Genomic DNA, 142,339 nt, shown 5'->3' with positions numbered 1-142,339 from the left:
TGTTCTGGGCAAAGGGGGGTGTTTAAGTACCAAGGTCCTAGGCAGAAGAGGGAGAGGTGTGACAGAAGGTTAGCAGAGCAGCTGGAAGGGCAAACAGAAGGGGGGACAGGGATGGTGCATCTATCTGGGGGAGTGGTTATTTGTTTGTGTGCAGTCTGGGGATTGACCCAGGGCCTCACACATGCTGGGCAAGTGCTTTCCACTGAACCATGTTGCCAGATCATCTATATTAATTTACTTTCTTATTCTTCTTCTTCTTCTTTCTTCTTCTTCTTCTTCTTTCTTCTCCTCTCTCCTCTCCTCCTCTCCTCCTCCTCTCCTCCTCTCCTCCTCCTCCTCCTCTCCTCCTCCTCTTCTAAGAGAGATTTATTTTTCCAAGACAGGGTTTTTCTGTGTAATAATCCTGACTGTCCTGGAACTCATTCTGTAGACCAGGCTGACCTTGAACTCACAGAGATCTACTGCTGCTGCCTCTGAGGTGCTGGGATTAAAAGGTGCCCACCACCACCACCAACTTGATATTTATGTGTATGGGTGTTTTGCCTGCATGTCTGTCTGTCTGTGTATCACATGCATGCAGTGCCCCATGGAAGCCAGAAGGGGCATTGGATCCCCTGGGAACCAAACCTGGGTCCTATGGAAGGGAAGCTAGTGTTCTTAACTTCTGAGCCATCTCTCCAGCCCCTATTTTTAATTACATGTGCCTGTGTGTGGGTTTGTGCATGTGAGTGCAGTACCTGCACAGGGCCAGAAGGGGGGGTTCAGATTCCTTGGAGCTACTGTTGTCTTGTGAGCCACCAGACTTGGGTGCTGAGAACTGAACTAATTTTTTTTTTGTTCAAGCAAGCACTTTCTCTTAACTGCTGAGCCTGTTCCCCTAGCCTGTGCTTTTTATTTTGTTACGTGTGTGCCTGTGGTGCGCGCACACGTGTATACACATTGTGTGAGTTGTTACGTACGCATTGTCTGTTGCAATTACTCAAGAACCACAGAATGAGGGCATCAGGTCTCTCAGAACCTGGCATTAACAGTGTTTCAGTGCGCTACCATCTCTCCAGCCCTATGCCTTCCCTTCCTTAAAGCTTGCCCTCTCCCATTGACTGTTGCCTCCATGGCTCTGATGAGGGTGTGGGACTCTATGAACTTTTAGGCTTATTTCTTCCTAGGTACCTGGGCTGTATGTAGCAAGTACACCCCGACCCGCCTGTCCCTCAGGACAGCGCACCTGGTTTTACTGTGCGGGGAGGCAAATGAAGGCCTGGGGAGATGGCTCTGAGGTCAGTAAAGCGGCTCATCTAGACGTACAAGAACATGACTTTGATCCTGAGCATTCACATGGCTCAGCACCGAGATTGCTCACGGCTGCGTTCCTTTCCTTTCCTTTCTTTCTTCCTTTCTTCACTCCTTTCCCTCCCTTCCTTCCCTTCTTTCCTCCCTCCCTCCCTCCCTTCTTTCCCTCTCTCCCTCCTTCCCTCCCTTCCTCCCTCCTCCCTCCCTTCCTCCCTCTTCCTCCCTCCCTTCCTTCCTTTCAAGACATGTTCTCTCCATGTAGTCCTGGCTATTCCAAACTCCCTATATAGACCAGGCTGGCCTCAAACTCACAGAGTTTGCCACTACCTACAGAGTGCTGGGATTAAAGGTGTGTGCACCCAACAACTCACCATTCTTGAAGAAGACACTGGTTGTTTCCCAGCACCACGTGGTGCCTCACAGCCATCTGTAACTCTAGTTATTCCCCTTCCGGTCTCCATGGCCATCAGGCACATAGACGGTGCATGGGCATACTTGCAGACAAGACATTTATTACACATAAAATATTAATTTTAAATAATAAAAATTTAAAAGTTACATTGTTGTGTATTAAAGATAGAAAAAGAGAAGAAAAGAAAGAAAGAAGAAGAAAGAAAGAAAAAGAAAAGAAAGAAAAGAAAGAAGAAAGAAAGAAAAGAAAAGAAAGAAAAAAGAAAGAAGAAAGAAAGAAAGAAAGAAAAGAAAGACAGACATACTGGTGTGTGCTCATCACCCTAGTCCTAGGGAGAAAAAGGTGGAGTTTACTGACAAGCCAATGAAATCTACTTGGTAAGTTCCAGGTTCAGTGGGAGACCCTGTGTCAAAACACAAGGTGAGCCTGGATGTAGAATTTCATATCTTTAATCCCAGCACCAGTGGGCAGAGGCAGCTACATCTCTGAGTTTCATGCCAGCATCGTCTACATAGTGAGTTCCAGGACAACCAGGACACTACTGAGATCCTGTCTCAAAAAAAAACAAACAACAACCAAAACCAAAAACAAGGCAGATAGCACCTGTAGAATGGCATCTGAGATTGTCCTCTAAACTGAAACCATAACATACATGCACATTCACATACACACACGCTTTACACTTAACTAATCATACATGCACATTTCAACATAAAATAACTCTACACTGAAACAATCATACATGCACACACACCACACACACACACAAAATTAGGGTGAAAGCCATTGCCCAGCACATGCAAGGCCTTGGAGCACATCCCCGCATCAAGAATCAGTGAGCATGTGATGCCCGCTCTGCTTCCTATGCCTTTGCAGAAAAGGCCATCTGACATCCTGGGGAGGGGCGGAGGGGCTCTGGGCTGTGGGGTAAGCCTCTCAGGGACCTCACTATTCATGTGTCCCCAGGTCCAGCGACAGCACAAACAGGGGCCTGGAGCACCTATGCTGGCAGTTGGAGGCCAGCTACGAGGAGCTGAGAGTGGCAACAGGAGATCCTGCACATCAGCCAGACCTTCAAGAACGGATCAGGATCAGCACTTTGCAATTACTTCGGGAGGTGAGCTGCCACCAGAGCAGAGCCCTGACTTTACCAGCCTGTAGCGTGGAGCTGCAGGCAGGCCTGCTTTTCATCCCGCCCGGCTCCGGCCACGCGCTAGCTTATGCCCCGCGAAATAACAACACACAAACTGTATTCATTTAAACACTGCCTGGCCCATTAGTTCCAGCATCTTACTCACATCTCGATTAACCCATATCTACATAATCTGTGTAGCACATGAAGTAATGCCTTACTGGGAAGATTCTAGCTTACGTCCATCTTGGGACGGGGCTTCATTGCGTCTGTCATGGCGGCTGGCTTCATGGCATCTGTCTCACTTAGGAGAAGCGTGGCATCTGAATGAGCCCATCTACCTCACTTTCTTCTTCCTGTTCTATCTATTCCACCCACCTAAGGGCTGCCCATTAAATGAGCCAGGCAGTTTTTTTTTTTTTTTTTTTTTTTTTTTTTGGTTTTTTCGAGGACAGGGTTTCCCTGTAGTTTCTAGAGCCTGTCCTGGAGCTAGCTCTTGTAGACAGGCTGGCCTCAAACTCAGAGATCGCCTGCCTCTGCCTCCCGAGTGCTGGGATTAAAGGCGTGCGCCCACCACCGCTCCGGCCGGCAGTTTCTTTATTAACCAATGAATCAACTCAAACAGAAGACCCTACCCACATCACCAGCAGCCTAGAAAGGTAGGGGTGCAAGACATGCCCCTCTGGGCTCTTGCTGCAGAGATGTTTGCAGGACATTCAGGGCTTGGTGACGTACCCTTGCCCATGTCCTCGGTGTGGGGACTTTTCCAGGGATAGCATGAGCCACCACACTACTTAGCCTAGATTTGCTTTAAACTTCCCCGCTGCCTACTTAGAGGTAAAGCGTGGGGGGGGGGGCAGGTCTAAGACTGTGAGCCCCGACTGGAGGGAAAGTAGGGGGTGCTCTGGACTTGGCGTGGGAACTGATGGGGTGCTGCGGGTACTTTTCTCCAGCTTGTACTGCAGGCCCCGGAGAGGCAGGTGGGCTGCCTCTCACCAGATGCACCACTGAGCCTCCGGCAGCCCCGTGTCAAATGCAACACATACCTGAAGGTGTTATTCAGTGGGTGGCTGCCCTTTCCTGGTAGGCTTGCACTGGAAGGACACAGCCAGGGGCCACCTGTCGAGACGGGAAGCTGAGTGACAAACTCAGGGGCCTCCTTAGCTAATGGCTCCTGTTTTTTTGACTTCCAGGCTTCTCCTAGGGCACCTCTACCTGGAACACCTTTTCATCATGTGCTGGCCTCACTCAAGGCAAACCTTCGTAATCCTGTGGCACAAAGCTACCTAATGTGTCCCTTTGTCATCTTCCCCTACATCCCCTTCCCCCATTTCTCTGAATCCCTCAGACCTCTTTGCTGTTCCAAAACCTCAGGACGTTTGCACCTTGCAAAATACCTTTTCCCACATTTGAAACATGTTTGTTTATAGTTTGTTTCTAAATTAATCTTTTAGGAATAACTTTTGTTTCTATTCAAGCAATACAAGTTTAACCAGAATTTTAGGGACTATTCTTTGGGCATTGGGCATTTCTGAGTCTGGTTAGTGTTGCTGGGCTCCTGTGGTGATCATGGAGGTGCTTAAAATACTGCTTCTGCTTCTGCTTCTGCTTCTGCTTCTGCTTCTGCTTCTGCTTGCTTGCTTCTGCTTCTGCTGCTGCTTGCTTCTGCTTTTCTTCTTCTCTTCTTCTTCTTTTTCTTCTTCTTCTTCTCTTCTTCTCTTCTTCTTCTTCTTCTCTTCTTCTCCTCCTCCTCCTCCTCCTCCTCCTCCCCACTCCTCCTCCCCCTTCCTTCGCCTCCTCTTCTCCTTCTTTTGAGCCGAAGTTTTACATAGGCCAGTCAGTCTGGCCTCAAATTTCTCATATAACTGAGGATGACCTTGAACTTCTGATCCTCCTGCCTCTGCTCCCCAAGGGCTGGGATTACAGGTGTGCACAACCATGCCCCAATTTTACACAAGGCTGTAGATGGACTAGCAAGCACACTACCAACTGAGCTCCACCCCCAGGCCCTCGAAGTGAAGTTTTCAGTAGTAAAGCTTATAGAAGGAGCCCTCTGCCTTTCTTCTGACCCCAAGTTTTGCTCCCGAGAGTAATTGGTGTGAATTTTCTCAGCTCTTTCTTTAGATACACCTCTAAAAACAATACAGCCTCACTGCCATAATGCCTCAGTAGGCATTCTTGGTAGATGCCTTACTAAGAATAAGAGAATCCAATTCTCACAAGGGCCCTTCTCCAAATATCCACTTCTCCAGAAAGAGCTGTGTTTGCTACCACTCTGTGTTTATATGGTGGGGCTGTGTGCATGTCTCCCTGGTGTTTGATGGTTTGATGGTTACCATTGCCTCTTTTCATGTTTGATAGATTTTCTGTTTTCTTCCTTCTAATTATTCCCAGGGCTTTTTAGCAACTTTACCAGACTTCTCTCCAATGGCCAGGCACGTCTGAACGCTTATGGGCTTTAGTTACCTCAGAGAGTTTCCTTGAAGAGTCTTCTTGGCGCCATTGCCACAGTCCCCTCTGCTGTTCCATTAGGAACTCCTGCCACTTGCCTGGGTCACAGCCCCTGTGTCTGGTGCCTTTGTAATCTTTCTATATGCTCCTTTGTTCAGATGGAACGCACCTTCTAGTAACTTCCAGGCAGGTGCACCAGTTTCCAATGGCTGCTATAGCAAATGGTCACTAACAGGGGGGCTTAAAAAACAGAAAGCCAGGCGGTGGTGGTGCACACCTTTAATCCCAGTACTCGGGAGGCAGAGGCAGGCGGATCTCTGTGAGTGTGAGGCCAGCCTGGTCTACAAGAGCTAGTTCCAGGACAGGTTCCAAAGCTACAGAGAAACCCTGTCTCGAAAAACCAAACCAAACCAAAACAAAACAAAAACAAAAACCAGAAAGCCTTTTGTAGACCTGAAGGTCATGCATCTCAAAGATCCCTGCTCTGCCGGGACCCTGAGAGCACTTCCCTGCTTTTTGTGGCTATGGAGGAGGCTGTCAATGCTTGTTCCTTGGTCTGCAGCTGTTTGAGGCCACTCTCCTGGTTGCTGTCACTTGTCTTTCCCTGTGTGTCTCTGGGCCCACTGTCCCTTCTTTGCATAGGTATACAGCCAGCCTCCAGGATGGCCTCATCTTAACTATAGCTGCCACAAACCCTTCTCAGCCCAAGGTTGTCATCTGTCCTCTACAGACCATAGCACCCTCATAAACACTCCACACTCAGCGCTTTGTCTGTTTGTTAACCCAGTTACAGTTCTCAGACATGAACTTTGGAGATGACAGGGTCCTACAGCAATGTAAAAGGTTCACAGGCCTGGTAGACGGCGTTCCCTCACCCGAGCATTGTGATCTGCGTTTCATTAACTAGAAGGGAACACAGTGATGCCCAGGGTGCCACTGGGCGAGTTTAGACAGGTGTGCATGCACTGGTCCAGGTTCCTGCCAAAACTCACATTCCTTTCAGTTCTGGTGCCCAATCCCAGGAACTCCAGCTCTGCACAGCTGTGATGAGACTGGGAAGGGCAGCCTCTTTGTGCTGCCAATCACTCCCTTCTTGGCCCTCCCACACCAGCTTCTCTCTGTGCCTTTGCCGAAGCCTTGAACTTGGAAAGCCATAGCTCACAGTGTCTGCAGGTCATCAGCTCTACGAGCCACACTGGGTCACTTCCAGGCTGTCTCAGAGCTGATGCTAGCCAAGGGCTGGACCCTCAAAGATCTGGTGGTCATCACGACCTGCAGGAGCCAGAGCCACGACAGGAAAGTCAAGATCTCGGTGTACACTGAAGCCACCACCAATCTCTGGGTAAGCAGTACAGGTCATCTTCATGGGTGTGCCTATGTGTGCATGTGTATGCATGTCTTTGCTCATGCATATGCATGTGTGCACACAGCTTGTACATTTGTTGTGCTGGGTTTTTTTGTCAGCTTTACACAAATTAAACTTAATTGAGGAAAATGCCTCCATCAGATTGCCAGAGGTGAGTCCATCATTCATTTTTTAAAATTAGTGATTGATGGGGGAGGTCCTAGCCCACTGTGAGTGATGCTACCCTTGGGAAGGTGGTCCTGAGTGATATAAGAAAGCAGGCAGAGCAAGCCGCGAGGAGCAAGCCAGCAAGCAACATTCCTCCAAGCCTCCTATTCCAGTTCCCATCTCTAGGTTTCTGCCTTGAGTTCCTGCCCTGACTTCCCTCAGAGATGGGGTGTGGCCCATAAGAGACTCATAAGAGGAAAAAAACATCCCCAGGCTGTTTCAGTGTCATGATATTTTACCACAGCAATAGAAACCCTAGGACAGTGTTTGTGCATATTTGTGTGTGCTGTGTATATGTGTACATGTGTGCATATGTGTCTATCTGTGCACACACCCAGAGATTTGTGTATGTGTGTAAGCGTGTGTGTTTGAGTATGTACATACAGGCCTGGAACAAGGGCCTCTTGTAACCTAGACAAGCCCTGTGTCCTGCTGCCTGCCCCTGTTGACACTCAACACAGAAGCTGTGCTCTCTGCCCTTGACCCCTCCTCTGCACAGGGAAAACTGGAGGCCTGTGGCTGATGTCACCCCACAGACACAGGGAAAGGACTCAGCCAGAGTTCTCAGAACTGTTACCAAGAGAATCTGAATAGAGACTCCATAAAGAGATCCAGTTCCTGTGTTTCTGCCCTTAGCAGCTTCTGAGGGGAGAAGAGTAGTCAGACAGCCCTCTTGTGGACATTAGCCACCATGAGTGACAGCTTTGAGGGCACAGCTGTCATTACTCAGTGACTTCAGTGAAGGGCCTTTTCCTACCCTACCATGCTGTCACTCAGACTGTGCCCCCAGACAGTTTCTGCTCCAAGCCCTCTCTCTTCTGGACACAATGCAGGACCAGGGAGAGTCCAGCCCACTTCAGCCCTTGTGGGCAACCACAGTCCCCTACTGGGGCGCTGGGTAGACAGCAGTGGTGAGTTATTCCTGATTGAGCTCAGGCGATGAGAGGAGGTGACCTGGGTGTCAGGGCTGGCCAGGGCAGGACTGTGAAGAGGAGGTGGCAGCTGGCTCCTATGGACCACCAGCTGGTGGGGAAGGTAACTTAGAGGAACCCAGCTTCCCGGGTGGCAGGGGGGTGGATTTTAAGGAAGGACATAGTGACGCAGTGAGTGCTGCCTGAGCAGCTGGTTGGAGAAGCTGAGATGGGGAAGTTGGTAAAAGAGACAGGTGAAATAAAGCCCCATCCCAGGGTCTGGCATTTGGCTGGAGGATCAGCATGGCCCTACCCCAATTGGACCTTGAGATTGTGTTGTGACAGGAACCATGCATGGCTCTAGGGTAGAGGACACTGTTTGAGGCTTGGGGAGAGCCATGGTCATGGGTCTCCTCCAAACCCATACAAGCAGAGTAACACCCAGCTCCTCCAGGTTCCTGGGGACCACAGGGTGACCAGGGAACAAAAGCTCCTTCCCAGAATGTGCCCCTTGGATGCAGAGATGGTGGTCATTCTTACCAGGTATAAAATGGAATTTCAGAGTTGTTTTGATTTGCATTTCTCTGATGACTAATGATGTTGCACGTCTCTTAAGTGTCTTTCAACCATTTTAGATTCCTCTGTTGAGAGTTTCTTTGTTTAGGTCTGTACTCCATTTTTTTAATTGGGTTATTTGTTCTTTTGATGACCAATTTCTTGAGGTTCTTTGTATATTTTGGTGACCAGTCCTCTGTCTGATGTGGGATTGGAGAAGATCTTTTCCCATTCTAGAGAACTTAGACAACAATGAGGACCCTAAGAGAGACATACATGGATCTAATCTACATGGGAAGTAGAAAAAGACAAATCTCCTGAGTAAATTGGGAGCATGGGGACCATAGGAGAGGGCTGGAGGGGAGGGGAGAGGATGGAGGGGAGCAGAGAAAATGTATAGCTCAATAAAGTCAATAAAAAACATGGTGGCCCAGTGAAAGGATTTTTCTTTAGGGTCCTATAAGGAAGAAGCAGTCCCCCCTCCTCCCTCCACTGGAGGCCATGCACAGATGGTCTGGCTGGAGGGGCTTTGAAGGACAAATAGGAGTTCACCAAGTAGCAAAGTGAATAAAGGGAAACTAACAGGTTCAAAGACTCTGCTCATCCACCTGGCTTCCTTGCAGGTTTCCATGGTGACAACCTTGATGCCCAGGCCTCTTCCACAGCAGGAGAGAGCTTGAGTCAGCCTGAAGTGCAGCTGTGCAGAGTGAGGTACATGCGGAGAACAGTCAGGCAGGAAGGTTCTGCACTGCTGCTTGAAGAGCCTCCAAGGGGAACTCAACCTCACAGCAGCACTACCAGCGCACAAAGAAGGTGAGTGCTAGGTGCCCCTTGCAGTCGGGAGGCCTTGGGGTCTCCTTTTCCCTCCCTGTTTGGCCTGTGACCTTGGGCCTCCTTGAGCCCTGATTTCTTGTAGACGCCAGGCATATTAGTGCAGACCACAGCACTGGGGAAGGGAACTCAGCTTTCTTAGCAAAGTTCCAGATGCTGGTGGGTAGGAGGGGTAGTTGGGAGGTAGAGGTTTGGTGGTTGGCCCTGAGACCTCATGGGCTGGCCAGAGGCTTGCAGCTAGGCTCCGTTAACTCAGGGCACAGGCAGTAGGGGGCAGCCTTCGTCCCCTATGGCTGAGGGTCAGCGGCTGACTTTCCTCCAGCAGAGGGTCCTTCACTCGCTCAGCTCTGTTCTTGTCACAGTCCACAAAGACCTGTGTGCGGCTGACAGTCCTGGGGACTGGTGTCCTGGGCCAGCCTCGAGGCCTGCGGTTAGAGCAGCTGCAGTGAGACCATACGCTGTACCGGTGCCCCTCCCTGAGGCCATCACCCTAGGGAGCTGCCCACGATCCCATCCCTCCAGTATAGACGATCGCTGGGGGAGTTCTAAAGGGGCTGTACTACAATTCAAAAGATTGCATGGCGACAGGCCACCAGCCCTGCCGCTCCATCCGTCTTTGGCAGAGGTGTGAACGGGAGTCACACCGGGGCTGAGCCTGAGGGCTGCCCCTGGGAACCTTAGTGCTTTTCTGCAGAATGACCGAGTGAACGCTGTTCAGGCTTGGTGTGTGGCTCAACCGATAGTTTTGGCCAGCATGCATGCATCTATGTTCAGTCCCCAGCACTTTAAACCAGCTCTGGTGGCACATGCCTGTAATCCCAGCACTCAGGGGGCAAAAGAATCAAAAGTTCAAGGCTACTCAGGAAACAGGAAGTGTTATAAGAAGCAGACCCCTTCTAGAATCCGGGTTCTGCCACTCTGTGACCTTGGGAGAGTTGCTTCCCCTTTCAGAACTGTAACAATCAAAAGCAGTAATGCCAACCACTGGCAGAGAGCTCCTCTGTCCATGCCAGTCAGTTTACTGGCCATGTGCCATGTGGCAAGCCCTGACCCAGGCCTGAGGAAAGTGGCAGAGACAAAAAGAAAAGAAGGGGAATGTTTGACCTCAGTACACAAAGGTCATCTCAAATGACCAAACCCTGCAGGAACCAAGAATAATTGGCATTATTGCCCTCACTTTAAAGGTGGGGAAACTGAGGCATAGGACATTAGGTCCGTTACCCACAGTTGTTCGTCTAGCTGAAGACTGAGCCTGAATCCAGATGTAGTCCTGGGCTTCCATTCCAATGCTGCTCTCATTGGTGCAGCGAGATGGCAGATGGGATTGGTTGGCAAACTGTGTATGTGTGTGTGTGCTAAGACAGGGTTACAGTGTGGAGCCCAGGTTGGCCTTGAATGCATGATCCACCACTGCCTTTCAAATGCTGGGATTACAGGTGTGTGCCACCATGCTAGGCTTTCTATTTCCTCGTACATGTGTGTGGTGGGTGTACGTGTGTTTACATGTGTGTGGGAGCACGTGAGCGCACATGCATGTGAAAGTCCCAAGTTAAGCTCAGGAATCGTCTCAATCATTTTCCACCTTGTTCCATGCAGCAGAATCTCTCAATCAAAGCCCGAGCTCACCAGCATGTCTATCGTCTTTTGGGGTCCCACCGGCCCCTTCCCAAGCTCGATTTGGAACAAGTCACCGCTCCTGCTGGGATTTGTGTAAGTTTGGGATCTGAACTCTGTTTTTCTCGCTGGTGGCAAGCATTTTAACCACTGAGCCATCTCCCTAGCTCCATGCCAGGCCTTGATGGGCAAATCTTAGCACACAGGGCTGCTGCATGCCCTCCGGTGTCACTCTCTGTGAGTTTAGGATGAGTTCCATCTGACTGGAGGACACGGCTCTCCCTGATCTTGCCAGCTGTCTTACGTCTGCGGCCTGTCTTTTCTCCACACCAGGAACCCCTGGCACCTCCTCTTGGAGGGGACCTTCATGGTGGACAAACAGTGCCAGCATCACTTTCTGGAGACCAAGGCTATCCTGAATGGTGAGGAGGAGCTCCTACACATGGTGGTGCTGGGCTGCCAGGTTGGACACCCCTATGTGAGTGGGCTGTGAGGAAGGTGGCCTCTGGGAGCACATATATGTCTCCCCAGATCTGCACAGGCCTCCAGTGATAAGACTATCCCCAGGAACCTGGAGGGGTGCCTGGTGGCTTGGAATCTGAGCAATGTAAGTGACCTTTCTAACCCAATTGTCCCTGTTCAGCCTCATCACCTCTGACCCAGACAAGCTCAGTGTTTCCCTGCCTGGATTCTCTGCCCTTGGCCGGTGTGCCCGCTACAGTCTGCTTGGTAGCCGCCAGCGACTGTACAAGCCACTCACATAGTTTGTCAAACCCCTGCTCCTCACAGCTTGGCTTAGGACGGCGAGCCTGCCTCTCATCTCTGTTGCCACAGTTGCTTCACCTAGGCCATCATCTACTGCCTAGCCTGAATCTCTCCTGGCTCAGGACCTGGGCACATGTGGGGTTGGAGCTGTCACTGCTTCTTCAGCTGCTGTCCCTTCTGCCGTCTGTGTGAAGTGAAGCCACACCTCAGGTCTCCTGGCATACTTTCCTGCCCCCCACATTCTGTCACATCCCCATTCCCAGTCCAGCTTTGAGCATCTATCCGATGTGTCCACCTATGTTTGCACAATCTTTCTGCCAATCTTGGTTGCTCTGCTGGTCAGTAATGTCCCCGCAGCCTCTCCCAGTCACCACTTCTCCATTTCTCCATTCCCAAGGGGTGTGGTGCATAATTACTTGAGGAGTCCCTGGAATTCAGTGAGCTTGATGCTATTTATGGTCTGTTAGCCTGCAGAGCTAACAGTGTCTCTTTTAGGCCCGTGGGTTCATGGCCTTTGTTACAGCAACTTCACATTCCATGTGAAAGCCCAGTAAGCAATCGTTTGGTGAGTTCATGTGACTACATTCCAATACAACTTTATGGGGCTGGAGGGATGGCTCAGCGGCTAAGAACATTTGCTGCTCATTCAGAGGACCCTAGTTCAGTTCCCAGCATCCACAACCACCCTTAAGTCCAGCCCCAGGCTTGCAATGGCCTCTTCTGGTCTCCACAGGCACCAGCAGTCATAATAAAGACACATGATTGAAATTACAGATAGCAGAAAGCAGAGTCAGAGAGACCTCTGGAGTCAGCGGCTCACTTGGCCAAATTCCAGACCAGCCAGGGCTGTATGGTGAGACCCTGCATCCAAATAAAATTTAAAAATAGTTAAAAATTAAAACCCTTTTAAATCTAACAAGCAGAACAGGCTGCTTGGACAGTGGGCTACGGTCCATGGTCTTCAATTTGCAAAGTCTTAGCAATACATCCTAGACTCACACTTGTAGCGAGGAGCTGCATTCTGGCGCCATTCTGTAGTGTGGAGCTGCGGGCCGGCCTGCTTTTCATCCTGCCTGGCTCCAGCACGGCTAGTTTAACACTCGAAATAACAACACACAAATTGTATTCTTTTAAAACACTGCCTGGCCCATTATTTTCAGCCTCTTACTCACATCTTGATTAACCCATATCTAATAATCTGTGTAGCACCACAAAGTGGTGCCTTACCATTTAGTTTCTAGCACACGTCCATCTTGGGCTGGAGCTTCATCGCATCTGCTATCTCTCTGAGGAGAGGCATGGTGGTCTGTCTAACTTAGGAGAGGCATGGCATCTGACTGAGTCATCTACCTCACTTCCTTCTTCCTGTTCTGTCTACTCCACCCACCTAAGGGCCACGGCAGTTTCTTTATTAAAACAGAAGACCCTCCCACATCACACACTGCCTGTATGTCATTACAAGTTTGTGTCCCTGGGCCTCAGGTCCCTTTCCTGTGAGGCAGGCGGCACATCCCTTTTGCACAGTGGCCACAGCTCAGGATATAATTGGTAATCTCCCCTAAGCACTGATGTACCACAGGTTTTAAAGGCTGACTTAGACTCTTTCTCCTGACCTTCTCGTGGGGAGAGGGGAATCACCACAATCTCCAACAAACATTTATTGAACACCTACTGTATGCACAAGAAATGATATAGGAAGGAAGATAAAGCCAAGCATGCAGTGGGGGCTGAGTGGGGTCCAGGTCTTTGCTTTCCATAAGTTGGGGGGGGGGGGTATCAGTAATTTCCTCGATGCTGGCCAGTACCATCTGAGGGTAAATAGTAGAGAATGCCAAGCCAGAAACCTGCACGGGTGGCTCCCGGTGGCTTTTATGGCTCTACAGTCTCACCGAGACTGTAGAGGGATGCTCCAAGCCAAACACGGGCACACGTGTGCTTTTATGGCCTGCTTACCTTAAGAATTAGGAGGGTTTAGACAAAGCCTGGATTTCTGCTGCTTATAAATAAAGAAAAATAAGGTCTGGCTCTGCTTAGACTCAAATCCCAGCTGACAACATCTGGCTAGCAGCAGGGGCTGGAGAGGCCTCCATTACTGCCCTTTTGCGGTCTGTTCTGCTCGGAGCTGTGCCTTGGCTGGGAGGCAAGCCCACGGGAGAGTGATTGCCTAGCTGTATTCCAGCCCTAGATTCATAAAAGAACAAATGGGTTTTTCTTCCCTAGCTGCTTCCTTTCCTGCTATCCTGGTTCCAAGAAAAACCGTGTTTCCTTATATGGAGTGAACAGTCACGGATGAGACCTGGGGCAGACAGTAGGAGTTCTCCATCAATACAGACAGGAAGACATGAAATCAACCAGCAACGGTATCATTGGCTTCCAGCAGCCACTGAGTGGTTGCTGAGTGAATAATTGATAGCTGTGTGCTTCCTCTTGCTGGGTTACATACTGCCCCAATGTAGCAACTTCAAACATGTCTTTTGGTCCCTGAGCTCCGGACTGCAAAGGGATCCACTGACATAGAACTGTAGGACCAGCACCACCGAGCTCCCTGCAGAGATGCTCAGGAAGAAGCATTCCCGTCCGAAGCCGTCTGCACTCCGTGGCTTTACCCAGGGCAGCAGCGCAGTTCACTCTCTGCATCTAACCGTGACCCTCCTGTTGTCCTCATAAAGTCCTCATTTGGATGAACATGGGAACCTGTCCCCATCTCGAGATCCCTGAATCACCTTTGTCCAGAAGGCCATGTTGCCTCAGGCTCCAGGGATAGGATGTGGGTCTTGCTGTTCCTCTGACCACTCTGTGTCCTTCTCCCACTCTGGTTTAGCTTCGACCTTGACACTTCAGGCTAGAACCAGATTCTGCATTTGTTTTAGTACCTACTGTGTGCTGGTAACTAAGTACTAGGCAGCAGTGAAGAGGATAGACTGACTGAGCCCCAGTTTATGGGGAAGGTCTTAACCCATCACCTCTAGCTAAGAGCACCGGCACTGCCCTGCTGGAAGGCCCAGCACGCACCTGGCCCCCATTTTCTCTTCCATGAATGCAAGAGACTAAACTACACTTTGGACATCAATCCCTGGGCCACTTGCTTTTGGTCTCTGGATTCTGACGTGGCTTCTTTTGCACGTGGACATGACGGTGACCTCTCTCACGTTCAGGCTAAGAACAGCGAGACTGAGGCTACGTTAGACGTCAACCAGACAGTCACTCTGCATCTGAAGTTCCCACAGGGCAGCTCTCAGCGTGGACGTCAACCAGACAGTCACTCTGCATCTGAGGTTCCACGGGGCAGCTCTCAGCATGGAGGTCAACCAGATAGTCACTCTGCATCTGAGGTTCCACGGGGCAGCTCTCAGCATGGAGGTCAACCAGATAGTCACTCTGCATCTGAGGTTCCACGGGGCAGCTCTCAGCATGGAGGTCAACCAGATAGTCACTCTGCATCTGAAGTTCCCACGGGGCAGCTCTCAGCATGGAGGGATCCGGCACACATGGCTTTAGATGTCACCCGTTCCTCCCAGGTGAGTGTCCCCAGGCTGGACAAATGATAGATAGTATCTGCCAAGGGGAGCCTGCTATGGGATGCATGCCTATAATCCCAGCACTCTGGAGGGGAATCGGTATGATCAAGGGTTCGAAGTCATCCTTAGCTGCAGCCTAAGATTGTTTACCCTGGTCATGTTGGTGCTTTCCTTTTAAACTTTTAATTTTTAAGTTATATACATACATATATATGTATATATGTGTGTGTAGGTATATATGTATGCATGCATGTATGTATGTATATATGTGTGTGTGTATGTACGTATATGAATACACTCATGCAGCCCTGTGCGTGTGTAGTGGTCAGAGAACAACTTGAAAGAGTCCGTTCTCTCCTTCCACTATGTGGTCCAGAACTCAGGTCATCAGGTTTGGAGGGGGGTGACTTTACCTGCTGAGCCATCTTGCCAACCTGAGACCTTTTCTAAAAAACAAAACAAAACAAAACAAAAACTAAATAAAATAAGACAAAACAAAACAAACAAAAAAAAAACCTGGAGTGTGCTGGGGGAGCTGGGCGGGCCCTGCAGGAGTGAAGGGCATGCTTCCTCCTGGCTGTCTCCCCAGAGCCTTCACTTTAGTAGTGGATTTGACCTCACATGGCGTCGACAAGGAGCATTTGACTTCAGTGTAGTGGTACGAGTTGCTGCCAACCACAACACCGCATCCCAGGCAGGCCTCTACCCATGCATGAGGGAAAGGGGTCTTACTAATCCACTGCAGGGGACCAGGGCTGCCGCTCGGGTGGCAGAACACTTGCCTGGTGTACATGAAGCCCTGGGATTCATCCCCAGCACAGTGTAACTGTGTACGCCTGCAGTTCCATAGGATGGTCAGGGGTTCAAAGCCATCCTCGGTTGCTAGAGTTTGGAGCCAGGCTGAGCTACACGGGTCCTTTTTCCAAAAAATAAAGCAGTCAGTCTCTTAGTTAGAGTTTCTATTGCTGTGACAAAGCACCATGACCAAGGAAATTTATAAAAGAAAGCATTTAATTTGGCTTACAGTTCAGAGGTTAGAGTCCATGAAGGTGAAGCAAAGGCAAGGCCCACCTTGATCCTCAAGCAGGAAGCACACAGGGCCTATTAGGGAGGTTTTAAACTTTAACTTCTCCCATCCCTGACAAATGGCACCACTCCTAATCCTTCCTAAAGAGCTACCAACAGGAAATCAGGTATTTCAACCACCATATTCAGAAAAGGGGCCACGAATGAGGTAGTGGGGAGATAAAGGGTGACAAGGTGGTCGGGGAGCCAGAATCCCAGTCCTTGTTGAGGTGGGATGCACTGATGGGTCTCCTGAGCACGCTCTGTCTTATCAGGACGGCTCATGCTCTGACCACACACAGCCCAGAGCGGCCCTGTCCATACCCGCACTGTGGCACAGAGGGACCCTGTCCAAACCCACACTGCAGCCCAGAGTGGCCCTGTCCACACCGGCACCACCAAGGCCTTTCAGTAGCACCATCACCCCAGCCCCCATTCCTGGCCAGAACACATAGGAAATCCCACCTGGTGTGGGGAAAGCTGGGAAATGTAGTTTGGCTGTGCATCTTGGAGGAAATCATGAACCCCTAGAATAGCTCTTGGCGAATCCCCTAGCTGGTGTCGATGTGTTTCCACATTCATTAATTCCCTGTGCGCTCCGTTTGTCTGCCTTATGCCAGCCTCTGCTAGGTGGTGTCTTAGTTAGGGTTTTATTGCTGTCAAGAGACACCATGACCACAGCAACTCTTATAAAGGAAAACATTTAATTGGGGCTGGCTTACAGTTTCAGAGGTTTAGTTCATTATCACCATGGCGGGAAGCATGGCAGCGTGCAGGCAGACACGGTGCTGGAGAGGAGCTGAGAGTCCTAAGCTGGATCCCCAGGCAGCAGAAGTGAAGATTGTACCGCACTGAGCCTAGCCTGAGCGTGAGACCTCAAAGCCCGCCTCCACAGTGACACACTTCCTCCAACAAGGCCACACCTCCCTAGGAGCCAAACATTTGAATGTGAGCGTCTGTGAGGGCCATTCGGATTCTAACCACCACGGAGGCATGGGTGACTCAGACTGGTCTCCATCTCCAAGAAGCTCTGAAGCCAGTGGGTGCCCAGCTTATGGCTGTGTGACCTAAGGTAAATCACGTAAGGCCTCTGAGCCTCAGTTTTGCCAGCTGGGAAATGGGGTGGCATCACCAGCCCAGCAAAGCAGTGTGAGATTCAGTAAGGTAATGGTCAGAGAGCCAGGAGCACAGTGCGGGATTCATGGTCAGAGTCCAGCAGGAGGCAGGGGCAACCTGCGGGGAGCTAGGAGCATCCCAACATCAGCTTAACAGCTTCATGGCCTTGGGTTCAGCACCTCACCCTGTCCTGCCTCGGTTTTGCTAGCTGGAAAATGGGGGTGCCCATAGCTGTGTGAAGCTGGCAGCCCATGCTGTGTGTTCAGGAGTGTGGCACTTTAGGCCCAGCAGAGGCAGCTTGAGTGGGCAGCCTTTCATTCAGAGCCATTCATTAAGGCCTTCTACAGTCACATGGGCTAAGGGTGGGTACGGATGGGGAGGGGAGCAGAGGGGCATTCAGAGTTGTGTGTTCAGAATGGACATTACCCCCTCTCTCCTTTCTTTCCTCATATATGTGTGTGCGTGTGTGTGCGAGCATGCGTGCGTGCATGCTGTGTGTTCATGCCTGCATGTATGTGTGTGTGTTTTAAAGACAGAGTCTCGTGTGGCCTAGGCTAGCCTTGAGCTTACTTTGTAACACAAGATGGCCTTCCTTCAACTCTGGATCCTCTTGCCTCTGCTGCCAGAGTGCTGGGATTATAGGCATGCACAACCAAACCCACTTTAGGCACCCTCCCTACTTCTAAGGAAGGGTCTTGGTGTATAGTCTTTCCCAAAAGAAGAAAACAAGTCACAAGACAGTCATAGGGACTGCCCAGTTCCTCCCACTCTCCTCTCTGACTATTCACTGGAGCTCCCAGGATACCAGGTTGAGAATCTGGGGCTGGGGGCTGGTTTTGATCCAGTACTGCTTTTCCTTCCTCTGGTGACCAGGACCTCCAGCCCCCAGCTGCTCAGCCATCTCTCTGATTGTATCCTTATCCTCATCTATAAAACGTGAGGCAGGGGGCTGATGAGATGGCTCAGCGGTTAAGAGCACCGACTACTCTTCCAGAGGACCTGGGTTCAATTCCCAGCACCCACATGGCAGCTCACAACTGTCTGAAAATCCAGTTCCAAGAGACTCTGACACTGTTATACCATTGCGCATAAAAATATAAAGTTAGGCTAAAAAACAAGGCAGATTATTATGATTATTAATTTGAATCAGGGTCTCACTGTGTAGTCCTGGATGTCCTGGAATTCACTCAAACTCATATAGGTCCACCTGCTTCTGCCTCCCGAGTGCGGGGATTAAAGGTGTGGTCACCACGCTGATTCGAGGCAGATTGTTAACACGAGTGCACTTCTGTCCTTTGTCACCACGGCAGAGCTTTTCTAGGTCAGGACCTGGAAGGATCTCAGTAGAGGGCTGGACGGTGAGGAGAGCGCCAGGAGCCAGCTCAGACAGTCCCAAGTCCATTTAGGTGGAAACCCTCACAGAACCAGCACTGCAAACACAAGCAGAAACATACATGTAAGCATGAGCTCCAGCCAATCACTGCCACTTGCCTCAGTTTCCTCACTGGGTGGGGGGTATTATGACATGGTTAGCTCTCACAGGCTCCAGTGAGGGGGCTGATAAGGCGCCTGGCAGACTGTGTATGCACGGGGCAGTGCGTCATTAAGATTGACCTGTAACAATGCCACTGTAGTGTTTGCTGGTAGCCTTTGCACAATCTGTTCCCATCTGACCCAACACTCAGCCAGACGTGTGCCAGCTGGGGACCTGGGAGGGCAGGGGCCATGGAGCCACAGTCTCCCATCAAAACCCACGTCCCAAGGCCTGCCTTGTTTGTCTCTTAATGGGGGAAGTGGTAAGGGTCCCTTGAAAAGGAGCTCAGGGGGCTGGTCTTCTGTGTGCAGAAGGGTCCCACAAGGGTTAGTAACTATCTGGGTTAGTATTTCCTTCTGATTCCCTACTGGGCAGCCAGAGAGGTCTCCATGTCGAGGACACACAGGGAGTGGCGCCCCCGGTGTTTGAACCCAGGCTTGCCTGACTTCAGAGCTTGTGTGGTCGGCGTGCCCAGCTTCCCCGCCTCCCTTTGCACGGAGCCCTGATAGAGCAGCCCTGCAATGACTCTCCCTGGGGACTTCAGGAACGCCTCTTGGGGTCCAGGGGTCACCACCCATTTACCATCTCTGTGTTTGTTACGTTTCCTGGAACAAACAGTTGGTTATAACAGGTAGCTATTTTGGCTCAAAGAGGTTGAAGGTGCAATGCACCACAGAGTGAACAGCCCAAGGCTGTGGAAGGAGTGTGAAGCTGTTTGCTAATGGCTTGGTGGATGAGGCAGCAGGGAGTGGGCAGGAAGTGGGGTAACCCCTCAATGACCTACTTCTCTACCAAGGCTCCGCCTCCCAAAGGCTCCACCGCACTTCCTAAACAGCGCCACCTGGGACCAAGTGTTCATACATCTGAGCCTGCAGAAGACTAAGTCCCTATCACGTTTCTCCTAAGGTGCAGCTGTTTTCCAAGGTGCTGAGGGACGGGGGGCTCAGCACAGCTGCTCCTCAGGACATCTGAGGGGAGATGGCGAGGCTGGGTCCTCAGCCTGTGGGGCCTTGCCCAGCACTCAGTGGCCAGCTGGACAAAAATGTCTCATGTCCTGAGCCTCAGGTGGGTGCTAAAGCAGAAGATGACATCCAGAGAAGGGGAGAGCTGAGCAACGCTGTATCAGTCAGGTTCTCAAGAGGGACAGAGCTGATAGAATGAATATATATTCATGTCTATATAACTATATATAGATATATATGAGAGTTATTGGAGTGGCTTACAGGCTGTGGTCCAGCTAGCCCAACAATGGCTGCCTACCAACAGAAGGGCCAAGAATCCAGTAGCTGTTCAGTCCATGAGGCTATCCTGAAGAAGTAGGCTCCAATGCTAGTGAAGAAATGGACTTGCCATCTAGAGTGAGGGCAAGCAGGCAGGGAGCAAAAGCTTCCTTCTTCCGTGTCCTTATATGGGCTGCCAGCTGACGTGTGACCCAAATGATTCAATTAAGAAAAATCCCTGGAGAGAGGGAAAAAAAGAAAAAAAAAAGAAAAATCCCTCTCAGGGGTGTCCAGCCACTTGGGTTTTAGTTAACAATTCCAGATATAGTCAACTGACAACCAATAATAGCCACCACAGAAGCCTGGAGCATCTTGAGCAACTGCTTCCTGTGAACTCCAAGAGCAGATTCAAGAGGACTTGGCAAAGAGAATCTTCTACTAACAAAACTGCAGAGGCTTCCTTGGGCAGGACTTGTCAGAGCCTCTAATACGCAAATGAACATTGTCTACCTCTAAAGGGAACACCTGGGCACAGAGCCTCTCTGGCTACTGTCTAGGACAGACGAGAACCACTCACCTGGGCCAGAGACGTGTGTGTTTGCTGCAAAGCCCAACAGACCGGGATTGGTCCCCAGGATCCACATGGTACAGGTTGTCCTCTGATACCTGGCTGTACTGTGGAATGTGTCCCATGCCCAATGTTATCTTAGAAGACCCTCCTTGCCTGAACCACTTGGGATGGAAATGCTGTTGTGTTTCAGGATCTGCTTAGATTCCTAACCCTCAAATCCAAAGTACTCCACCATGGAGTGAGTGCTCCACCAGGGAGTGGGTGCTCTACCAGGCTTAGATTTTAGAATGTTGTGGATTTTCAGATTGAGGCTGTATCCTGGTGTTTTTTTTTTTTCTGAGACAGGGTCTTGTGTAACCCAGGCTGGCCTCCAACTCTCTATGTAGCCAAAGATGAATTTAAACTCCGGATCCTCCTGTCTCTACCTCCTGAGTTCTGGGATTACAGGAGTGCATCACCGTGTCTGGTTTCCATGGTGCTGGGATCGCACCCAGGGTTCTGGGCATGCTCAATGAGCACTCTCCCCCTGGGGCCCATCTCCAGCCCTCCATGGTACTTTTTATTTTATTTTATTTTATTTTGTTTAGTTTTTGAGGCAGGGTTTCTTTGGTAGACTTTGCTGTCCTGGAACTCACTCTGTAGACCATTCTGGCCTCTGCCTCCTGAATGCTGGGATTAAAAGCGTGTGCCACCACTGCCCTGCTTCATGGAGAATTCTGAAACCATGGATTCTAAGGCTGAACACAAATGCCAATCTTTGATTGATCATTGTCATCTGAGAAGGAAATAGAAATGGGGGAGGTGAGAATGGAGAGATGGATCAGTGGTTAAGAACACTGGCCACTCTTCCAGAGGACCCCAGTTTCTGGCCTCTGTAGATACTGTATGCTGGCATACATGCAGGCAAAACACCCATACAAAATAAAAATAAATCTTTAAATTTTTAAAAAATATCTTCAAAAGAGAAAAGGGAAAAGGCTGGACTGAAGCTTTTGTTGGTTTGGTTTTTTTGTTTGGTTGGTTTTTTGTTTTGTTTTGTTTTGTTTGTTTTTCGAGACACGGTTTCTCTGTGGCTTTGGAGCCTGTCCTGGAACTAGCTCTGTAGACCAGGCTGGTCTCGAACTCACAGAGATCCTCCTGCCTCTGCCTCCCGAGTGCTGGGATTAAAGGCGTGCGCCACCATCCCCTGGCCGCTTTTGTTGGTTTGGTTTGTTTCTGAGACAGGGTGTCACCATGTAGCCCAGGCTAGTCTCAATCAAGATCATCCTGCCTCAGGCTCCTGAGTATCAAATGACAGGGGTGTAGGAAGGAGGGGTTTGCTGGACCACAGTTTGAGGTTACAGCATCCTGGCGGGGAAGGTGTGGCAGCAGAAGCTTGAGGCAACCGGTCTTGCTGCATCCAAAGTCAGAAACCTCATCTTTATTTAGTCTAGGACCCCAGCCCACGGGGTAGTGCTGCCTACAGTTAGGGTGGGTCTTCCTGCATCAGTTTACCCAGCTTAGGAGACCCCTCACAGACATGCACAGGTTTGTCTCCTGGGCTGTTCTAGAGCCTGTCAGGTAGACACTCAGGATGAGCTGTCACGGCAGAGCAGCCTGGACTCCCTCAGAGCGCCGTGAGCTTCCCAGACTCTGTGAGAAGGCTGTAGCAGGAGATGCATGGAGCCTGCATAGAGCTGAGCTGGAATCTCGGGGTGAAGCTGTTCCAGCAGCCCTGGGGGAACTGCCAGTTGCAAACCTTCCCTGCACAGGAGACCCCTAGAGCCACTCCCTTGCCTGTGAGCTTCCTCGGTGTACATCAGCATATGGTGGGCCAGGAGCTCGGGAGTCAGCAGATACCCTCACCAGCCCAGCTGCCTAGAGCATCCTGGTAGAGGCTGGTGTGCCACCGTCCACTCCGCTAGTGTTGGCCTCGCAATATCGCAGATCTAGCAACTGCCCACCCAGTATTCTGCCCTCCCCTCCTCCACTGCTTCTGTTAAGGTTGCCACTGACTCAGTCATGCCCAGCTTCTTCCTGCAGGATAAGCACGAGGAGACGGAACAGCAGTTTGCACAGCATGACCTGCCCCTCACCCAGAACTGCAGCCAGGCCTTAGCTGCAGAGCTCCGGCTGGGGGCAGTGGCAGACCTACACCAGAGTCCTCTCCATGGGGACCTGCACCTGGGATCCTGGGCATCACCAGCTTCCAGGCAGCCTGACTCTCGACTTCAGCCTGCTGAATGACTCAGGTAGGAAGGATCTCAGTTGTGTGGCTTCTCCCAGACTCTGGAATCCCAGATCCGAGGGCAGGGGCGAAAGAAACCTCTGGAGCCCAAAGCTGTGGTTCCAGGCCTTTATGTGACCTGTGCTTGTGGGACAGATAGCTCCGACCTTCTGCCCCAGGGGCTGTTCTTCAGATGCCTGGAGAAACCCAAGATGTCTCAGCAGTGGTAGATACAGTGCCACCCCATCCCTTGTTCTAAGTCTTGGGCCTTTTTCTTCATGACAGGGAGCCTATAGGGACAAACATGCGTGAAAATTGCGGTGGATTAGATGAACTTACTGCTTCAGGAAAAGTGCGACATACCTGGAGTCTCTGGGGACACTGGGACTCAAGGAGTCTGTCTTGGGGCTCAGGAGTTCTGCAGAATTCTAGCTCCTATTCTGACACCGCAAGCTGGATTGGCCCTTTCATGGTCTCCTTGCTTCCTTCCACCCATTGCCGTCTGTTCTGGTGTCTCACCTGTAGGAATGGCTGGCCTTCAAGGTGGGGGTGCAAGAGACCCTTACCCAGAAGTCTTCCAGCTGCTCAGCACAGATGGAATTGTGGAGTGACAGCTGTCACCTCGATGCCAACCTTGACACCTCAGGCCCCACCACACCAGCCCCAGGCACTGGGCCCACTCCTTCTCCATATATGGCCACGGGCACATCCGGGTGAGGATAGAAGAGTTAGGTTATGCTTCCTCAACGTGCTGAAATCAAGGGACCTTGTAGGCTAGACAAATATTTTCTTTTGTTGTTGGGGTACAATACCCGGCAAAGGGTTTGTCTAGGCTCACAGATTTAGGGCACAGTGGTTGGGAAGGCCGAGGGGCAGGACCATGAGGCAGCCAGCCACACTGCGTCTGCAGATGGAAGCAGAGAGAGATGGAAGCGGGTGCTCAACTCCCTCCCTCCATTTTATTTAGTCTGGGAGTGTAGCCCAGGGAATGCTGCTGCCCACATTCAGGTGGGTCTCCCCACCTCAGCCTAATGTAGAAAATTCCTCAGGAACACGCTGAGTCTACATCCTGTGAGGCTGACAATTGCTAGCAGCCATCACAAGAAAGCCACCCACAGTCATTCACTGTCACTCATGGTCACCGTCACTCATGGTCACGGTCACTCATGGTCACGGTCAGTCACTCATGGTCACGGTCACTCATGGTCACCGTCACTCATGGTCACGGTCACTCATGGTCACCGTCACTCACATGGTCACCGTCACTCATGGTCACCGTCACTCATGGTCACGGTCACTCATGGTCACGGTCACTCATGGTCACGGTCACTCATGGTCACGGTCACTCATGGTCACGGTCACTCATGGTTAAGGTCACTCATGGTCACCGTCACTCATGGTCACCGTCACTCATGGTCATATCATTCATATGCTCACCATCACTCATATGGTTGTGAAGAGTGGAGCTAGGCTTGGAGAGGCAGGTTTATCATCCTAGCTACCATGGAAGCTGAGAAGGGAGGATTACAAGTTCAAAGCCAGGTTGGGCAGCTTAGTGAGACCCTGTCTCAAGAAGAAAGAAATTATTTTGGTTTTTTGAAACAGGGTTTCTCTCTGTGGCCTTGGCTTTCCTGGAACTCACTCTGTAGACTAGGCTGGCCATGCACTTGGAGATCCACCTTCCTCTGTTTACCAAGTGCTGTGTCCCCAGTGGAGAACGCCTTCCTGTGTCTCCTCCCCCGCCTGTGGAGAGGGCCTTCCTGTGTCCCCAGTGGAGAACGCCTTCCTGTGTCTCCCCCGCCCCCCGCCCGTGGAGAGGACCTTCCTGTGTTCCTAGTGGAGAGGGCCTTCCTGTGGCCCCCAGTGACGAGGGCCTGCCTGTGGCCCCCAGTGGAGAGGGCCTGTGACGCGGCGAAGATTGGAAATAACCAAAAATAGTCCTTTTATAATTATTCAATTTTAATACAAAGGGAGGTAAGGGAACTTACAGAACCAAGGGTCCAGCGGAGTGAGCGCGGGGCAAACGAACGGGGCACCTTCCGGCTCCCCAATCCTATTTAAGGGGCATGGCTACCCCGCTGGAGCAGCCACGCCCCTGAACGCAGGGATTGGGCCAGCTGCCCCAACATCTCCCCTTTTTTGTCTAAATAAGACAGATTCAGAAACCAAATACAACTATATACAATGGGAACTGATCATATAACATTACAAAAAGTAAACAATATCAGGCGAGAAGTATATAACGAAGAATTTTTCTAATCACTCTACTTTGAGAAGTCTAAATAATCTAGAAGGTAGCTACCATTATCTAATCTTCAACCCCATCAAAGATCTGAGAAGGAGAGTAAAATTACCAAAGCAACCAGGAAGCACAAACGAGAAACTTCCAAAATGTGCAACAGAAGACAGAGACAATCGACTACCTGGGCAACCACACGAAGTCTTGAAAGCAATGTTGAGGCAACCAACTTTGGCTGAGGCCTGAAAAAACCTGACATACCATTATACAATGGCAAGGAACCTTTAGTAGAACTATCCTATCCTGTCTTGGCAAGATAAGACAATTCTGTTTTATCCACTTATGGATATTTCGTACTTTAGTCAGTAATGGAGGTATGGGCTTTTCTTTGCCCCAAGGCCAGTTCTGCCAAGTAGAAGACAAACTCCCAGTGGAGTGTCTTTGGTGCTCAACGTTCTCTCGGGAGTAGAGCATTGTTGCCAGGAGTGATTGTGTCTCAAAAATACAAAACTGTAGGTTAGATTAAAGGCCATGTTCTACAGTTCTTCAAAGAGGTTGAAGATTATGCTATCTATACTAAATATAACCTCTATGTGTCTAAAAAACCTGATTGTCCTAAATATAAATATGACCAACATATAATTCTCAACACTTATGTAACTGTATGACTAATAGAATAGACGACTGTGCAAAAAATGAAGACAATGATTTCCAAATGTAAACAGGGTCCTTACATAAATAATATCTGAGGTAGAAATGTACAGTGCAATATGGTAAACAATGTCAATATAACAATTGTTTCAAACAGAGGTAGTATCATACTCTCATAATATGTTCAATATATCAATATACAAGAATCAACACTCATATAGTTTTTTTTTTTATAATTATTTATTTATTATGTATACCATACTCTGCCCGTGTATATGTCTGAAGGCCAGAAGAGGGCACCAGACCTCACCAAAGATGGTTATGAGCCACCACGTGGTTGCTGGGAACCGAACCCAGGACCTTCGGAAGAGCAGGCAGCGCTCTCAACCGCCGAGCCAAGGGCGCCAGATGACGCGGCGAAGATTGGAAATAACCAAAAATAGTCCTTTTATAATTATTCAATTTTAATACAAAGGGAGGTAAGGGAACTTACAGAACCAAGGGTCCAGCGGAGTGAGCGCGGGGCAAACGAACGGGGCACCTTCCGGCTCCCCAATCCTATTTAAGGGGCATGGCTACCCCGCTGGAGCAGCCACGCCCCTGAACGCAGGGATTGGGCCAGCTGCCCCAACAGGCCTGCCTGTGTCCCCCAGTGGAGAGGGCCTTCCTGTGTCCCCCAGTGGAAAGGGCCTACCTGTGTCCCCCAGTGGAGAATGCCTTCCTGTGTCCCCCAGTGGAGAGGGCCTGCCTGTGGCCCCCAGTGGAGAGGGCCTGCCTGTGGCCCTCTGGTATGACCACCACTCTGTCCTAGCTTGCCATCCATCCACAGGCTAAACATCTTCTGAGATTAGGTGTTTAAAAGTGTGAATCTGAGGCAGGGGAACTGGTTGAGTGGTAAAGAACACTTGTTCTTGTGGAGGACTCAGGGTTGGCTCCCAGCACTCACATGGTACCTCGGAGCCATCCGTAACTCCAGGGCTTCAACACCTTCTAACCTCAGGGACTGCACGTGTGTGTTGCACAAGCAAACATGCAAGCAAAACATCCATATGCACAAAATAAGAGGTTTTTAAAACGTGAATCTGGTCTGACAGGTTTGGGGCAGCCTGAGACTGTGTGGCTGGGTGACACCGACAATCCTGGTCCACAGTCAACACTGCGGATGGCTGTGGCCAGGGATGCCCACCTTAACCCTAATCCTCATCTCTTTTTAAGTAATGAGGGTGGAGATTTTACCTAAGGCCTGAGACAGCTGAAGGTGGAACAGGCAGGATCTCCACAGAGGGGACAAAAGGGGAAAACCTGCCAGGCATGGCGGTGCACATCACCACCAAGAAGCAGATGGATCTCTGTGAGTTCGAGGCCAGCCTGGTCTACAAAGCAAATTCCATGACAGTCAGGGCTACTTAAAGAGACCCTGCCCCAATAAAGAAGGAAAGAAAGGAAGGGAGGGAGGGAGGAAGGGAGAGAGGGAGGGAGGAAGGAAGGGAGAGAGGGAAGGAGGGAGGAAAGGAGAGAAAAAGGAAACCCTTAGGCTGTGTGGTAGTCTCCCAGTCTGCTATAGAGGAGAGCAGCCATTAGCAGTAGTTGATAAAGGAGCAGAGCCATATTCTAATAAAACTTGATTAACAAGAACATGTATGTGCAGGAGCTGAGCAGCCCTAGGTTTGTGCTCCTGTTTTCCATCATTAGGGCATCTCTGTCTTCCCAGGCTCACTCTATTGTCCCTGTGGCCCTCCCCAGTCCATTCTCTGTACGCTACTTCACTCAAGGGAAGCTGTATGACTTCAGGCTTGCTCTTTCCGTGTCTTGGTCCTGAAATCCCTGGGGCTTTGGGGGTTCGGCCAGTTTGGGATGATCCATCTTTACCATGTCCCGTGACATTCATGATGGTGCTGCTAGCTTTGGGCATTCCACACCTATCCCAACAGACTGCTCTGTAAACTACTGGGCCCACGTTGGCTGTCTGGAGCTATGGGGTCACAGCCAACAAGACAGTGAGGCCTGCTGCTGGCTGGGGTCCCAGATGAGGCCATCCTGCAAGCTGAACTACAGTTATTATACAGTAAGCTTAGGTCCAGAAGGCAGCATCCCCGGGCCCAAATCTAGCCCCAGCCTTGACCCAGGCAGCCTTGACCCATGCAGGTCTAGATGGCTCTGGGAATGACCGATAAGTCCTCCAAGGGCTACCCCTTAGAGATACACAATTTCCCAAAGCAGGAGGCCGGAAACAGCGGGCGTTTTACTTTGAATTCTGGCCCGACATCTGAAATCACAGTGCGGGTGTCCTGGTCTCCCTCTGGCGGTCCCAAGAGACTTCTGCTGCAGGCAGGATGTCCACTAGCTACACAGATCATTCCAGCCCATCCTCTCTCTGCTGGGGACCACCTCCCTTCTGGGTCTGCCTGTTCTCCTACCAAAACACTAGCATTGGGTTTGGATCCCAACACCTTTACGGTCACCTTGCTTTTATTTAGTCACACCAGTAAAGCCCATTTTCTAAGTCACACTCACAGGTATGAGAGGTAAGATTTTAGAGTGGGATACAATTCAGCTTGTAATTAAGGGAAGGAGAAGCTAAGAGCCAGCCAGACAAGCTTTCTGCCAGGACTATGCTGTGACTGTACTTGGCTCTCATTCATTGAAGTCAGCTCTGGAAGGGCCACTGTGAGAGTAACAAACAGCAACTTAAAGGAGGAAGGCTGACTTCTGGCTTCTGGTTCATGGTGATGGGAAAGTCACAGCAGCAGGAGCTAGAGCAGAGCTGGAGACAGGGAGCTGGAGCTGGAGGTAGGGCAGCTGGGGCTGAGCTGGAGGCAGCTGGAGCTGGAGGCAGGGAGCTGGAGGCAGCTGGGGCTGGAGGCAGCTGGGGCTGGAGCTGGAGGCAGCTGGGGCTGGATGCAGCTAGAGCTGGAGCTGGAGGCAGCTGGAGCTGGAGGCAGCTGGAGCTGGAGGCAGCTGGGGCTGGATGCAGTTGGGGCTGGAGCTGGAGGCAGCTGGGGCTGGAGCTGGAGGCAGCTGGGGCTGGATGCAGCTGGAGCTGGAGCTGGAGGCAGCTGGGGCTGGATGCAGTTGGGGCTGGAGCTGGAGGCAGCTGGGTCTGGAGGCAGCTGGGGCTGGATGCAGCTGGAGCTGGAGCTGGAGGCAGCTGGAGCTGGAGGCAGCTGGGGCTGGATGCAGTTGGGGCTGGAGCTGGAGGCAGCTGGGTCTGGATGCAGCTGGAGCTGGAGGCAGCTGGAGCTGGAGGCAGCTGGAGCTGGAGGCAGCTGGAGCTGGATGCAGCTGGAGCTGGAGCTGGAGGCAGCTGGGGCTGGATGCAGCTGGAGCTGGAGCTGGAGGCAGCTGGAGCTGGATGCAGCTGGAGCTGGAGGCAGCTGGGGCTGGAGCTGGAGGCAGCTGGGGCTAGAGGCAGGGAGCTGGAGGCAGCTGCTCACATCACACCCAGAGTCAGGAAGCAGAGAGACAAACTCTGGTGTTCAGCCCACTTTTTCCTTTTTATTTGGTCAGGGACCCCATGGGATAGTACAGCCCATATTCGGGGTGACTCTTCCACCTCAGTTACCAGTTCCAGAAAGTTTCTCCGAGGCCTGTGCAGAGGCGGAGCTCTGGTTATGCTGGATCCGTCAAGTGGACAGCCACGTACTAACGTCAGAGCCACAGAGCACTGCTCCCCACCCAGCCCAGCCTTCACGCTCTTCTCCCCGTTCCTTCCATTCCTGACGCAGCTCAGAGAGGTGGAGTCGCTTGCCTTAGGCCACACAGCTGATTTATAAGGAAGCCAGATCTTGAACTTCAGTCTACTTCAGTCTGACTTCACATTCTGCCGCTCTCTGTCCTCCAGATAGACGCTGGGACCCTGGGTGTTTTCCCTGCCATCCAAATCATTTTCCTCTGGCTGCAAATGTTTCCATCCTTGTCATTCAGGGGGAGGCAAATGGGGGCTTTGCTTACGCTGGGACCTGAGATCACTCGTGAGTAGGCCTTGGGCTTGCTGGGACTGCACTAGTTCCTAGCCCCCTCCTCCCTCCATTGTTCTCTATGTCTGGTTGTCCAAGCCCACAATGACACTTCATGGTGCCCCGACAGCCAGGAGTCCCTAAGCATAAGATCCATGTCCCCTCCCTTCCCTCACCCTACACATAGCAGACATGTATGGTTGGATATGGGATAATGCAAGAAGAAATGAGTGTTTTCTGACCCCTGGGCACTCCCACCTCCAGCTCCTCTGGGTACGATGTCACCTGGGTACTGTCTTGAGGTGGGTAGACTGCAACCATTTTACAGATGAGAACATCAAGGCTCAGGCTTCCTGGCACGGACCATCCCCCAGGCAGACCTAAACTGTGAGCCTCACCTAGCATAACCCCAGCTTCTGACACCCAGTAGGAACCACCTACTAGTCCTAGGTTCCCAGGTCTGTCAGTCATTTCTCACACACAGCAGGGGACGTGTGTACGAGCTCTTGGAGCTGCCTGCTCTGGAGGGACTGTGTGTGGCTGCCACAGAGAGGGAGCCCCACTTCAGGGCAGAAGTTCCCAGAGCTCCCCACATGGTGGAAGGGGTGGGATCCTACAACCTAGGCCAGATCCTAGGTGACTTCTGAGTCTCTCACTAATGGAGAGCTGCTGGCACCTGGCCCATGCCACTTTCAGGACAAGCCGTTCATCCTTTTGCAAGTTCACGCAACAGGCGCTTCTGAGTGCCTGCTGGACCAACAGCTGCACCCGCCTGCCCTGCAGAGCGCAGCGAATGCCTGCCTAGGCTGGGGTTCCCACGAGGCACAGGTGGCTGTGCCCTGTGATGTGATAAAGATGCCCAGCAGGGAAGGGTGGCAGGAGGGAGAGGGTGGGGCTTCTCAGAGGAGGGTCTAGGGATGCCTTGTGATAGATGATCTCATGGGGGCTTAGAAGGTGAGGCCAGTCAACGATCCCTCCAGGCCTATGTGGTAGCCTTTCCGCCAAGTTGCATGGGTTGCAGCACACCCCATTACCGTCTCTGCTGCATTCCTCTCCGGGGAGGGAGGGAGCTCAGGTTCCCACAGTTCTTGTCACTCTGCCTTTAGAGACCAAGACTTGAGCCCATGTGGTCTCCGTGGCAGGAACAGCAAGGTGAAGGCAGATGTGCCTGCTCTGCTGGCTTGGCTGCCAAATGGCACTGGAGGCGATAGTGAGTACCAGCCACATGGTGCATGCTGTCCAGAGACTGGGCCTGCCCTTCAGTAGCCAAGTGAGGGGCCACAGGGCCAGCAGGCCACTCTCCAAACGTGTTAGCCTTCAGCCAGATTCTCATATGCCAAGGAAAGGATTGGCAAGTGGTCACAACACTTTATAGTCTCTAGAGGCTATCTAAACAAACAAACAAACAAACAAAACCAGTTGTAGCCTGGGTGTTGCGGGACATGCTTTCAATCCCAGCACTAGGGAGGCAGAGGCAGAAGGATCTCAAGTTTGAGGCCAGCCTGGTCTACAGGGCAAGTTCCAGAACAACCAGGGCTACACAAAGAAACCCTGTCTCCAAAAAACGAACTAATGAGCAGTTGTAGCAAATGCCTACATAGTAAACTCTTTCCACTGCAGGCCTGGCATCTGCAACCACATGCTAGCTCCTGGCTGGGATCCTCTCTGCCTGTCCAGTAATGAACCAGAGCTGAGGCCCAGCTTCTTTTCACCGAGGAGATATGGCTCAGTGCTGTGAGCATTGCTTAGCACTCTGGGCCCAGTTCTCAGTGCTGAGAGCAGCACCCAGGCTGTTTTATGCTTTTTGTCCTTCTGACACCCCTGCTGTACAGGACAGCACATCCTATCTTCCCCAGCTGTGCAACCTTGTGCAGACGGCTTGCTCTCTCTGTGCCCCCAATCGCCTCGTGTGTAAAATAAAGATAGTAAGTAATATTCCTGTCGCATGGAGTTGTGCAGATCCAGGTTGTTGGCTAAGGATGCTGGGACACCATTGAGTACGACAATGTTGTTAGTGGTGACAGGACCATCACTGTCTCTGGGTACACATGAGGTTTAGGTAACTTGCTCAGATTCATGTGGTGAGCAGGCAGTGGAGTGACTCACTCACACACACACACTTTCTCTATTATCAGCCACTGGTCTTAGTGGAATTGGCTTGGGGCTTGGAGCTCTTAACCGTTAAGAGGGTGTGGGTTACCAGCTCCACTTCTTCAACTCAGCCCCCACTTGTTAAGGGCATAGCCTATGAGCCAGGCAGTGGTGGCACACACCTTTTAATCCCAGCACTCAAGAGGCAGAAGCAGGTGGATCTCAAGGCCAACCTGGTCTACAGAGCGAGTTTCAGAACAGGTTCCAAAACTACAGAGAAACCCTGTCTTGAAAAACAAAACAAAAAAAGGTTTAGCCCATGATTCTCACCTGGGTGAGGCCTGGGGAAATAAATTTCTGTAGCTAAGCCAGGAGAGGAAGGCTGCTAAACACCCCTGGGAGCATAGAACAGCCCCAGCTGTAGAGACCCTGGCCCCACGGATAAGCCCCTGGTAGAAGGACTGGTGGCTGTTTTAGGGAGGAGGCTGGGATTTCTAAGTAAGTCCTCTTGCCCACATCCCAGAGGGTTTCTGCGATGCAAACCCAAGAGTGTGGACTCTTGGACCAATTTCAGTCCAGACCCACTTTTAGCCCTTTACAGGGAAACTGAGGTTAAGGGGTATAGAACAAGAAACTGGTTCCTGGTGCCAGAGCTGGGTGGAAGCTGTGCCCACGTGACTGTGACCACGCTTGGATCGACTGCTCACATTTGGGGCCTCCAACCCGCTGAGCCCGATGCCCTCATGCCAGCTCCAGCCGCTCTTTTCTTGCTTCCAACAAAGCCTGCTGCTGCTGCTGCTGCTGCTGCTGCTGCTGCTGCTGCTGCTGCTGCTGCTGCTGCTGCTGCAGGGCCAGCACTGCCTCCCTTCCTTCCTGGACTGTCGCCCCAGCTCAGCCACCGCCACAGCAGCCCGCAGCTCCTAAGTAGCTCCAGACACTGCCTGAGGCAGTCCTGTGCAGCCTGGGCTGCTGGGGGCTGTCTGTACATCCTTGTCTGTCAGAGGCCTGCAGTGAGCCCCGGTGGGCCACCTCCAAAACTCAGGCTCTGACTTTCCCAAACATCCTGCTGTTTACATTCCAGAGGGGCCCCGGGGGACCCTCGGGAGCTGGGGGGTCTGCCACTCTGGCGCCTGCTGCCTGACACTCCCACCCCCACCCCCTGCAGCCTGATGTGCCCCCAGCAGCTGCAGCAGACTCCCTGGCCACCTCCGCCACCACCCCCTGCACGCATTACAGGGAGGTCTGAGCAGACAGGATGGCTCGTTAAACCGTGGCTGAAGGCTGCCTCTGCACTGCCACTGCTTGTCCGTTTCTAGTCCCCAAATGAGGGCGTGCCAGCCCTTGGCACAGGGACCAGTACAGATTAGCCGCTTGTTAAAGGGTGAGTGGGTAGGCCTGCCAATTAGCTGGTACCTGCCATCCCCTGCCTTTCCCTCTTTCTCCTCATTGCCTTTCCCTTGGCCCTGCCAGTAACTTCTTGTGCTGGGCCTGACCCAGGGCCTGACCCAGGGCCTCATGCGCTAGCCAAGCTCTCTATGACTGAGCTACACACACACCTCCCTCCCCAGTCCCCAGCCACTGCATTCTCCTACCAGCCCCCTGATCATATCCTGGCCTGCCTTCGCTTACAGAGCACACACTCTACACAGCCTTCCCCCAAGTGGATGTTTTCTCAGCATCGCAGCCAAAGGAAAACACCTTAGCTTCTCTCTCAAGCTCCATTCAGACTAGCTACGGCCACAGGAAGGGAACTGCTAGACACCCACATGGGGCCAGTGGGTGGAACGCTAGCACGCACAAAGCCCTGGGTTCCAGCCCTGTCAGCCCAGAAACCCAACACTAGGGAGGTAGAAGCAAGAGGATCAGAAGATCAAGATCAGCCTCAGCAGCATAGTTTATTTCAGGCTGTCCTGGGTTACATGAGACCTGTCTCAAGCAACAACAAAGAAGTCACCACTAATTAGAGCAGACCACACATTTGCAGTGTAATTGAGTTAATGAGGCTTTGTCTTTACTCCTGAAGACCACAAGTGTTTTGTAGAACAGGATTTTTTTTTTTATATACAACACAGGATGTTTATAAATCAGGATGTTTAGTTCCTTAGAGAATTGGTCTTATGTAGCCCAGGCTAGAACTTTGTTTTTTTGAATTTGAGGTGTTCAGATCAATAAAGGTGTACACCACCACACCTAGGGTATGCAGTGCTGGGGATAGAACCGAGCTGTCTTAGTCAGGGTTCTGTTGCTGTGAAGAGACACCATGACCACAGCAACTCTTATAAAGGAAAACATTAATTGGGGCTTACAGTTCAGAGGTTCAGTCCATCAGCATCATGGTGGGAAGCATGGCAGCGTGCTGGCAGACATGGTGCTGGAGAAGGAGCTGAGAGTCCTACATCTGGATCCACAGGCAGCAAGAAGAGAGTGAGACACTGGGCCTGGCTTGAGCATCTGAAACCTGAAAGCTCACCCCTAGTGACACATTTCCTCCAAACAAGGCCATACATGGTACCACTCCCTAGGGGCCTAAGGGGGCCACTTTTATTCAAACCACCACACCTGGACCTCTTGAATGCTAAGAAATCACTCTACCAACTAGACAGTCTGTTTATGCAGCCCAGGCTGGTCTTGAGCGCACTGTCTTAGTTAGGATTTCTATTGCTGTGAAGAGATGCCATGATCACAGCAACTCTTATAAAAGAAGACATTTAATTAGGGACTGACTTACATTTCAGAGGTTTAGTCCATTGTCATAATGGTGGGAAGCATGGTGGTGTGCAGGCAGACATGGTGCTGGAGAAGGAACTGGGAGTTCTACACCTGGATCTGAAGACAGCAGGAAGAGAGAAGGACACTGGGAGTGGCTTGATCATCTATAACCTGAAAGCCCACACACTTCCTCCTCTTAATAGAACCAGTCCTGTGAACCTATGGGGACCATTTTCATTCAAATCACCACATTCTGCTCCCTGTCTCCCACAGGCTGGTAGCCATTTTATAATGCAAAACAGCATTCAGTCCAACTTTAAAAGTCCAAAGTTCAAAGTCTCTTCTGAGAGTCATGCAGTCTCTTAACCATAATCCCCTGTAAAAATCAAAAAGAGATCACATACTTCCAACATGCAATGACATAGGAAGTGCATCACCATCGCAAAATGGAGGAAGGAGAGCACAGTGGGAAAATACTGGACCAAAGCAGACGGGAAATCTTGCCACCAAACTTGCCACCTCCATGTCTGATGTCACAGCGCTCTTCAGATCGCCAACTCCTTTCAGCTTTGTTGACGGCAACACACTTCTTTCTCTGGGCTGATTCTCATCCCTGTAGCATCTTTCCTTGGCAGTTACCATGACTCTGGCATCTCCCTCTTGGTGTCTCCAATACAATCCAGGCTTCACCTTCACAGTTTTACACAATAACCTCTCTAGGCCTCCATGCAGGGACATCCCTGCCACATGCCTGGCCTCAACAGTTTTCCTTAGCTGTGGAGGGAGATTCCATAACCTCTTCCTAGTATCCCTGACTCTAAAGCCAGAACCACATGGCCGAAGCTGCCAAATTCTGCTTCTTGCTGGGGGTCAGGTAGCCTTACTAAATGGCTTCTGTCCTATCTGTATGGTTTTTGGTCTTGCCGAGGTCAAATCTCTGGGCTCTCAACAAACCAGACCATCTGGTACCCATGGGAGTCTCTTTTGGGTCCTTTGTCTAATTGTTGTGTTTGTCGGTCTTGTGTGTTCTGTCTTTGTCTCTCTGTTCACGACAGGCCTTTCACTTCACCTAATCTAACTGCACTATCTTTGCCTTTGCAGGTTTTTACCTTAAAGCCTCGGCCTGCCCTGGGGGCTATGGGCCTCGACTTCTGGCCAAACCTGACCTAGGTTTGAATCCTCAGGCCAAGGGCACTAGCTATAGGTGTCACACTGCAGTGGTGGTGTTGTGACACTATAGCCAGACTTCCCTCCACCAGAGCTCCTTTGGTCATTCAGATCCAATGAGTTATAAATACCTGTCATCATTTAAAGGGGCTGGTTACAAATTACTATTGGTTAGAGTATGGGAAAAAACTACTCTTAGTCTCAAATGTTTCACGCTGGTACAGGATTTTATGTGATGTAATTTAAAGTTATTTTTGTTATAGTATATGCATGCTTCTGTTCTTGTTTAAAATATTATAGCCATATAATATATTATATACTACTGAGGGAAACCACAAGAAAGACTTTGTTAAGAGTTTTTATGTTGTCTGAAAAGTGAGAAACACTTTGGTATGTTGTCTGGAAAGATGAAAAAAAGCAGGAGACTAAAAGAATAAACAGAGGAAAATGGATTAAAGGTATATAAAGTTATAGACGGTCAGAAGGGGATGTGAACTATGTTGGCTGTGATTTCTCAGTATTCCGCAAATACTGAATGTGCTTGTTTTATTGAAAAGTTTGTCTGTGTAAGTTTTCTTGCAAGCATGGAGTTGAAACAGAAATGGTAACCTGGCTATTTTCGCTGTCTCTGCCACCCATCACTGCTGTGGCCACATTTATGGGCCTGACGTCAGAGTTGTTTTGATTTGCATTTCTCTGATGACTAAGGATGTTGAACATTTTCCATTTTAGATTCCTCTGTTGAGAGTTCTCTGTTTAGGTCTGTACTCCATTTTTTTATTGGATTATGTGATCTTTTGGTGTCAAATTTCTTGAGTTCTTTGTATATTTTGGAGATCAGACCTCTGTCTGATGTGGGATTAGTAAAGATATTTTCCCATTATGTAGGCTGTCATTTTGTCTTGTTGAGCGTGTCCTTTGCTTTACAGAAGTTTTTCAGTTTCAGAAGGTTCCGTTTATTAATTGTTTTTCTCAGTGTCTGTGCTGGTGGGGTTTATTTAGGAAGTGGTTCCCTGTGCCAATGTGTTCAAGTGTACTTTCCACTTTCTTCTATAAGGTTCAGTGTGGCTGACTTTATGTTGAGGTCTTTGATCCATTTGGACTTGAGTTTTGTGCACGGTGATAGATATGGATCTATTTTCATTCTTCTACATGTTGATATCCAGTTATGCCAGCACCACTTGTTAAATATGCTTTCTTTTTTCCATTTGATATTTTTTGCTTCTTTATCAAAGATCAGGTGTTCGAAGATGTGTGGATTGATATCCGGGTCTTCTATTGGTCCTCCTGTCTGTTCTTATGCCATAACTGAGATTCCATCTTACACCTGTAAGAATGGCCAAGATCATAAACACTGATGACAACTTATGCTGAAGAGGTTGTGGGGTAAAGGGAACACTTCTGCATTGCTGGTGGGAGTGCAAACTGTTATAGCCACTTTGGATATCAGTATAGATTTCTCAGAAAATTAGGAAACAACCTTCCTCAAGACCCAGCAATACCACTTTTGGCATGCTCAATCATACCACAAGGACATGTGTTTAACTATACTCATAACAGCATTATTTGTCATAGCCAAAACCTGGAAACAACCCAAATGCCCCTTGACTGAAGAATGTATAAGGAAAATGTGGTACATTTACACAATGGAGTACTACACAGCAGAAAAAAAACAATGACATCTTGAAATTTGCCAGCAAGTGGATGGATCTAGAAAAGATCGTATTGAGTGAGGTAATGCAGACCCAGAAAGACAAATATCACATGTACTCACTCATAAGTGGCTTTTAGACATAAAGCAAAGAAAAACCAGCCTACAGTCCACAATCCCAGAGAACCTAGACAACAAAAAGGACCTAAGAGAGACATATATGGATCTAAGCTACATAGGACAGAGAAAAAGACAAGATCTCCTGAGTAAATTGGGATCCTGGGGACCATGGGAGAGGGTAGAAGGGGAGGGGAGAGGAAGGGAAGGGAGCATAGAAAAATATATAGCTCAATAAAAAAAAGGAAAGAAAAAAAGGGGCTGGAGAGATGGCTCAGCATTTAAGAGCACTGACTATTCTTCCAAAGGTCCCGAGTTCAATTTCCAGCACCCACATGGCAGCTCACAACTGTCTGTAAATCTAGTTCCAGGGCATCTGAGCCTCATACCAATGAACATAAAATAATAATAAAATAAATGTACAAAAACCTGCCTACAGTTTAAAAAAGAGAAAAAAAGAAAAAATGTTGTTTTCTAAGGCTCACACTTACCAGAGATAAAACTACAAAGTCCTTTTCCCAACTTCAGGCATTCAGGTAAGCTCCCAGACCCTCAGGTTGCTTCAAGAAAGTTCTTACCCTGGTGTCTTCCTCCTTATCTCTGGCAAAAGGGCTCTTGTGGCTCTTCCCTAACACCTGGCTGAAGTTGTCTGAAGTGCCTTAGAACTCCTCAAGGGCAATGCTAGCCCCCAGGCTCCCTCCTGTTCCCATTTCACCCTGGGACCTTTTACTTGCCTTCCCAGGAGACAGTATTAACAGCAGATACAAACTTGTTCTGTTTACCTTCAGAATCACTCTTTATTAGCTTCAATTCAAAATCATTATTTTTTAAGGCTAAACCAGACAGAATGTAAAGTTTTAGTCTTATGAAAGCTGCTAACTTATTATAGACTGCTAGGAAATAGAAGTTAGTCAGTCATCTTAAAAGTACTGACATAATTAATTACAGAAATAAGCCTTATTTAGTTCCCAGTATATGTTTTCAAAGTCAAACTTAAAACGAATAATAAGAAACAAAGTTTTGGGGCTGGAGAGATGGCTCAGCAGTTAAGAGCTCTGGTTAAGAGCATCCACAGAAAGGCTGGAGAGATGGCTCAGAGGTTAAGAGCACTGGCTGTTCTTCCGGAGGTCCTGAGTTCAATTCCCAGCAACCACACAGTGGCTCACAACCATCCGTAATGCAATCTGGTGGCCTCTTCTGCCCTGCAGGTAAACATGCAGACAGAACACTGTACATAATAAATAAATCTTAAAAAAAAAAAAAGAAATAACAAAGTTTACTAATCAGACATACCTGAGCAGCCCTCATACTTCAGAGATCTGCACCATTTAAAATAATGGCTAAAAAGCTTATTATATTAAAAAGAGACTCAGAGAGCCTAGCAGTAACTCAAGGTCTCCAGAGAAGATTATGGGACACCATGATGTCCCCACCTGGATTACGACGATGCTGACCACGGGGCGAGGTGCCCCAGTGCAACACCTGCTGCCAGGACCTGGCCCAGACTGTGAACAAACAGCAGGACCTTGGAGAATTGATTGCACCACTTTTCCTAGACAAAATAAGGTCAGTCTTTTCCATGCCCCTCTTCCACAGGGGGGAAAATCACCTTTTGGGCCTGGCTTAGACTCTAAGACTGCTGTTCTGATACTTCTGCCCCCAGTGCCATGAAGACCTGAGTAGGGGTAACTGTATATGGACTCTGGTCCCTGTCGTTTTTAATAGATTTGGAAACTACTTTGTCTGTACTCAGCTATACTTTATCTATCCTTCTGGGATCTCGGATAGTATTGATGGCTAGGCCACTATAATGTCAGTTTAGCAGCAACAGGTATCCAGACCCTTCCACAAAGCTATAGCCAGCTTGTTAGCTCATCTTACAGATATAAAAATTAAGCCTTGCCTTTTCTGAAGCTACTAGGTCCATTTTAAAAAGCAAGCATCCTTATCCTTAGTTCTAAGATTAAAAGGGCATGGCTCAGGAAGCTAAGGATCTAACAGCCACTAACTAAACCCACACCTAGGAGCAGCACCATGGAGCCTGGTCTACCACCCTGAGCATTATCCTTGTGTAACACTGCCCTCTGTGGTCACAAGCAGTATCACCACTAGAGCCCTGTCGCAGGTCCTGAACCAGTATCTGTAACACTTTTACAGCACAAGATCATGAGAGCTGCCAGCATCACACCTCAGGGCCTGCCTAGACTCAAGATCCTTATTTCATCAGAGTTTGTTCATCTCAGGAAGCTGTAGGCCCCTTTCTGGGGCTCTGGAAGCAAAGCCTGGAGCTAAGCATCATCTGGCTGAGATCTGATCCCCTACATTTTCCCTTCACCAGCTCCAGTACTCCAAGGATGAGATCCAAAGCACTGCTGTCCTAGGGATGGAGGAGCATCAGTGCCAGCCTGCGGGCTGCTAAGGACAGCTTAGGCAATGCCATCTAGCTGCAACTGACCTTCCCCCAGGTGTGGAGGTTCCTAAGAAAAGAGGCATCGTGTTTGAGACCTTGCTTCTGTGGGGGCCAGTATAAGCCGGGCTCTGAAGGGGGCAAACTGGCTGGAAGGGACTCTCGGCGGTGTGTCTGGCCTCCATTCATCCTAGGCATTGCTCCAGAAAGAAGCTGGGATGTAGCACAGGACAGAACTGGCAGGCTCTGACTGTCACTGAATAGATCATCTAGTTGAGGCAGGTGACAAAAGTCATATAAATAAACCATATATATGATTAGGGGTCAGGAAGTGTCACCTAAGGAGGTGACACTTGAGCTAATCCTATACAACAAGCATTTTGGGGGAAAGAGCATTCTATGCTAAGGGTCTGGGGTGGGCACTAGTCGAGAACTGGCTAGAAGCCCCGGGGCTGGGAGGGGATGGCTAGGTGCCTAGAGAGAGCTAGGTGGGGCTGCAGCCCAGTTGGTAGTGCTTGCTTAGAACATTTGATCCCCAGCACCTTAAAAAATAGTGTGTGTGTGGGGGATCATGACTGTAATCTCAACCCCCAGGAAGTAGGTCAGGAGTTCAAGGTCATTCTCATTCTCAGCTACATAAAACCTTGTCCCAAATAAATCAAAATTAGCAACAAAAGCAAATTGGAGCCAATGAGATGTTTCAGTGGGTGACAACCTGAGCCGGGACCCACAAGCTAAAGGAGACAACCAACTCCCACAGCTGTTCTCTGATCCCCCACACATGTGGACTGTGGTACATGTATGTTCATGTGCACATACAAATAGATGTACTAAATTGTCCTGAATGAAGGCCAGTGGTTTAAAGTTACCAGCAGGGAGGCCCTGGTAGCCCCGTGCATCAAGGTCAGCAGCAGGCTAAGGGGAGGGGTCTCTGTTGGTCTCTGGGATCTCTACCGAGCTCAGTACCCTCTGGCTGTCACCTGAAGCCTAGTTTGAGGCTAAGGTCAGTCAGCCAAGGTGTGCTCCCTGGTGGCTGCTCAGAGGTCAGGAGGGGAAGTGGTAACAAGCCTCTGAAGGCCAAGGCTTGGACATTCCAGTTGGTGTCAAGGAACAACGGCATGTCCTGAGGCCAGGGCTGGGACAATGCAAGCAGTCGTGGTAGCAAGGATACACAGGGAGCTGGATTTGAAAGGTCAGGGGAGACCTTGATAGGAAAAGAGGCTGTCAGCCAAGGACCCAGGAATACGAGCTATGGAACAGTAAGTGCAAAGGCCCTGAGGCCAGAACTAAACTGAGGAGCTTCTGATGGAAGAGGCTGGCTGATGGTAGGGCAGGTCACTCAGGACCCAGAAGGGGCTGGAGGCCTTTCTCAGTTTCCCAGTAGGGGGTTCTGGACTCCTACTAGGAGGACCAAAGTTCCTGTAACCCCACTTCTTCTCCAGGGAAGATAAAGGCAGCCACAATCCAGCTAACATCTCCTTGTCGGGGGTGGTGATGGCCTCACCTCTGTTCCCTCCTCATACAGATTCAACAGTCAAGGGACAGAGGCTCACCTGTGACTCTGGAGGTTACCTGGCCTAACAGGTCCTCTACCCACAGTGTGGCCTGGGATGGCTGCCTGACTGCCTCCCTAGGTCAGGAATGTGCTGGCTCACTGGTGACCTCTTGCCTGGGATCCTCCTTCTGGGCCTCCCAGTAGGCCTTGGGCTCATCTTTTAGTCCGTGTTAGCTCAAGGGAACCTGGCCCTGGGCCTGCTGCAGGCCTGTGTGGCCCGGACTCAGACCCGGGTCTCTCTCTTGAGACCAACACCAGCCACAGCAGAATGTGACATGAGGCCCAGGAAGCCAGACTCAGAGCCAGGCATGGGCAGGGAGCCTTGCCAGCTGTGGGAAGTGCCGAGCTGAAGGCAGTGTAGTTCTTAGTTCAGGTGCTGACTATGCCATGGGATCTAGGCCACACTTTCCTCTGGCTGTGCCTTGCTTCATTTGAAATGGGTGTGAGGCCGGGCGGTGGTGGCGCACGCCTTTAATCCCAGCACTCGGGAGGCAGAGGCAGGCGGATCTCTGAGTTCGAGGCCAGCCTGGTCTACAAGAGCTAGCTCCAGGACAGGCTCTAGAAACTACAGGGAAATCCTGTCTCGAAAAACAAAAAAAAAAAAAAAAAAAAATGAAATGGGTGTGATAGTCATGTCCTACCAGGAAGTAGATCACTCCGATTGGTGTTAGGCAGTGTGTAGGCGCTGCTAGTGCTAGGGTCTGTTACACATGGGGGAGGGGCAGGGCAAGGCTCACCTCCCCAGAAATAGCAGGGCTCACCTCCCATTTCCCCATCAACCAGGGCTTCCAAGGGGGCTGAGTGCAGCTCTTCAGAGTGTGGGACAAAAGACAGACTGCACTGAAATGGGGACCCTGGCTCTGAGAGTCTATCCACTTCAGCCCCACCCAGGTTTCTGAGACCCTGGGGTTCTAAGGCTGGGGTCACTGGCACCTGGTCTCTGTGTGAGTGACAGTCACCCCTGTGGATACTGTGGGCATTCTCTCCTATGTGATAACCCTCATGTCATGACCCATTCCAGAAGCATCAGCTGCCCCAGTGGGACAAGGTCCACACACGGGCCACACCAGAGGACATCTTCACGGGCTCCTGTACCCAGCAAGCTTTGCAGCTTGCCCAGGGTGAGTCTGCTGAGCGGGGGGGGGGGGTACAGGGAACCAGGGACCCTGAGGAGGGGGAGCACCTGGGACAGGCAGGGTATGACCAAACCGGCAGAGCTGTCATGGTGGCTCTGCGCACATCAGATGCGGGACATCTATCGCTAGTTTATGTGAGAGAAGGAAGCGGGGAGATTGTGATATTCAGGAGGATGTACAAACGAGAGCTGTCACCACCACCACTGTTGAGGCACACACTGGGACCCAATCCTGCTACTACCTGGGCTTGTCGCCTGAGCCCCCCACCATTCTGAGGTCCTCCTATCCACCTGTCTCTTACTCTTTCCTGTCCCTCACCCACCCACGCACATACCTACCTGCCTTCCCGCCCACCCTCCTGCTGTCCACCTACCACCCACCCACCCATCTGTCCATCTGCTGAGTGAGAGGCAGGTGCCACTCTGCTGGAGAGCTGTCCAGAGTGGAGGAGGACAGGACTGACCAAAGGCTCAGGGCCTGGAGGGTGGGATGGGAACAAGGCTTACGAGTGGCCTCAGGACACCTGCAGGCCCCACAGAGGTCACACACAGGCACTGTGCAGGGGTTATACATAGGCACCTGTGCAGGCATGCTTCACCCACACACAGGCACCTATGCAGGCATGCTTCACCCACACATGGGCACCTGTGCAGGCATGCTTCACTCACACACAGAGCACCTGTGCAGGCACGCTTCACTCACACAGGCACCTATGCAGGCATGCTTCACCCACACAGGCACCTGTGCAGGCATGCTCCACACACACACGGGCACCCATGCAGGCTTTGCTGAAGAAGGTTGTGGGTGGGGCAGTAGGGCCTGCCACCCGCACAGCCTGTTACAGCAATCCAGGTGGGAGGGATCACAGCTTGGGCCAAAATCCAGTGGGGACAAAGCCATTCTCCCTGTGTCTCCTGACCTCTGAACCTCTGCAGTCTTCCATCAGGCCCTCTCATTCTCCGGGGAGCACAGTCTGCACTACTGTTGCGTTCTCAATACCAGCTGGGTCTTCCTCCAGACCCTGACCAGGGCCTGCACTTTAGCCTCATCCCCGACAACCACAGCAGACCTAATGCACCTGACTTCTTTGTGCAGCAGGAGGATGATGTCTAATCCCTCCAAGTTTCCATGCCAGCAGCCCCTCTGCCTGGGCTGCACTGCCATCTAATGGCTGTCAGTGGAACTTCAGGTCCAGGACTAGAAGTGTGTAGAGTATTTATTCTGGGGAATATTTATTCTCCAGACCCCAGAGTGGCTCCTCCATTACTCCACGGCCCTTCCTTCCCTTTCTATAACCAAAAGACCGATTCTATCCTTCTCAAATGGAACAAGGATGGTGTATCAGACAGGGTTCTCTAGAAGAACAGATCTGATGGAATGAATCTATAGAAAGGGAACTTATTAGAGTTGCTCACAGGCTGTGGCCCAGCTAGCCTGACAATGGCTGTCTACCAATGGAAAGTCCAAGAACCCAGTAAGTGCTCAGTCCACGAGGCTGGATGTCTCAGCGTCTTCAGTAGACACCATAATCCCGAAGAAGTAGGCTCTAATGCCAGTGAAGGAATGGACTTGCCAGCAGGTTAGATTAGAGGCCAGATTAGAGGTGGATCACACCCCGTCAAAAGGTTCAAAGTAGATCTTCCCACTTTAAATGATCAAATTAAGAAAGAAATTTATGAGCTGGGCAGTGGTGGCACACACCTTTAAACAGCAGAGGATTTGGGAGGCAGAGGCAGGTGAATCTCTGCGAGTTTGAGGCCAGCCTGGTCCACAGAGGACTTCTAGAACAGTCAGGGCTACACAGAAAAAAACCATCTTTAAAAATTAAAAAAGGAGGGCTGGAGAGATGGCTCAGTGGTTAAGAGCACTGCCTGCTCTTCCAGAGGTCCTGAGTTCAATTCCCAGCAACCATATGGTGGCTCACAACCATCTGTAATGAGATCTGGTGCCCTCTTCTGGCCTGCAGGCATACACACAGAAAGAATACTGTATACATAATGAATAAATAAATATTTTAAAAAAATTTAAAAAGAGAGAGAGAGAGAGAGAGAGAGAGAGAGAGAGAGAGAGAGAGAGAGAGAGAGAGAATTCCTCACAGGTGTGCCTAGCCACTTGGGTTTTAGTCAACTCTAGATGTAGTCAAGTTGATAACCAAGAATAGCCATCACAGATGACATTTCTAGGTGGGGTCATGCCCAGAGACCATGGCCATTCATATCAGGCTGAGTCTCTGGGCCTGCCACTTCCTCATTTACAACCAGGCTTGCTCTGCCCAGCTACAAACTGGTGCTTGATTCCACTCCTGGAATTAGAGACAGAGTAAGACCTGAGGGCAAGCACTTGAGAGGCACCCAAGTGTGGTCCCCACCCTCCACTCTCCTTACCCCACTCTGGAGTCTGTGAGTGCACAGCCTATGCTCACAAACAGAAGAAAGAAATATTCAGGAACAGACCCAAGCCAACCATGGCTGGTGGGTCCTTGTTCTCCGGCCATAACTAATGGTGCTGAAGACAAACTGAAGGCTGGCTTGTCAGGTCCCCAGCCACGCTAGCTCCAAGCGGCTCCTGGTTGTCCTTGGCTAACAATGCTGCCCTGCAGTCCTTGCCCAGTCCCTGGTCTGTACCACCTTCAACAATGCAGCATTTTGCATTCACGGTCTACTTTATCCCAATGTGGCCTCATTTTTCCTTGACCACCACTGCAAAGACATCAGAGACTGATGAATGCAACTCAACCCTAAGACTCAATGGGACCTCTTGATTTCTGAGCTTTGGCAACCACTGATCTATGTCATATTACAGCCAGAAGCTGAGGCTCAGAGAGGGTGATACCCTTATTTAAGGCTGCACAGCTTTGAGTTGCAGGATCTAGCCTACAGAATACAGGGCAGTGGGCAGAGCAGGAGTGTCTCCCTTCTCCCAGTTGCTCTGCCAGTCTCTTGGTCATTTTCAATGGTCCCTCCCCTTGGGCCTTAAAGCCTTTGGCATTGTTCCAGTTCATTCAAAAACATTTGTCTTGTACCTCCTCCCTCAAGGATGGGTGTCTATCAGGATTTGGGTAAACACAATGACCCAGGCTTTATGTCCCGTGGACACTGGGACTGGATCCCCAGACCAGTTGCATCTGTCTAAAGAGTGTGTAAGGACAAGGGTTTTAAGCCTCCTGAACTGGGTTGGTGGGGAGACACCTACAAGTGGGATTTGCTATATATGTTCTACTGTATGTGGTGGGATTCCAAGCCATGTGACGGGCAGGGAACCCGGTGTTCCTGGAAGAACAGTGTGGGCATTTTTTCTATCCCTTCTCTACTGATTAGATCAGCCCTAGCCCTTCCCTGAGCCTGGGACAGGCAGAGGCCAAAAACCAGAGCAGCCCCAGTAGCCAGGCCCACTCACGTCTGGTTTGTAGCTCCAAGGCTCCAGGGCTCAGCACTCCTCCTGCTGGGCTGCATCTCTACCTCAGCTTCCGGAAGCCTGGTCCAGCTGGAGGGCAGCATGGATAAGGATGAGAAACTAAGGTTGTTGGTGTCGCGGGCCCTGAGCTGCCTTCAGACTTCTGCTGCCCATGTGGAAGGTAAGTGGAAGGTGACAGGTACCCAGGCCAGCTAAGCTGGGCCTCACCTTTGTCCAAAGGAGGACAGGGGATCCCTATTCCTGTCCTGTTGAGAACTTAGAAGCACAAGAAAACCCCAGATTTGGGGTGAACTTCTTATCCATATCTATCGTGACTTTGCTGAGTCAGGCGAGGCTGTGGGGCACCAGGGGATGGGAGTGGATCTAGCTCATCTCCCCAGAGGTGGGTGTGAGGTGGGGACTTTAAATAGAACAGGAGAAGGGATCACCTACGTGGTACAGCTCAAGGCTCTTAAACCCTAATGGCCTGAGGTTTTGTGTAGGGAACTGGGAAGGCAGAGAGAGAAGGCATGGATGCAACCTCAGTCCCTCCCAGGCTCCAGAGAGCAGAGAAGAGTGTGAGGTTACTGGCATGCACCCACACGAGAGCCGTGGAGTGGGAGGCCCTGCTTCAGAGCAGTGAGCAGCACAACCAGCCTCTGGGGACGCCTGGCCCTGCAGGCAACTAACCAGGGCCTCTTCCTAGTTGTACAAGGCTTTCAGGGCCCCTGCTGAGCCACACGGAAGTAAGCAGGCTGGGATGGAGGGCTCTTGGAAAGAGCAGCAGTGCCTAGAAAATCAGAGTGGACAAGTTTAGGGCAGCGGGCACACCCTCCAGTCCCCAGGAGGGCCTTTCCTCCAGTTTTCGCCTGTCCCTCTGCCCCACAGTCCAGGATGACCGCTCCCAGGTGCGAGCCCAGCTGGAAGAGAGGACCACAAGCCTGGGTTACTATGTGAGAGGGTTTCAGAACCTGGTAGGTAGTCCCTGTGGGGGGTGGGGGGGGGCGGCGGCTCTGGCCTGTGTACCAGTTCTCGAGCCCGGGCACAAAAGGCTGGAGAGTGCCTCTGTAGACTTCCCACCGATCTTGCCTTGGTTTCCCTGCCTACGCACAGCCAGTGGGCACCCTGGATAGAGCAACAGAGAGCCTGGTACAGCTGACCCGGATGGGGCTAGACGCTGTTCAGGCAGGTGGCCGGGTGGTGGACACCTTGTCGGGCCGGGGCCAGGTCAAGCAAACGCTGACTGGTCACCTGCCTCTCTACCTGGAGTAGCTGCGACATGAGCTGGACCATGAGTATAGGAGAGGGCACACCCTGCATTACGCTGGCCCAGGGTCCCTAGGCCTGCACACCTGTCCTCACACCACTGCCTCAGTCAGAATGAAAGTCTAATTTCTTTAGACCCCCACACACACCTTATTTCTTAGGCTCCTGCAGCCTCTGTGCCCTTCTGACATGCTTTCTCCATCCTCATAGGCTCCAAAGTAATGTCTGCTGCCCAGGCTTCATCTGCCCTCTGCCTGGCTTCTCTCATGCACCTAGCCTTGCTAGGTATCTGTCTATGAGCTCCAGCAAGGTTTCTGTCCTTGTTAGCACACAGCTCTGTCCTGAGGACCCTGCCCCCAAGCAAGCTGAGAACCTGGCCTCCCCACAATTAAGGAATGCTCTTGGTCCTTCTTCAGTCCGAGACGCTTGTCCAGAACTAAAGCAAGCAGTGGGGACTTGTCTCTGTCCTAGCTCAGAACTGGCTATGCCTGAGTCCCTGTGTCGCTGACTGGGGACTTGTTTCTGTCCTAGCTCAGAACTGGCTATGCCTGAGTCCCTGTGTCGGTGACTGGGGACTTGTCTCTGTCCCTAGCTCAGAACTGGCTATGCCTGAGTCCCTGTGTTGGTGACTGGCACAGGGAAAAGAGCAGAGTTGGTTACGGGGCAGGGGGCTGGACTGAAGTCCAGGAACCCTACATGTAGCATCCAGAGCCTCAACATGTCACGCTGGATGCCATCAACTCCCCCTAGGTTGAACTGTAATGCCCACAGGAAGCATTTACCAGGGAAGCGCCGTGTAGTTACACGGGGTTTCTACCAGCCTTGTCACAGGGCTTCCCAGCTGGGAGGCACACTTGCACAATGCGGGTAGCAGGCCCTTCCCACCAATTCCAGGCAACCAGGTCAGCAGTCCTAGTGTGCCCTCTCTTATTTCTACCCCATCCCTTACTCCAGGGCACAGGCTCTATGTCCTCTAGGCCTGGGATGTTAGGCATGGCTGTCTTGCCCGGCTCACACTATAGATTCTCATCTGCTCCCAGGAGCTCTGGGGCCTCACTCAGGGTGACTACCTATTGCAGAGCCTCTGGTCACACTAGAGGAGGCCTACTGTGAGGTGATGCTGCAGTTGCTGGATGAGGTGTGGTGAGAGAGGGCTAAAGAAGCCAGGCAGTGGCTACAGGCTTGGCTGCTCAGGCTGCCCTGGACCTGGCGAGGGTGTGTGTGATAGGGTGGGGTGGGGTTGGGCTAATTAAGGGTGGCTCTGATGGTTGTCCCTGCCCCACCCAGGCCACCCACCATACATTGTCCTGGGCTGAGGTTTTCTGGGCCCTGAGGCGACTCTGCAAACCCTTATAGAGCATGTTCAGTTACTCAGTCAGGTAAGTGGGGGGCACGGAGACTTGTGGGTTCTGTGTTCCTGCTACATGGTGGGACACAGCAATGGGAAATTGACCCATCTCACTCTTAGGACAACAATGCCATACAGGTGGTCCTCTTCTGACAGGGGAAACTGAAGTTCAGGCTCTGCAAAAGCTCTGTTCATATTCTACTTGGTTTTGCAAAAGCCTTGCTATGGGAAAGCCATTCTTGGCCAGCTGCCTGGATTTGGTCTGAGGGGCAGGGTCCCAGTCCCTGACCTATGTGTTAGGTGGCATGTGCTACTGAAAGCCGTGGTCAGCAAGTGGATTGAAGAGGAGGGGCGTGTGTGATGGTGCAGTTTGGCCGAGAAGGGGATCCCCAATTTCTTGTGTGTGTGGTATACATTTCTGTGGGCCCACAGATATGTGCACATGTATATGGAGGCTTGAAGCTCATAAAGAATAATCTTTATTGTTTTTCCACCTTACTCATTGAGGCAGGCTCTCTCAATCAAACCCAAAGCTCACGGATATGAGTAGTCTTGTTAGCCAGTTTGCTTTGGGGACCATCTGTCACCTTCTGAGAAAGGAATTACAAGAGCCATCATGTGCACCCCACATTCATATGGGGTTCTGACCTCCAGTCCTTATGCTTGTGTGGCAAGCATTTCGGCCCAGGTGACCTTGGAGCAGAGAATTCTGGGTAGGCACACAAACAGTGCAGAGGCAAGTGCACCATTTGGTGCCTGTCTGGAGAACAGTAAGGAAGCCAGCTGGCCTTGGACGGGATCCTGGTGGCCCAGGGTCTTGGCTCCTGCTTGGAGATAGGCACACATGCCAAACAAGGGTTTTAGCCCAAGGAAAGGTGGATCTGTGGGAGCCAGCCATGATAAGATAAGTATAAGCAGGTCACCCAAAGGAAGTTCTTTACATCCAACCATTATCACCTGCCAGAGTAGAACTCGGCCATCGATAAATTTAATAAGAGGTCCGAGTCTCAGTAGTTTACCCCGAAGCAATACCTGGCTGCAGGAAGAACTACAAACTGAGATTACCCGAGCACCACCAAAAAAAAAAAAAAAAAAAAAAAAAACCATCCAAAGGAAACACGCAGCATTCCAGTCGCTGTAGATAGGACCACCTGCCAGCACACACTCACTAGGACACCCCTAGACAAATGTCAGCCAATCAGGGGTCCTAAACTTCAGAAACCCTTCACCCCCACCTTTACTACTATAAAAACCCAATTCTAACTGAGCTCGGGACTCTCCATTCATTCCAACACGGGGAATAAATTCCAATTCCAATTCCAATGCGGGGAGACCAAGTTTGCAAACTTGCATAAAATAAAGGCTCTTTGTTTTTACATACGGGACGCGGTCTCCTTGTTAGCTTTTGCAGGGACTTCAGGGATTTGGGCATAGCAGATCATGCTGAGGATAGATTATGAAGATGGGCAGGGGGTAGGGCCCTATTTTGACAACGTGGCTGGGTATGTGGTTGCCGGGACAGTGGCAGCATGGAAGGGATGAGAGACAGCCAGAACACAGCTGTGTTTAAGGTTAGCCTGGAGGACTGAGACTCAGCTGGAAGTAGGTGGTAGAAAGAGTGAGAGAAGATTCCAAAGTATGTGGCCTTGGCAGCTAAAAGGATGATGGAGGTCCCTTTACAGATGGTGACAAGATTGTGTGGCTTCTGTACGTGTGTAACCAATGCTGTGTAACTAGAAATGTGGTGTCTTGAACCACAGGGATTATTCTCACACAGCTCTGGAAGACTGAGGCAGGGTGCTGGCACCTCAGGTGTTGCTGGGTGAGCAGGGATTAGCCTGGACAAGTGGCAGCACAGGACGCATAGGTAGGAGCCTCCAAGAATGCCTGCAGTTCCCTCCTACTCCAGCAGGTGGCAGAATGGTGCCTCCTGGGTATGGAAAGCTTGGGCTTACTTGGTTGGACTCCTACTCTGCCTCAGTTTACCCACCTGTAAACTTGGGACATGCTTCCTAGGAGAATGAGTGGAGATACAGCTGCAAACCTGGCAGGGTCTGTGTAGGAAGAACGCTCCAGCAGATGGAACTGAGTGGGGTTTCTTGTGACAGTGGAGGTTAGTTCCTGTAGCTCTGTGGTGGCCGTGCCCAGTGCCCATCCCCCTTCCTACTGTCGCCCAGCGTTAGCTGCCTCCTTGCTCCTTCAAACTCCAAGTTTGCTGGGCTCTGTCCCACAGTCTGGGAAAGTTCTAGAGTCCTTTCTGATCCCAGAGATCATTTTGCTCTTCCCCAGCTTCCCTTTGGCTGAACCCTCTTCTGGCCCATTCAGCATTATCTCACTGTGCTTGTATCCCTGTGACACAGCACCCTGAGCGGACTTCCCCTTCCTTGGTGTCCGTGCCCATCCCATCACCCCACTGCACCCTGGAGCAGGGTAAAAAAAAAATCAGACAGCTGCGCCTTTACTGCAGGGCCTTGGCCCATCTTGTGAGGACACTTTCCCAGACCAAGGCAGGCCCTCTCTAGGGGATAGCCTGCTAATGTGACATCACCATCCGCCAGGGAAAGGAGGTGAGGCTCAGTGGGACATCCCAGCTTCATAGGGGGTCTAGCTCCTCTGTGTCCCTTCCAGGAACCTCTGCTGCCAGCAGGAGATGAGCCCCTGGATGCGGGAGAAACTCCTGCGGTCACTCCTCAGCTGCCTGAGGCTAACCTGCTGGCTGAGTTCTATGGGTATCGGCGGCATCTGCAGAGGACGCCCTTCCAGCCTAAGTCCTGCCTGACCTGTCCACCTCCTCCGTGGGAAACCCTGTGCCTATGGGGCAAAGGGCCTAGTAAGGGGTTGATGACAAGCAGCCACAGGAAAGCCTGCCAAGCCCTCAATCCCACAAGCTTCTGGGCTTGGTGGGGTCATCTGGGGCTACAGACCTTGGATTTTGTCCAGAATATAACGGGGAGTACACAGCTGCCGAGGGCGCCTTCTGAGGCCAGCCTTCTCCCAGGGGGCCATGAAGAAGCAGGCCGGGTTCCAGCTGGAGTTGGAAGGCCACTGGCTGAGTGCAGGCTTGCTGGGGAGGCAGTGTCTGTAGCCTTTGGGGTCCCTGAGAGGCCTGCATCTGGGTCACACTGCTGTATCAACTTCTTCAGCCTCAGTTTCTTCCTGTGTGGAGTATAAAGGTTAGCATGGCTGGCTCGTGTGTGCTCTATGCCCAGCATCTGAGCCCAAGGCCTTCTACAGAGGAAGCCCAGCACCAGGCTTAGCACCCCTGAATGCAGAGACCCCAGACTTGGGAACACACTTGTTCCTGGGCAGATTTACTCAGTGTTGAGCTTGCCTGGCCTCTTCTCAGATTACGCTGTGGTTGCCAGTGCCAGGAACCTGGTGACTTTGATGGGCAGGTATGGGGCCTGGGTCCCTGCTGCAGCAGCTTCCTGCCAGCCAAGGACTTCACTCACCAAACGTTCTGATGCTGAGCCGCACAGGCTTGGGGTTCATGGACCTTCAAGTGGAGCTGAACCACACAACTTGGGAGTGGGAGGAGCTTCTTGTCTTCGTCACCTAAAGGTTTGGTGCTGGGAATGATTCTGGGCCTTACCCGTGTGGTCCACAGGCTTATAAACCGTGCAACACTGCCAGGCCTCGGGACAGCTGCTAGGATACAGACCCGCCTCCTACTATGCTGAACACTGGGTCCAAGGTCGAGCTGAGCCACGAGGATGATGTGTCTGTCTCTTATGATGTGCCAGCAGGCCCTGCAGCCTGACGCTGGGCCTGTGGCACCACGGTGGGTCAGGGCTCGGTGCTGCCCACAAGGGCCTTTTTTGGCTACCCCATGGCCAGACTCCAGGGCTGAGGGTGATGTGACCCTTTCTCAGCAGCACAGTTGTCGGTGTCCCTGATGGGTAAGAAACCAATGGGCAAGAGGCAGAAATAATTCCGAAGGTTGTCTTTGCTGAATGGCCACTTTCCTGCTGGGGTGGCCGTGACTGCTGGCCTCCTTTCTAGTATGACACGGCCGTCTACTTCTAGCCCTGGTGGTTCCTGTTCCATTGCAGATGACCCAGCAGAGGCTGAGTGACTCACTCCTGTTCCCAGGGCCAACATCTGGCCCAGGGTTTCTGACCCATCTTGGCTTTCTTCCCTGGGGACATCATGCAGCTAGACCCCCAAGAGGTTCCCGGAAAGCTTGCTAACTGGCCCAGTGGGGGAAGCACTGCAAGGCATAGACATCATCTTCAAATCCTCTCCCCCGCCTCCACTTCTGGGAGCTTGGAGTCCTGAGGAGGGGAGAGGGAGGCTTTCCCAGCCCAATAGGTTCCTCCTGCCTTTCAGGTACATCTGCTGGCCTTCTGGGTACCAACAATAATGAAGCAGATGATGAGCTAATGCTGCCGGATGGCACGGAAGCTGCCAGCCTGGAGGAGCTCGCCCGGGCCTGGCAGGTAAATGACGGGAACACCCTTCCCCTAGGCTCAGTGGAGGATGGGTACACAGTGATGGGCAGGCACGGTGATGGGCAGGCACGGTGATGGGTAGGCATGGGTGATGGGCTGGCACAGTGATGGGCAGGCACGGTAATGGGCTGGCACAGTGATGGGCAGGCATGGTGATGGGCTGGCGTGGGTGATGAGCAGGCACAGTGATGGGTAGGCATGGGTGATGGGCTGACATAATGATGGGCAGGCACAGTGATGGGCTGGCATAGCAATGGGCAGGCATGGGTGATGGGCTGGCATTGATTTCAGGTGGACCCTGCCTGCTCCATTCCTCACACTGTGTGTCCAGGATACCTGTGACCCCATGGAGCTGCAATCTGCTTTGTGCCCAGGACTCTGTGCCCTTGGCCTTTCCTCTACAGTGTGGTGGTAAGTTTTCACCCAGGCCCCATCCCAAATGGAAAACCAACGCCATTCTCTGCGCTCCTGCCGGGATGGCAGGTGCTCAGTTCTACGGTGAGCACAGAGCCCTAACCAAGTGTGTGCAGAGCAGTTCTTACGAAGAAGGAGCTGTTGGCGGAAACAGGAGGAAAGCTAGTATGAGATCAGCCTGGACTGATGTGTGGGTGCTGGAGAGATGGCTCAGCGGTTAAGATCACTGGCTGCTCTTACAGAGAACCTAGGTTCGATTCCCAGCACCCACATAATGGCTCACAACTGCCTATAAGTCCAGTCCCAGGGGAACTGATGCCCTGACTTCACAAGCACCAGGTACACACAAGGTACACAGACAGACATGATGGAAAAACACTCAGACATGAAAATAAAAATTATATAGTTTCTTAGAAAGAAAGCAAACAAGAACCATTGGGAGAGACAGCTTGGCTGATGAAGTGCTGCCCTACAAGCATGGGCTAATCCCCAGAAGTGGGAGGGGAAATATGGGTGTGGGCCATGCTTGTTGCACTAGGGAAGAGGAGGCAGAGACAGGAATCCCTGGGGTTCACTAGCCGGCCATCTTAGGCCTGCTAAAGCCCAGCTGGGCTAACTCTGGGCACTGAGAGATCCTGTCTGGGGGCGGGGAGTGAACTGCCTGAGGGTTAAAGGGGTAACGCCTGAGAGTAACCTTATTCCACAGGAGCACACACTACAGAAAGCCACAGATGCAAAGGCCTGGAGACGGCTGCGCCAAGCCAAGTTTCTCAAGGCCCCTAAGGACTCTCTGAACCTTGTGCCTTCAGAACCTGTATTAGTAGCTCTGAGGTGACACTGTACCTGTGACCCTGACTCAGAGTGGCAGCTGACAGCACATTTGCTTCAGAAGTCACAGCTGCAGTTGACAGCAGTGGATACGCCTGGGACCGTCACATTCTGAATCCTGGATCTTTTTTGTTTTGTTTGTTGAGACAGGATTTCTCTGTGTAGCCCTGGCTGTCCTGGAACTCAGTCTGTAGACCAGGTTGACCTAGAACTCACAGAGATCCACCTGCTTCTGCCTCCCGAGTGCTAGGATTAAAGGCGTGCCCAGAAGCCTGGGATTCTTTTTTTTTTGTTGTTGTTGTTGTTTTTGTTTTTCGAGACAGGGTTTCTCTGAAGCTTTTTTAGAGCCTGTCCTGGAACTAGCTCTTGTAGACCAGGCTGGCCTCGAACTCACAGAGATCCGCCTGCCTCTGCCTCCCGAGTGCTGGGATTAAAGGCGTGCGCCACCACCGCCCGGCTAAGCCTGGGATTCTTAAAGGCATGAAAGAAGACATTCAAAGATGAACAACATGTCAAAAGAAATTTCTAGACGTAATGTGAGTCAGGTGTGTGAAGTTCAAGTTAAAATGTAAAACAGCCAAAGAGAAAGTTAGTGAAATGGAAAATGTGACTTAGTGTGGAATGAAGACCTGGTGTGTGACTCAGGGTGTGGAGTGAGGACTTAGTGTGCTGGACAGAGTGAGAAACCAAGAGCTATGAGGCTCTTAGTCGTCTGTCACCCTCCCCCCCACTCCCCACCGCCACCCTACATGTTGCTGCGCAGAGTTCAAGGCAGCTGCCTGGCCCAGCTTCCCCTGGAAGTAGATGGGAAAGGGCAGAGCTTGTTTGCATTGTGCAAACTCATCCGGACTGCCGGGGACTGTGTGCCTCCACTCATCCGGACTGCCGGGGACTGTTTTCTGCCTCACTCTACTCCGCGCTCTGAATGCTGATGTAGTCTGGATATCTGGCTGGAGGCAGAACTCTAGCTGGCAAGGGTAGCGGGCCACAGCGCCACCAGCTTCTCACAGCTAAGAACACCTAGAACTAGAGGAAAGGTCTGAAGGGCCCAACAGGCCGAGCCACAGAAGTCCTTTATGCGTAAGACATGTGCAAAGAATGCAAATGCTCCTGTCCAGGAAAGGAGGGTGTCTCCTCAGAGGAACCGACCTGCCAGAAGCAGAGCCTCTCAGTTTCTTCCAAGGGCATTTAAATGCTGTCCTTGTATGCACAATAAGCTGAAAATCAAGGTTAAACTACACACAATCAGGAAAATGAAAATAACAACAAAATGTCTAGAATTAAAAACTATAGTAACTAGATGGAAAGATTTGATGGAAGAGTTGAGCAGCTGACCTGGGAGAATCTGCTGGGATAACCGATGCTGGGGCACGAAGCGGGAAAGAAAGGTGAAGAGGGGGCTGGGGAGGAGGCTCACTGACCACACAAGCAGAGGACCTGAGCTGATCCCAGGACCAACGTAAAAACCGGCCAAAACCAGACATGGTGGCACAAGCTTGTAGCCTCAGCACTGGGGAAGTACAGACAGGCAGGTCCCTGGGGCTCCCTAGCTGGCCAGCCAGCCTCAGCTAGTCAGTGAGCTGGGTGACAGACCCTTTACTGGAGCTGGAGAGAGAGGGAGGGAGGGAGGGAGAGAGAGAGGGAGGGAGGGAGGGAGGGAGGGAGGGAGTTTGGCACCTGAGGAGGGAAGCCTGAGGCTGACCTTAGGCCCCCCACACTCAACATATGCACACACAAAGGACTTGAAGCCAACAACTAAAATTTATACCTTCAGTTGTCAGAAAAGGAAAACCAAATCTAGAGCCAGGAGAAGTAAATTCAGACTTGAGCAGAAATAAGATGGGATATGAAATAGAAAATGACCAAAATCCACAAGACAGACAAACTTTTAGTCATACTGACTAATAAGAGAAGACTCAAATAACCAAGACCAGAAATGAAATAAACAATTTAAACAGACAGAACTACTAAGGAAGTTGAACCAGTGATTTAAAAATAAAAACAGCCAGTGAGAAGATTCATCAGGTAAAGATCAGAAACCCAGGTCACCCTTGGCTACACAGTTTAAGGACAGCCTGGGCTAATGAGAGCCTGTCTCAGTCAATCAAGAAAGGAATCCAGCTTAACTGAAGGAAGCTATCTCCAGAGGTTGTGTGGAGTCTTCTTGGGGTCTGTGCCCACGAGGCCCGTACTTCAGCAGCTTGGTGTCCTCAGGTAAGCAGAGAAGTCCTTCAGATGCTCTAGAACCATGCAAATGTCGGCAGCACTCTCACAGCCTGGATCCCCAGTACTCAATCCCAGCATGACTACGTTGTCTCTCCCCCTGTGCTGGCTCTGGCATAGTCTCTGCTCCCACAGCCTCAGGTGCTGACCCTCAGCTCTTCCTTTGGCGAAGTATGATACTGTGGTCTTCCCCGTTGGCAAGGAGCCCTTGGCAGACACTTGCTTAGCATTGGAGCATCTCTGTGGGTGGTTGAGTGTTTGGAGCCTACAATGTCCCATGGTAAGAGGGAACCACAGCCCATGCCCACTATGCTTACAAAGTGGGGAGATGGTGATGGAGAGTGACTGTCCTTTCAATCAGGGCCAGGGGCTACCAGAGACCCCGGCCACTTCCAGGAAATGGTAGGGCCTTCCTTCTAGGCATCACAGCACAACCTTTTTTTTGGACTTCTCTTTTCCTACAGTTTGAAATTTTTCCCAAGTCAACACAAGGCCACCAAAGACGTCAAGCTCTTTGCCTTCTACCCCAATCCTAGTTCCTGGGCGAGGTCAAGGTTCTTGGCTGGAAGGCGACCACCAGTGCAGAATGCCAGGAACCCAAGAGGAAAAACAGCACTTGCTGCCAAAAGCGGAAAGGGACCAGCCCCAATCCAACGTCTCTGGGGCTGAGGGGCTCCCAGCTTCTACAACTTCACTGGATGGTGGCCAGGACAAAGCACACACCTCCGGGAAGAAGATCCACAGCAGCACACACACTCACACAAGATACTGCTTCATTCACTCCACAGAAACTTTTCCCGAAGCCTGAGCCTTGGGATGGCAGTGACCAGGAGGATGCAAGGCCTCGAGACTGGTTAGGGAGCTTCCTTTTCTAGGATGCTACCAGGGCTTAGGCAGAAGGTTCCTTTTCAAATGACATGTGGGGCTTGGGTCACTAGACAGCAGGGTTTTTTGTTGTTTGTTTCTCTTGGGAAACAGGCTTTTTTTTTCTTAAGTTTTCAACTGCAGAATAAAGTTGGCAGGGCTTTGGGCAGGCTAGGGCTGTATTCTGCTGCTGTATTCTGCCTCTGCTTCCCAAGTGCTAGGATAAAAGGAATGTGCCACCATGCCAATGTATGAGTACAGTGCCCATGGATGCCAGAAGAAGGCACCAGACCTCATGGAGCTGCAGTTACAAGCAGGGAAGGAAAGGCTTTACTTGGTTTACGCTATATGGTGGTTCATCATCAAAGGAAGTCAAGACAGGCACCAAAACAGGGCAGGACCCTGAAGGCAGGAGCTGATGCAGAGGCCATGGAGGGGAGCTGCTTACTGGCTTGCTCCTCATGGCTTGCTCAGCTTGCAAGAAGAGGCTCTGATGAATATCTATGACATCACTTGATATTACAGAAGGGTTAAGCCTTAAGAGTACAGAGCATAGCTGGGTATGTTGGCACATGCATTTGATCCCAGTACCCAGAAGGCAGAGGCTGGTGGGTCTCTGTGCGTCAGGGCCAGTCTGGTTTACATAGTATGCTCCAGGACAGCTAGAACTACATAAAGAGTACAGAGGACAGCCTAGACGTATCGAATATATACATTATAGAGCTAAGCGGGAAACTGACGTTTTCCTGCTCTAGCAGAACTGAACATAGGCTTTGGTGTAGCTGAATTCTAATTGGTCTTAATAATAAAAACCCAGTGTCAGAGAAAGGGGTTAATGCTAAAAGATCAGAGAAGCAGTGAAGCCAGCTACTAGTTCTTACCTCTACTGAAGCTTCAGACCAAAGGGGCCATCCTGTCCCTCTGAATCCTCAGACTGAATGCTGTCTCTATGAAACCTCAGACTGCCCTGAGCTTCTGTCTCCTTCTGCCTTAGAGTCCTCTCTCCACCCAGACATATCACATCTCATCTCCACCTCCCTAGTGCAAGGATTAAAGACGTGGGGTCCCAGCACTTGGATCATCTTTGTGTGAGCCACCACTGCCTGGCTCTGTTTATCTTTTAGACAGGTTCCATCTCATGTGGCCCAGGGCAGCCTTGAACTCACGGATCTGCCTGCCTCTTCTCCTGTGCTGAGTGCTGGGATTAAAGGTGTGTGCCACCACTGCCTGGCTCTATGGCTAACTAGTGGTTAGCTCTGCACTCTGATCTTCCTCCAAGCTTTACTTGTTAGACCACAAATAAAACATCACCACCCTGGTCTAGGACTGGTCAACCATTAGTGTTTTCATCACTGTAACAAACATCTGAGATAAAGGACTCTTGAGGAGGTAAGGATTGTCCTGTCCTGTGGTTTCAGTTTCCAGTCCCAGCTTTGCTGTGTTCAGCCATGGTCAGGCAGAACTTAACAGTGCAGTGTGTGGGACAAGCACTCACCTCGCAGAGGCCCGGAAGCAGAAGGCAGAAGGAGGCCTGGGAGGTCCCCAGGGAACTGGCTCCCTCTACCAATGTCTCCACTGCCTTTAGAGCCTTCAACAAATGATGCTTAGAGACCTTTAAAATCCAAACATGGCCAGATGTGCTGGCACACACCTTCAAGTCAGAGGCAGGCAGGTCTCTTTTGTTCAAGCCAAGCATGGTAACATAGAAAGTTATGGGATTCTTTCTCACAATAAATAAGTAAATAAATTCCAAACCATAATAGTCAGCACAATTCACCTGTTAGAAAGAAGGAATACCAGGTGGAGAGATGGCTCAGTAGTTAATGTGTTTACTGATTTTGCAGGATATGGATTCTGTTCCCAGAACCAAAATGATGGCTCCAAACTGCCAGTATCTCCAGTTCTAGAGGATCTGAAGCCCTCTTCTGACCTCCCTGAGCACCAGGCTCACATATGGTACATACATACATACATACATACAGGCACTCACATATACATGTAAAATAAAAAATAAAACTTAAAAAAGAAATGTTGATATTTTCAAAAATTACATTTATGTATGTGTGTGTATGTGTGTGTGTGTATATAAAATCAAACTCAGGTCATCAGGCTTGGTGACAAACGCCTTTACACTGAGCCATCTCTCCGGGCCATAACGTTAGCATTTTTTGGGGGAAGGTAATGTTGCCTAGAATCTTTACAATCCAAAATCACAAATGTGTGAGATGGACAAGCAGAGAGCCATGGGTGATCCGCTTATTAAAATTAACAGACATTGAAACATGCTAAAAGATTTAGTGGCAAAAAGTGATCAAGACAAAAAGAAGGAAATTTAAAAGAAAGAAAAAGAGAAGATGAAATAAAAAAAACCACAAACATAATATTTGTACTTAGCCGGGCGGTGGTGGCGCACGCCTTTAATCCCAGCACTTGGGAGGCAGAGGCAGGCAGATCTCTGTGAGTTCGAGACCAGCCTGGTCTACAAGAGCTAGCTCCAGGACAGGCTCTAAAGCTGCAGAGAAACCCTGTCTCGAAAAACCAAAAAAAAAAAAATAATAATAATAATATTTGTACTTAAAAAAATGCTAACAGAACAGAAACCTGCTGGGTGGATTTACAAGAATGCACCTGTGGGTGAAGACGGGACAGTGGTTATTTAAGGAAAAAGAATTTAAAAGATACAGAACTAGACAAAGAACAACTGTATAAATAAGACTTAGTGAGCCTTGAAAGACAATCACACTGTCTGAAACTCGTGACTGAAGCCACAGACGGTGGCAGAGAATAAGGCAGAACAGCTGAGAAGATAATAGCTAATAACTTATCAAAGTTGACAAGAAACATCATTCTTAGATCCTAGAAGTTTAACAAACCCATAACGAGACTGAAAAAAAGACTGTATCCAGGCACATCACAAAGATCAAATGCAAACACTTAAGAGTTTTGATGTTGCTGTTGTACTGATTTTTAGAACTGGGGGGCAGATCCTGGGGCCTTGTGGAGCCAAGCAAGTGCTCCACATTCAGCACATGCTCAGGCCTGAGCATTTTTTTTTAAGATTTATTTATTTATTACATATACAGTGTTCTGCTTGCATGTATACTTGCAGGCCAGAAGAGGGCACCAGATCTCATTACAGATGGTTGTGAGCCACCATGTGGTTGCTGGGAATTGAACTCGGGACCTCTGGAAGAGCAGTCAGTGCTCTCAACCTCTGAGCCATCTCTCCAGCCCAGGCCTGAGCATTTCTTTTCCCCTCATTCTGAGACAAGATATTACTAAGTGACCCAGGCTAGCCAGGAGCTTGCTCTGCAGCCAGGCAGGCCTTGAACATACTATCCTCCTGCCTTACCCATCAAGCATCTGGGCTTAAACCTAACAGAGGATGCTGGAGCCAGGAGTTCAGTCAGTTAAGAACTTGTGCAAGTACAATGAACCTGAGTTCAATCCCCAGGAATTGTGTAAAAGAATCCAGCACAGAGATACATGTTAGCAATTTCAGTGTTGGAGGTGGAGACAGGCAGTTCCAGGGCCTGACTCACCAGCCAGCTTAGCCTTGTTGGTCCACACCAGGCCAAGAGGCCTCGCTCAAAACCAAGGTGGACAGTGCCACAGATGCAACATTAGAAGTTGTCTTCTCTTCCACATGTCTGAACACACACCATCAGCAAGGTTACAACAGTTATGACAGCAAAGTCCTCATAAAAACAGCAGAAGCAGGAAATGAAGTGACAGGGAGAGGCTGTCAACCTAACAGTCAACACACACGCATTATCTGAGATTAAAGCAAAAATGACTGAGGAGTGTGGAGAGAACTCCTCAGCCCAGCAGTCAGGGGACACAGGAAGAGAAGAGAGCTCCTCAGCTCAGCAGTCAGGGGACACGGGAGGAGGAGAGAGCTCCCTCAGCTCAGCAGTCAGGGGACACAGGAAGAGGAGAGAGCTCCTCAGCTCAGCAGTCAGGGGACACGGGAGGAGGAGAGAGCTCCTCAGTTCAGTCAGGAGACACGGGAAGAGGAGAGAGTTCCTCAGCTCAGTCAGGGGACACGGGAAGAGTTTGTTCTATCAAAGGTGGCTAGCCTGCCAAGCACCAACAGCCCATAAACTTCCTCATCCCGAAACTGTCACTGTCACATCCTTCCCATGTTTGCCAACTAGTCAATCAAGTCAGACTGTGGGATGCAGCTGCACCAATGGGATGAAGCAAATCACTGTCTGCATCAGAATAAAAACTAGCTGAACTTCGCCACCCCAGAGTGGGTGCTTGCTCACTAACCTGTTTTTGTTTTGTTTGAAAAAAACAATTGTCCTGTCTGGTTACTTTTACTTTGTTACTGTATTTTCTTTCTTTTTGGGGGGGTGGGATGAGTGGGGGTTCAAGACAGGGTTTCCCTATGCTGCCCTGACTGTCCTGGCGCTTGCTTTGTAGACCAGGCTGGCCTCAAGCTCACAGATCTGTCTGCCTGTCTCCCAAGGGCTGGGATTTAAGGTGTGTGCTACCACTGTCTAGCTGTTCATGTATCTCTTGGTTTAACACCAAGAATATTCATTTCCAACAGATAGCACACTGCTGCCGCTCCAGATAACCTGAGTTGAGTTCCCAGCACCAACACTGAACACAGATGTCTGAAACTCAAGTTCCAGGGATCCAACATCCTCTTCTGGTCTCTATGGGCATTTCCATGTATGCGCACAAACCCAAACACAGACAGATAATTTTAAAAGGAAGGAGGGATGATGTAATTCAGTTGGTAAAGTGTTTACCTAGCATTCATGAAGCCCTGAGTCCAACCTTAGCTTGGCATAAACCAGAAGTAAACTCAGGTCGGGCAGTGGCGGCCAGCACTTGGGAGGCAGAGGCAGACAGATCTCTGTGAGTTCAAGGCCAGCCTGGTCTACAAGCTAGTTCCAGGACAGCCAGGGCTGTTACACAGAGAAACCCTGTCTCGAAAACAAAACAAACAAACAAACAAAAAAAAACCAAGCAAACAAACAAACAAACAAAAAACCCAGGTGTAAACTCATGCTCGTGACTGTAATCCCAGCGCTGGGAAAGTAGAGGCAAGATGGTCAGAAATTCAAGGTCATCCTCAGCTTCACAATGAGCTCAATGAAGCCAGCGTGGGCTACATAAAAAGGGCAGGGCAAGCAAAATAAAACATTAGACTAAATTGAGGAAATGTACTTGGTGGGAGAGATGCTATGATAGTTTTGCTTATGTATTAATAAGGTTTTATTTATGTGTATGTATATGTATATGTTTGTCTGCACATATGTCTGCATACCAGAAGAGGGCATTGGATCCCATGGGGCTATAGTTAGAGATGGTTGTGAACTTCCATGTGCGTGCTGGGAATTGAACTCAGGACCTCCAAAAGGACAGCCGGTGCTTTTAACCGCGGAGCCATCTCTTCATCCCCTAAGAACAGCTTTCACGGTGAAGACAAAGGATCCTAAATACAAAGCAAATTTACAGGACACTGACATCATACTGATGTTTAAAATACATAAATGAGGCCAGGGCAATGCTCAGAGGATGAAGTACCAGCTGCTCAAGCATGAGGGCCAGCATTCAGACCCCACCCACGTAACAGGGGCATGGCAGCACACTGAAATGTAGGTGCCCCTATGGTGCGAGGGATGGGGAGGACACAGGGACATCCCCAGAAACAGCAGCAGGAGACAAGAGGCCTGATCAAACACACGGTAGAAGATGGGAACTGACACCCAAGTCATCCTCTGATCCATACACACGCGGAGGGGCGTGTATAAGTGTACATACAGAACACACATACACCAACGCACACAATTAAAGTGTAGAATTCAATGGTGCTTTATTTACTCATAGAACATTCCCTGCTGCCTGACTCTGCAGCCAACTTCCAAGCCTTCCAACCCACCCCAGGAGGCTCAGGGACCAGCTCAGGAGAGGGGTGGGAAGGACACAAATGCTGGAGCATGGGGAGGGTGCTGCGAAATGCCATCTTCTGGACATGACGTGGCTGTTACATACATGAACTCAGCCTCTGTGATCACCAAAGATCAAAAACGTTAAAATTTCCAATATGGAGTAAGGAAGGCGCCTAATACCTAACTCCTAGCTGAGGAGCCAATGACAGCTGATGGCTTCAGAGGGACATGTCACTCTTCTTTGAGGAGGGGGCACTGGTAGCCCCCTCGGCCCTGTGTATGACCCCACATACATGTGCATATGGGCAGCACTAATTGGATTTAGTAAGAGACCTAAAGTTAAGACGGAGATGCGCTGTGGGGGAGCTGCTTCCACAGAGTTCTCAGTTCAGGACATTTCCCATAAAAGGAACAAGCAAGAGGTGGCCGTTGCGATGGCTGCCGTGACTAAGCGTCATGTTCTCGTGGTCACTCACACATCAGAACATCACTGCTTTTTATTCCTTAGTCTCAGAGCAGTTCCACGTGAGCTGCGAGACCCACGATGAGTCGGCATGTTTGGTGTTGTGATCTGAAGAGCAAACACTGAAGAAAATGCCAGGTCAGTGGGCTGGCGGGGGTCTGGGAGACCAGCTGCTGGGAGACCAAAAGGGGAAGGCAGTGGTTCTCAACCTTCCTAGGCCGCGACCCTTTAACACAGTTCCTCATGCTGTGCTGACTCCATCATAACATTATTTTCATGGGGCTGGAGAGACGGCTCAGCGGTTAAGAGCACTCAGTGCTCTTCCAAAGGTCCTGAGTTCATTTCCCAGCACCCACATGGCAGCTCACAACTGTCTGAAGCTGTCTTCTGGGTGCAGATGTACATGCAAACAAAGTATACATAAATAAAATAAATCTTTTAAAAAAGAACCTATAAGAGGGTTAATTTTAAAAAATCTTTTTAAAGGATCTTTACTTTTATGTGCATTGGTGCTTTGCCTGCTTGTGTGTCTGTGCTAGGATGTCAGAGTCTCTGGAACTGGAGTTGCAAGCTGCCATGTGGGTGCTGGGAATTGAACCTGGCTACTTTACAAGAACAGCCAGCTTCTTAACCACTGAGCCATCTCTCCAGCTCTTTTTTAAAAATTATTTTTATTTCATTGGTGTTTTGCCTGTATGTATGTCTGTGTGAGGGTGTTGGATGCTATAGTTACAGACAGTTGTGAGCTGTTATGTAGGTGCTGGGAACTGAACTCGGATCCTCTAAAGAGCAATCTTAATCGCTGAGCCATCTCTCCAGTCCTGAAAAAAAATTAATTCCTACTTCATAACTGTAATTTTGCTACTGTTATGTAAATACCTGATATGCAGAATATCTGAAATGTGACCCTTATGAAAGGATCACTGGACTCCCAAAGGGGCCACAGCCCACAGTGGAGAACTACTAAACTAGGAGGTAAAGGAGAAAAGCCAATAGAAACTGGAGTAGAGGCAGGAGGATGACAGCCTTCCTCTGCTACTTATCAAGTCTGTGGCTAGCCTGAGCTACCTGAGACCTTGTCTCAAATAAACAAAATTGCCAAAAGAGGATACAGGAGAAAATGTTCATAAATGATTCCATTAGCCAGGCACGATGGGACACACAGCAAGCTCCCGGCCAGCCAGGGCTGCAATGTGACACCCTGTTTCAGAAAAACAAAAAACAAAAAACACCCCTCCACTAATACAAGAGAAGGCAGCCAAGTGAAGTACGAGAAAGAAAAACAGAAACAACAACCCTGCAAAGCCTACAAGAGCTAGACAAGTCAATGGAAATCCAAGACGGAGGTGCTGCAGGGAAGGCCCCCTGAGTAATGCACATGCCCTGGCATGAGGGTCTAGATTAAAGTCCCCAGAACCCAGGAACACTGGGCCAAGCTTTCTTAGAACTGTGAAGCTCCAGAGCTCTTGGGTCACAAGTGTGTAAAGAGCCCCTTAGAAGAGATCAGGGTGAGGGACGGCTCCGCCATCAGCAGCCTGCCTGTCAGGTCTGAGACAGCTTATCTCTTCCCATGCATAGCTGCCTGTCGCTCCCACCTAGTCAGATCAGACTGGGTGAGTCAATTAGAAGGGTTCCACACACACTAATCCCTAGATTTGACCCCAGGCAACACATGAACATGGTGACATAGACTACTAACCCCAGCACTCGGGGTGCAGACCAGAAGCTACATGGTGAGTCTGGGGCCAACCTGGGCACATAAGACCCTGTCTCAAAAAGTAGGGTGCAGGTTCCCAGTAAAAAGAGAGGGAGTCCTGGAGGCCCTGCTCCTTGTGCTTCTCTCATCTCTCTGACTCACTTTACCCAGGAACAAGCACCCCTTCCTGTCTGCCATCTGGAAGAACAGACTCTAATTCATCTCACCAGAAGTTCATTTACGCCAAACTATGCAAACTGTTTCCTTAGCAACCCCTAATCTTTTTCTCCTTGGATACAGCTGTCATCCAGTACTGGGACTGTCCTTTTCCAAAGGATCTGGGAATCCTTACTGTGTGTGTGTGTGTGTGTGTGTTGATTAGTTTTTTTTTTTAAGATTTATTTATTATGTACACAGTGTTCTGCCTCCATGTGTGCCTACATGCCAGAAGAGGGCACCAGATATCGTTATAGATGGTTGTGAGCCACCATGTGGTAGCTGGGAATTGAACTCGGGACCTCCGGAAGAGCAGTCAGTGCTCTTAACCTCTGAGCTATCTCTCCAGCCCCAAGTTTTATGTCAACTTTACACAAGCTAGAGTCATTTGGAAAGAGGGAACCTCAACTGAGAAAATGTCCCCACCTATCAGCAAGACTAAGGTACATTTTCTTGATTGATATGGGATGGTCTAGCCCACTGTGGGTGGTTTTGTGTTCTACGAGAAAGCAGGCTAGGCAAGCCATGGTGAGCAGCCAGTAAGCAGCACTTCTCTATTGCCTCTGCATCAGCTGCTGCCTCTGGGTCCTTCCCAGCCTTGAGTTCCTGCCCTGACTTCCCTTTGTGACGTGCTGTAAGCTGTAAGGGTTAACAAACCCATTCTTCTCCAAGTTGCTGTTAGTCATGAGGTTTATCTCAGCAAAAGAAAATAAACTAAGGCAGGTGTCTCCCTCTACAGCTCTCCAGTTTTTAGGATAGTACACATTTCACTTTTATTCATAATGCATTGGCCAGAATTAGTCACATGGACTTCACAGTGCAAAGAAATATCATTCAGTCATGTGTCCTAAAAATTCAATTCTCTGAATTTTTTTGCATGCCAAACATTCTTAATAAAAATCAGTAATATTTTCTCCACTTTTATTTTTGAGATCATAATTTAACCATATAATTTTGCCCCTTCCCTTTTCTCCTCCACACCGTCTCATATACCCCTTCTTGCTATTTCAAATTCATGGCCCCTTTTTTCATTAATTGTTGTTACATGCATTTATGCATATACATATACATTCTTAAATATAACCCTCTCAGTCTGTAAAATGCTACCTGGATGTGTTTTCAGGGGTAACCATTTAAAATCAGATAGTCCATTGGTATGTTCTTCCTGCAAAAGACTGTTTCTCCTGCTCTCAGCATTCCTTGGTTGTCTGTAGCTCTTTATATAGAGCTGAGGCCTCATGAATTTCCCTTTAGGATGTCTATGGTTACTGTCTGTTCCCCCCATCACTTTGGCCTGTCTACGGTCACTGTCTGCTCAGTTCATGTTCAGTCAGTCAGGCATGCTGGTTAGACTTTGATACGAAACAGTCTCACAGAAAATTCCCTGATCTTTTGGCTCTTAAAATCTTTCTGCCCCTTCTTCCACAGTCCCCAGAGCCTTAAGTGTGGGCGCATTACAATGTATCCATCGGTACAGAGAAGTGGTCTGCACTCCACAGTGTTGTTCTGAGACAGGTCTCTCACTGAGCCTTGGGCTAGGCTCCCAGATGCTCTGCTACGCCCAATGCTTTACCCAGGTGCTGAGGCTCCAACCTTGTCCTCAGGCTCACAACACAAGCGCATCACCGACAGAGCCACCATCCCACCCCTGAAATGTCTCTTTAGAGAGAATAGCTAAGGTCTGCACCAGGGTGCTAGGCTGAAGGTCAAAGGCAACCCTGCTCTGGTTTGGCTTATCCCTCTGCACCTTGGTAGAGAGGTCACCTGGCAGTACTGCTTTTCCCCCCTTTTTGAGACAGGCTGGTCTTGAACCTGGCCTTCTACCTCCATCTCTCCATTGCTAGATTATGGGTGCGCACGACCACCCCCAACTTGAACCTTAGGCCTCAGCAGCAGTTCTGTGGGCCCTGTCCATTAAGTTGCCATTCCTGTTTTGGAACCACGCATCACAGGTTCTCAAGCCCCTGGGCAGTTCAGTATTTGCATAAAGCACAGGCTTGGCTGGCCGTGGAGCCCTCAGTTAGGACAGAAGGTCCCACGGGCAGCACAGAACTGCTCCTGTTTGTGCCACCTCACAATTCACTGCATTCACAACAGAGCTTCTTTTAAAAAACAATGGAATGACTTGCCACAGACAGCAATGACCACGGGCTTGGAGAAGCCTCAGAGAGGAGCTGGGTGCGTGTGGACCAAGAGAACCACAGCTGCACTTGTTAGCTGTGTCTGTCAGCGGTCAGAATGCCCCTTTGTGGCTGCAGACGAGCTGTCCCGGGACACTGGCCCACACGTGTGCTCTAGTGAACAGACCTCGTCCTCATGACCCTGGTGTCATTGTGGGTTTGACCTCCTGTGAGCTTTCCTGGAGGATCATGGGAAGAAATACTCTAAAAGGGCGATCCAGTCCACCTGATTTGAGAGGGGAGACACTTTACCTCATGAATATGCTACCCACCTAATAAATATTCATAAACCTTTCTAATCCACAGACTCACCACACAGAGCCCACTGTGCTGCCCGATGCGGCGCAGCCCACTCCAGGCTCTCTCCTTAGACGGTCTGCAGCTCTCGACTGAATGCGTCCCTTTAGGAAGGCAAGAATGGAGAGACTTCCCTTAACTTCCTCACAGGGAACTCACCAGACCAGCACTCTGCTCACCACCTCTCACCTGGTGTGGATCATGAATGAAAGGAGCAGCCAGAGATGGCGCAGGGCTGGCTACATGTCCTGTGACTGGGATCCAGATGTCTCCCTCGGTGCACCTGTGTGTCACACGCACAGCTGTGTGAGCAGGACCAGACCTAAGTGATGATGGTTCATCTTCATCGTCAGTTTGGCTGGAAACACTTCCAAGGTCTCTGAGGGTGTTCCTAGAGCAGTTTAACTGAGACCTGACTCTAAATGTGGTGGCGCCATCCCATTTGCTGGGGTCCTAGACTGAGTAAAAAGGGGAAAGCAAATGAGGGAGCACCCACACTCATCTGTTTCTGGTGTGTGGGAGCCATGAGACCAGCTGCCTCCATGACTACCACGACCGACTGTCCCCTCAAACCGTGACCCTCACTTGGTTTTTATCAGCTTGTACACAACAGCAACCAGAAAAGTAACTAATCCATCATCGGAGCAGCTCCCAGGCAGACAGAGGCAGCTGGCCACACACAGCAGGGCCAACACATCCGTAGTCCTGAGGCTCAAACTCACAGCCAGCTAAGGGAGGGCCATTCCCCAGGACCATGCTCAGGGATCCAAAATGCCCTTCCTTGCCTGCCAAGTCTCTTCTGGGGTTTCAAGAAAGAAGGGGTAGGGAACCACAAAATCATACGACTCTATTGGCAGGGTTGCCTTTTGTCCATGGACAAGCTCCATGTCCTATATTTTATCCTGAAACAGGAGGTACAGGGCACCACTACCCCAAACTCATATATAACACCCTAGCAGCCAAGAGAACTGTGGCCCAAGCACTGAGGCCAGTTAGTGCCAGATGCAAGCCTCAAGTCTTTGTGTTTCCAGGGTCTGGGCCAGAGGAGCTAGGGGGCAAGAGTGGGTCAGCCAATCATTTGTCCCCAAGAATCCTCACCACCAGAGAATCTCAAAGCAGAGCAGGAACCTTTGACGGAGACATCTTTGGAAAGAACTGCCAAGCCAGGTGTGTGGTAGCAAACGCCTTTAATTCCAGCACTCTGAAGGCAGAGGCAGGCAGTGGATCTCTGAGTCTGAGGCCAGTCTGGTCTACACAGCGAGTTCCAGTATAGCCAGGGCTACAAAGAGACACCCTGTCTCAAATAAAATAAACTCTAATTGCCAAAGAACAACGGGGCCTGGGCACTGCACTTAGGACGGAAGCTGGGAGTCCTCAGCTCTCAGCACTCCAGCACCGTCGGTTTCCTTTTCCTGTCTAGGCCCCAAAGACTCCCAGGCCAGAACCTGGCCTCTCATTCTGCTAACCCCAGCACCCATCCATGCCCCAGCCAGGAAGACCTGGAGACATGCTGGCAAGAGTGAGTTCTTTGCCTCTTCTATCACCAGGGTGACCACCCAGGAGCAGTTATGTACGCAAGCCCCTGGGAGAACAAAAGGCTCGAGATGCTACAGAAAAGATTAAGTTAACTTGGAAGAAACATGTTTTTCCAATCAGCTATAAAACCACCCATGCCGGAACTTTTGCAGATCTAGATGGCCACTTTGCCATTACCCAAAATTCCTCTCGTTCTTCCTTTCTCCACAAATAATTTCCCAAGGCTTTCAAGGGTACCAGCACGAGAGGCCCACAGTGTGGGACCCGGTGCTCCCATCAGAAACCTAGAGGCTAAGGCTCCTCTCACAGCAACCCTGAGGGAGGAGGCGGGCACCATGCTAGCTGCATTCTCCCCCACCTCAGGCCGACCTCATCTATGCGCACAATCGCACTGATGTTTGGATTGGATACGTGTTTTATTACACACTCACTTTTGTGAAAAGGCCTTTCCTTGTTGACATTTCTTCCCTGAGCCAAGTCTGGGGCAGCCTGCCAGAGGGAAAGGCCAAGATCCTGGAGGAGGCACGGAGCTCATTGGCCTTAAAGGGCCACACTACCAACCACACAAGCTAAAACATGTGGAAAGGCAGAACTGCTCTCGCCCTCTACGACAGGGGAACAGGATTCATGCCTAGCCAGTGCATTGACACCAGGGTGAGTCTAACAAGCTGAGGACGAGCTCACAGCCTGCTGAGCGGTGGAGGGGCTCAGATTTGAAACTGTTGTTTGCCGCCAAGGTCCACATTAACTATTTATCTATTTATGTTCATGTGCTCATGTCCTGCTTGCAGGTCCTATGGAAGGCAGGATCTTTTTTTTTTTTTTTTCTTTTTGGTTTTTCAAGATAGAGTTTCTCTATAGCTTTGGAGCCTGTCCTGGAAGTAGCTCTTTTTTTAAAATTATTATTAAGGCGTATTTATTATGTATAGACTTCTTCCTGCATGTACATGCCAGAAGAGGGCACCAGATCTCATTATAGATGTTTGTGAGCCACCATGTAGGTACTGGGAATTGAACTCAGGACCTCTGTAAGAGCAGCTAGTGCTCTTAACTGCTGAGCCACCTCTCCAGTCCTGGAACTAGCTCTTGTAGCCCAGGCTGGCCTCGAGTTCCACCTGCCTCTGCCTCCCAAGTGCTGGGATTAAAGGCGTGCGCCGCCACCTGACCCAGCTCTGGAAGGCAGGATCTTAAGACCATTTAAACACAGGACTCCCACTTGGAAAACCCACCTTCTTCCTGGTATTCAAAAGCCAGTGGGAGGATTTTTATTGGTTGTAATTTAAGTCCCACAACACTTTAAAGAAAGTTTAATCCTTTAATCCTTTAAGTTTAAACCTTTAATCCTGAGCCTAGAGGGGAAGATGGGAAATCCAGACACAGGAAGATGAGCTGGACATAGTCCTGATATAAAGACAGAGGACAGCTCTAGAGGACCCTTAGTTTATACCTAACAAGTCCTTAGGTCTGATGCCATCATTGAACTGAATGGAACCTCCCCTGGGTCCCCCCAAGGCGAATGCTCAGCAAGCTGACACCTACACTCCCTCCAGTAAGTTTGAGCAGAGAACCCAGGCTTTCTAACAGGCCCTTGATTCATGGGAGCAGAGATGGCAAATCTGCTCTTTTAAAGTCACTTTGCTCATGACAGTGTGCCACACATTAGAGTTCCTAGCCGCGGGTCTCGAGTACCCATCCTAGCTGTTATATCTCTACGGAAGATGCGGTGCCCTTACACATCTCTCCAGTGTGCTGGGGCCAGTGCGGACTCCTGAGGACCCCGTGGGACATTGTTCCTGCTCTACTGGAGCAGTGTGAGAGAACAGGAGCTGACTCTACAGTGAAAGGAGGCTGGGTCCCAGCCTCCTGGGGCCCCCGGCATCTTACCCGGGGTGGCCAGCCTGATATGTGACATTAAAGCCGGATCATCTTGCTAAGGCCGCCTGCCAGGTTTCCCCACTGTGACGGTGTCCTATCTATCGCACTGATGGAATGAAAGGCAGCCTGTATATTCGATTCCGTGTCTGGCAACCCCACAAGACACACAGCCACATTCAAGAATCAGCAACTCCATGAGACCACCGCCCCACACAGCTCAAGACATTCCAGATGTCTGTTCCAGAACATCTGGCAAAACCAAATATCCTACCCAAACAGCAGTCACAACTCCACTATTCCTTAATACTTTTCTTTTTTCTTTTCCTTTTGAATTACGTTTCATAAATCCCAGGCTGGATGCTAACTTACAATGTGTCCAAGAACAACCTGAAGTCTCTGGTCCTCCTGCTCCACTTCTCAAGGACCTCGACATGGACATACACACTAAGTAAGGAAGTACAGTCAATCACCTAAAGTTCAAAACCCTGCGTGTCCTCACCTATCTGGGCAGAAGGAGGCACAGGTGTTTCTGATTTCCCATTTCCCAGCACAGGGCCTGCTTCTTAGACCCATCTACTTGTTCACACCATGCACATCCTGTGCCCTCAGCTGAGCCAGAGGAACACCAACCCAGGGTTGGTGGTGCAGTGGGAGGAGGCACTCGGGGATCTTGGGGACTGTGGGACGTGGGGCACACATGGCAGGGAAAAAAAAGCTATATAAGCTTAGGCCAGCCTCTAAGTCACTGAGTTGCTGCGGGTGGCCTTGAACTTCTGATCCTCCTGTCTCCACCTCCTACATGCACCACCATTATCAGTGTAATGTAATGCTGGAAACCTGGGCTTTCATGCACATTAGACAAGTACCTGTCAAGTGAGCCTCATTCCTAGCCTCGGGGGTGATTCTTGCAATGAACTGGGCCAGCATGCATGCAAGAGTCACAGGTAAGTTGTGCAGGAAGCAACGGGGATCTTCCTCTCATTGTCTCCAACAGGCACTAGTGCTTGGTGACAAAGGCCAATGAAGCAAACATCTTCTGGAGGAGCCTGCTCAGACTGCTTGGATTCTAAAAACAACCTAGCAGAGGAGTCATTTACCCTTCCTGACCCCAATCCTCCTTTTCCACAGAGGTCAGAAATAAGCCCAGAGGACTAGGGATGTGGTTCAGAGGCAGGACACTCATCCAGCATACATGAGGCTGTAGGTCTCATCCCCAGCACAAAATAATAGTGCTAAGTTTATCTGATTTAATTTGTATTTTACTTATTATTGTATGTGTATATGGGGGGCACACCCAGGCCACCGCCCTTCTGTGGAGGTCAGAGGACAACTTTCAGGAATAGCTTCTCCTTCCACGGCTCTGTGGTCCTTCAGATGAACTCAGGTCAGTAGGTTTACCAGTACGCTATTTCAACCTCTCAGCCATCTCTTTGGCCCCATAACAATGATAATAACAGTATTTCAAAACTGCTTATAAAGGGATAGGCCTTGTGGCTCAGACCTTTCACCCCCGATTCTCAGCTGCCCGAGAACGTTAGAGACCCTGTCTGAAAACAAGAGGTGCGGGGGGCTGGGGTGTAGCGCAGCGCAACGACTGAGGGCTTGCCTGGCGTGTGTGAGGCCCTGGCTTCAATCCCAACGTCTAAATACTTTTAGTTGCTTATAGCTAGAGGTGGTGGTGCAGGCATTTAATCCCAGGGCTCCACAGGCAGAGACGGGCGGATCTCTGTGAGTTCCAGGCCATTTGGGGCTACATTGTGAGACCTTGTCTCAATGACAACAACAACAGTAAAAATAATAGCTCATGAAAAAGTAAGAGTTGGACATGGTGCAGTTGAGAGACATAGGCAGGACAATCTCTGCAAGTTGGAGGACAACCTGGGCTACATCAGGAGTTTCAGGTCAGCTTCTACATAGCAATCCCGTCCCAAGAAACCTAAATAGATAAATAAGGCTCAGAGAAATGAAGTGACTCATTCAAGGTGACCCACTTAATAAAAGAAGCTAGAGTTGAATGTCAAGTTCCTCAGAACCCATCTGGTGGCCAAACCACCCCCTCTACTCTACCCTCCGCCCCCACCTCAGTCTGGCCACAATGGGCAAAATTCCCAGGATGGACGACTGTGAAACTTCTTGTGGTCCTGTTTTTTCCTTTGCTTCATTTTGTGGCTTTTCATCTGGTCTCTGGCCCTCATCCCATTCCTGATGGCTCAGACCAGGCCCAGGACCAACCAGCAGGGGGTGCTGTAATCCACTCCAGAACCGTCCTGAGGCAGCACCAGTGAAGAATGAAGGGGCTGACTCCTAAGAGTGTCCCTAACAATACCGGCACCTACTGGTTCATGACTTGCCCTGTGGCCTGCTAACCAGATGAGTTGTACACAGGGTTTTGCTCCTCATGGCAGTGCAAGGGGAATACACCCCTCAGGTAAATGAAGTTCAGCACAAACTTTGATACCAAGTACACAATTGAACTGTCATCTTTATCAAGGGGATCATGGCTCCAGATTCCTCCCCCACATTGGTGGTTGCTCTTTGCAGCTACCCTTTTATAGTCCAGATCTTTCCTCTCTGTGGAGCATTTGCCAGCAACACCTTAGGCTACTGCATGGGCTTCGAGAGGCCCCAAACGGCAGCACAGCAGTGTATACCTATGATTCCAGAACCTCCAAAAGTTCAAGGCTAGCTTGGCCTACAGAGTGTCTAAAGAAAAAGAAACGTGGCGGCGGGGGTGTGGGTGGGTGGGGAATGGGTGGACAAAAAGCAGTGCTGGAGACACAGCTCAGTCAGTAGAGTGTCGACCATGCACAATCTCTGTGTTAAGATCCAGCACTGTATGAACAGGCATGGTAGCACAACCTCCATCCTACACACAGGAGGGGAAGGCAGGAGGTTCACCAGGTCATCCAGGACAGCATGAGCTATGAGAAAGCCTGTCTCACAGAAATGAACAAGGGCCCGTGAGATGGCTCAGTGGCTAAAGCATTTGCTGTAGGAGTCTAATGAGCTCAGTTCAACCCTCAGGACCCACAGTGGGGAGAGTGGAGAGAGAGGTCCTCCAAACAGTGTCAAGGATGCATGTGGGCACACTCAAGTGAATCTTTAAAATTACAAAATACAAACAAACCACAGTAACAACAAAAAACTCATACTCAGGCCAGCAAGGCGGCTCTGAGGGTAAAGGTGCTTGCCACCAAGCCTAATGACCTGAGTTTGAACTTGTATCCCACTTGGTAGAAATCAAAAATCAATCCAAGCCGGGCAATGGTGGCTTACACCTTTAATCCCAGCACTTGGGAGGCAGAGGCAGGCGGATCTCTGTGAGTTCGAGACCAGCCTGGTCTACAAAGCGAGTTTCAGGACAGTCAGGACTGTTACACAGAGAAATCCTGTCTCGAAAAAACAAAAAAAAAAAATCAACTCCCAGAATTTACCCTCTGATCTCCACACCCATGCCACAGCAATGTGCACCTATACAACACAAACAAAATAAATGAGTAAGCAAATAAATAAATGAGTAAACAATTTTTTTAAATCCTCAAATGCCATATACAGTTCACAAGCACCGTGCCTCTTTGCTCGTGTGTCTCCTGTCTTCAACCCGAAACTCGGCCATTGCTAGCACAGGTGCTATGCAAGTCCCTGGGGGCTGAGGTACCAATCGAGAATTTTAAACAACTCCAGCCACCTCCCAAAGGACCTACTAGCAGCGTCCGTTGAAGGAAATTGCCTCCACTTCGAAGGCCAACCTTCAAACCCAAGATCAAGCAAGAAACAGTAGGACCAGGACCTGCCCCCACAGTGTGACGGTAGGTATTTCAGTTCCCTAATCCCAAGAAGATAGGAACCCCAGGATGATGTCTTTATACACAGACTCAAAGCTATTACGTGCTTGATATAGGTCACTGTGACTAAATATGGCTGATATGCATCTACTCTTTCCCCACCCTGTTTTGTTTTGTTTTGAAGACTGTTTCTCAGGTAGCCCAGGCTGGTGACCTTGAACTTCTGATCCTCTATCTCCTTAGTGCTGGGATTACAGGCAAGCACTACTATGCCTAGCTTTTTGGAGTGCCGGGAATAAAATCCAGGGCTCCGTTCATGCTAAGCAAGCACTCCACCACTGATCTACAGCTCCGGGCGACCCTTCCCCTCTTTAGGTAGAGTCCTGCTATGTCAACAAAAGGTCTGGAACTTGCAGGGTAGCCCAGAGTAGCCTTTACCTCCAGAATACCAGGATTACAGTGAGTACCACTACACCCAGGTTCCCTCTCATCCTTTCAAGAGGCAGCTAGCTGATCAGGAAGTGTGGACCAATTGCCCACCACCAACTCTAGCTGGCCAGACCACTCAGAACTGATCCCTGACTTTTCACCACAGTGCTTCTAGTTTCTTTTTCTCCTTAATCATTAAATCATACACAAGCCAGCTAAAACACAAGACACACCCCTATCTCGCATGGCCGTTCTTTCCCCCTCCTGCAGAATTTTGTGGTAAAACTTCAGCTTTACAAGAACATGCAACAGAAAGAATTAGGGAACTCAGGCAATCCAAAACCAGCTAAGTGATGGTTTCGCATTTTTAAAATATATATAATGTAAAGCAGTTCCGAGAAAAGTGAAGTCACAGCCTAGGTTGCTTATTCTCAGTTCTTAGAAAAGAGCATTTCAAAAGGGAAGCTGCGCTGGGCGGGCACACAGGCTGCCGCCAGAGCCATGGTCTGGCGGGTGCTTGCTGATAAACTGACTTTGATTTGGCAGCCCAAGAGCTGAAGCCTCCGGATGCATTTTCATTTGGCGCTGTCAGAGAGGAAACGGCAGCCCCGACAGTGAGAGTTCTGAATGTGCAGAGAAACCACAGCAGGCTCAGCTCTGGGAAGGCAGCTTCCAGCCGCTGGCCACTGCCGTTTGCAGCGCTCCTCCCCCAACTGGCGGCGACCTCCAGCCAGCCCACATGTTTCCATCCATCGGGTGTTATTCCCCAGGAGTTAGGTGAGGACACAAGCAGCTTCCAGTTCTCCAGTGGAGACGCAGAGGAGGCCTGTGCCACATTCAGCTCAACAGTTGCTCTAGGGTAAAACAGTTTGGGGACACCATTTTACTAAGAATCCTATCACAGAGATCCTGTGGCCTGCATCAAATTCAATTTCAGACTGGGGCTCAAGAGGCAGAGTGTTTGCCTAGCACACAGGACCCAGGCCTGGAGTGGTTTGCACCTGCAAACCCAGCACTGTGAAGTGCTTGCAGGTGGTCAGGGCTTCAGATCATGCTCAGCTGTGGAGCTTGAGGCCAGCCTGGAACATGAGATTCTGTCTGAAAGTTAACTGGGGCTATAGCTCTGCAGTAGTCTGCCCAGCATGGGCTCTGTGCTGAAAAAAATGTGTGTGTGTGTGTGTGTGTGTGTGTGTGTGTGTGTGTAGTCTGTGCCTCTGTGTGTGTGTAGTCTGTGTTGATGTGTATGCACGTGTTGCCTATGTCTGGGTGTGTGTTGTCTGGATGTGTAGTCTGTCGGTGTGTGTATATGTATTGCCTACGTCTGTGTGTGTGTTGTCTGTGTCTGTGTAGTCTGTCGGTGTGTGCGTATGGGTTGCCTATGTCTGTGTGTGTGTTGTCTCTGTGTGTTTGGTCTGTGTCTGTGTAATCTGTGTCTCTGTGTGTGTACAGTCTGTGTATGTATGTGTGTAGATTATGTCTATATGTTGTGATCTGCATCTGTGTATCTGTGTCTGTTTATTACATTCCAATGCAATCAAAAGCAACTAATCAAATGTTTCAGACAAGAAAGACCCTAAGGAGACATGACAACTAAACAAAATGTGGAAACCTGGGGTGAAGAAAGAAGAAACAAAGAAACCAGAATAGAGCTGGGGAGATGGCTCAGCCATTAAAGGCTAGGCTCAAAACCAAAAATAGAAGAAACCAGAATAAACTATAGATTTGGTACTAACTTCTCAGTATTTGCTTATCAATTAATTTGTGAGTTAGTTTTAACATCCACACTATACTAATATAAGACATTCATGACAGGAACCTGGTATGTTTATAACTCAACAAATCCGTTTTGATCCCCACCACTATATCAACCACGCTTAGTGGTACACACCTGTCATCTGAGCACTCAGGAAGTTGAGGCTGGAGGATCAGGAGTTCCAGGACAGACTGGGTTATAGACAGCATGCCTCACATGTAAATAAATAGGCAAACAAATAAATAAAAATAATAAAGACTTAGCCAGGCGGTGGTGGCACACGCCTTTAATTCTAACACTGGGGAGGCAGAGGCAGGCAGATCTCTCTCTGTGAGTTTGAGGCCAGGCTGGTCTACATGAGCTAGTTACAAGACAGTCACCAAAGTTACACAGAGAAACCCTGTCTCAATAATAATAATAATGATGATGATGATGATGATGACTGTATATTTTTGCAACTTTTCTGTAGCTCAGAAGATATACATTGGAGCTGGAGAGATGGTTCAGCAGTTAAAAACACATGCTGCTTTTCCAGAGGAATTGAGTTGGGTTCCTATCCAGCACCCACATAGGGCTGCTCAGACCTGCCTGTAACTCCAGAGAATACAATGCTCTCTTCTAGACTCACTCACACACACACACACACACACACACACACACACTAATAATAATAATAATAATATAAAATAAAAGTAATCAGGGCAGTGGTGGTGCACGCCTTTAATCCCAGCACAGAGGCAGGCAGATCTCTGTGACTGGTCTACAAAGTGAGTTCCAGAACAGTCAAGACTAACACCAAGAAACCCTGTCCTGAAAAACCAAATAAATAAATGAATAATACAAATATATGTTAAAAAAGTCGTTTGGCAGTCAAACCCAGATCACTTTCCAACTTGGTCTATCTATAAAGGAAAATGTTAGCACCCTTAGTCACAGCACTTGGGAGGCAGAGGCAGGGGGATGCTGTGAGTTCGAGGCAGGGGGATGCTGTGAATTCAAGGCCAGTCTGTACTACAAAATGAGTTTCAGGACAGCCAGGGCTACATAAAGAAACTGCCTCAGGAAAAAAAAAAATCAAATCAATTAAAACAACTCAAGCTTGGTAGTTTCTTACAAGACTAACCATGGGTTCGACGTGTTTCCTGGGACAAACATCTTAGCTCAGTGATGTGAGCCTGGCAGTTATTTACGAGCCTAACCATGGGTTTGATGTGTTTCCTGGAGCTGCACTCCTAGCTGAGCTGCAAACTCTCCACACTAAACCTGTACCATGAGGTATTTGTGACCCCAACAGCAAACAAGATATCACTCAATGGGCAAGTTGGATACACGGATATGTACGTGCTGAGAGACAGTGGAGCACTGTAAGAAAAATGGGTATTCTGGCAGAAAAAGGACATGGCAGAGCCTCGCGTGAACATTCAGCAAGGCACTACACGGCAGGCCCATCAAGGAAGGCAAAGTGAGGCAGCGGGAAGACCAGTGGCAGTCGGGCGAAGGGATGTATGAGTGGTATACAGGACTTTTAGGGCAGGGACACTCTCCTGTCTGATACTGCAATGGAAAATATATGTCATGATATGCCCGGCAAAACCTACAGAACTGAGCATGCAAGTGAACCCAAGAGTAAACTATGGGCTCCACTTGAAAAACTGCATCCAGAAAGCCAAAGGGGGTTCAGCAGTTAGAGTACTTGCTGCTCCTTTTAGAAGACCTGAGTTTGGTCCCACAGAAGATGAATCAACTGGCAGTGTTTCCATGGTGTTGTAGAGCACTACCCTCCTTCATTTTCCTCAGAGTAGCTCTGACTACTTCTAGGACATCCTGAGATTGGATTTGTTGATGCTGTCATTCTCTCAGAGGAGTAGGGGACTCCAGCTACTCTGTCCTGCACGTGCCGGCCATTTGTATGTTATTCTGCCTTCACTGCACATGGCCTTGCGGTCTCAGGAGGTGCTAGAGTATATTCTGTGGAAGGCTAACTGAAGGAGACTCTATCTGTGCATTTCTGGGGAGGTGCTCACCCACGCAGGGGTCAAACTTTCTGGTTAGGTCACCATGCTCCGGTAAAAACACCTCAGCCATGCTTTGTAAGTAAACCCAGTAAACTCACTGGCTCCCCAAGCTGGATTCCAATGGACTCGTACTTTGGTTTGTCGTGGTGACCTATGAGGAGGGCACAGGTGTTTGTCGGCATCTCCCCAGTGAGGTCTCACAATGAGACTGACCAGGACATAGACACTTTGGACGGTTTAGAGTTCAGAGGAGTCAAGAGGTAGCTAGGTAGAAGAGACCCCAGGGACTCCAAAATCCATCTCCAATGCCATTCATTATTTCTAGTCTAAAGCCTTCTCATTATGTTTTTAATTTATTCTAATTTATGTGTATCCGTGTGAGCGTGTGAGTCTATATGCCATGTTGTGGGTGTATCCTCAGAGGCCCTAAAGAGGAATCAGATTCCCGGGAGCTGCAGGGATAGGCTGATAAACAGCCAACACTCTCTTCTGGCCTCCAAAGGCACCCCACGCACATATATACCTAAGAATAAAATCTTTTCAAAAGGGCATCCATGTAAGCAGGGCTGGAGGAACCAGTCTGCAATCCCAGCTACTGAGGCAGGAAGACGATAAGCATGAGACCTGTCTGAGCTACAAATTAGCTCAAGGCCTTGACGCTTTTTCTAGCGGGGAGGACAGGAAGGGGCAAGTCTAGATCGCCTCCTCACCCCCTCTGTCCCTCTCCTGCCAAGTGAGATTATCTGCTGGTAAGCACCTCCTGATGTTCACAGCGACACAGGTTAGTCAGGGTGTGGGGATGTCTGGGAGAGAGGTGTGGGCCTGGGACATTAGGACTCTGTCCTAAACATCAACGAGCTGGCAACAGTGTTTGCCCAACATGCACAAAGCTTTAGGCTCAATGGCATTTTCGGGAACACTATACATTCTGTTTAAATTTTCTGAAAACCTAAGTTTTAACAAATCATAGTTCAGGTTGGAGATGTGGCTCCATTAATAGAGTGTTTGCCTAGCATGCACGAAAACCCAGATTAATCCCTGGCACTGCAGAAGGCAAGTGTAGACATGGGAAGGTCTGGAATCTGAGGCTACCCTGGGCTCCATAAGACCTTGTCTTTAAAACAAACAAACAAACAAGCTTATTTTTTAAAACTAGCCATACAAAAATGCTACTAGTGGTGGGATATCGGTCATCTAGGCAAAGAGCTCAGCAGTGTGAGAACACAGTACGGGCTGCCTTGGTCTCTCCCATCCAAACAGGAATCTAGTCTGGCAACAGCAACGCCAAAGCCCAACAGTGAGTGGTACAATAGTGGTACAATCCCAACAGAAAGGCATTTCACGCAGAAAGGTCAGGACTCACTCCCTGGCTGTCTCTCTGCAAAAGTTTTGAAGCAGAAGTACTTGAAAAGCCTGTTTCCATCCTTGGATTTTTAATTTCAACAAAAAATTCTGAGACTAGTTCCACCATTCTAACAGCTGGTCTCACCTTCTGAATCTAAGGAAGATGGACAAGGAGGAATGCGCGCTGAAGCAGAGAGAGCCCGTCTGCACAGGGCGGTGGCTGGCACCCGACAGCTGGAGACGACGGGGAGACAGGCTCCAGTCCTCAGTCCACAACTGCACTTTAATCCCACTGTCAGTAACTGAAACCCAGAGTTTGCATCTTAAAGAAGCAAGTGTTACCCCTCGCCAAACCAGAGATGGCAACATGAGATTTCCATATGCCTCAGAGCGAGAAAAACAAACACACATAAATGACAGAAAGGGAAAAGGCCAGAGATTTGCTTCTCATCCACAAGCGGTCAAAGCCCAGGGGACAGGGAGGGCTGAGTTAACGGGAGCTCCAGCTCCTAGGGTCCAGACGTCTGGCTCCACCAAAGCAAATCTCGTCGTCAAACCTTTGCGCTGTCCCCAAGACCCACATGGTGTAAAGCACCCCAGGGGAAGCTGTTCTTATGTCTTAGAGGGTCTCCGCTCTAAGGGATGTTCCTGTGTAAGTCTTCCACCTCCAGCTCCCACATGCTTTCGTGGATAGGATTGTCAGAAAGATCCGTCATCTTCACAGCCTGCAGGCAGGGCTCAGGACTACAGGCCTGAACCACACCCATCACCATCACATACTTTCCTGGGAAGAGAGGAAAAAGTATGAACATCACCACGGCAGGTAGGGACAACCCACAAAGATCCTGACTTCAAGGCCTTGATGAGAGAAGGAAGATGCACACAGAAAGACTTTCTAGGGCTTGGGTGTGTGCAGCTCAGAGGCAAAGCTCACGCTAGCACGTACAAGTTCTAGGTTTGATCTTTAGCCCTGCAAAATAAGGGGAAGAGGAGCTGAGGGTAGGGCCTAGTTGGTAAAATGACTTGTCATGCGAACTAGAAGACCCAAGTTCAGATCCCCAGCATCCACGTAAAAAGCACGGCAGTGTAGACGCATATGTGATCGGTGGTAAGGAAATGGATACAGTCGGGTCCCTGGGGTTCTATGCCCAGCCCAGTCAGAGAGCTCCTGGGTCAGTGGGAGATCCTGTCTCAAAACACAGGGTGAGAGCAATCGAGGGAGACACTCGATGTGTCTCTGGCTCAGCACACACCGGCATCTGTAAGCACACCCCACACGAGAACTCGCACACATTCACACAATCCTGATAGTAGATACCAAAACAAAGGCAGTCAGGGACCAAAACAGATACATGTATGCACAATGAGGTCAGCGCTTAACCTGGAGGACTGCATCTGCATCTACTGGCATCTGCTTTTCATATGCTAACACAACAGGCAGCTCACTCAGCAATCATACCCCTGGAACGCAAGAATCTGAAGCCCAGTGAGTTATAATTAGACACACTGCCCCAGGCAGGGGCAGAAAACCCGAGCTATGCTCTCAGTCTCGTTCATTGCTCAATGCCGGAGTGAGTGACTGGTCCCTCTTCACAAGAAGGGTACTCCTGCAAAGCCACTCCCTGACAGCCGAAATGTAAATCCAATTTTCCCCCTACACTGCCAAAAAAAGTTAGGCCACGCATCAGCACACCCCTCCTCTCCCCAGCCACAGCACACTGTACTGTTGTTCCAATCCCTGCCACCCCCAACTTTATCCCAAGCCATACTGGGCACACAGGAAAATCAACAGAACAGGCCGCCACTGGATGATCTGACATAGTAACCACAACTTCCCACTCCCTGGGGGAAGTGCCTCTCCTTGAAAGCGCAACTTGGCTAGTCATAAACCACACAAAATGCAATTGTGTAAAAAGTCCCTTGTCACGGCAGGAAAGGCATGCAGCCAGCCCCCTGCATGCCTGGCTTCCACCAGCAGGCATGAATTTGCACATAAGCCCAGCGCTTAGAATGAAAGAAGCCAAGCCTGAGGCTGCCCACCTTTCCCATGTCTCACATGACAGGGTCCACCTGAGGATCTGTGGATCTAACTCTGGGTGCCATACTGGCTGTCCTCTGTACACAGCCCCAACTGGTGGTGAAGACAAAAACCATTAGAATGACAAGGCTGAAGACCGGCTCTGTGGAACTTGGAGACAGAAGACACTACAAAAAACACTGGGACTAGCGCTAAGCCAGCCCACGCACCCGTATCCCTCTACAGGAACACATGATGCCCTCCATTTCTTCCCCACGGACCCTGCTCAAGATCAAGCCTCACCCTCTCCTGCTCGGACGACTGCAATGTCCTCCCAATCACTAACAGTACTCCTGCCCAAGAGCCTCCCCATCACAACATAGTGTAAGCATCACTGTCTGCAGAATGAAGTCTAGAGTTCCCAATGTCACTGTATCTTCAGAGACCAGAGAGGCCTAGAGGCAGGGCAGGAAGGAGCCAGACAGCAACAAACCAGCAGGTATCAAGGTCATTTAGAGTGGACAGGTCCTTCCCAAACTGCGGCCTTTCAGAGCTGCCCCTTGGGGTCTTGTACTCTGCCCCCTGGGGCCCTGTCCTCTGCCTGCCTCCTGGCCATTGCTGCCCTTGGGGCCCTGTTCCCTGCCTCCTGGCCTTTGCTGCCCCCATGGGGCCCTGTCCCTATCCTACCCCCCCCCCGCCCCGCTTTGCACATGCTGTTTGAAGGTGCTGACAATCCACTACTGCACACACACAGAACGTCCCAATTCTGACACTGAATATCATGATGAATCCCAATAACCCAAGGAAGAGGGTTAGTCCCTACAGATAACGACAATGCAGCTTTCAGGGCTGCTTCTTCCAGGAAGCCTTCCCTGAATCCTTTGAACTTTGAACATGTATCCTTCTTCTATGCCTAATTCTGTATCTACTGACTCTAAATAAATACCAGATGAATCAATGAGCCAGACAGACAAAAGTTTCTCTATGCTCTGCAGCTGGAAGTCCAGGTCTCCTGAGGTTAGCAATGGTTAATACAGGGTGTGCTTTTGTTGGGAATTTTCTTCACAAACACTGTACCACGCAGTACCAAGCAGGTACTGTGAGCGCCACTCAAATAGAAGGAAGAGCCATCACCCCTGTACATACAGGCTGGGCACATCTACAATCGTACCTTGTGTTTTAGTGGCCTGTTTACATCCCTGGTTCCTGGTGAGATGATTAATGAGCAAGAGGAAAGAGCATGGGCCCTGCCCCTGGGCATACAGGATAGAGGGTGAGGCCAACAGACTCAGTCCAACACAGGGACATATGCTGGGTGCCAGGCTCACTCCCGCTGTGGCACCAGGTTTGAGACACTGTCTAAGGCTGACCTCAAGGAACACTGCCTAAGCTGGGACACCAAAAACCAAGGAATGCGAGCAAAGTCAAAGCTAAGGCTAAGGGCAGTCAACTTTTTCTGTAAAGGACCAGACTACGTGAGTCAGGCTTTGGTGGGTCACAACTCCAGGACTGTGTCACTACAGTGAGATGGTGACACTAACCTTTATCAACTACCAATGAGTTTCACGTCAATAAAATTTCACTTGCAATGCTGATTTTTGAACTGCATATACTTTTCCCACATTGTGATTGTTTTTTTAGGCACATCAAAATGTAAAACATAGGCCAGGTATCAGGCACACGCTTTTAATCCCATTGCTCAGGCAAGGGGACCTCTGAGTTCAAGGCCAGCTTGACCTACTTAGTGAGCGCCAGGCCACCCAAGGCTAGAAAATGAGACCCTGTCTCAAAACAAACAAAAATGTGACCTGGGCCAGTGAGACGGTGCAACAGGTGCCTGATTCTGAATCTACTGACCCCAAATAAATACCAGATGAACCAATCTGACAACCTGAGTTCAATTCCTGGGACCCACGCAGTGGAAGGAGAAAACCAACTTCAAGACATCTTCTGATCTGCACGTATTACGGTGCACACACACACACACATGCACACATATACCCTTACTCAAAATAAATAAGATGTAACAAAAAATAGTTTTAAAGAGCCAGGCATGTGTGAGAGCCAAAGTTACATCTTAAGTTTTAATTATTATGTCTTAGGGATCCATGAAACAAAAATGCCCCTGCTCTGCAAGCCCCTTGCCCAAGGACAGACAGTTCCTGAGATGCTGGGGCTGCTGTTTACGGGAGACAACAAGCCACGCGTTTTCACTCCCCTCAACAAGTTTGTCTGACCCATCTGCACTGGATGTGCTTGGTGAGTGGGAGGTTCACAGGCAGGAAATACATCAGGATGTAAGCTTGCCTGGATTTAGGCTGGAGACACATCAAGATGAACACTTGCCCCTGACTGGATCTGATGGGAAATACTTCAGCTGATGTAAGCTGTGACTTGGGGCCATTTTTCTTCTGGGAAACCAGAGACGGACCTGGCCAGAGCCCATTCACTTGGCCAGTATTTAACTAAATCTTGCTTCAAATTTGGCTTTGAATTGTGACCTTATTTTTTACCAGTGCAATTAACACATCGTGGTGCACTCCTTTGATCCCAGCACTTGGGAGGCAGAGGCAGGTGGATCTCTGTGAGTCTGAGGCCAGGTTGGTCTACAGAGTGAGACAGCTAGAGCTACACAGAAAAACGCATCACAAACAAAACAAAACAGACAAAAAGTTTTAAAATAAATGTAAAAGCTGGGTCTGGAGATAGAGCTCAGTGGGTAAGGCACTGAGCTTGATTCCAGCACTGTGTGTGTGTGTGTGTGTGTGTGTGTGTGTGTGTGTTTGTGTGTGTAAACTACTTTTGGTTTACAGTCCATTTAGTTGCTAGTCCTAAATTAGAGTAAGACTGGAGAGAGAGGAGAGAAGGGAAAGAGAGGGAGGGAGAGAAGAAGGTACGTAAGGAGGGAGGGAGGGAGAGCGAGCGCAGAACAGGTAACCTAAGTCTGTGTTTAAAACAGCCCAGGTCAGACTCCTGACCTAGTCTGTATCTAGACAGTCCCACACTGTCTCGGCAGGAAGCGTTCTTAGAGAGTCTGGCCTGACTTCACAGAGAAGGAAGCCCCAGAAAGGCAGGCCTGGTGAATCCATAGGCTTCCTTCAGAAACCTGAGTCTGTGTTGAAGCTCCAGTGTCAAGTAGAGGCGGGCCTTGTTATCTGGGTCACAGCTGCAGCCTAGCATCTCCCACCAGGTTCCCTTGACTCCTGGTCAGCGAAGTGAGACTCCTGGTGCCCAGTGCCTGTGTCCGAGGCCATCGGGTTCTCAGGACACCTAGGTGTCATGACCAGAGGCTAGGGTCAAGCTGTCAGGACCAGTGTCCAAACACTGTAGTAGCTCACGGGGTGGCCTCAAACCCAGCAACATCAGCATCTCCTTGGAGCATATGAGAAACAAATCTCTGAGACTTAAAAACCTGAGGGGATGGGCTTCAACAAAGCCCTAGGCAGCAGCTGTTTATGAACTGTGAACCACAGTTATGTTATCTCAGTAGAAAACATAAAAAAGTGTTCCCAACCCCTCCGGGTAACATTGGCTTTCCCAGATAAAGGTCCATTTGTCTGGGGACATTAAAAATGTACAGGCATGGGGCTGGGATATGGCTCAGTTGGGAGATTGCTTGCCTAACATGCACAAAGCCCTGGGTTTGACCCCAAGCACAGCGTTTGCCTGTCAGTAATCCTAGCACTCAAATAATGGAAGTAGGAAGTTCAGGAGTTCAAGGTCACCCTCAGCTATAAAAGGAATTTGAGGTCAGTCTAGATTATGTGTGACCCTATCTCAAAACAAACAGAAAAAAGACATGCACACATTTCCCGAGACATTATTTCTCAAAACATATGGGGGAAATGAAAAACATCTATGGGGAGGGAACTTAGGACAGAGAAACCCAAAGCTCAAAACTAGGCACATGACTGGGGGAGCTCGGGAACTTAGACATATTTTCATTGATTTATTTGTTTATTTTTTTTTTTGCTGTCTGGGTTGAACCCAAGGCCTCATCAATGCAAGTTAGTGCTCTACCAGTGAGCCCTCTTTACTTTTTGTTCTGAAACAGGCTCTCACTAAAGTTGCCTTCTTTGGCCTCAAACTCACTTTGTAGCTCAGACAGGCTTTGAACTTTGCCATCCTCCTGCCTCAGACTCCTAGTATTGGAATGAAAGGTGTGCACCGCCAGGTCAGGTTGGAACCTACGTTCTTGAACGTGGTGACAGGTGTAGCAGTCATTCGACAGGTTGGGGAAGTCACCTGACTGGGGTTGGGACAGGAAGGAGGAAGCGTGCCTGGAGGTAGGACCGCCCCGCCCCAAGAAGGGACAGCCTCCTGCAGAGCCGGTCTGGCCCCCTTTACCTGGAATCAGGCAAGGCCGGCCTCGCGGTACGCGCTCCAGGCCGCGCACGGAGAAGGCCCCGCTCGGGTCGCGCAGCCGCGCCTGGCCGCCTTCCACCAACAGCACGGTGCCCTGCATCCACACGACCGTCAACTCCAGCGGCGCTCGGCCCACCGCCGCCCGCGACAGACGCCACGCACCCGGGCCTCCCTCCACGTGGCACCGCAGCTGCCCTGCCAGCACCTTGAGTGGTGGCGACCGCGGCAGCCGTACGGCCCCGGGGCCACCTGAGGGCGACTTCTCCACCGCCGCCGCCATGCTGCGCCACCGCCACTTTCCCGCCAACTCCGATGGGCAGGGGGGCTTGGCGAGCTGCAGCCAATCAAGAGCGCGCCGGCCGGAACTAGCCAATAGTCGGGGTTGGGGGTGGGACCACCGTACCAGGACTGCGCGTGCGTACTTTGAGTAACAGCCTGCAGCTAAACATGAACCGGTAAATGAAGGCAGGGAAATAAGGAATTTCCTTCTGCAAGAAAGAGCAACATTTTAAACCGGTGCAGTTTTCTAAAAAGTAAGACGTGCGCAACAATAGCTGTAGAGCAGAAATAAAATGTGCCACATGAAAAGCAGAAATGCAAACAGATTGTGGACCTTCTGGATAGGGGAATTACAACTACTCACAGGAGAGAAAGTTCCAGAGGATACTTTAAAGCATGATCCTAAACACAAATTGATGTGAAGGGTTTTTTTTTGGTTTTTTTTTTTTTTTTTGTGTGTGTGTGTGTGTGTGTGTGTGTGGTTTGTTTTGTTTTTCCAAGACAGGGTTTCTCTGTATAAAAGTCCTAGCTGTCTTGGAACTTGCTTTGTAGACCAAGTTGGTCTTGAACTCTCAGAGATCCGCCTGCCTCGGTCTCCCAAAAACTGGGATTAAAGGCATGTGCCACCCCCCCCACACACACCCCAGCTTTTTTATCAATTTATTTATCTTGAGATATGCAGGTTTGTTGGAAGTCTTTTGTGTCTCACTGATAAGGTTGAATAAGCACTGGTAACTTTGGTAAGACATTTCTTATCAAGCATCTTGTACTCAGACTATATGGATTATCTGAGATTATCATGAATTTTATCAGGAGAATGCAAAAGAAAATATACATATATGAGTTCAATTATTAAAAAAATTTCTCTTTCAAAACAAGTGTGGTGATTCGCACCTGTAACCCTAGCACGCAGGAGGTGGGCTGGAGGATGACCTAGCTATACCATTGAGTTGGAGACCAACCTGGGATACAAAAGCCCTGTCTCTAAACACCATAATAAATAAATAAATTAAACAATTACCTTTCAGTTAGGGGTAGAACTCTATAGGAGAATGTTTACCTAGCATGCAAGGGGCCCTATATCCAATACCCAAGAACTTTCTCTTTCAACCCTACCAGATGGCCCAACAGAGAAGTCACTTGCCACCAAATCTGATGGCAGGGTAGAGGAAAAGAATTAACTCCCAAAAACGAATCCCTGACTTCCATAAGTGCACAGCGGCACATATACACCCCACCACACACACTAAATGTAAAGTATCTTTAAAGACACAAACAAAACTTGGCATGTGTGTGTCACCTGCGAAGTAACTAATTTATCACTGTGTCCTCTTGCACAGTTTAGTATTCTGAAGTCAGTAATACTGCACACTGAAATGAAAGCCCATGCTCGAGAATGATCACAGCTGATCGGGAAATGATACACATAGGAGGTGGCAGGTATACCGACTACCCCATGTGATCGTACATAGTTATCAAAATATCACACTGTTTCCTGTAAATAGATACAACTACTCACATAATAGGAAAATGTTTTGGGGTTTTGTTGTTGTTGTTGACAAGGTTTCTCTGTAGCTTTGGAGCCTGTCCTGGAACTAGCTCTATGTAGACCAGGCTGGCCTCAAACTCACAGAGATCCGCCTGCCTCTGCCTCCCGAGTGCGTGCGCCACCGCCACCCGGCTAACTGCCCAGCTAGGAAAATGTTTTTGAAGCTAGAAATAATGCTCAGAAAGGCAATGAGGACAGCCAAACTGTCCTTTCTTTCCATTTGAGTTATGTAAGGTTACATTTATTTATTCTTAGGGGGTGTACATGCCACATGTGTGGAGGTGAGAACATGGCTTTGGGGAATCTGCTCTCTCCTCTACCATGTGAATCCCAGGGATCAAGGTTAAGTCTTACCAATGGGCATCTTTATCTGCTATGCCATCTAGCCAGCCTTTCCCTTCCTGTATTATTTCTGTTTCATTTTAATAATATATAAATATTAGGTCTCAAGGAAACTTAGGACAAATGGCCAACTGAGGTGCCTATTAACATATCAAATTGGATGCTGACCCAGCTGTCCCAGCATCACTCAATACCTGTGGCTTCCCAGCACTGCTCACCTTGCCCCTACACCCTCATCCTCTCCAGACCAGGGGCTTCCCTCTATCAGCTTCAGATCCATATATAACTCGGCCATTGTGGCTGCAAAACCCCCATGGTCTCCTGGCTCGCTCTTGGCCTCTTAGTCTGTAGCTCCCCCTTTCTTTTCCTCTCCCCCAACCCCATGGCCCAGTCTATTCTGCTGACCGTGTTTAGTCTGGGCCCTTCCAGATGCCTCTGACTGTGCTTTCCCTCATATATGCAATTAAACCTTTTCCTCAGCTATATCTAGGAATGGTCATGTCCTAATTTTCATTCAATAAGGTAATTTAAAAGTTGAGAGAAGAGCTGGGCATAGTGCGAACCTTTAATCCCAGTACTCTGGAGGCAGAGGCAGGCAGATCTCTTTGTCTTTGAGACCAGCCTGGTCTACACATTGAGTTCCAGGACAGCCAGGGCTTTTACACTACCTGCTCCCCAAATTAACTCTTTATTACCTTATCGTCCATGAAAGAAATGTCCACTGTGAAACTTAGAAAAGGAACCTTTAGAGTGGGAAGTCACTGTAAAACATATTCAAGGATATCTATTTTTCACTTCTGAGTGTATTAACTTACAGATAATAATTTTGTCACAGGGTTTCACTGTGTAGTCCTGGATATCCTAGAACTGGCTCTATAGACCAGGCTGGCCTCAAACTCAGAGATCCTACTACCTCTCCCTACTGAGTGCTGGGATTAAAGCTGTGTGCAGAGGGATGCAGGCATGCACACACGTGTGCACACACACAGAAAGAATAAATAAGAAACACTTTAAAATAACTTAAGATAGTGAGCCGGCCCATCCCTTGGGACTCTGGAGAGAGCACCACATAAGCCTCTAGTCCTGGAAAGGCTGTTTTCCAATGGTGAGGATTGCTGAGGATCTCAGAGGCTTTGTGGCTTGCTGAGGGGTGTCCATCTCTATGCTTCCATCATGCTGGAGAGGAAATGATTCCTGGACTGAGCCAAGAAAATCAAGAATCCTAGCCTTCCATGTCCCAGCCCCTGCTGGCCTTTCCTGGGTATCTAGAAGCCAGAGGAGCGATGGGGGAAGCAGCTAGGGTGAAACGGAGGCTCCTGGGAATCCCCCACCATTTTCTGGCCTCCTCAACACTCTACCACAAGGCTGCTGATGGAGGAATTTCCCCAAATTCAAGTCTGAACATGTTCTGAGAGTGATTTGCACTCCCAGAGAACGAGCATTCCACACAGGAGCTGTGTCTGCCTCAGGAAGAGCCAGGACAGCAAGTATTTAGGAAGCTGCCAGGTTTTCAAAATGGCTGGGATGCACGAGAAATGGAGGAGTTGGGACGGAGGAAGCTGTGCCTAAGAGACCTCATTTCTTTTTTCACACACACTTGCATGTGTGTGTGTGGTACATGTGCATGTTTGTATGAATGTGTGCATGGGGACATGAGAGTATGTGAACATGATGAGGGTGTTCCTACATGTGGAGGTCAGAGGTGCTTGGTTTCCTAGCTCTTCCTTGATCGCCCTCTCTACAGTGTGTGCCTGTGTATGTGTATGTGTGTGTGTGCGTGCGTGTGCACACAAACCCACGCATACACACGCACACATGCCAGAGAGACACTGTATACATGTAGAGTTCAGAGGACATTTGTAGGGGACAGTTCACTCCTTCCACCATGTGGGTCCCTCCCATGGTGGAACTCTGGTGGTCAGGATTGGCAATGAGTGCCTTTATCAGGGAGCTCTCTCATCAGTCTCTAACTTTTGTTTGCGTGTTCGAGACAGGGTCTCACTAAATAGCCCTGGCCTGGCCCACAGAGATCTGCCTGCGTCTGCCTCCCAAATGCTAGGGTTAAGGTTTGCGTTTTTCAAAAACAACTTGAAAATGTTTCATTATTTCTGCGTGGGTGTGTGCATGCCACGGTGAACATGCAGAGGTCAGAGGGCAACCTCATGGGGCCATTTGTCTCCTTTCACCTTTATGTGGGTTCCAGGGTCAAACTGAGGTGGCAGGCTTTCATTGCAAGCACTGTATACAGGCATTTACATTACGATTCATAACAGTAGCCAAATTACAGTTGTGAAGTCGAAATGGAAATAGCTTTATGGTTGGGGGTCACCACAACATGAACAACCATATTAAAGGGTCACAGCATTAGGAAGGTTGAGAACCATTGCTCTAGGGCATGTCATCAGCCCTCTCCTGTGCTTTCTGAGACAGGGTCTCTCACTGACCCTGACTGATTGTCTGGGTTGGCTGGTCAGTAAGCTGCATGGATATGTCTGTCTCGGCTTCCCCAGGGCTAGAGTTGCAGGCACATGCAGCCACACCTGCTTTCCATGTGGGTATTAGAAACTCAAACTTGACAAGTACGTGAGCCATTCATTGGGCCATCCTCTCAGGCTCTGTAGAACCCCATTTTATCCCCAGGTACTGTTGAAGCAGCTGAGGTTTGGGCCAATGACAAACCTCAGGATATGTGGCTAGGGAGTAGGGCCACCAGAACTGAAACCCAAGTGCACCTGACGCCAATTCGACCTTCTCCTCACAGGAGAAGAGTTTGTGCTAGTCCATCATGAAACCTGGTGCGGTCCTCAAATGACTGCCAGCTCACTTCCCATCTGCAGGGAACAGTCTTGCTCTCTTGGCTCTGGAAGCAGTGTCCACAGTCTTCGAGGCCAGTTGGAGGTGCCTTGACCCAGGGTTTCTCACTTTTTGGGCCACAGATGTCTGGAAAGTCCTTTGTGGTAGGCATCTGCCCTGAGTACTCTGTCAGACGCTGAGTGGTACCCTGACCTTCCTCAAGTTACGACTATCAAAACATGTCTTCAGACACTGCCAACGCCCCCTCCCCCGGGGAGGTGAAACCATCCTGAGAGCAGCATCCTGAGTGACCACCTGCTCGTCTCACAAGCAATGCCAAAAAAACTCAAACTCAGATGACAGTAGTGGCTAGGCATAGAAGTGACAGCCTGACCTTCAGATGACCACCTGGCCCAATCCTACTCAGCCAGTGGTGACCGTAGTCTGGGGTTGCCAGATCAGTCAGTGGTTTTTTGTTTTTTGTTTTTGTTTTGAGACATTTATGTATGGGGTGTGGGGTGTGTGTGTGTGTGGGGGGGTGTGGGTGTGTGAGTGTAGGCCAGAGGTGAACCTCCTATGTCAGTTCTCAAGAGCTGCTCACCTTGGTTGTTTTTTGTATTTGTTTTTCAGAAAAGATCCCTCACTGGCCTGGAACTCCCCAAGTAGGTTGTGCTAGCAAGTTCTGGGATCACCTGTCTCTGCCTCCCCAGCCCTGGGAACACAAGTGTGTCCCACCATACCAAACTCTTTCACATGGGTTCTAGAGGTTGAACAGAGGTCCTCAAACTTGCACACCAAGCCCTTTACAGAGGAGCCATTGCCTCAGGCCAGGTTAAGCCTCCAGACAGAGAGGTGACTCAGCACTAAGAGTTTTGTTGGTCTTGTTGTAGACCTGAGTTCAGTTCCTAGCACTCCTGTAACCCCAGGTCCATGGGGACCAGATACCTCTGGCCTAGACTGGCACCTGCCAATGCACACATACATATTAATAATTAAAAATAATAAAAATAAATCTTTTTTTCATTTTTTGAGACAGGATTTCTTTGTATATAATCCTGGTTATCCTGGAACTTACTCTGTAGACCAGGTTGGCCTCGAGTTCAGAGATTTGCCTGCCTCTGCCTCCTGAGTGCTGGGATTAGGGGCATGGGCGACCACCACCCGGCCATGAAAACTGTGAGCCAAGTTTGGCTGTAAACCTAGGGCCACTGAAGGTCTACTGCTGCTCACTTGAGCTGTATGTGGCCCATGAGCTCTTCTGGTTGCAAGGGTTGTGTAATAAGCATGGCCAGTCCCAGGACCTGTGTATGCAGTGCTTTACCAATTCCAGAGTCCACAGCCGGCAGTGGTTTGTAGATACATGTTGGGTGAGTCTCTCTTCCATGGGGTGCTGTTGACCTGCACTCCCACACCCAAAGTTCCCCTTCTCACACTTCCCAACGCAAACAAAGCCCTTTGGAAGGGGGCTTTCCTGCCACCTGTTCCATGGAGGACAAAGGTGAACAGGGAAGAATGACAGCCTTGGCCTCATACTCACCCTGTTTGCCAGCTCCCAGGCACGTCGGGCAGGTGTGTGTGTGTGTGTGTCTGTGTGTCTCTCTCTGTGTGTATGAGTGTGTGTCTGTGTGTGTGTCTCTGTGTGTGTGTCTGTGTGTGTGTCCATGTGTCTCTCTGTGTGTGTGTGTGTGAGTGAGTGATTGTTCCTGCCTGAAGGAACTGCCCTAAGAAAAGAGATTTATTCTAGAAGGGTGTCTGCACAGCTGGTTCATGGCAGCAATAGCTGAGGGCTCACTGTGTCTAAGTGCCACCCCAGGTACTGTGTGCTCAGCTTCTCCTCAGGACAACCAGGAGAAGGTGTTTTCCTCTAGTCCTGAGGCTGAGACAGGTGACAGAGCTGCTTGAGACTCAGCTGGCCAGAGCTCCCACTGACCTATGCTCACCACCAGTCCTGCAGGCCAGGAGTGTGCTGCCTCACCTAAGATCGACCAGCAGGCACCAGCTCTGAATCTGACCCAGGGCCTCCAATTGTAGTCAGGAAAGAATTCCATGGACCTGTTTTTGTTTTACATGGTTTTCATGAATAAAACATGTCTTGGCAGTTAGCTGATGGAATGCCTCAGGTATGTGTGGGGGCTGTGCACAGATGTTTGCCACTTACTCTGAAATGCAGCCCAGAATTGGTAAGTGGAATGAGGAAGGATTGGCAGGCTGATTGGAGGTAGGGGAGAGTCTGCTGGCTGTGAAATATGTATGAAATGTGTTCCCAGCTCAATTCTTCGAATAAGACAAACTTATTTGGGCGTGGTGGTATACCCTGCAATCCTGGCACTTTGGAGGTGCCAACAGAAAGTTCTAAGCCAGCCTGGGCTATATGAGACTTGCCTCAAACAACAATAACAAAAACTCCATTGGAGCTGGGTGTGTTTGCTCACTCTTATGATCCCTACTAAGCTAAAACAGGAGGATCGCTTCAAGGTTGAGGTCAACCTGGGCTTCTTAAAGAGTTCCAGGCTAGCCTGAACTGCTTTGTAGGACCCTGTGTCAGGGAGTGAGGGAGAAGGAAAGACTAGAAGAACAGCAACAAAACCCCTGTGCAGATGCCAGCAGTGGTCGGGGCACGGCTGAAGACACCCTGACATGCTTTTCCAGAGTCACTGAAGAAACAACTTTGGCTCATCCACCACGGACTGGAAGGGAGCAAGGTAACACACAGAGCCCTGGATAAACTCGGGTGTGAGTCACCAGGCTCAGTGTCACATGCTATGGAATCTGTTTATTTGATATCCTGAAAGAACCAAAGCTATAAGCAAGGAAGAAGACGAGTTACCCAGTGAGGGGAGGGAAACGTGGGACTACAAAGGGCAGGGAGAGAGAAGACGCGGTGATGGAATTACTCAGCAAACTGACTTCGGTGGTGGTTGCACAACTAGCTTGAAATGCCTAGTACTGGTCTGTTGAGGTGCTTAGCAGGTAAAGGGAAGCCCGGCAACTTGAGTTCCCTCCCCAGAACCTGTGGAAAGAGGAAGGAGGAACTAACTCCACACTTATCATCTGACCTCTACACGTGTACTATAGCATAAGCACCTCCACCTCCACACAAACAATAATAAATAAATAAATACTTTTTTTAAAAGATTCATGGTGGTGTCGCATTCCTGCAATTCCAGCACTTGGGAAATAAAGTAGGAGAGTTAGGGGTTTAAGGCTGGCCTGGCCTATACAATGAACTGGAGGCCAGCCATGCAGTCTCGAAACAAAAACAAATAGAAATGTTCTCTCTCTCTCTCTCTCTCTCTCTCTCTCTCTCTCTCTCTCTCTCTCTCTCTCAGAGATGGCTCAGGTTCAGTTCCCAGCACTCACATCAGGCAGCTTTCAACCATCTAATAATACTCTAGCTCCAGGGGATCCAACGCTTCTGGCCTCCTAGGGCACCCACACTCACTGTACATACCCAAAGGCACACACACCTTACACAAAATTGAATCTAATAAGAATAAATCTTTAAAAAGAAAAAAAAAGGAAAATAAGGTGGAGAGGAAAAGAGAAAGTAAGTCTCAGAACATTGAACTCTGGCTTCCACATGCACTCACATACGGGTGTGTGCATACCTGCATACACATGCACACACACACACACACACACACACACACACATGAAAACAGGTACGTGCACAACAACACATAAATAATAACAATAATTGTAAAGTTCCAAGTTGAAATAAAAAGCACCAGTGATTACTAAGTGTACCTTACAGAGAGAGCCAGCCCTCAGAGGTTAAAGAACCTGCCCAAGGCCCCAGGGTTAGTAGGGGTCACCTGCCTCCAATACTTGGGTTCTTTCTCCAAGAATGTGTGAGAAAGGGCACTAAACACAACCCAAAGCTGGCCAGGGCTTAGAGGGTTTGATCAACAGGTTCTCTTCTGGTGCAGGTGTCACCAGGACAGGGCGGGTCTGACGTGCAAGAACATACTGGCCACGCTACAAAAGGTGTCTGGTTCAGGACTCCTTGTACCCTGGGACACTGATATGACATCTGTGTGACAATTCCCTGGAGGAATAAACAAGAAACTAGGGCCAGGATTAAAACTGTATCAGCACCCCTTTTCTGGTAATGACCCTGATTCTGGGAAAGTGAAACTGTCCCAGAAAATTGAGACTAACATGGTCTGCCCATGTGCAGACAAGAAGATACCTCTGACGTTGGGTGTGGTGGCACACGCCTTTAGTCCCAGAAGTCAGGAGGCAGACAAAGGACGATCTTTGTGAGTTCTAGGCCAGCCTGATCTTCAGAGTGAGTTCCACGACAGCAAAGGCTACACAGAGAAACACTGTTCCAAACAAAACAAAACAAAAAGATACCTCTAAGAAAGCGAGACCAAGACAATCTCCTGTACCAAGGAAGAGGAGGGTGGGTCGGGAGATGGCTCACTTGGATGAGGACCTGAGTTAGAATCTCCGGTATTCACGTAAAGGAGTCAGGTGATGTCGTGTATGTCCGTCATCCCAGTGCTAGGAAGGCAGAAACAGGAGGGTCCTGGTGCTCACTGGATACCCAGTCTAGTCAAAGAATTCCAGGCCAGTGAGATACCCTGCCTCAAAAAGAACAAAATGGTGTTGGGCTGGAGACATGGCTCGGTGGTTAAGAGTACTGGCAGCTATTCAAGAGTTCAGTTTCTAGCAATCACTGGTGTGGAGCTGGAGAGATAGCTTGGTGGTTAAGAGCACTGGCTGCGATTCCAGAGGTCTTGAGTTCAGTTCCTAGCAATCACCTGATGCTCACAACCATATGAATGGGAAATGTTGCCCACTTCTGCCCGATAGGCATACATGAAAATAGAGTACTCATGTACATCTTAAACAAAACTAAGGAGGCAGGCAATTGAGGAGCACAACCAATTTTGATCTCTGTCCTCCACATGCATGTGCACACCACACACCCCAAAACATATACATAATACACAAAAACAAACACAAATAAACAACAGATGCAAACATGTGGTTTGGAAAAGGCCTCCCCGTGGCAGCAGGGACATTTTTGTGAGTGGTTTTGGGGTAGAGTCCAGCCAGGAGTCAGGAGTAAACAAAATGACCATTTGAGGCTGAGGTTCCAAAGCAGATGGGAGAAGGAAAGGACCCCACTGCAGGATTAGGGAAGGACATGCTACCCCATCCAGGAGCTGCTAAGACTAAGGACTCAGGCTGTAATCTTGAGTGGACCCCGCTGGGAATAAGGCAAATGTCATGCTGGAGACATTCTTAAAAAAAAAAAAAAAAAAAAAAAAAAAAAACTGAACCCAGAGGCTGCAGCTGTGAAACTGAGAATTTGCATGAACTTAAGGCTGGGCCTTCCTCAGGGACCTGTGAGCTGAGGCCCAACTGCAAAGGGCCAAACAGCGTCAGCCCCAGCAGCCAGAGCATCAGCTACCAAGACAGGAAGCTGGAGAGGAGTGAGGAAGGAGCCTGACACGTGCAGGGGTTCGTGCTGAGCCATGCCACCCTGCATTTCATTCACAGCAGGGCAAGACGAGGTGCTTTCTCTGGGCACTGGAATGCAGTGATAAATTAAGCTAACAAGGAACCTGGCTTAGGACGGAGTCTGCTGAGGACCAAAGATAGAGCTACACATGCCAAGTGCATGCAGGCAGAAGAAAGGAGCCAGGAGGACCAGGGAGAGCTTTCCTTAACTGAGATTTGGACAGGGAACTGACGGTCTATTGAATGCAGCTCCAGGGGGAGCAGCAAACCCAAGGCCCCGAGGTAGAGTGTCTGGTGCAGAGTGGAGGAAGGAGCCAGCTATGGGGGCCGCCCAGTCCACGTCAGGTGAACTGAGGCCACTGGATGAAAACTGGATGTTGGTCCCCAAACAACCCAAATGCCGGAAGCAAAGACCTGTATTTTGAGATCTGCATTTTGTTTACAGCCATCTTAAGTTCACAAGTAAGATATTCACCTTCGCAGAGCAAGTTCCAACCTAGAAAATTAGCCTAGTGAGACCTGCAGGCCCCGGGCATTAGAAACAATTAGCATTTCCTTTGTTAGTCAACAATCACAGACCCTCAGTATTTCCTTATCAGCTAGGGACGTCTCTGAACGTGAATTCCAAAAGACCTGACACCCTCCCCTCCCCACTGCCCGTTTGCTATAACAGCTTCTGAGGACTAATACAGCGCAGCTTGATCAGAAAGCCTGTCTTGTTGTCCTTTCTCGTGTCTCCTGTGCTCTCCATTCCTCTTTCTCCTCTAGGTTTACCAGGGATCCCCGTTCGCATCCCACTGGCCGGGATACCTAAACAGATGTTGTCTGGAGGGTGGACTGGGGCATGATGGGGTTTTCCTTCTTGGCACAGGGTGTGGAGAAAAGATGTAGGTGAGGGGGCGGAACAGTAGGGGGAAGGGAGATGGAGCAGGCTCAGTGCAGAAGGCGCAGGGTGTGGAAGTGGCCACACACAGACACCCCACCCAGTGAGGGGTGCAGGAGAGACAATAATCCCAGGATTCTCCTTCCTTTCCCTGTCCCCCCCCCCCCAGGAAGCTCAGAGTGTGTTTCACTCCTGTCTCACCTTTCCTCTCCATCCTGGCCTCCTGCTGCTCCCAAGGCCCCAGCCCCCTTTTCCCACAATCCCCAACACATGAAGATTTGGTACCGTGAGGTGTGCAGTTCCTCCTGGCTCAGGACCTTTGCTCCTCCCTCAAGTGGCAAGGGCCCCAAAAGGGCTGCATTTGGATGAGGCGTGGACCTAAAGTCAGTGCAGATGTGTTCAACTCCAGCCTAGTCAGCCCCAGCTAGGACACTGAGCGTTCACTTGGGACCCAGTCTCTCCCTCTGCAGAATGGCTCTATATGGAAGTGGCTGCATGCATGCAACTGCCCGTTCCAGTCAGAGACTCGGCTGTCACCAAGGGAGGCCTGAGGCCCAGGCCCACACATAGTCTTGAAGCAGGTTGCTACATGAACCCTCCTGGCTAGGTGGGTCCTGGTAACCTTGGAGGTTTCAGGGAGAGGCCGAGGTCTTGTTCAAAATACAACAGAAGTCGGGTGTGGGGGCAGATATTTGAAGCCTGGAAGCAACTTGAGAGGCCAAGGCAGGAAGATATTAAATTCCAGGGCAGCCTGGGATACACAGCAAGGACTGGGAATGCAGTTCTGGGAATGCAGTACAGTGCTTGCCTAGCAGTTACAAAACTGTGGGTTCGATCCCCTGCACTGGAAATAAGAGGAAGCAAGACCTTCTCCTCCTAGGGTTCTGGGAGAACGGAGCCCCACATTTCCCAAGCACCCTTGCTTTCACCAGCTCTGATAGTGCGTGACCTCCCTTGGGTGCCTGTGGCTGGCTTCATGCCACAGGTGCTGAGGCCAGATGTCCCATCATCACGTGCACCCCTGCATGCTGTGGCTGGTCTCTGAAGAAGGGGAAGCCTTGGGCAGAACAGCCTGACTGCGGTGAGGCGCCCTCACCGCTGTGGTGCAGGCTCTGCTGGGAACGAGAGCAGGGTGACTTACAGGAATTGGGACCTCTGCACCATATCAAACGAAAGGGACACCTTCAGGTGCACATACACACATGTATTCACATTAACAGCAGCTATGCATGCATAATGCATGTATTGCACATATAGCCAAACATGTGCACATGCACAAAGGCACACACTGACACACAAGCACATATATGCATGAGCAGGCACTATCACAAGACATATACATAGGTAGATCTGAACATGTGCACACATACACTGCACATACCAGCAAACATACATGTACACAATGCATACACATATACATTCACACACAGGCACATACTACAGGCACACATGTGCATGAACATGCACCAACACATGGATATAAATACAGGCAGACCCAAATGTGTCTGTCTACACATGTATACCTTGTACATATCAACACGAATACATGTATGCTTGCACATATACAGGCACACACCAAACACACAGACACATATTCAGTCCCAAAGGCTCTTCTTGCTTGTGGCTTGCTGTCCCTTGCTTCAGGCCTACACACTCCTAGTTCCCGCTATGCAAATTGTATCTACATGAAGCCAGTGTGAACACACACTAACAAACACGTGACAACCAGACCAATGGACCCCATGCTCATTGCCTGGCTCCCTGACCTCATGATCTCTCTCTCTCTCTTGCTCTCTCTCTCATTTGGCCACAGGAGAGTTGCTCGTTCTGCCCCTAGCTGCTACCCAGGGTGACCATTCTGGTTCCTCAGTACTTCTGTCTGTGCTCCATCCTACCCTAAACCACCTGCCCAAACAGCCACGTTCACCAGCCCCACCCACCAGAGTTTGAAGCCACACAGATATTCTAAAGAGGGCTGGGTGACAGGGGGACTGTGGGTTAGCTTGGTACCTGGCCATACAGGTCTTAGCCTCTGTGGATCTCGGCCTCCCGACGCTGAGGTCACCACCACGTTCTGCACAATGCCCCTCTTCCCTTAAGAGGAGCCGGGCAGCCAGCCAAGCACATAATAGATGCTTAGTAAAAAGATGGTTAAAGGAAATAAAACCTTGTTTAACAGTCTGAGCTGCTGCTGTGTCTACAGGCAGGACCTTATGAATGCCACCAAAACCCGGGAGAGGAAACTAAGCCCCAGGGGAGGGGTCTGTCTGAGGTCACTAATCCTGGGCAGGCTAGGCTTTATCTGCTGCTATTGTTCCTGGCAGGTGTAGGCTCCTTGCATTCCCTGTGGGGCCTGTAGGGGTCCCAGCGGGCAGTCAGGGCTAATGAACAGGTCCAGTATCTGTGTGGTGGGGGCTGAGGCGAGGGGGTGGAGGAAATTTGCTCAGGATGGCCCATTGACAAAGCACAAGCCTGCAGCCCAAACAGCAGGAATAGATGGGCCGGGGAAACACAAAGGTGTGCCTGGCTTTTCACAGTGCCAGTGCTCCTCTGGATGTAGAGTCAGTGCTAAATCCAGAATGGGGATTCTTGGTTCTTCAGTTACCCAAATAAGGTTTCTAAGTGAGGACTTGCGGAGAGGACGGAGGATGCCCTGGAGCCAGGGCAGTGCCCAGAGGAGTGTTCTGTCCCACCTGTCTCTGAAATGGAGATCCTTGGCAAGACCAGAGCTGGCAAACCTTGATTCCCCTCCCCCACCCCACTCTATTCCCTGTCTCTTCCCTTGTCCAAGGAGGAGGATACAACAGTCCTTCTCTGACACTGAAATAAAATGAGAGGCCTAGAGAGATGGCTCAGTGGCCAGAGCACTTGCCATAGGCCTAAGTTCAGTTCCCAGCCTGTAACTCCAGCTCTGCACGACCACACATGCGCACATAAGTAAAAATACAATAAAAATACTTAAAAGGAGAAAAGAAAAGGAATTCATAGATCTCAGGCAGGAGCTGAGTCTAGAAAATGACCAATAACTGTTTCACAAATACATGTCAGGCATGGTTCAGACATGGCAGCTCACACCTACAATTCCAGGCTAAAGCTAAGGCAGCAGAGTTGCTGAAGTTCAAGGCCTGAGCTGTACAGAAGGGTAAGGAGCAGCCTGGGCTGCAGAATGAGACCCTGTCTCACCCCTCACCACTCAATAAATGTTACCATAGAGGAAGTAGGTAATGTTCCAAGAATTGCTCCAGTGGTCTCCTGGGCACTCCTTCCTTGGTGTCCCAGAGACAGGGCAGCTCAGAAGAATTCCTGAACCCTGAGATGGCACATAGCTCCAATTCCAGCTCCTCATCAGTGTCCCACGTGGGGCTCCCAGACTGATTCCCGACAACATCTTTAGAGGTTTTCACACAGCTAAAGGCGAGGGCAGTTGGGGAGCAAGGGCAGAACTCCCAAAGGCTTTCCTGGAGCTTGCCAGGAACATACTCAGAGACCTAGACAGTCCCTTTGCGTGACGCTGACGGAGCTTGGGAACCACTGGCCTCAGACATAAAATGTAGGCGAGGGAGCCATCCTTAGCTTAAATCATGCATCTGCTGTAGAAGTTGTGTGGCCTTGGGTACCCATTTCAGCAAGTCTGTAAGTCCCCGGGACAGCAACAGGTAGTGTATAAAGTCCGACTGTTGGAATTATTAATTATTCCATCTTTTTGTTTGTGTATTTGTTTTTCTTTTTTTTTTTTGTTTTCTTGTTTTTTTGTTTTTCGAGACAGGGTTTCCCTGTAGTTTCTAGAGCCTGTCCTGGAACTAGCTCTTGTAGACCAGGCTGGCCTCGAACTCAGAGATCCGCCTGCCTCTGCCTCCTGAGTGATGGGATTAAAGGAGTGAGCCACCACTGCCCGGCTGTTTTTCTTGTTTGTTTTGTTTTGTTTGAGACAGCGTATCTCTGAGTAGCCCTGGCAGACTTGAAACCCCCTGTGTTAATCACACAGTGGTGGCTCATGCCTTTAATCCCAGCACTAGGGAGGCAGAGGCAGGCGGATCTCTGTGAGTCCAAAGCCAGCCTGGTCTTCAGAGAGAGCTTCAAGACAGGCTCCAAAGCTACACAGAAAAACCCTGTCTTGAAAAACAAAAACAAAACAAAACAAAACAAAAAAAAGAAGGAAGGAGGGAGGGAGGGAGGGAGGGAGGGAGGGAAGGAAGGAAGGAAGGAAGGAAGGAAGGAAGGAAGGAAGGAAACTCACCTTATAGCTGATGGTGATCTTGAATTTTTGATCCTATTGCCTCCACCTCCCAAGGGCTGGGATTTAAAGTGTTTGCCAGGTTTACGAGATTCTAGGAATGGGACCTAGGACCCCACGTTGCTAGGCAAGCATTCTACTAAGTGAGCTGAATCCAGCTTTCTGCTGGTTTTTTATATAATCAAGTAGGAGCCAATCAGACTTCACACATGGGTTCCGGAGGCACATAGTGTTGAGAAGCTGAAGCAGGAGGATAGCTAGTTTGAGGCCAGGCTAGGCTATCCATGATTCCTGTCACTCAGCTGCATGGCCTTTTAGGACCAGGGTCGGAGAATAAGTGGGAAAAAGTAATCTAAGGCTAGCAAAGCAGTGAGGAGCAGACTAGCATAAGCCACGCAGATCAGCAGGGCTCTGTGGAGTCTACAGATCAAGGGGCAGATGAGCTATGCCCAGGAGGTCACTCCAGGTGATTCCAGAAAGGAGAGATGGGGCAGAGCTCAGTGCTGAGCTAGAGGAGGTGTCCCCTTTGTTGTGATAGCAATTGCAGGGACCTGCCCCTGCCTGTTCCCTTTGAAGCCTAATCCCTCTTCTGGGAATCTCCCTAGAGCAATTTCATCCCTCCCCTGAAGCACTAAGCAACCAAGTGGGTGGCTTTGTTTCCAGGCCACCACAGGACCAAATTCTCTGAGAGAGGCAGGGATGCCCAGATGCAAGGACTTCCAGCCCCATCCCCTCAGCTGGGTGCAACAGGGAGACAGGGAAGGAGGACCCGGTGCTGTGGGTACCACGTCCCAGTGCTGCATAAACGATCAAGTTCATCTCCAGATGGTTTGGAACTGGGTTGTTTGTTTCTGTTACTTTATATTCAGTTGCCTGTTCCATTTTCATCCCCAAAGGGGGTGGGGGCGGGAATCTGTCTGCCTGTTTGGTGTGGACTTAGCTAGAGGGCTTGTTTGTTTTTCTGTGTGTGGGGGGAAGAGTGTTGAGGCATGGCTCACCATGTATCTAGTGTGTAAGTTCCTGGAACAGTACCAGGCAGAGTGTTACTCCTGACCGTTGGAATCAGTCCATTTTACTGCTAGGTCCTGGCCCATGGTGCTGGTGGCTACTCCTCCACTGTTTTCCTTTTGTTTGTTTGTAAAGATTTATTTTCATTTTGTGTGCATTGGTGTTTCGCCTGCATGTATGTCTATGCGTGGGTATCTGATCCCCTGCAACTGGAGTTACAGACAGTTGTGAGCTGCTATGTAGGTACTAAGAATTGAACCTAGGCTTTCTGGAAGAGCAGCCAGCGCTCTTAACTGCTGAGCCATCTCTCCAGCCCCATCATTGTGTTTTTTAAGACAGGCCTCTCATTCACCTGGAATTCACCAAGTAGGTTGGGCTGGTTGGTCAGTTAGCCTCAGGGATCCGCCTGTGCTGTGGTCATGGATACATGCCATTGTGCTGGGCTTTTTACATGGGAAGTAGGAATCCAAACTCAGACTCCCATATGTGTGCAGCAAGCATTTTTACCAAATGACCCATCTCTCCCACCTCTTGTTTTGTTTTGAGGTAGGGTTTTTTTTTTTAATTTTTTTTAATTTATTTTACATACTGACCACAGTTTCCCCTTCCTTCTCTCCTCCACTCCCCAACCTTCCTTCTACCCCCCACCTCCTCGGCATCCACTCAAGACTGGGTTTCTCTTTGTTGCCATGGGTCCTGAAACTCCCTCAGTAGACTAGGCTGGGATTAAAGGCATGTGACACCACCACCCAGCAAGGCAGGATTTTATAGTCCAGGCTGGCCTCAAATTTGCTATGCAACCATGTCACCTGACTCAATTCTCCCAGATGGGCACCACAGTCTGTGTACCGGAAAGCTAACTCAAGAGCAAAGCCACTATTACGATGTCTTTTCTGGACACAACAATGGGGATTAAGATTGCCGCTCAGGCAGTAAAGGGCCTGCTTGCACAGGGTCTAACCCCGTACCCTGTAAACCTGATGTGATAGTGCGTGCTGGTATACCTACCATTTGGGAGGTGGAAGCAGGAGGACCAGAAATTACAGGTCATCTTTGACTATGTCATGGCTTTCAGACAAGCAAACAATGCTCAGCCATCACACCTCCGCAGGCTGAATTCAGCAGAAGCCACAGACTAGAAGCCAGCTCCTTCTGTCTGCTCAGTCTCAGGGGCCGCTCTGAAGGAGTGCAGTGTGCTGCACCGGAGGAGCGCTGGCACGCGCACGCTGCCCTGTGGTTGCGAATGCTCAAACTTACCCCTACCACGCTGGGCATACAGTTGTCTCCAGCTGTTTACTACCACAACATGGCTGTGCTGAGTCACTTGAAACTTGGCTGCCTTCCAGAGGTAGGCTGCCAGCCTGGGCGTCTGTAATTTTGACCTTGACATCTACAAGGGGCATTTCTTATCTGATAGCCTGGGATAGGGCACTGAGCGGTGGTGGTAAGTGCCTGGGTGGTGGGACTCTGGGTGTGGCTTGATACAGGGAAGGCCAGGCCTTTCCAGGAAACAGAAAGTGAAATTCAAGAAAGGACTGGCAGCCTTGAAGTCCCGGGAAGAGACCAGGCTGCTGCTGGCTGATTTCCCTGTAAGTCCAGTCCCAGAGTTAAAATGTTGTCCTCAGACCAGGACCTGAAGGCAACAGGCAGTTGAACACCAAGGGTGAGGGCACAGCTACCCTATGGTTGCTACCTTGTTCTGCGCAGTGGCTCTGACAGGCCTTATGTTTCCCAGCCCTAGGGGAATCCAATGAAAACACACGAGGCCCTGTCCTGGGAGGGCTTCTTACTCCTCCACACAATAGGTATGAAGTGGAATCTGAGTTTCCTGTTTCCTTCCCAGCTCCAGGACTGTCATGCCAGGATCCACGCTTGAGAACTGCATGTCATCTAGCACATTCTAAACCAGCTGACTGGGAAAGGCTCACTTTATTCTGTTAGGATCCTCATGACTAATATATTATTTGTGATGATCGAGGATACGACTGAGGAGTTGGCGCCATTGCCAGCCCCACGCCCTGGCTTGCTGCCAGAGCTTCATTATTGACCCTACCCTTGGCCACCACTGTGCTACCAGGAGGAAAACGGAAGGGTAGGATCAAGCAGAGGACCGGGTGGCTTGCTGTCCCAGCTACTGAGAAGGCTGAGGCGAGTAGATTGGTTGAGCCCACACATCAGACACCAGAATGAGCAGCACAGTGAGACCCTACTTCAAACCACAAAAAATGAACAAACGGGCTGGGACTAACCTGAGTGGGCAGAGTGCTTACCCAGCATGCACAAAGCATCACATAAAGTAACCCCACTACCCAGGAGGTGGAGGCAGAAGTATCAGATATTTAGGGTCATCTTCAGCTACATAGTGAGTTCCAGGCCGGCCTGGGTTACAGGGCACCCTGTCTCAACAAACAAACAAACATTTACATGGAGATGGAGGTAGCAAGCAGCAGCCCCTGCTTGGATGGGGCATTTTAGGGATTAAGGAGTATTCACAGTGAACAGATGCGTAACCTCTAGCCTTGGGCTCACTTTCTAAGGTATCTAAAGACAAAGACAGCCACATGTTTGCCAATTAGGTGGCTAATTTGGTTGCCAGCATGACATACTTGGAGGAGAGAAACCCAATTGAGGAATTCCCTTCATCAGATTGGCCTGTGGGCATGTCTAATGGGGCATTTTCTTAATTGCTAATTGATGCTGGGGACCAGCCCACTGTAGGTAATGCCATCTCTAGGCAGGTGATGATCATGAGTCAGTAAACATTGTGCCTTCATGGTTCTGCTTCAGTTCCTGCTTTGGCTCCCCTTGGCCTGTAAAATAAAATACCCCCGCCCCCCACACACAAGCGGCTTTTGGTCATGGTGTTTACCATAGCAACAGAAACTTACACTGTGGACCCACTGGGTAGTGGGGTTGCCCACTTTATGTGGTGCTGGGGCTCAAACACAGGGCTGTGTGCCTGCTGGGTAAGCCCCTCTACCTACTGAGGTTAGCCCCACCCTGTTTGTTCGTCCTTTCCTTTTTGAACCAGGTTCTCACTGCGTTGCTCAGTTTGGTCTCTGATGTGTGGGCTCAGGCGATTCCCTCGCCTCAGCCTTCTCAGTAGCTGGGACAGCAAGCCACCTGGACTTATGCTTCATACAGCCCCTCCATTTTTCTCCTGGTAGCACAGTGGTGACCAGAAATGTACAGGATAATCTTGTAAGTATTGTTCCCCAGAAGCTCCAGTCAACCAACAGTGATCCCGCACCCAGAGGAGCGAAGGCAAACCTTACTGCTGCCATCAACAGGAGGAAGCACACGGCTGGCTATTCAGAGGAAGGAACCAGACACACAGAGTTACTCACCACATGGTGCTTTTTCTACCATGCGTGAGAAGCAGGCAAGGACTCTATGGTGGGAGAGTCTGATCTTGGGAGTCACAGGAGTACGCACATGTGTGAGTTCATTTAAGGGCTGGAATTTGCTGAATTTGCTGCGTTACGCCGTAGTCTTATTCAGCTACAGTCCTATTCATTGACTCCTTTTTATTTTTATTTTTATTTTTCTCAAGACAGGGTTTCTCTGAGTGTCCTGTAATTCACTCTGTAGACCAGGCTGGCTTCGAACTCAGAGATCTGCTTGCCTCTGCCTCCTGGGTGCTGGGATTAAAGGCGTGCACCACCACTATAATGGTCTGTCAAGCCCTCCTTGTCTGAGACAAGCCCCTCCCACTCCCTTCCCCCATCCACCACAGAGGCAAGAGGATCTTTCTTCCTTTTCCAGTCTGAGTCCCTTTCTTTTAGTCTCTCTCTTGAAGAGGCATCTTCTGTCTCTCCCTTCTTCCCACTTCTCCCTCCCCCCTCTGTTTCTCTCTCTCTGCTCTTCTCCTTCTCCCCTTTCCTTCCTAAACACACTAAATAAATATCCAACTTCGTGCTCCCATGGTGTGCCTATCCATCTTGGTCTCTCACCCGCGGTAGCTTCCTGCCTGGGACCTGGCTGCCTTCGTGGCCTGCCCTGGTCTCGGGATCGGCTGCCCACTGCCTGCCGCCACTCAGGGACCTGCAGCATTTTACTTAAACCATTACAACCACTCCCTGGGTCATTGAGAGACTCTTAGGGACAGTGAAATACACGAGTTCTTTTTGGCCACTCTCGGCAGATTAAGACTGTGAACAGATGTGAACAGTTCCCCGAATGCTTCACCTTGTGAAAATGAAACACTAAGTCCATCAAAAGTACCCTGCTGTCCTCCCTCTAGCCTCAGGCCACCCCCATCCTACTTTCTCATTCCGTACTCCTGCTTTTACTAAGTACATAGATACATAAGTTGAGTTATATAGTAAATCGTGGCTTATTTCACTTAGCAGATAGTCTTCGAGGCTCATCATGAAGCCTCTGTCACAATGCCTTCCCCTGCACTGCCCCTCCGAGCTGAGTTATATTCTTTGTTCAGGCATTATAACAACATGCCACAAGCAGCATAGTTTATAAGATAACAGAGTTATTTCTCATAGGTATAGAGACTGAGAAGTCCCAGATCAAAGTGCTGGCGGATCCAGTGTACATTAGTTTCTACTTTCTGGGTTACAGATGGTGTCTTCAAACTGTTCTCAAACAGGAGAAGGGATGAACAAACTTCAGAGCCTCCCAGTTGTCTCAGATAGTCAGACTGACCTTGAACTCCCAATCCTCCTGCCTCTGCCACTCCAGTGCTGGGATCACATGTATGCACTACCACCTTTGACTTTTGGAGGCTCATTTTTAGTGGCACCAGTCACATTGGGGACCCTGTGCATTCATGAGCACTTTATGTTTGTGCATGTACTTTTGACAGGCACTGATGCTCCCTCAGCCCCACCCCTTGCTCTCCATAGCACAGTTACAAACAGTATCCTTCTGGTCTATTATGTCACCCACGAATGCAACAAGGAATGGGGCAGGCAGAACAATGGGCCTGAGGCTGAGTTCTAGGGCCAGACAGGATTAAAGAATGGCTGTGTAACCTTAGACAGGGTACCTCCTTCCATGCGTGCCGCCCCCATCCTGACTCACATCCTCTGGACATAGAAAGGAGCTCAGGGCCCTCCGGAGGGGCTGGTGAGAGACTATGTGGTCTTTCTGAGCATTCAGCAGTGGCCTGGCACGGAGCACTTCCGTGAGTGTCAACTGCTGCCATTGTCACTACCATGGACTCCCTCAGGAGCTAGCCCCAAGCACACAATATCCCAGACTCAGAAAGCTGAGTCTCCAAGCAGCCATTCTCTGGGGGTATGGAAGTAGGCCCCAGGCTCTCCTAAGATCCCAGAAGACACCGAGATAGGAAGGCTGCTTCTCTTCCCACAGGCAAACGGCATGGGTTCCAGAGTCCAAGCTGGGCAAGGGCCTCTTACCAGGCGATGAGGAGGTCCTGAGGCCCAGCATCTTCAGACAGGCAATTTTCCCTCCGCTTCGCTCCTCCCTACATGCCCTTATATGCTCTATAAAGCCGGTTTCCAACAGGACTGCGTGTCGTTATCATCTGTTCACTTGGTGTAACCTGTGCCCCTGGGCCCAGGGGTCAGCGACTCCACCACCCTGGCATAAGGTCTGGATAGAGGGCTTGCAAGCAGAGCTCATAAGGAACAGTGGAGACCCCCAGTGTCACCAGGCCACACCTCTCCTGTAGGGGACCGTGCACTTCAGTGCTCTGTAGTCCCTCTGGCTGCCCTCTCAGGCTTTGTGGCTGAGGTGGCCCCAGAGGGCTGTGTTTTACCAAGGGGAAGAAAGCGGCCAGTGACCACCTACGAAGCACACTGGTCTGGGGAGGTCCTCTTCATTCCTTGCAGCTGCTTGGAGCTAGGAGAGCTGGGGATTGTTTTCTTCACATTTTCACTGAACTATAATCTATGTGATGCATACTTTGCCCGTTAAGGGGTTTCTAGGGGCTGGGGGATGTAGTTCAGCTGGTGGAGTGCTTGCCCAGCATGCACTCAGCCCTGGGTTTATCCCCAGTACTGCATAAGCGAATATGGTGGCACAAGTCTGAAATCCTTGCACTCAGGATATTGGAAGCAAGAGGTCATAACCAGTTACATAGCAAGTTCAAGGCTAGCTTAGGATATGTGAGACCCTGGCTCAAAAAAAAAAAAAGACAAAAAAATAGGGTCTGGGGAGATGAGACAGCTTGGTTGGTAAAGTGCTTGCCATGTTAGCTTGACAATCTGAATTTGGATCCCTAGTACTCATGTAAAAAGCCAAATGTAGGTATGTAATCCATTGGTCCATCTAGCCAATAGGAGAGCTCCAGATTCAGTCACATCAGCCCGCCCAGCCAACAGGAGAGCTCCACGTTCAGTCACATTAGTTCATCCAGCCAACAGGAGAGCTCCACATTCAGTCACATCAGTTCATCAGCTAATTGGAGAGTTCCACATCCAGTCACAGATTTTTCTCTCAAAAATAAGGTGGGGTGATAGAAGACACGGGAGATCAGTCTTCGCTTTTTACACGTGTATAGGTACACATATGCCCAGTAACCCCATGCACATATACACCTAAAGTTCCTAGCCTATGTATAGAGCTGTGTGACAAGTATCATAGTCAACTCTAGAACATTCCACAACCCCTAAAAGACGCCCTGTGCCCATCTAGAATCATTCTCTTCCCTATCTGTCTTCTCTCGAGATTAGCCTCTTCGGTTTTTGTTGTTGTTGTTGTTGTTTTGTTTTTGAAGACAGGGTTTCTTTATAGCTTTGGAGCCTGTCCTGGAACTAGCTAGCTCTTGTAGGCACCACCACCACCCAGCTGGCCTCTTCCTTTAAATAGGGACCAATCCACTCTGCTGGCCTTGTGAGATGTTCTCCACATTCGCCAGTGTGACACTGACACTTCACTCAACTGTGACACTGGGGCTTCAATCCTCCTTATTGTCGAATGACATTCCATCACGTGTCTGGGGAGCCAGGAAAGGGAGCCACCTCTGCACCGACTTCCAAGTGACGCTCACTGCCTGAGACTTTCCCAGTGCTGTCACTCCAGTCCAGGTGGTAGACACTATACCTCTTTCTTTTCTTTTTTGTTTTTGTTTTTGTTTTTTTTTTTTTTTTTAGACAGGGTTTCTAAGTGTAGCCCTGGAATTTGCTTGTAGACCAGGCTGGCCTTGAACTCACAGAGATACACCTACCTCTGCCTCCCCGAGTGCTGGGATTAGAGGAGTGTGCTATCACTTCAGGCTGATTCTGCTCCTCTTAAGTCCAGGGACCCAGGGCCCACAGACAGCTGAGGCGGATGTTTAGGTGGAAAGCCCTATTGGTTCCCATATATACCCCAAAAGGTTGGAATGTTTGGGATCTCCAGCTTGGGGCAACATTTTACATTCAGGTCTCACTCTTCCCATTCCAAACCCCACTCTCTGGGTGCCAAGCAGTGGCCCTGGAGCTGCCCTGAGAAAGTACACCAAAAGTCAGCCCCTCCTTGGGCTCCTTAAGACCTGGTAGCCATATTTGCTGTCTGATCCCTCTCCCGCCCTCCTGAGGGTCACCCAGGAGTGCCTTTTTCTGTTCATTAAACCTGGATTTATTAATTCGGTTTGATTGGTTTATTACATTGGCAGTGGTGGATTTCCATTAACCGGGGTGAGGGATTCAAAACTTATAAGGGGGAATCCGACTTTCCAGAAGTATTAGTGGAGTCTTGGCACCAAGGGAGCAGCCCCGAGCCCTTGTCTTTTGTTGCTTAGTGTCCCCAGATGCTCTGACAAGAAGGTTAAAATGAAGGCAAGGGGGGAAAGGCAGCACTTACGCCATTTTCATTGCCACTGGGGTTGGTTGGTTTTTGGAGATAAAGTCTCATGCAACTCTGGCTGGCCTCAAGCTCTAACCCAGGCTAGCCTCAAACTCTGTGCCATCTCATACTTGGCTCTTCACTGCAACTTCGAACACAGAGATGTCTCTTGTTCCTACAGCAATGTCAGCCTCACCGAGAATCTGTGTACTACATGGGACCCTGTTCCCAGAAAAATGATTTTGCAGGGTGCCAAGCTTCCAACTCTCACAATTTGCTTCCAACTCTGGGGATTCTTTAAAAGTTGCCATGGAGCTCTGAGCCTATGGGAGAACAATCAGAACCACAGGGTTGGCACACTCCTATGAGCTCCTGTGCAGCATTGGGGTGACCTGTGCCAAGATGGCATGTGGAGGGAAGGCCAGGCACCCATCATTCCTGATCCACTGGTGAGGCAGGGACTGTGAGTAGGCGTCAAAGTGGCAATGCCTGAGCTTGTAGGACAGGCTCGTCACCTTTCACCAAGTTCTCAGTGGATACAAACAGACCGTCAGGAAGGTGAGGAAGGACGTTCTAGGAAGACGGAACAGCCTGTGCAGAGACCCTGAGGCAGTAGCAGGATTTAGACTCCAGGGACTGAGAGAGCCCAGGGGTGCACACAACGGTCTAGAGGTGTAAGGGTGAGGGTGGAGGCACTCCAGGCCAAAGAAAGGAGAAAGGCTGAAGCCACCTGATCTCAGCTTTGATGGCTTGTCAGACACAGGAGACTTCTGAAGCCTCAGCAGAGTCCTCAGAGATGGGACCCACTGTTCCAGCCTGCCAGTGTTTATTGAGATACCCTCAAAACTGGAGCACTCCGGTGTCTCCCTAAACCTGCGGGTTTTATAGAGGGAGTGCCTGTGGATATGTTCCATGTATGGTCACATGTTACAGCTGTGCCGTGGCTGGCATCCAGTTCCCTCCCTGGCAGCTTCCTCTGGTCCCTTTGAGCATTTATCTATATCTCACATATAGTAGGACCCCAAAGATTTGTCAATGTTCTGGCCCCTAACATTCTGATCGTGACCTCACATGGAGGGAGGCAGGGGTGTACAGAGGTGACAGGCAAGGATATTGCCCAGCTCCCAAATAAATACATGGAAGCTTATCACTTGTAAATGCCCGTCCTTAGCTTGTCTTGTTTCTAGCCAGCTTTTCTAACTTAAATATTCCTGTTTCTCTTTAACTATGTTCTGCCTCTGGGATTTTTAGCTTTTTTAATTCTATGTATCTTTCTTTACTTCTTACTCCATGACTGGCTATATGGCTAGGTGGCTGGCCTCCGGCGTCCTCTCCTTCTCTCTTCCTTGTGCTCCTCCTTTCCCTAGATTTCTCCTATTTATTCTCTCTGCCTGCCAGCCTCGCCTATCCTTGCTCCTGCCTAGCTATTGGCCATTCAGCTCTTTATTAGACCAATCAGATGTTTTAGGCAGGCAAAGTAAAGTAACACAGCTTTACAGAGTTAAACAAATGCAACGCATCTTTATATCATCAAAGAAATGTTCCACGGCATAAAAGAATGTATCATGTCTTTAACTAATATTCCACAATAAAACTGAGAACTGGAAGAGCTTGGTCCATCTGAGAAAAGAGTTTCAAAACCTGCCTGACAGGTCAGCTATGCCTGTGCTCCTTACCAACATCTGGGAGGCCTTAAAGAGCCAACCAGCCCTCCTATGAGGCAACGACCATCACTATAGTCTCTTGACAGACAAAACTGAGGCAGGTAGCCCTCCTGGTGCCTGACACATCAATAGCACTCAATAAGAATCGATGAAATGTGAACTTTTATTTAGTCTGTGTACACATGGGTGCAGAGCCAGGCATCTGGTGTCTTCCTGAATCATTTTCCTCCTTAGTGTTTGAGACAGGGTCTGAACCTGGAGCTACGGAATAGGCCAGCAAGCTGTGGGCAACCTCCTGCCCTGCTTCCCCAGTGCTGGAATTATAGGTGTGCCACTACACCTGGCTTTTTATGTAGGTTCTGGGATTAGATTTAGGTCCTCACACTGGGGAAACGAACACTTTACTGCCTGAGTTATCAAAGAGAAGCCAAGTTCTGTACCCAGCATATACTGGCAAAGCAGGGACAGTCCCCTGCCTCTTGTTGCTTTCTACTCTTACGTGAAGCTTGTGAAATCAGCACTGCTCACCCTGCTGGGTGAGGAAATGGAAGCTCAGACAGGCTTGCCTACCTCACTCTGCCATGCAGCTTTCTTCCCTTCTCTTGTGCTCCCTGGCCCAGAACTGGAGTTTGCAGCCGAGAACCTCGTTGGCCTTTGCCTTGGAGAAACTTGTGTTCCTCTGTCAAAGCTTTACCCCAGGGCTTGTTCACATCTCTAGGTCCAGGGAGCCGTAGCCCATTCTCCCTAAGTGCATAGCTGGTTTATCTCTGCCAGTCTCAGCAGGCTCATCTAACATGAGCATTTCCAGGGCTTGGGGCTGCATGCCACTCTGACTCCTTGGACTGGAGATGATGACACCAATCCTAAACCTTTTCCTGGACAGCAGAGGTGTGGGAGACAAGCGGTACACCCCCCCTTCTTCACAGTTCCTAAACACATAACCCCATGTCTGGGCCTGGGACCTGTATTCAAGGGTGTCGCCGAGGGATCGCCTCTGGGTGCTTGGGAAGTGTCATTCTAAATGGGCCTCGGAGATTTCAGCTCCCACTGCACCCAGAGACTGCTCACACATGTTGTGATCTGTAGGACAAAGGCTGTGTGTCTTGTGTGCATCCCCCTTCCGTAACCCAACCTGGATGGCAATAGGAGATGCAGTGTGTATTAAGCCCAGCTTCCCTCTTTTCAGATGAGCCTATCGGGCAGGGTTTGGCTTGTTTTCTTCTATTTTAATCCAGAACAATAGTCCCTCTTAAGCCATTTGTATTTCTGCATTCTTGTTCCAACATCCCATACACTAATACCTCAGCACAGATATTTCTATTACTATAGTGGAAGAAAAGGGCTCTGTACCCTTTTGCAGATGAAGAAACTGAGGCCCTGGCTCAACTGCTGTTGGAAGGAGTTTGCGGCTGGGGCTGTGGGCACTGTGTGGTGTCCCCCAGACTCTGCAGTCAGCCTGGGGTGCAGAACACTGCACTTGTGCAGAGGGCCTGATGGAACTACTGCCAGCCTCTCCCTTAGAGCAGCCAACCACAAAGCAGGCACCTGGCAGGTGGGTGGGCGGGGCCGACAGGCAGGCCAGTGGGCAGGGAAAACGCACATGAACCTCAGCTGGCCACTGCGTTTCTCTTTCCTGTCAGAAGAGTGTCTTATGAGACCTGTGAGTGTGCAGGGCCACAAAGTCCAGCTGGCTCATCCTTGAGGGTTACACAGGGGCTACCTACTAGCTGGTTGGCTATTTTACCCCTCACATCATGATCCAGGGCAGTGGATTCCTTCAAGGTCATTTTCCTCTTCTGTTTGCTTTTTTGAGACAGGGTCTTACTGTGTTGCCCAGACTAGCTTAAAACTTGAGAATTTTGTTTCTGCCTCTCAAATGCTGGGGTTACAATTTGGAGCCAGGACACTGGGCTTCCTCTTGGCTTTGTTCTCTTAAATCTTACTGCACCATCACTTCTTCTGTGTGCTGCATGTGTTTATGAACGGACTGTGGTAGGAGTGTGGACATCAGAGAACTCGTGGGAGTCATTTTCTCCCCCATGGAATCCTGGAGGCGGAGTCATCAGGTTTGGTTGCAGGAGCCCCTACCCACTGAGCCCTCTCCAGACCCTGCTCCTTGTTCTCTTATTTACTGTTTGCTTGCATGTGTATGTGTGTGATGTGCATGTCTGCATATGTGTCCACATGTATGTGTGTGGGTATGCATATGTGCATGTGTGAGCATGCGTGAGCACCTGAGGTTGCTCAGTCAGACTCCACTTTACTGAGGCAGGGTCTCTCGATTAATCCAGACTTTACCAACTACACTAGTCTAACGAGTCATTTTGTCCCCAGGGGTCTCCTGTCTCTGCTTCTGAGTGCTGGGATTACGGGTGGACGGGTGGCTATACCTGCCTGGATTTTATGTGTACTCTGAAGGTCCAAGCTCTAGTCTTCATACTGCAAACTAAGCACTTTTAACCACTGAGCCATCTGCTAAAAAAAAAAAAAAAAAAAAAAAAAACAAAACAAAACAAAACAGGGTCTCAATGTGTAGGCTAGTCTGTCCTTGGATTCATGGCAATCCTCTTGCCTCAACCTTCAGTGTTGGAATTATAGGCACTAGTCACTATGCCTGTTTTGTTTTGTTTTGTTTTGTTTCCTTTTTTCCTTTTTTTTTTTTTTTTTGAGACAAGGTCTACATAGCCTGACTATGTAGCTCTGGCTGGCATGGAGCTCATAGAGATCTTCCTGTCTCTTGAGTGTTGGACTGAAAGTGTGTGTGTCACCCACACTTCTGGTTTGTTCCTTCCTTATTCTCAAACTGCATGCCCTTAAACACCCACAAGAAAGAAGAGCAAATGCTTCCACCATAGAGAAATGACATGAGTTGGGAAGATGGCTCAAAAAAAACCCACAAGGTAGATGGCTCCCCAGAAACAGTATTCAGTATTGACATCTGGCTTTGCAGGCACACATACATGTACACATGCACACATACTCTCACACACGGATACCTGAGCATATGCAAACATGGCCCACGAGCACATACACGAAAATGACATGATAGATGTTTGGGGAAAGTTTAAGCACATCAGTGTGAACACACGTGGGACCCACATGGCTCTCTATTGATATGCACTAGCTTTATGTGTTAGTCAAGTTTAAACATGTTGTGGTTGTACATGCCTATAACCCCAGCACTGGGGAAGTGGAGTGTCTTAGTTAGGATTTCTATGGCTGTGAAGAGACAGCAAGACCACGGCAGATCTTAGAAAGGAAAACATTCAATTGGTGTTGCTAACAGTTCAGAGGCTCAGTCCATTATCACCATGGTGGGACACGGCAGTGCACAGGCAGAAGTGGTGCTGGAGAATTAGCTGAAAGTCCTACATCTTGCAGGCAACAGGAAGTGGTGCGGAACACTGGGCGGTATTTTCGGCATATATGAGACCTCAAAGCCTGCCTCCACAGTGACATACTTCCTCCAAACAAGACCACGCGTGTTCCACAAGACCACACCTCCTAATAGTAGCACTCCCTTTAGGGTTGTGAGGGCCACCCAAAACGACCACAGGGAGGGAGGAGGATCAGGAGTTCAAGGTCATCCTCAGCTACTTAGAAAAACAGTTCAAATCCCTCTCTGTCCTGTTGGCTGAGTGGGTGCTGTGCATAGACCCTGGGGAGATGATTCTTGACTTGGCCTCTGTAATTTCAATTACCTATGTAAAGAATGCAGAATAAGAGAGGAAGAAGCCCCCAAGCACTGGGAGTGCCAGAGAGGCCGTCATCTCCTCCTCCTCCTCATAGGTTCATAGGAGTCACATTTTCTCCTCCCTCTTCTCTCCCTTGCTCCCACCCATCTCAGTAAATACAGCCAGTGTGTGCGTGATACACAGGGCATAATTCCAGGCTAAGGCCATCACTGTCCATCATTTGCAGACACTCAGCTTTGAAGACCCCAGCGGATGATGACACCAGTGCAGCCACAGGAAGGAGGGCCTGGAAACAGCAGGAATCAGTGTTCACGGAGAAGAGGAGAGGAAGGAAGGCCGGGGCTGTAGCTCCGTCCGTGGCAGTCCTTTGCCAGCATGTTGAGACCTGGGTTCTAGCCCCATGCTGCAGTCTCAGCTCTTTGATGGTGCTCCCCCGCCAAAAGGCTTTATTGAAATCACAATGGATGAGTGACTTGTAGCCCACACCTGTCACCAGCATTCTGGAGCCCACAAAGTCACTACTACGGTCACTTGTCTCATAGGCTTGGACAGAACATTATGGTTAGCAGAATTATATGAAATTCTATACACCCCCCCCCCACAGTCAGATAGGAAGCTGAAAGGGTGGGAGTACAGGAAAGAGACCAGGGCATCACATAGTCAAAAGGTCCTCCCCCCCTCGTGAACCACTTCTTCTAACCAAGCTCCATCTTCCAGTCCCATCAAACTGGGACTCTGTTGACACTTGAACTATTCATGTAGGGGCCCCCTCTGGTTCTAATCTGCTCTGAGAATTCCCTCACAGACACCTTTTCTGGCTTTCAATGCAGTCAGGGTTCCAGTCACAATGAACGATCCCAGTTACGTATATGGAAATAACCACACACACTTTCATGTATCTAGAAAAATTTCTGGCCGTGGGGCACACACACGGCTCACTGTTCGAGGACGTCTAAACAGCAGTGTCCGTGGTTAGCACCCTATGCAAACCACTCTGAGGGAGCTGCCTGGAGATGTGGTCGGGTTACCTGGTCCAGACCAGGAAATACAAGATGATTCTGGAAGATCCAGGAGGGGGACAGCCACAACCTGAATGTGAAGTGACAGAAGTTATGTGTGAACAGTTGGTCCCTGGGTTGTGGCACCATCTTGAGAGGTTATGGAATTTTGGGGATATGTGTTGGAAATTTTTCCTAATGCGAGCTCTCTGCCAACACAAAAATTCCAATCAAGCCAAATCACAACAAGCCAAATTAAGAAATGTCCAGGTTTAATGGGATTCCTGCGGTCTCAGGTAGCTACGAGGGGGAACTGGGAGGCCGCTAACACGACCACCGGGAGGAAGGGAAAGAGACCATGAGGGAACTTTCCAGGGAAGCAGTTTAAACAGACTGAGGGTGTGGTCAAGATTTTGCCGGGCTCGTCTTGACCCTCCTCCAGGAGGTCAAGACTTGGCGGGCACAGAGACGGGGTCTCCAAAGATGGATGCCAGAGACCGGGGCTTACAATATCCACCCTAGGGCCACTAGGGTGGCATTTGGAGGCTATGCCCACCTCCAATTCTGGTCTAAAGGTCTATGCTTCCTGATCCACGAAGATGTAAAGAGCCACATGCTCACTTGTCTGCATCACTGTGACAAAATACCTGAAGGGGGCATCAGTCTGGGTCACTGTGAGGAGAGTGCAGGGCACCTTGGTGGGGGAGGCAGCTGTTCACATAACTGCAGCCAGGAAGCAGAGAGATGAACACTGGTGCTCAGCCAAGGTTCTGCCCACCGTTAGAATGCGTCTTCCTATGTCGGTTAACCTAATCTAGAAATGCCCACACAGACATGCTCGAAGATCTGTCTCCTAAGTATTCTAGATCCTGTCAAATCGACAGTATCAACCATCACACCACACTACCAGCTCCCACTCCTGCAGACAGAACCACCCCAGCTGCCATCTCTCCCCTGCCGTTGTGGGTTGAAAACCCCCGAGACTGTGAGTCAAAATATCACAATAAACACCCTTCGTTCCCAAAGTTGCCTCTGCTAGGCATTCTGCAACAGCAACAAGAAAACCAACTCATAACACAAAGTATAAAGCACCCACTAATCCACTCTGACAAATTGACAGCAGGGGCCAGATTAGGGTCGGGGGAAGTTCCAGTGTGGAGGTTTCAATGGCTGGTGAAGACATGATATCTTGAGGAAACACAATGTCCACCCCCTAAATATGAACCCTGTATAGAACCCCAAGCTGATGGAGAAGGAATCATTCAGTGAGCACTGACCCTAGTCTCCTCAGTTTCACCCACTGCAGCCCTTAATGGTTTGATCATCAGACACTTCTCTGTGAGCTGGATGTGGGAAGCCTGAGCTCGCTCTCCTTCTGGAGTACTCTCTACCCACTTCCATAGAGCCTCATTTTCTCCTAGACTTGAAGCTCTGAAGCCACGTGGAAGATCATGCACGGTGGCTAGGAGGAGCTTGAGACTGTTCTTTAACCAGACAGTAATACCCTTACCCCTCCCCTGTGTGTCTGGCCATGAGTGTGGCTGGGTTTCCAGAAAGCCAAGGCTAGCCTTTAGTCCACCTTTGTACAAACTTGAAAATTCAACCTCTGAGCTATGGATTTAGAGGGGAAAAAAGCAAGCTAGGTTGTGTGTGAGAAATACCCAGGTATGGGGCCGGAATTCACAAGCAAAACCTGGGCTGGACTCCCGTCCTCTACTCAGTTCCTTGCTTGGAAGCTTTTAGTCCACAAATGCACAGTTGTCCTGGGAAACCCTGGTGAGACAACTCTCAGAACTTGAAGACAGAGTGCAACCCAGAGTCCTTGATAAGGGGGGAGGTGGTTCTGAGGCTTTCCTCATCCCCATATTGGCTTCATGTTCACATCCCCATCAATCTGCTCACTGTTCCCTTCCAGGCCCCTCTGGATCTTTAGACAGAAATATCTAGAAGCAGCCTGTCACTCCTCTGCCCACTGTTGTGTCCCCAGAGCCAGGACACTGATGGCCTCTGGCCTAATCTGTCTCATCCCACGTCACTTTTCCTGTGACCAGATGCCAAGCCTAAAGTCCACAGGGGCCTGGAACAGGTCGCATTCCATCTCAGCCAATTCCCATTGCTGCCTCCCTCACCTGCTGGGCCTCCCTCCGCTTCCTGCCCAATTGCCTTTCGGCTTCCCCTGCAGGCTGTTCAGCAACTGGGGTGAAGTCAACACAACAGGAAGTGAACTTCTCCCTGGACACAGGGGCAGCAGCATTGCCCACAGTCACCTCCTGTCAAGTACTGTCCAAAAGATGACCTGCACCCGTGTGGCTACCTGAGGGGCCCCAGTGTTCTCACCGGAGCTGACTCCTCCTGAAGCTCTGAGACCCTCTGGGGCTTTCACTAACTTTCATAAGGTCAAGTTCCCTCAGCAAATATCCTCTGGGCAGTCTGAAGATGGGTGCTTTTTTCACACTTCCAATTTTGCATGGCTGTTTCGCCTGCTTGCCTGGCCTTGGATTATCTGTCAGGGCCTCGCCTGGAAGCAGGTGTACGGCAAGCACTCCCTAGGAACGAACGACTGAATGCTCCCGGAGGTGCTCTCCTCAGTCACTTCTTGACTATGACACCGCAACCGCTGATGCCAAGACCCTGCTCGCCCCTCTTATGCCCATATTTGGACATGGGTGCAGGTCCTCCCTGGCCATGGTCTGTGAGGTCCTGGCCTTTTTTTTTTTGACTTCACAATCCCCAGGGGCCCCTCGCGTCTATAAGAGGAAGAGGGTGCGGGCTCGCCAGCCACAGCCCGCAAAATTCCAACTGCTCACAGGTTGGCTGGCTCGACCCAGGTGGTGCCCCCTGCTCTGAGCCAGCTCCCGGCCAAGCCAGCACCATGGCCAGATACCGCTGCCGCAGCAAAAGCAGGAGCAGATGCCGCCGCCGCAGGCGGAGATGTCGCAGACGGAGGAGGCGATGCTGCCGTAGGAGGAGGCGAAGTGAGCAGGGAGCTGGGTTTGGCTGGGCTGGGTCCAGGGGGTCCGGGGACTGGGCAGAGCCTGAGATCCTCCTCCTCACTACCTTGTCTCCCTAGGGTGCTACCGCCGCCGCCGCACATACACCATGAGGTGTAAAAGATACTAGATGCACAGAATAGCAAGTCCATCAAAACTCCTGCCTGAGAATTTTACCAGACTTCAAGAGCCTCTCGCCACATCTTGAAAAATGCCACCATCCAATGAAAAACAGGAGCCTGCTAAGGAACAATGCCACCTGTCAATAAATGTTGAAAACTCATCCCACTCATGCCTCTTGGTTCTTGGGTTCTACAAGGGTGGTTGAATGTGGGTGAATGTGGGTAAGGGGGGTCTTTGGTCAAGTGGGAGAGGCTTCAAACCTGTCAACAGCCGATTCTCAACATCTACCCCCAGCCACCTCTACAGATCCCACCCCAGAAGGGCTTTTGAGGGCCTCACCATGGCAATAGCAGTCATGAGGGCCACCTAACCTGGGATGTCTTGGGCCCCAGCCACACAAAGGCCGTCGGAAAGTGAAGGGCTCTCAAGACGAACACCAAATATGAAGGCCAGTTGAGTTTCCAGAGTTAGGTCTAACTGGATCTGTGTGACAGGCCATCAAGATTGCTTCCCTGAAATGCCCATCACCGATCCCTTCTTGGGTAAGCCCATGGGGGCCTGAGCAGTTAGGCTCGGCCTTGGCTTGGCCTTCTCTTGATCTCAATCCTTGGAACTGGCTTGTGTGTGAATGCAGAGGTCAGATGACCCTGGCTGGCACCTGTGTCTGCAAGCCTGGGCTCAGCTGAACCTTCGGATGGCCCGTTGTGATTATCCTCTGTGCCTGGTTTTATGGTCTTGGTGACCCAAAATCTTGTGTATGCTAGGTATACTCTACCACGCCTTGGCCTTTTGATCTAGATCCTGAAGCCCTCTTTATGGTGAAATCCAGGTAATATATTCCATAATGGCTAAGATCAAGGTACCAAAACCACCATGTTGGAGATAAAAAGTACAAAACCCCCGTAAGTTTCACTACTATACACAAGTTTAATTTTTTGCTGTTAACCTGGCACATGCTAAGCACACTATGCCTCAAGCTCTAGTATGTCCTGTGGTCAAATGTCAATTATGAGAGAAATCAAGGATTAGCCTGGGCTAAAATAAGACTAAAGAACTGTTTCAAGTATGCCTCAGGAAAAGTGGCCCTGGGGTCAGGTGTGGCGGCTCACATCTTTAACCCTAGCACATGGGGCAAGAGACAGGCAGACCTGGCTAGCCTGGTCTACAGAGTAAGTCCCAGGACAGCCAGGGTTAGCCAAACCAAAACAATGATAGGATTCCAGCTCAGCAGTGACCTTGATCAACACACTTTCTAGGAAGATAAATGAGAATATGTATGGCACTTGTTTGGACGTTTTAGTAGTTTGGTGGGAATCTTTTCCCACTGCCTGGCAGTGTGAGGACAGGCTGGGGCTGGAGGTGATTTAGTTAGTAGAGTGCTTGCCCGCCATGGTACCGCAACAATGGCCCACATCATGCAACAAGGCAAGGGACCAGGATAGAGAAGTTGAAAGCCTGTCTCATACTAAAGCTACAAGGGCTTTAAGGCAAGGCAAGTAACTTGGCCTCCTTCTCGCAGCCTGCAAACCAGTGCTGCAAACCCTGCCCATGTCGCCCTCACAGAGGGGACTGGGCAGGGTGGGAACAATCAGGGGTGGGCCGCCAGGTCACAGTGGGATTCCCCTTTATATATGACCCCCAGAGAGCCCCCCACACCAGACCATCATCACCACCAAGAGCAGGTAGGGAGGCTTCCGTCCTCCTCCTTTTATCAAGTCAGCTGCAGCCTCAGCCCAGAACCTCCTGATCTCCTGGCACTATGGTTCGCTACCGAATGAGGAGCCCCAGTGAGCATCCACACCAGGGGCCTGGGCAAGACCATGGACCCGACGAGCAGGGGCAGGGGCAAGGGCTGAGCCCAGAGCGTGTGGAGGACTATGGGAGGACACACAGGGGTCACCACCATCACAGACGGCGCTGCTCGCGTAGAAAGTTGTACCGGATCCACAGGAGACGCAGGTCATGCAGGAGGAGGAGACGTTCCTGCCGCCACAGGAGGCGGCATCGTAGGGGTAAGCACCCAAGAACCCCAGAACCTTGACCACCTGTGCTGCTGCCCAGCAAGGCAGGAGTGTCCCCATCCAAACCCTGCTGCTTCCCAGGTAGCCTAGCAAACCATTACTTTCCTTCCCAAAGGCTGCAGAAGATCCCGAAGGAGGAGGAGATGTAGGTGCAGGAAGTGTAGGAGGCACCGCCACTAAGCCTCCCCCAGGCTCATCCATCCTGCCTGGAGCCAAGGAAGTCGCCTGCCCAAGGAAGAGCCACCTGCCCGAGCAACGTCACACGAGGCCACACCACCGTTCAAAGTTGATGTCTGAACCCTGAGCTGCCAAGGAGCCACGAGATCTGAGTAATGAGCAAAGCCACCTGCCAAATAAAGCTTGACACAAGACTCACTGGCTGCTGTCTCCTTTTCACAAACTCCATGGACCCGAGGGAAGGGAGTAGGGACCATTTCTAGATATTGTCAGGGAGGAACCTGAGCCTTGAAACCAAAGAGGAATTCTACCTCTGAAACATGAGCGGGAAGCGAAAGAGTTTGGGGCTGGACTGGGAGAGGTCCTGGAAGTAGGGCCATCTTCCCACCATAAACTAGGTACACTTGAGTTCCTAGAAGCAGTAGGTTTGCCTGACATTGGTGCGTTGGTAACTAACTCCTGTCCAATCGGCCCTCCCACCTCATGGGGCCATCTGAGCCAGTTCCAGGGTGGGGGAGGGTCACCCTGGAGGGTGGTGCCTTGGAACCTGTTTGTGAGGTCAGCGCCACGCCCACTAGCCTCACACCCTCTCACCGCCCAAGCTGCCTCCCTCCTAGTCCAGAGAGACAGGAGTGGGTGATGGGTTCCCGCTGTGCCAAGCTCAGCACTGGCCATGGCACGGCCCAGAACACGGGTCACAGCCGTGGCCACGAGTCCTCCATGAAGAAGCTCGTGGCCTGTGTGAGTCAAGACAACTTCTCCCTGTCATCAGAGGGCGAGGAGGAAGAAGAGGATGAGGAGGAAGAGGAAGAGGAGGATGAGGAGGAAGAGGAAGAGGAGGAGCAGATACCAGTGAAGGGCAAGCTGCTGCTGCTGGGGCCCGAGAAGCAGGAGAGCACTGAGGACAACGTCCTGGCCCAGCCAAGCCCCGAGCCCAAGCAGACGCACTCCTGACCCACCCTGAGGCCTGCCTGGTGATGGGTGCCCATCGCCACTCCAGAGGAAGAGGACATTCAGAAAATAAAGAGTCTCCAAGGAACTCCTGGTTTCCCTCTTTCCCTTCATGTGCGAGCCTGGAGAACGGCCACCAAGGGTGGGGCGCATAGCTTGGGACACTTGCCAGTCTCTGTCAGGGTCAAATCGAGGCAGGCTCTGTGTAGCTCTGACTGGGCAACTCTCCTGCCTCGTCCTCTGAAAGCCGAGATTACAGGCTCAGACACAGGTCTGACTGACTTGCTTCTGCCCCACCCCTCCTTGGGAAGTTAGTTCCTGGCCGCTCAGGAAACACATTCCTCTTGCCAAGGCAGCACAACCCTAGAAAATTTAGAAGGCCCAGGTCCTGGAACTTGCACTGATGGGGTCTATAGCCTTCCTGATCTCGGGTAGCCTGTTTTCCCTTGACGTTCATCTACCCTGCCACAGACGCCTCCTCCAGCCAGCTTCCCAACCCTTCTAGTCTCTGGGGACCTGGCTTGTGGAACCCATTGGGAGCCATGATGAGTACACGAGGTCTCCAGGGGGTTTGGGGAGGGCTGGTGGGGGAACTATGAAGGATGAGCAAAAAAAGGTAGCACTGAGGCCCTTCAGGTATGGTCCAGCCTCCTTTCCACACAGCGAAGGGAGTGAGCAGAAAGGGCAGCCAGGCTGATTTGGAGAGGTGTAGAAGCATCAGGCTTGGCTGCTCATCTCAGAGAACAGAGCCTATGTCTAGGTGTGCTGCCCAGAACAGGGGTCTAGATGATACAACTTTGGATGTAGGTGCCACTAGCCACTGCTCCAGAAATTGTGGGTTTAAGACTACAGGACCCCAACCTGTGCCTTTAATTAGCAGCACTTGGGATCAAACCAAGGGCCTCGTATGTGCCAGGCAAGTGCTCTACTCTGGCTCGTGTGATAGTTCTAGCCTCTCTGAGGATACTTGCTAGTGGACGTGATACTTGCCAGCTGTTCTAGCACAGCCCATGATTCATAGCTTCCATACATTTCAAAGGCCTCTTCCATAAATAAGATCATATCAGTGAGCCCCATGCTATGAGGATGTGGACACAGATCTCGGGGGAGGAGAGGCTACTATCCAGCCTGCACCTGCAGCCACTGGGATGCTTCCAGGCCAAGCTGGCTGAAAAGGATAAGTAGAACAGGCAGGGCTCAGTAAACCAGGCAGTGTGTATATTAAAAAATTAACTTGGAGCTCTGCATATGCCTGAAATCCCAGCACGTGGGAGGTGTGTCATCCTCAGCTGCACAGTGTGTTCCAGGCCAGCTTACTGAAACTGTCTCAACAACAAAAGATGAGTTAAATGGCTCAGTGGTTAAAGGAATTTGCCATCAAGTTTGATAACCCGAGTTCAAGGAGAGAAACCATTCCTGAGAGTTGTTCACACACACACACACACACACACACACACACACCTGCCAGTAAATGCTGGCCATGAGGGGCAGTATCGCAGAAATAGTGCAGTACAGAAGCTTGGGCAGGGCCATGTGGGCAGAAGGGTGGACAGCATCTCAGAGCCAGAGCTGTGGGAGCACAAGAGTGCTCTAGTAAAGTGGCTGATTATTGGGAAGAGAACACCGGCATCAGGAACACCGACACCAGAGCACACCGGCATCATCACCACAACCTGACCTTTTCTTTTCCGGGTTAGGGACTGGAGCAGAGTCTGAACACTGAGTCCCACTGGGAGGCTACCAGGACCCAAGGGCTGGCATCCTAGCTCAAAAGAATAGAAGTAAGGGCTCTTATCAGACTGAGGGAACCTCAGGGCAGACCCAAGATCAGACTTCAATGCAAACTAGGCTTTGAACCTGACGCTCAACTTCTCACCTGGGAAGGCTGAGAAGGTGGGATCCATGCCATCCCCTAGTCACTCTGCAAGTCTTTGGTCCAAGATGCTACCCAATCAGGGCACACTGCCTCACTGCCCACCCACTGGCTATATCTCTTATGGTAGGCCGGGCACCAGGTTACCAGGTGGAAAAGGAAGAGAGCTCTGCCGCTTTCAAGGCCTTGAAGCACTGACCGCAAACTGGTCCTCACATAACCTCATGATACAAATTGTTAATATTTCCAATGTCAATGTCACTGTGAGTTGGGTGCAACAGTTTATTATCCCCATCCCACAAAGCTGGGAAACTGGACTATGGAGAGGTGGACACACAGGGACGAAACAAGAAGCTAGCTGCGGACCTGAGATGTGACCTCAACACAATCTGACCCACAGAGCCCTGAAAACTGCCCCGCCCTGGGGAGAGGGCGATGGGCAGGGCTTTGCCATACCTGTCACCCTCTGTGGCCTGTGCCATCATAATAGGCCAAGCTATATAACTAGGTGCTGTGGGACTCCCCAAAGCTGGGCCTGCTGGAAGAAGAGGAGGAGGAGGAGATCTCTGCCCCTCCAGTTGTGGCCTCCCATGGACACCAAGATGCAGAGCCTTTCCTCCACCAACCCCCACCCCTCACGGTCCCAAGGCCACACCTGTAACCAGTGCAGCTGCAGCCACCACTGCCGGAGCTGCAACCAGGCAGGCCACCCAAGCTCCAGTTCCAGCCCCAGCCCAAGCGCGCCATCGAGGCACCCCAAACAAACCATGCACTCCCGACACTCACCTAAATATCGCAGCTGCTGTTCCAAGAACAGGAAGACCTTGGAAGGGAAGGTGAACAAAAGAAAGGCTGTCAGGAGGCGGAAGCGGACATACCGAACTAAGAGGCGTAGCTCAGGTACCTGTCCAGTGGAATAGTGGGAGACTCTGCAGCCTGGGAGCAGGGAAGAGGGCCACGGGCTGCCCAGGAGGGCATTAGCTTCCAGATGGAGGAGAAAATGGGAAGCTAGTATTAAAGGCCCCTTTTCCATTTCTGTCTAGGGCGAAGATACAAGTGAGACACTCCATGTTGTTCCTGTGTCCATTTGATCCCAAATGGAGACAGCCAACACTAGGGGATGTTGGGAAGACGCTGGCAACAGAAACGTGTCCTTGCAGCAATTTCTATGCAACATGAATTAAAGCAAGCTTTGAGTGAGCAGTTTTGCTTTTTGTTGTTTTTGAAAACTAATAAAGTAACACTTATTGTGTCTCAAGCAATACCAATTGTTACATGTGTGGGTACACGCCACCCTGTCAGGGTACACGCAATCAGCCACAGCACTGGCTGAAAGTTCAAGACTTTCACATTCAGTCCCTGGTGTGATTCAGGGAGTCTCTGCCCACCCCCATTCCCTTGCTGGAGACCGTTGGGGTCTGTCCAGGCTGTTCTGTCCCTACCATATGGCTGGCTAGTGGCCCTAGTGGACCTGCAATGCTGTTCAGGAACCCTAAGATTTTGCCCTGTTTATAGGGCCCTGTTTACAGAAGACTGGCCAGTCTTCTCTGTCTGCTTCATCTTACCCCACAACCATCCAATCCTTCCCATATGGGGACCATGTACCCACCCCCTTACCCCCATCCCGTCAAGGAGCGTTGGGCAAAGAGCACTTTCAAAATCACACACTGACCAGGGACAGCGTTTCCCAGCATTGGAAAGAGAAACCAAAGGTTTGGTTTCTCCTCTCCACCCCTACCCCTACCCCCATTGCTAGAGAAAGCTGGCCTCCAGGCCAGACTGTGTCCCACCTCTCTCATCCCAACCCAAATTGTAGGCTTTATGACCACAGCACACGGGATCTACAACTCTCCCCCCACCCCCGATTTCTGTAGTACCGGAGGCTGAACCTAAGGTCATAAGCATAGGCAAATTGCTGTACCAACAATTCCATCCCCAGCCTAAGTAGTGTTTCCTTTAGATACCCTGGCCCCGGCCCTGGGAGTATAGAATAGAGCAGGCAAAGTCAGAGGGAAGGGAGACAAACCTGTCACACAGTATGAACACAAAGATTGAGTTCATGGACCAGAGCAGCATAGACTGGACACATAATCTCAGCATTTATCAAGACCCTACCTCAAATGGAGCGCTCTGCTCTGGGCCCCAGAATGGACGGGAAGCTATGTTCAGCACATTTCTCTTTCTCTCTGGATTTGGTTTCGTTTTGATTTGAATTCACAACTTATTAGAAACTGAAACCAAGCTGTCTGCAACAGGCTGAGGAAACTGCATCCAGTGAATACCCTGACTCACACTGGACTTTGCAACCATGTCAGGGTACAAGGGAAACTGAGACTCAGCTCATTTGCCGGACCCTGGAGTCTCCCTCTTGTTTAGGGATACAACGAGACAATGACTGAATCCCCCAGCTTCTTTGTTAGCAGACAAACCAGCATGGAGACATCGGGAGTGTGGCAGTCTGCAGTGCAGTGGACGGGGACAAAGGCTTCGGGGTCAGAACCTTGGCTGTGCAGTGTCTAGGCCATGAACACGTGGCTTAGTTTCTACTGCTGTAAAGACTGCACCACTGGGCCCGATAATTAAGATTGGGAAGTTCTTAGCATGCAGTCAGTCTAAGCCAATAGGTCACAGCAAAGGAAGTGGAAGTATGGGTCCCTGAGGAGAAGCCAGCCAGGACAGGGGTGAGGGGATAAGCCCTCTGACTGAGGGAATGAGAGTAGCTCTCATGAGCAGTTGCTGGAGTTGCCAATGTGAGTGCGGGTGGTGAGAGGCCTAGGGGCATCTGCTATTTATAGGGTTCCTTCAGCAGAGGCCTGCCAAGGAGACTGGAGGAGTCATCCAGCCTTGCCACCTTCTGGCAGGCCCACCCACCTCGGCTCCAGCCCTCCTGCTGCCAAATCCCAAGGGATACTGTACTTGGGTCTAAGTACCAGAGACTTCCCTCCTCCTCTTCAACTTTGCCTGCTCTAGTCTGTACTTCCTGGGCTGAGGTTTCCAAAAGGAGCACAATAGGCTGGGAATGGAATTCAGTTGGTAGAGAATTTGCCTATGACCTTAGGTTTAACTTCCAGTACTACAAAGAGAAGAATAATAACTGGGGCAGATGATGTAGACCAGTTGGCAGAGTGCTTGTCCAGCATGCACAAGGTCCTGCGTTCAGTTCCCAGCCCTACATAAACCAATCATGGTGATGCCTGTAATCCCAAGACCTGGAGCTACAGCTAGAGGATCAGAAGTTCAAGCCCAACCTTGACTATGTAGCAAGTTTGAGGCTAGCCTGGGCTATATGAGACACTCTATCAACAATACTAAAAGGAACACAAAGGACAAGGCCATGAGACTGTGGCTCTAACATGCCTCCTGAAGGCACTCTCAGAGTGGAAGGAGGCAGTGCAATACCCAGCACAGCAGCAGAGGGCATGCAATCACATGTCAAGGACATGGCTAGAAGATGCTGAGTGGAGGGACCTGAGTCCAGGCTTTACCCACTATGTTGCCCCATCACCTACCAAGGGTGTGGGCCAACCACAGCTGCCCCAACCCAGACCAGCACTGCTCAGCATTTTCCTTCCTATCCCTCCATAGATGTCTCACCAGTGACATTACCAGCCCCAGTCATACAGCTTCAAGAAACTCAAGACAAGGACACTTAGTTGTGCTTAGGATGAAATGTGGAGTTCTGGGCTCAACCTGGGGAGACTGAGGAAGGGAGTCCAGGAAGACCTGGCCCCAGAGTGTCAGACCACCAGACTAGCAGATATTTGAGAGAAGCCTGTAGAGGGCAGTGTACGTCACTGCGAGACACAGAGAAGTTTGCACGCGAACCTCTTCATCCGCCTTCATTCATAAACATCACCACCAGCCAGGCACCTACTCAGGACAAACTGAATCACGAAACCACACAGTGTCCTAATGATAGGTCTGACCGCCTCGATCCCAACCAAGGTGTACACGGAGCACGGAAGCCCTTGTGCAGGCATGCTTGCTAGAGCCTTGAGAGCGTCTGTAAGGTTGAGGCGAGAGGATAGGGAGGCAGAGTTTTGGGGTTACAGCTGAAAAAGCCTTATTTTTCCCCCACTGGATTCGTATGGAGGTGCCCAGCCATTGTGAATCACAGCCACGCCCCGGGCCTCAGTTTCTCCAGCTGCCCACGTAGTGGAAGTGCAGGGAGTGTGAGTCCAGGCCGCTGGGGACCCAGACCAACCCCACCCAGTTTCCGAGGAACTCGGCCGGGAGCGGGGGCGCCCCTCCCGCACCGCCTTAAGCTTCCTTTGAAGCCTCTGCGGTCAGGCCACCGCTTCCTGGGAAGCCCAAGCCAAGGCCAGGCTGGGTGGCCGACGGGAGGGGCCTGCGACTCAGCTCCGAGGCTCCAGGGGTGGGCGGTGGCCCCGCCGGGCTCCAGGACTGGCTCCCGGGCTCCGAGACCGTCCCAGATAGCCAAGGCTTTCGGGTCCTGGGCGGTAGGGACCCTGGCAGGGAGGAGCTTCTTAGGTGGGCGCAGGCTCCAGGCGAGGCGGAGCCCAGACCAGAAGGTCGCAGACACCGGGAGGAGAGGAGGCGTGTTAACGCCGCGCGAGCATCCCACCCGGTCGGCTGCAGGGATGCGGGGCCAAGGTGGCCAGAGCTAAAGAGCGGCACCAGGTCTTAAGGTGGCTATCCCAGACACGGACCAGAAGATTCGGGGCGGAGCCAGAACCCAGGACCCAGAGGTCCCCAATCAGGGCAGGTGCGAGGCAAGACCGAGCTAGGAAACAGACTACAGGGAGAGCCGCCGGAGAAGAGAGAGGACTCGCTGGAAAGAGAAACCGAAAGCGGCAGTGGGTGGGACCGGTGGGCGGGGCCTCACTGGTTTAAGAGCCTGATGCAGGGGCGGGCAGCAGCAGAGCGAGCTGCGGCCGTGGCAGCTGCAGGGCTCCAGGCCCCGGAGCATGCGCGACAGCCGCCCCGGATCCCTCAGCCGCGGCGCCCCGCGTCCCGCCGCCAGGTGAGCCGGGGCAGCGGCGGAGGAGGAGGCGGGAGGGGATGGGAGGAAGGGGAACAGAGCCCCGCAAGACTGGCCTCGCAGACTGCGTGGTGGGGTCGTGGATACCACGCCTCTGGCGCCCACCCGCCCCACCGGCTGGTCCAGGCAGACCCCCGCGCGCGCGGGGTGCCAGCAGCGCCGCCTCTCCGGCCCTGAGCCCAGATCGCCCGCCCGGGTTCCAGTCCCCGGCGTGGCCAGCAGGCGGCAGCCGCTAGGCGGCGAGCCACCAGTGGGGACGGCCGGGAGTCGGGCCCCTCTCCACGCCCCCTTCTCCACGCGCGCGGGGAGGCCGGGCTCCACCGCCAGCCTGGAAGGGTTCCACGTACGGGAACGGCCTACTTCGCAGATGAGCCCACCGAGGCTCAGAGCCTCCGGGCGGATTCTGTGCTCCGCCCTCGCTCCCTGGGGTCTGCTGGCCGGCCAGCGCCACCCGGACTCCCGGCTCACTGCCTCTGTCTCCCCCCATCAGCGCAGCCCCGGACGCTATGGCCCACCCCTCCGGCTGGCCCCTCGTGTAGGATGGTGGCACGCAACCAGGTGGCAGCAGACAATGCGATCTCCCCGGCAGCAGAGTCCCGACGGCGGCCAGAGTCCTCCTCATCCTCGTCTTCATCCTCGCCGGCGGCCCCCGCACGTCCGCGGCCCTGCCCTGCGGTCCCGGCCCCGGCCCCTGGCGACACTCACTTTCGCACGTTCCGCTCCCACTCCGATTACAGACGAATTACGCGGACCAGCGCGCTCCTGGACGCTTGTGGCTTCTACTGGGGACCCCTGAGTGTGCACGGGGCGCACGAACGGCTGCGTGCCGAGCCCGTGGGCACCTTCCTGGTGCGCGACAGTCGCCAACGGAACTGCTTCTTCGCGCTCAGCGTGAAGATGGCTTCGGGCCCCATGAGCATCCGCGTGCACTTCCAGGCCGGCCGCTTCCACCTGGACGGCAGCCGCGAGACCTTCGACTGCCTCTTCGAGCTGCTGGAGCACTACGTGGCGGCGCCGGGCCGCATGTTGGGGGCCCCTCTGCGCCAGCGTCGCGTGCGGCCGCTGCAGGAGCTGTGTCGCCAGCGCATCGTGGCCGCCGTGGGCCGCGAGAACCTGGCGCGCATCCCTCTTAACCCGGTACTCCGCGACTACCTGAGTTCCTTCCCCTTCCAGATCTGACCGGCCGCTGCCGTGCCCGCAGCATTAAGTGGGGACGCCTTATTATTTCTTATTATTAATTATTATTATTTTCCTGGAACCACGTGGGAGCCCTCCCCGCCTGGGTCGGAGGGAGTGGGTGTGGAGGGCGAGGTGCCTCTGGCTTCTGGCCGGAGACCCCATCCCGCCTCTCGGGGGGGGCCTTCCCCTCCTGGTGCTCCCTCCGGGTCCCCTGGTTGTAGCAGCTTGTGTCTGGGGCCAGGACCTGAACTCCACTCCTACCTCTCCATGTTTACATATTCCCAGTATCTTTGCACAAACCAGGGGTGGGGGAGGGTCTCTGGCTTCATTTTTCTGCTGTGCAGAATACCCTATTTTATATTTTTACAGTCAGTTTAGGTAATAAACTTTATTATGAAAGTTTTTTTTTTAAAGAAAAAAAAATTTCTGGAGCGTATGTTTTGGCCAGACGTCCTGGGTTGGGGATAGGGGTATGCAGATTGACTTTCTTGAAGGGATTTGGGCCGTGGACACAGCTCCACCCACAGCACTGGGGTCCAAACTGCCAGGCTACTTTTGGTTTGTGTTTGGAAAGATGGCGGCTCCAGTCTGAGCTCTCCTGGTTATCCGCGCCTGGTCTCTGCTACCCCTGCTTGAGTGAATCCTACAGCTCCTGACACTTAGCCACAGGGCATTGTGCCAGACCTCTTGGTGGAGAGGTGGGCCCTCTTGACTGTCCACCCAGCATCAGTTTGAAAAGGACGACAGAGAGGAAACTTCTTTGCTCCTCTGACCACAACTACTTCCAGGAAGAGGGTGGGGCAGAGCGGCCAGGGCTCACCGAGTTTTTGGAAGGAGTGGCAAGTTCTGCAGTCAGAGGGGATGATGAGCCATGCTGGCTTGACTGTTGCTTCCCACCCTACTCTGCCTTGTGTACTTTTTTGGAGCCAGAAAGCTGATTTGCGGTCTGTGGTGGCAGGGGCCCTGGTGCTGCTGGTGGCTGGGGCAATTCCCTTTGCCTCTCTGAAAGGCCCAGCTCTGTGAGACACAGTGGTGGCAGGCGTCCAGGTGGAAGGGCTGTTTCAGGACACTTGTGGGGCACCAGAAAGGACCCAGGACCCTGGCTTTGAGGCAGGTGGGCTGGATAGGAACTGGTGGGTACCGAGTCACAGCTGAGTTTGGGGCTAAGCATGTCCCGCTTCATCTTCGGGAGTTATCATGACTCCCACAGCCTGAGACATGCTTCTAGTGGCTTTCCTAGTGTTCAGTGAGAGGAACCAGCTGCTCTGGGCACACTGGCCTGGCCCAGGCTTTCTCTGTGGTTTTAAAGGGCCAACGTCCTCCAGGACAGGGTGGCCAGTCCTTCAGGGAGGTGGAGTGGGAAGATGGAGGCCATATTTGGTTTGTCCTCTATTCCTTCTTTTTAGCCCTGATGCTGCAGTATGAGTTGTGGAGGTCCTGCCCTTGCAGGGCCGAGACCAGATGGCAACACTAGTGACATCTTGCAGACCCCTTAGTTAGAGGTGGGGGGGTGGTAGCTGCGAAGACCCTGCTTAATACTCAGCCCGGCCTGGGAGTCGAGCTCCTACCCCTGGGAAATAGGCCAGCAGGCAAAGGGGAGCTCCCATACTGGCACAGACCAGTCGGCCTTCACCCGGGCCTTTTGATTGGTACTGTGGTACTGTTGGCATCCCCATTTTACAGGCAGGAACCAGGCCCTCCTTCAAGCATAGGTTGAAGGCAGGTAGTTTTACAGCATGCCAGGGGGATTTCCTGGCCTGAAAAATGTTGACAAGTTCTGTGTTCATCACAGAAGTCTAAATCACAGACCCATTGCTTTGTGAAAGCTGGAGGCAGAACGGCTAGGAATAAAGACTCCCGTCTCTCACACTCCCCAGAGCTGGCCCCTTCTTCCCTTTATGAGTCATTTGAAAAAAAAAATCCATCCTGACATACGGAAGGTGACCTAAAAGCCCCTGGGAGCTGCACTCCAGTGTCTGTCGCGCTGTGGCTTCCCTGGGGTGCAGGTTCTCTATCTGGCCCTCAAACCTCAGCCTCATGATTCAGCAGTGCTTACGTCATTGCACAAGAAAGAAAAGTGAGAGGCAGGGGGCCAGCTGGAGTGTGGGGCTGGCAAACAGGGAAAGGAGCAGGGCTGATGGTATACACGCACATATACACACAGGTGTGAGGCCAGCCTAAAATATAATACAGCTGGCATCTGCGCTCTTTGTTTTCCTGAGGTGGAAGAAAAGGCTCAGGTGCAGGAAGCTCCAAAGTAGCAGCCAGGCCTTGGACAGTATGACTGTCCTGTTCTCAGTAAAATGAGTTTCCTTCCTTCGTTCTTTTCTTTCCCTTTGTTCTTTGGAGACAGGGTTTCCTGTGTGTAGGTCTAGCTGCCTGGAACTCGCTCTGTAGATGAGCGTGGTCTTGAACTAGAAACCCACCTGCTTCTGCCTCTGTACCTCCTGAGTTCACCTCCACCCAGCAGAGATTCTTGAAAGAGTTGGGGAGGGAAAGAAGAGGGAGAAAAGCTATGAAAATGCATTCCTGGGCTTCCCCTCATCCTGTGAGCTCTCTTTGACCTTAGGAGTTGGTCATGAAATGGACAGGCATGCCTCTTTTTTGGAGTGTCCACTTAGCACAGAACCATGGTATGCAGTAGGTACCTAATCTCTGCACAATGAAGGATGTTTGGAGGTCCAGATAACAAACACTATGGTGGAGTCTGGGAAGACTGAGAGTTCAAGGCCAGCCTGGGCTATAGAGTGAGGAATAATAAACACATTTCACACATTTCAGATGCTCTTCTAACCCCCAAGGATGCAGAATTGAAGGGCAGAAGGTTCTGGGCTCTGTTCTCAGAGTACCACATACGTATAAAGGAATGGTACTCCAAAAAGGGGCAGGGCTTAGGGGAAAACTAGCAGTGGCTGGTGGTGGTGGCATTGGAAGATGTCAGGAAGGTCATCCAAGAGTCCTTGGAATAACACCTGGCCAGGAAAAAAGAGATGAACTGACCAGGAAAGATGGGGAAAAGGCTTAACGGGCAAGTACAAAGGCCCCACCCACAGCAGAACCTGCTTCTGTTCATCACATAATGCCCCAGAGGGGAAGGCTAGATTGTGCTGTGCAGGATCCCATCCGTCTCAATTGGGAACCAGTAAGGAGGTGGGTGGGCTGGCAGCTAGTTGTGTCCTGGCCACTTGCATAGCTGCTCCACACCCCTGGCCAGGCCTCCCACAGACATCACCCTGAAGTGCCTAAAAAGGGGGGGGGGGGGAAGGGGTCTCACTCAGCCTGTTTCTCAGGGAGCCTCAAGGTTCCTCTGAGGAGTACTACTTTCACCAAAGCAAAATCACACAGAGACAGTGGTGTCTTGAACTTGGGACCTAAGCCACAGCCCTTATGGGAACCATGGGTCCCAGGCCCACAAGTAAGGGGGATGCTGGTGCATCTCCACCTGTCTTGCCCTTGCACATAGTGTGGACCAGCAACTCTGCCTGTTAGGCCAGTCCCCACAGGCTTGAGGACCCAAGGCCTTCAGGGGGGCCTTGCCTAGCTTTGGCCCAGTACTCACCAGCTTCTGCTTCCGGGATGTACTTTTTGTGGTAGTTTGTAAGGTGTAGTTGGTAGATGCTGGCCATGGTAGATGGCGAGGTAAAGCATTGGTCCAGGCAAATCCTGTTTCAGCCAGCGGTGCTCGGGCTGCCACAGACCGCACTTGATAACATCACTGCACTTACTGGGCTACGCTGAGCTTTGTTTGGTTCTGCTCGGCTCTGCTTGGCTCCCTTCACCAGTGGTCCCTTGTGGAGTGAATGGGGGCCTGTGTCTTCAGCCTGCCTGACTCCTTCCAAGGCCTAGAGCAGGCATGTCTCGAGGTCACGCCAGGTCAGCGTGATGATAACCAGCCACACCCCCTGTCCACAGCCTCTTTTAGAATATTTATTTTTAATTATGTGCATGTGCATGTAATGTGTCTGCAGAGTGGCAGTGTCCTTGAGGTCAAAGGTGGTATCAGATCCCCTGGAGTTAGATTACAGATGACTGTAAGCCACTTGATGTGGGTACTGGGAATTGAACTCAGGTTGTCCTAGGTTTTTTTCTGTTGTTGTAATAAAACATTGACCAAAAGCAACTTGGAGAAGGAAAGGGTTTATTTCATCTCTCAGATCACAACACACCATTGAATGAAGTCAGGCTATAAGGAATTTGGAGGGAGAAAATTAAGCAGAAGTCAGGAGTTTGCCCATAAGTATAACTCTGGACTGCCTGCCCAGGAGTTGGCTTAGCCCACAGTGGGCAGGGCCCTTCCACATCAATCATTAATCAATCCACAGGCTGATCTGATGGGGGCCACTCTTCAAGTAAGGTTCCCACTTCCCAAGTGACTCCGTGTCAAGTTGATAAAAACTGACCAGCACATGGGCCATCTCTCTAGTCCCTAACCCTTTTTGTTTGTTTGTTGGTTGGTTGGTTTTCTTGGTTTTTGTTTTTCGAGACAGGGTTTCTCTGTAGTCTTGGCTGTCCTAGAACTTGCTCTACAGACCAGGGTGGACTCAAACTCAGGAGATCCACCTGTCTCTGCCTCCCAAGTGCTGGGATTAAAGGTGTGTGCCACCACCGCCTGGGCCTTAACCCTCTTTTTAAAGACTGGGTCTCTTAGGTCTGCACTTCAGTTCTATGTTAGCCTAGAACTCACTTGCAGCTTAAGATGTCATTACCCCCTCAGTCCTCCCACCTCAGCCTTTGAGAACTAGAATTACGGCTTTGGACCATCGTGCCCTGCTCACCCACCCTGTTCAGTCCTCAGAGATTCGACAGTGTTCCCAGCTCACTCTAAGCCCTACTGATTCTTACCTCCCTGTAGCAGACTTTCTTGGACCATCAATCAGCAACCAAATCAAGACCAGGAGACTTCTTATCAATTATGAATGCTTGACCTTATGCTAGCTCTTATAACTTACATTAACCTGTTTCTCATCATCTGTTTTGCCTTGGGGCTTTTTACCTTTCTTTCATTGTGTATGTCCTCCTTTCCTGCTTCCTCGGTGTCTGTCTGGCTGACCCTGTGTCTCCCTCTTCTCTCTCATTCTTTCCTCATTCTCTCTTCCCCAGCCTAGATCCCTCCTCCTACTTATTCTGTCTGCCAGCCCTGCCTCTCCTGCCTGGCTATTGGCAGTTCAGCTTTTTATTAGGCCAGTCAGGTGCCTCTGGCAGACAAGGTAAAACAGCAACACAGCTTTACATAATTGCATAATTAAACAGATGCAGCATAAACAAATGTAATACATCTGTACGTACACCTCCACCCACCATGTAACTCAGGGTCTCAAGCCCTTCTCCTCACCTGCAGATGCTGTAAGCTACTAGCCTTCCAGACCATGTCAAATAAAAAGACACCTGAAAGTGTTGGACAAGTCTTGCCACGTAGCCAAGGACAACCTTGAACTCATGATCCTCCTCCCTCAACCCCTTGGGTTCTGAGATTACCAGTGTGCGCCACCACACCTGGCTGTTCCTGCTTTAGATTAGCACCATTTGTTGTTACCTACCAGCTGCTAGGCTTGACCCAGCTTCCATTATGAAGGAAAAGGCTCAAAGAAGGCTCAGGAATGACCCATTTTGGTGGGTGGACAGCCGCCTGGGTTTTGGGCCTAGCTGCTTCTGATGCCGAAGATCATTATCCTAGTCACTGTAGGTGACAGGGCTGAAGGTTTATACCGGAGATGTTCACAGGCCAGCCAAAGCTCAGAGACCTCACCTTCCTTGCCTGACCTTTCCCATCGTGCAGGCCCAGGAAGCCAAAGCAGGCTGGTGACAGGGAGGGCTTACCTGCAAGACTGTGTTAGAATGAAGCCTAGGAGAGCTGCAGGATCAGAATGGACCCTGAGGCTGGAGAGGACCCATAGGTGCCAATAAGGGTGAGACAGACTGTTGATTCCCTATGAGGGTGGAGCCTGGAAGGTGACAGGAAAAGTTGGCCCTACCCAGGAACCTGCAGGGACCTGTGTGTGAACCATACACTCCCTCCCACAGTTGGGTGCAGCAAGGAGGGAGGGCCAGATGACCAGGATGAAGGAGAGGAGGGGGTGGGGTCTGGGTGAGTCAGCCTTGAAAGGCCCCTACCCAATGACACTCCTCTCTAGGAGACAGCATAGAGGTACAGAGAGAGCCAGGACCCAGACTTTGGACTTGGCTTTGAGATCTGGCTCTGCCAACTGACAGGCTGTGGTGGCCTCATTCATAAAACCAGGATCAGGTTCAATTAGCGTATTGCCTCTGTCCTGGCTTACAGAGGTCACGGGCATTGAGCAATGAAAAGCAAACTCCTGGAAGCCCCAAATCTAGGCGCTCTAATAACCACTGTGCCTCATGCCAGCTGCCCTGACATCAACTGAACCAGCAAACCCATGACCAGGTCCCATCCTGGCCTCCTTGCTTGCTGGTAGGAGCGGCCACAACCAGCTCAGTCTTGTCACGTGGCATTGTTTTAAGTCATCTGAGCATAGCGTCCCACAGCACCCTCAGAAGAGCGGTGTAGAACAGATCAAATCACTAGAGCTCGGACCTCAAAGAGCCAGATAAGCGCCCAGCGTCACAGCCCAGGTTTGCTTTTCTCCCATTCCTTCATGTTAACGTCTAAGCTAACCATGCATCCAGGGCTCTACTTGTATTATTTGGCAATATCTATCCAAGTCCCAGCCATTCTCTTACTCAGCTGTGTGCGTGTATGTGTGTACACTTGCCTGCATGCAGATGTCATCAGGTGTCTTCCTCAATCACTCTCCCTCAGTCACTCACGGAACTTGGAACTCACTGTTCCCACTAGACTGACTGGCCAACGAGGCCCAGAGATCCACCTGCCTCTTTCCTCCAGTTCTGGTGTTACAGATGGGTGTTAGGATTCAAACTCGGGTCTTCATGCTTGCATAGCAAGTACTTTTCCCACTGAGCCATCCCTAGCCTAATCAGGTTACTGTTGTCTTAAGGTAATTTTATATTTATAATTTTAAGGGATTTGGATCATGGCCTGTGTACAAGGCCAGAGTCACTAGTGGGCAAAGTGTTGTAAATTCTGCTGAGATAGTTGGCTCTGCTGTTTGTGTGAGACACAGAGTGAATGCTGCCAGCCATTTCCTTGGCCTGCCTGGCATTCCACAGACAAGAGTGCTGAGGCCGTGAGAGGCTGAGGACCCTGCGTGCTTCACAGTGAAGAAGCGGAGAAGCAAGATACATGCTAACAAGTGTCAGACGTGTAGGATTGTCTGTTTTGGTTTTGAAACATGTTCTCAAGTAACACAGATTGGCCTTGACATTACTACAGAGTTTAGGCTGCGCTGAACTCCTGGTCCTTCTGTCTCTATATCCAAGCGCTGGGATTACAAGCACAGCCCTCTGCGTCCACCCAGAGAAGTGTTTAAGACACAACGGACTCACTGCCTGAGTTGAGCAGAAAACCTCCAGTGAAAATAGGAAATGGGGCTGCAGACTGGCTTAGTGCGGAAAGTGCTTGCTGAGCAAGCAGAGGACCTGAGTTCAGATCTCCACATTGTTGTGGATCCCTCTGTAGTGCTGGGAGACAGAGGCGTGAGGATCCCGGGGGCTCACTGGTCAACCAGTCTAGTCAGTCAGTGAGCTGCAGGCTCAATGAGAGACCGTCTCAAAAACTGAGAGTGACCTAAGGAGAAGACATCTGATGTTGACCTCTGGCTTCTGCATTGGTGTACACACACACACACACACACACACACACAGAGAGAGAGAGAGAGAGAGAGAGAGAGAGAGAGAGAGAGAGAGAGAGAGAGAGAGGCAGATACACACACACACACACACACACACACACACAGAGAGAGAGAGAGAGAGAGAGAGAGAGAGAGAGAAAGAGAGAGAGAGAGAGAGAGGCAGATACACACACACATACACACACACACACACACACACACACAGAGAGAGAGAGAGAGAGAGAGAGAGAGAGAGAGAGAGAGAGAGAGAGAGAGGAGAATAGGAAGTCTGAGGGTTCCTGAAGTAGGATGAGAGCCAAGTAAACATCTTACCTTAAGACGAGATGGTATCATGTCAAGCTCACAGAGCATAGAGGATTACAGAAGCAGCTAGAAACGTGACACAGAATATATGCTCAATACCTAGCTCAGGACCTTTCTTCCTCGTCTCGTGCATAGACCACTGAAAATGAAACGCAGCCTGGGAGCCATCCGTCTGTCTGTCTCACCTGGGAGCCATCTGTCTGTCTCACCTTGGCCAAGTCCTTTCCCCACCACCGGTGACAGGAAAGACCACAGTTTTCAGAAATGGTTCAAAATGAAAGTCTTCAGGTCAGGGCGGAGTGGGGGAGGTGAGATAAGAGGAGTCCCAGCCAGATGGGTGGTGTGTGGGACAGAGGTGACAAGGAACCCTAAGGCAGGCCCCTTCACTGGGGGCAAGACAAGGGATGAGCTATGGGGCACGAGGAGACTCGGGAAACAGGACTAAGCATGAAGACCCGGTGAGATGGGTTCTTTCTCCCTCTCCCTCTCCCTCTCTCTCTCTCTCTCTCTCTCTCTCTCTCTCTCTCTCTCTCTCTCTCTCTCACACACACACACACACACACACACACACATGCACACTACACACAAATGCTGCTGGCTGGTTCTGACCCTGTCCTGCCTGGCAGGTGTGGTTAGTGTCTGTTTTATAGATGAGAACAAAGAGGCTGCCAGGTGCCCAAATAGGACCTAATTCCGTGGAATTTGAGATTCTTTCCAATCTGGGCCCCATGTCCATTCTAGCTCTCCCCTCTCCCCTCATTTCTGTCTTGGTGCCCTTGCTCCAGTCACTGCCAGGCTTTCATGGCTCTCTAGACAGTTTTGAGCTCCCAGAGGAAACTCTTTGATGTTTCCTTTCTCTTTCTTTGGCAAACATGGTTACTTAAGCTCTGTGCCTTAGTTTCCCTAGCTAAGTGTGGGATTGGGAGACAGCAGCATTGATATCTTTAAAAGGCTTAGAAGTATACCAGGTACAAAGAAAGTCATCTGGAAATAGGATAAGAACTTGACATGGAATTCGGGAGAAGGGTTAGACTGAGGTTGGAAATGGAAAGGAGGGGCAGGAATGAACAGGGGCATGTGGATAAAGAAGACACTGACACCCCCAAGATCAAGTGCAATGTTAGGCATAAGATGCACAAATGCTCCCTGAAACACTTATTTCGATGTGTATTATAGGGAAGCATTACCTTGAACCTAAGGAGCAATCTCGTATTTCCTAGCAGTTCCCCTAGCAGCACCATGTGGTGGCACTTTGTTTGTGCTGCAACAAAGCTTGCCTGAAGGTCAGAGTGTGGAGCGAGCCACTCTTATATATGCTCAATACCTAGCTCAGGACCTTTAACCCGGTTAAGGTTAGCCATAGAGGCCAGGCAGTGGTGGTGCACGCCTTTAATCCCAGCATTTGGGAGACAGAGGCAGACGTAGCTCTGTGAGTTCAAGGCCACCCTGGGCTACACAATATTGAATCAGTCTAAAAGAGAAACAGAGCCAAGTGGTGGTGGCTCACACCTGTAATCCCAGCACTAGGGAGGTGGAGATGGGAAGGGATACGGCTGTGCAGAGAGAGGAATATAAGGTGGGAGGAGACAGGAGCTAGGATCCAGTCTGAGGTTTTGTAGAGATGGCGTTCAGTCTGAGGATTCCTAGATACAGGATACCCATTTGATCTGAGGATTTCGTAGAGGTAAGAACTAGTGACTGGCTGCTCTGCTTCTGTGGTCTTTCAGCATTTACCCCTATATCTGACTCAGGATTTATTAAAATTATTAAACTCAATTAGAATTTGTGCTCAGCATCACAAAAACTGGAGCATGGTGGTATAACCTGGAACCCCAGCATTTGGGAGGGAAAGGCAGGAGGAACTGAACTTTGTTTGTTTGTTTGTTTGAAGATAGGGTTTTACTATCCTGGAACTCACTCTGTAGACCAGGCTGGCCTTGAACTCACAGAAATCCTCCTGCCTCTGCCTCCTGAGTGCCACCAAAGCCATCCTCTTCTACCAATTAAGTCTGATACCAGCCTAGGCTGCATGAGACCCTATGTCAAAAAATAAACATACAGAAATTATCTCCTCTAACCAATGAAGTTATGAAGTGCAGGACAAAGAGCAGAGGTGGGGAAGGCGGAGATATGTACAGGTGGAAAACCAAAAGAAGCAGAGGGAAGGGGGCCAGAGAGGGAGGAAGGATGGAGCATACAGGAGAGGAAGCAAGGAAG

At 50.4% G+C, this 142,339-nt stretch overlaps 4 protein-coding genes across 6 annotated transcripts; 3 read left to right on the top strand and 1 right to left on the bottom strand.

Annotated features, from left to right (window-relative positions):
• Nucleotides 1-62,849: 62,849 nt before the first annotated feature.
• On the bottom strand, nucleotides 62,850-128,094 carry Rmi2 (RecQ mediated genome instability 2). 3 transcript variants are annotated; one of them, XM_038326810.1, is made up of 3 exons: nucleotides 87,093-87,406; nucleotides 81,345-81,512; nucleotides 62,850-63,724 (listed from the first exon to the last, which is right to left on the bottom strand). In XM_038326810.1, exons 1-2 carry the CDS (start codon nucleotides 87,388-87,390, stop codon nucleotides 81,364-81,366), a joined length of 447 nt encoding a protein of 148 aa, XP_038182738.1. In that variant the 5' UTR covers nucleotides 87,391-87,406; the 3' UTR covers nucleotides 62,850-63,724; nucleotides 81,345-81,363. The 3 variants fall into 3 exon arrangements, 2 of the variants coding, with proteins under 2 accessions (XP_038182738.1, XP_038182739.1); XR_005285065.1 differs by lacking the exons at nucleotides 62,850-63,724; nucleotides 87,093-87,406 and adding exons at nucleotides 126,698-126,734; nucleotides 128,027-128,094 and having other exon boundaries at nucleotides 81,382-81,512; XM_038326811.1 differs by lacking the exon at nucleotides 62,850-63,724 and having other exon boundaries at nucleotides 80,993-81,512.
• Nucleotides 122,649-123,090, top strand: Prm2 (protamine 2). Its single transcript, XM_038326813.1, has 2 exons — nucleotides 122,649-122,901; nucleotides 123,026-123,090. Exons 1-2 carry the CDS (start codon nucleotides 122,649-122,651, stop codon nucleotides 123,088-123,090), a joined length of 318 nt encoding a protein of 105 aa, XP_038182741.1.
• Prm3 (protamine 3) lies at nucleotides 123,727-124,041 on the top strand. Its single transcript, XM_038326812.1, has one exon. The coding sequence runs from the start codon at nucleotides 123,727-123,729 to the stop codon at nucleotides 124,039-124,041; it is 315 nt and encodes a 104-aa protein (XP_038182740.1).
• Nucleotides 128,095-130,806: 2,712 nt separating the features above from the next.
• Socs1 (suppressor of cytokine signaling 1) lies at nucleotides 130,807-132,453 on the top strand. The gene is made up of 2 exons (XM_038328431.1): nucleotides 130,807-130,895; nucleotides 131,404-132,453. Exon 2 carries the CDS (start codon nucleotides 131,454-131,456, stop codon nucleotides 132,090-132,092), a length of 639 nt encoding a protein of 212 aa, XP_038184359.1. The 5' UTR covers nucleotides 130,807-130,895; nucleotides 131,404-131,453; the 3' UTR covers nucleotides 132,093-132,453.
• Nucleotides 132,454-142,339: the final 9,886 nt, after the last annotated feature.

Source organism: Arvicola amphibius, chromosome 4, assembly GCF_903992535.2.
Source record: "Arvicola amphibius chromosome 4, mArvAmp1.2, whole genome shotgun sequence".
NCBI classification, from domain to species: domain Eukaryota; kingdom Metazoa; phylum Chordata; class Mammalia; order Rodentia; family Cricetidae; genus Arvicola; species Arvicola amphibius.
This window is presented reverse-complemented; position numbering and strand designations above follow the sequence as displayed.

What these genes read in the sequence shown, in the direction of transcription:
- Prm3 (XM_038326812.1), top strand. Translation starts at nt 123,727, where the DNA reads ATGGGTTCCCGCTGTGCCAAGCTCAGCACTGGCCATGGCACGGCCCAG.
- Socs1 (XM_038328431.1), top strand. Translation starts at nt 131,454, where the DNA reads ATGGTGGCACGCAACCAGGTGGCAGCAGACAATGCGATCTCCCCGGCA.
- Prm2 (XM_038326813.1), top strand. Translation starts at nt 122,649, where the DNA reads ATGGTTCGCTACCGAATGAGGAGCCCCAGTGAGCATCCACACCAGGGG. An exon ending in CAGGAGGCGGCATCGTAGGG is followed by an intron (nt 122,902 to 123,025) that starts GTAAGCACCCAA and finishes TCCTTCCCAAAG; the next exon opens with GCTGCAGAAGATCCCGAAGG.
- Rmi2 (XM_038326810.1), bottom strand. Translation starts at nt 87,390, where the DNA reads ATGGCGGCGGCGGTGGAGAAGTCGCCCTCAGGTGGCCCCGGGGCCGTA. An exon ending in CCGGCCTTGCCTGATTCCAG is followed by an intron (nt 81,513 to 87,092) that starts GTAAAGGGGGCC and finishes CTCTCTTCCCAG; the next exon opens with GAAAGTATGTGATGGTGATG.